The sequence below is a fragment of the Hetaerina americana genome, unplaced genomic scaffold (genome assembly GCF_022747635.1).
Source record: "Hetaerina americana unplaced genomic scaffold, ioHetAmer1.1.p SCAF_2, whole genome shotgun sequence".
Lineage (NCBI taxonomy): Eukaryota > Metazoa > Arthropoda > Insecta > Odonata > Calopterygidae > Hetaerina > Hetaerina americana.
Genome location: NW_027286763.1, coordinates 6,165,055 through 6,309,233, shown reverse-complemented (window position 1 = coordinate 6,309,233; position 144,179 = coordinate 6,165,055). Strand labels below are relative to the sequence as shown.

Below are 144,179 nucleotides of genomic sequence, written 5' to 3'. Positions count from 1 at the left end.
TGCAAACACATATACCGCAAAACAACTAAAAACTGCACCCCATGATGCGGCACGAAAGCCATCCTACAACACGAAAGCCAGGACACAACAAGCAAGAAATTGAAACACCACATGAAAATGCACCACGAAACACTCTGCCCCCAAAGAGTCTTTAAAAGGCAGGGCATGCGACCCAACGTAGCAGGTAGCAGGAATTTCCCCCCGCGGAGAGGGACGAGGGATTGAAAGAGAAACTTAAAAACAGATGAACAGAACATGAATGAGGTCATTCGGGAAGAATGTGTTAATATAACAAAACACATAAGGTTAGTGGAAGAGCATGCATTTAAATACAACTAATTATTTTTTAGACGCTGAGGGTGGCAAGTGGAATTTTTGCTATCTATAACCCTGCAGTTGCTATCCCGTATTGTCCGTGGGAAGAAGGAGTCCTTGAGTCGGCTAGTTCTGGCATCTATTTCCCGAATTTTATATGCATGATCCAAGCGACCAATGTATGTAGGAGTACGAATAATTTGCGAGACCTCGGTGCTGAAACATGCGGATCTAAATTTATTTAATAATTTCAATCTTGCATTGAATCGTCTCTCAGCCAATGATTCCCACCCCAAATCCATGAGCATTTCGGTGACGCTTTGCGTTTTATCGTAGGAATTTTTTACAAAACGGGCTGCCCGGCGTTGAACCTTCTCAACTTCCCGAATGAGGCCTTTTTCACTCGGATCCCACACGCTGCATGCGTATTCTAAATGAGGCCTTACAAGAGCGTGGTAACAACGTTCCTTGACCTTCGAGTCACTTTTGCCGACAATGCGTCTAATGAATCCCAATCTTTTATATGCTTGACCGCAGACTTTACGTATGTGAGTCCCCCAAGTTAAGTCTTTTGAGAATGTGACACCTAGGTATTTTACCGTATCAACTACTGCCAGGTCACCTCCAGCTAATTTGTAAGCAAATCCCGTTGATCTTTTAAAGAAATTTACCACTGAACATTTATTATAATTTAGAGTCAATCCCCAGTTAGAACACCATTTAGTAATGCAATCTAAATCCTGCGCTAGAATAAAACGATCCTCATCCCCAGATATCTCCCGATAGATCACCGTGTCATCCGCGAACATCCTAATTTTACTTTTCACTTCGCGGTTCAAATCGTTAACAAAAATCAAGAAAAGCAATGGCCCGATCACACTTCCCTGAGGTACCCCCGACGTGACTCGAACGCTGTCGGAACTAGCGCCATCAAGGACTACCCTCTGTTCCCGCTCTGAAAGAAAATCTTTAACCCAACTTATGGCGCCCTTGTTTATACCCGCGACCTTTAATTTATGAATGAGTTTACCATGTGGGACTTTATCAAATGCCTTTTGAAAATCTAAGAAGATGGCATCCACTTGCCTACCTCTCTCACCAGATACAAGTAAATCATGTGTAAATAATCCTAATTGGGTTTCGCAGGAGCGGGTTTTCCTGAATCCGTGTTGATTGTCACTTAAAAAGTTAATATTGTCTAGGTGTCTCATTATTGAACTGACAATTATGTGCTCTAAGATTTTACAACAGATAGAAGTGAGAGATATAGGTCTGTAATTACTGGGATCCTCCCTGTCACCACTTTTAAAAATAGGCGTTATTTGCGCGGTTTTCCAAATCTTAGGTACTTTGCACTCTGTGAGGGATTTGTTAAATATAAATTCAAGGTACGGGGCAATGTTTGGAGCTAAATGTTTTATCACCCTAGCTGGTATATTTTCGGGACCCGGGGATTTGTTGGGTTTAATCTCATTAAGTAATTTTAGAATTCCTTGTTGGTCCACTGTTATTTTTTCCATGGGTGGAGTATGTATTGTTTCTTGGAGATATGCGGTGGCAACATCATTCGAGAAAACTGATGACTTGAAAACTGAAAACTGACGCTTGATGTCGGTCGAGCTTCATCCATCACATGTTGCCCAGGTAGATGAAGGATTCCACTTGCTCTAGTTTCACTCCTCGAATTGTGATATCTGCATTCATCTACATCTACATTCAGCCTCTCTCTTCCACACACAAGGATTTTCGTTTTCCTCTTGTCGATGCTCGTATTATATTCCAAAGGAAATATAATGATGCCTATTTAGCAAGGCATGAACATCTCACGACCCTATCGGCGCGTCGGCAAATGATCTGCTCGTGAGTTTACGAGCCTTGGTTCACGAAGGGGGAGTGTTCATCGGGGTATGCATGCACGGATAGCGGAGAGGCACGCCATACGCGCCGGCCGCGAGGCCAGTCACACGCCCTGGAGGAGGTGGGGAGCCTTAACGGCAGCCCTTCCAGGTGGCACCGGCCTCCCATCTGGTCCGGGGGCACCTGCCGTGGAGTGCATTCCCCCCTCGTTTGCCCCCACCTCCGCCTGCCGAGATCCACTTTCTCCGAACGCCTCCCCCCCCCGCCCGCCCGCCCTCACACTGCATCTGCCCCCCCTTCGGAGGCACGTGATGAGTGGAGGGGCGCCCATCACCAACACCTCCTACCCGCCGCTCCGGGCCGAATCCCTTTCCCTTGCCCTCCACGAGGGCGTGTGGCAGGGGACCTTAGGTCACCCGTTCGTTTGCTTAGTGTTTACCCACCTTTTTCTGATCACCCCATACCCCTCAAAGGTTTCGATGCCTCCCCTGGCATGATAAACAACCTGTTTCCGAGAATTGTAATGTAAATAGGGAATCCAAATGAAAAAATAAACAGAGGCGACACTGCTTTTATTTGACCTTTGATGAATATGAATTTGACCGACGATGGATGTTTTCACTATTTCCAGGGGGAGTTGACTAGGACAACATCATTTAATCAATTCCCCACTCAAAAGGGCATACGGGCAACGTTGGGAACACTAAATTACAGCAATCAGAGTACCTGGTTAATTGCTATTCGTACCATTTAGCTCCAAGAGTTTCGAATTGTCGCGCGTTGTTTTCCACTGATGTGGTCAGGACATTGATTATGCACGAGGCAATATGGGTTTCTTATTTATCGCTCGATTCGGCCCTCGGTGCACCTCATTGGCAGGCGAGACCACGGCCTCTCTTTGTCGACACGCCTGCCAATGTAACGCGGGACTGAACGTTGTGCCCCTTGTGCCAGAGTTAAACTTGAATTATTTGTACTTTCCTAATGGTTGGTCGTGGATATATTCTTGCTGTTTTCAGGGATTCTTGGCGGTGGTAGATATTTTTCAGGGGTATTAGTGGATCCCTACTTGAGGTGCTTTGTGGAGGGCACTTTGAGTGAGTACGCCGTCCGCCGGCTGGGACGTTAAGCTGCGGACCCCTTGGCACCTTTCGTTAAGTGAGTGGGCTACTGCCGATGCCAGGCTTCTCTCCTCCCTTCATCCTTTCCTGTCAATCCCGAATGGAGCAAATTGTAATACTTTCTTATAAAAGGAAATATGTGAAACTTACATCTACATGTACACTCATTCTCTGCCTGGCTTCTGCCGAGAACAGACGTGCTCGAGCTCGCTCCCTAGAACCGGTTCGACCCTACCTGAGACTACCTGCGTGCCTGCTGTTACTTCTGTGTTTGTTCTTCCCTAGTGAAGTGTAGTTTAGTGTTAGCTTTAATTTTGTGAAATAGTTAGTTTATTTAGTTTTTGTGCTGTTTGTTATTAGTTTTTAATAGTTTGGTGGTATTCCTTGTGGGTACTCTTAGTGGCTTGCGGTGGTTTTTGTCCGTCGAATCTAATTGGTTATCGGTGAGTGTTTTATTTTCTTTACCATCTTTTTTCTTTCCTTTCTTTACTTACTTACAAAGCGTAACTTATTGATTGAGCTAAATTTAACTAACCCCTCTTAGAAATTTTAGCATAGTGTATACAGGTTAGCTTTTGTTGGGAACTCAGTAGTTTAATTAGGATGGCTTCATCTAGGTCCCCTGTTGCCATGCTCGAAGGCACTGGCGAATGCGCGGCTTTAAGGGCCCGTATTGTCATGCTGGAGAGAATGGTGCGGGAGCCTCGATCGGAGATCGCTGGCCGGAGGACTCCCCTCAGGAGAGATGGTGCTCGGGGTGGGAATACGAAAACCCGCCACGCCCATATGGGTGCACGGATTCGTCCGAATGCTACACGTGGCTGGGCGATTAGAGACCTACCCCGTGTCCCATCTCCCAACGAGGGAGTGTCTCACGTCCGTAGGTCAGACGATTGGAGGGTTGTCTCTCGGGGCAAGGGGAAGGTAACGCTGCGGCGTGGATTGGACTCTGCGGAGGCAGATACCATCCCCGTCTCCAACAGGTACCAGGTGTTGTCGGATGACAGCACCACCGTACCTGCAGCCCCTACCCCTACTCCGAGGGCACTGCCTAGGGTAAGACGTCAGGGAACGGGAAGGGAGGGAATTGTAGTAATAGGTAGCTCGAATGTCCGTCGTGTAATGGTCCCATTGAGGGAAAGGGCGCGCCGCGTAGGCGCCGATCAACGGGTGACCGCCTGGTGTATACCAGGCGGAGGAGTCCCTCAGGTGACGAAGGCGATCGAGGCGGCGGTCAAAGGCACGAAGTGCTCTAGGCTGCAGGTCGTGGCCCATGTGGGCACCAACGACGTCACGGACCGTGGATCCGAGGAGGTCCTCCGTTCCCTTAGGGAACTGAGCTCCGAGGTGAAGCGCGTCCAGGGCGTCGAGGGGGTTCGGCTGGGACTAACGGTCTGCAGCATCGTTCCGAGGGAGGATCGCGGGTCTCTGGTTTGGAGCCGAGTGGAAGGCATAAACCAGAGACTCGAGATTCTGCTCGGACATAGGAGCCTCCTTCGTCGACCTCAGACCAACCCTCCAATCTTGCAGGACTCCCCTTAACCGATCTGGGGTCCATTACACGGCGGAAGCGGCGAGTAAGGTAGCGGATAGGATACTCGACCACTGTAGGCCTTTTTTAGGATAGAGGGCAGGTCACTTAGTGGGTCAATAACATCTGGGGATAGCGCGTATAATATTATTAATAAAAATATAAAAGTCATTGACAACACTGGCAATGATTTAGAAAGACATGTGACACGCACTTCCCCACAAAGGCGTCCTAAATTACAGTCAGGCACTAATAAGGACGTTATTCAACATCAAAATAATTTAACTATACTTGTTATAAATTGCAGAAGCCTCAAGAACAAATCAGCGGATCTAGAACACATAATCCAAACTCATTCCGCTGATATAGTATTAGGCACAGAGAGTTGGCTGTGCAATGATATTAATGACCAAGAAATTTTCCCAATAGATTTCAAAGTTTACCGACACGATAGAGATACAAGACCCGGAGGAGGGGTTTTCGTTGCGGTTAAAAGTCATTTTGAAAGCAGGCAAGTTTCATTTGAAAATAATAACATAGAAAGTGTTTGGTGCACCTTACTACGGACCAATCAACCCAACATAAATTTATGCTCTTTCTACAGACCTCCAGACTCAGATTTGAAAACACTTCACACCCTCAACGATCAAATTCACAAGTTTACACGTAAATATAATAACAGCATAAACATAATTGGTGGCGACTTTAACCTCCCTGGTATAGATTGGGACAGCAATATCGTTAAATCTGGGACCCGCGATCGCGAATCTTGCAATTCCATGATAAAATTGGTTCAAAGAAACTCCCTCCATCAAGCAGTACGCATGCCCACCCGTGGAAAGAACATATTGGATCTATTTCTTACAAACACGCCGGAACGTATTATTAGTGTATCAACTGATGAGGGCTTGAGTGACCATAAAGCAATTAATGTCCATTTGGACATAGCAATAAAAAAGATTGTTAAACCAAAAAGAAAAATTTATAATTACCATAAAGCAGACTTTGAATCTTTTGCCAATCAATTAAACTCTTCACTACCCGAGTTCAAAACCCGCTTAAGTCATGTCAACGTGGAAGAAACTTGGACAGAATTTGTCAATATCATGCAAAAAGGAATCGTAGATTTCATACCTATAAAATACGTTAAAGCAAATCGCGCCCCCAGGTGGTACAATAAAGACGTTAGAAAAGCCCTTCGAAAGCAGAGAATGCTACACTCTAGGGTAAAGAGGGCAGGCGTGAACACATCATCTCCTGAGAATACACAATTATGGGACACATATAGATCCTCTAAAATTGAAACCAAAAAACAATTACGTAGCGCCTTACTGGAATTTAAACGCAAAGTACTTTGCGAGCACTTGGACACTGACCCCAAAGCTTTCTGGTCATATGTTAGGGAAGTAAATGGGAGTAAACAAACCGTGGCTTGCTTAAGGGATTGTAGCAATATAATTCATACAGACAGCGAGGTTAAAGCTAACATCTTAAATTCATTCTTCCAAAGCGTTTTCTCGAATGATGTTGCCACCGCATATCTCCAAGAAACAATACATACTCCACCCATGGAAAAAATAACAGTGGACCAACAAGGAATTCTAAAATTACTTAATGAGATTAAACCCAACAAATCCCCGGGTCCCGAAAATATACCAGCTAGGGTGATAAAACATTTAGCTCCAAACATTGCCCCGTACCTTGAATTTATATTTAACAAATCCCTCACAGAGTGCAAAGTACCTAAGATTTGGAAAACCGCGCAAATAACGCCTATTTTTAAAAGTGGTGACAGGGAGGATCCCAGTAATTACAGACCTATATCTCTCACTTCTATCTGTTGTAAAATCTTAGAGCACATAATTGTCAGTTCAATAATGAGACACCTTGACAATATTAACTTTTTAAGTGACAATCAACACGGATTCAGGAAAAACCGCTCCTGCGAAACCCAATTAGGATTATTTACACATGATTTACTTGTATCTGGTGAGAGAGGTAGGCAAGTGGATGCCATCTTCTTAGATTTTCAAAAGGCATTTGATAAGGTCCCACATGGTAAACTCATTCATAAATTAAAGGTCGCGGGTATAAACAAGGGCGCTATAAGTTGGGTTAAAGATTTTCTTTCAGAGCGGGAACAGAGGGTAGTCCTTGATGGCGCTAGTTCCGACAGCGTTCGAGTCACGTCGGGGGTACCTCAGGGAAGTGTGATCGGGCCGTTACTTTTCTTGATTTTTGTTAACGATTTGAACCGCGAAGTGAAAAGTAACATTAGGATGTTTGCGGATGACACGGTGATCTATCGGGAGATATCTGGGGATGAGGATCGTTTTATTCTAGCGCAGGATTTAGATTGCATTACTAAATGGTGTTCTAACTGGGGATTGACTCTAAATTATAATAAATGTTCAGTGGTAAATTTCTTTAAAAGATCAACGGGATTTGCTTACAAATTAGCTGGAGGTGACCTAGCAGTAGTTGATACGGTAAAATACCTAGGTGTCACATTCACTAAAGACTTAACTTGGGGGACTCACATACGTAAAGTCTGCGGTCAAGCAAATAAAAAATTGGGATTCATTAGACGCATTGTCGGCAAAAGTGACTCAAAGGTCAAGGAACGTTGTTACCACGCTCTTGTAAGGCCTCATGTAGAATACGCATGCAGCGTGTGGGACCCGAGTGAAAAAGGTCTCATTCGGGAAATTGAGAAGGTTCAACGCCGGGCAGCCCGTTTTGTAAAAAATTCCTACGATAAAACGCAAAGCGTTACCGAAATGCTCATGGATTTGGGGTGGGAATCATTAGAAGAGAGACGATTCAATGCAAGACTGAAATTATTAAATAAATTCAGATCCGCATGTTTCAGCACCGAGGTGTCGCAGATTATTCGTACTCCTACATACATTGGTCGCTCGGATCATGCATATAAAATTCGGGAAATAGATGCCAGGACTAGCCGACTCAAGGACTTCTTCTTCCCACGGACAATACGGGATAGCAACTGTAGGGTTATAGATAGTAAAAATTCCACTTGCCACCCTCAGTGTCTAAAAAATAATTAGTTCTACTTAAATGCATGCTCCTCCACTAACCTTATGTGTTTTGTTATAATAACCAATTCTTTCCGCATGATATCATTCGTGTTCTGTTCATCTGCTTTTAAGTTTCCCTTTCAGTCCCTCTTCCCTCCCGGCGGGGGGAAATTCCTGCTACCTGCAACGTTGGGTCGAATTCCCTTCCTTTTACTGTCTCTTTGGGGGGTTGAGTGTTTTGTGGTGCATTTTCATGTGGTAGTGATGTTTCACATTCTTGCTTGTTGTGTCCTGGCTTGCGTGTTTTAGGATGGCTTTCGTGCTGTATCCTGGGGTGCAGTTTTTTGTTGTTTTGCGGTGTATGTGTTTGCATGAGTATTGGATGGAGGGAGTTTTGCATGAGTGTGTGCGCTGCTGGGGTGTAATTTTCCGTGTTGTTTTTTGCATGTGGTATTTTTCGTTTTTACGGTTGGTGACCTAACACCCCCCGCCACACGCCCTTGCGGCGGCTTGCGGGGTATTATGTAGATGTAGATGTACACAACACCCCGTAAGCCGTTGAAAGGACGTGTGGCAGGGGGTGGTAGGTCAACAGCCATTCTACATACATTCACTCTATTTCCTCATGCATCTGGCATCCTGCGATCCACCCAATATCGCGTGAAAAGGAGGCGACCGTACACCAATCATGCAACATGCCTACATATATTACGAGTAATACACGATTAACTGCTATGCCTACACAAAGAGGACAAGAAAATACGTTAAAAGAGGACAGGCACACATACAATTCAGACACTTATTACCCGGTTGGTATTCTACGCATTACGGACGGAAATGGTTCCTTCTGCGCAAGACCGCTAGAGTTTTGCGACTCTTTCGAATAAGAGGCTTCGTGGAATGGGTCAGGGATTCCTTCGCCGGAGAAAGGCGTCCTCCGAAGACGGTAGTAGACCAGTGGATGCCATACGGTCGGCCGATCGTCTTATCACGACCGCAGTAGTCTACTTCCGCGGGAGCGCCCGATTTTTAAATTACCCCTCCCTTCTCTCTCGCGGACTCCCTTTCCAATATAGAAAGGGAACTTTATCGCGATGGTCTCTGCCAATTTAAAGGGGAACTGCCAAGAGAATATCTTGAAATATCGCCAATTTATCGAAATCGTTGACAAATATCTCTGATGACGACTTGGTCGTGTAAACACTAACAGCTCTTTCATTGCACCAGGGGAGATAATAATGCCGGAAAGATTGATTTCTATAATATTCAACTCTATGCACCAATCTATAGAGAATATTAAGATCTCCATACTCTTCCACTTTGATGTACCCCGTTTGATTAAGCTTTTTCAGTCACCAGGTATCTTTTTACGAAAAGTAAATTGACCGAGAGGATAGCGCCTGTTTAGGACATAGGTGTAGTTCATTTACTCCCGCGGAATGGTTCTGGAAAGTCAGGATTATACCAGATTTTTCTGGATTCGGTTTTCCTTATTAAGTAGTTTCCGGAGACATTGCAGCTACCGTGCTTACTAAATAAATTCAGATCCGCTTGTTTCGGCACCGAGGTCTCGCAGATATTCGAATTCCAACATACGTTGGTCACTTGGACCATGTTTATAAAATTCGGGAAATAGATACCAGAACTAGCAGACTCAAGGACTCCTTCTCCCCACGGATATTGCGGGATAATAACTCTAGGGTCATGCATAGATATAAAAAATTCCACTTGCCACCCTCAGCGTCTAGAGAATAATTAGTCCTACTCAATTGCATGCACTTCCACTGAACTCGTGTGATTTGATGTCGAAACCATTTCTTCCCGCATGACCGCATTAGAATACCATTAAATAATGTAGTGCACTTTACAGTAATGCTTACTATGTTTTGTTTGCTTTTAAGCTCATCTTCTCTCTGTGTGCAGGGGGGACCCTTCCGTTGCTTGCAGCGTTGTGCCACATTCCACGTGACCTATGTCCTTGGGGGCGGGGGCCATGAGTTGCATGTCCATGTGGTAGTGGAATTTCTCCTTCTTACTTTTCAATTCTAATTTGCCTCGTCACTGGCTAGATTTCTACTACATTCTAAGGTGCAATCGTTTGTTAGTTAATATCCTGGTATATGCATTTGTAAGCGTGCAAACTGAAAAGCTTTTTGCATGAGTGTATACGCCACTATGGGTGTAGATTTGAATGAAAATGTTGATTTTGCACGTGTTTTTATTCTCTTTTAACGTGTGGTGACCTAACACCCCCGGCCACACGCCCTTTCGGCAGCTCGCGGGGTTTAATGAAGATGTAGATGTATCGTCTTGAGGACAGGAGTGCACTTGAGGTGTAGACGGAGGCTTGAATGTTTCCGGAAATTCAAGAATGAAGACCGAAAGCAGAGAAAAACCGCGGAAAATCCTGAAATACCAAGTGTGTGACGCTAATTAATGAATTGTAGCGGTGAGTGCGCGAGGTGTCGTCTGCGAGATGCCGGTTTCGAAGCGGACATGACTGGTGCAAGTGGTGGCTAGTTGAACGATGTTGCTGGTGGCGAGGAAAATTCCCGGGCGGAATCTTCCATACGAGGGAAATGGATTTGGACATATCCCTTGGGCCATAATCCGAGGGGAGGGTGATGAAAACCTGGTGATTGAATTTGCGGCGTCATATTAACCTTTGACTCTATTTCACACGAAACGAAACTCGAACATACGTGCAGGAAAGTATTAGATGAAAAGCACGAGGGGAAGGTTTTGACCGCGGGATTATATGGGTCATGCCCGCGTTGGTGCTCGCACGTCTCCCTCTCGCCTCGATGCGGGCGGGCTCAATGGCCGGCCGTCTGCGATACCCCCGACTGATTCTTCAACGCGACTCTCGTTCTTCGGCGACTCTCTTCGTCCATGGAATGAATGAGCGGAGATAGATGATGGACATGGGTGTATAGGGTCGCACGCAAAAGTGGTAAGACTGATTTTCTCTGGCGCGAACGGAGCGGTGGAGGGGGGTCTGCCTGGCAGGGTAAGGTGGAGGCGGCTCTTAGCAACAGACCGACACCAACCTCAGTTGCCTGCGGGCCGTCGTTGAGTGAGGACACCGTTTTTAGTGAAGCAAGTTTTTTGTCCGCGTCGAAAAACAAAATGAATCCGAATTTAGAGCAACGTTATAGTATTCCGTGAAGTTTTGTGCGAAACTCGGGAAGACGGCAACTGAGACCCTCGATATGATCAAGCAGGCTTATGGGGACACTGCCTTAAGCCGTTCCGCAGTATTTGAGTGGCACAAGTTGTTTAAAGAGGGTAGGGAGCTCGTTGAAGACGACCATCGCTCCGGACGGCCGTCGACGGCAAGAACCGACACGAATGTGGACAGAGTGAGGACACTGCTGAACACAGACCGACGCTTAACCAGTGAAGAAATTGCAGACCAGTTGGGTCTGTCTGCATCCAACGTCCAACGCATTATTTCACAGGATTTGGCCATGTGCTTCATCATTAAAACGCGCCGTGCCATGGTGCGCTCGTCGTCAGACAGCTCCTGGCCAAATACGGCGTTGCCACGTTGACGCACCCGCCCTATTCTCCCGATCTGGCACCACCGGACTTCTTCTTCTTCCCCCTGATGAAAAGACAGCTAAAGGGACGACGTTTTGACTCGATAAAGGCCGTTCAAGAGGCTTCGACGAGGGTCATCAACGGCATCCCCAAAGAAAATTTCCAGCGGGCGTACGGGGAATGGGAGAAACGTTATACTAAGTGTGTAGCAGCTCAAGGAGCATACTTTGAAGATTATTAAGTCGATGTAAGTATATCGTCAATAAAATTCTTGTAAAAAAATCAGTCCTACCACTGTTGGGTGCGACCCTGTATTCGAACATTACGAGCCGTTTTCTTACATTTGTATGTTGGTGGGTCAGAAGGAAATTTTGCTCATCAGTGAAGCATCTCCGAATCGATTTAAGTCCCCGATTTGATTCAGTAATCATATGCCCGCCGGTGAACTCAGGGAAAATCGTTGCTTCAGCCAGTTGCGAAGTGAGTGCTGTGATTCGATTTTTGCGTTCAAGAGGATCTTCAGCTGCCCAAATTCATCGGAAGTTGTGCCTCGTTTATGGAACTACAGTAATGAGCGAAGGAAAGGTTAGACGATGGTGTCGTGACTTCAAAAATGACCGAACCAATCAATGTGAACGGTAAAGAGCGGAATTGCAGGTCGAGTATCCTGGCAGGCGAAATCATTCAACAACTGGGCCAAGAACTGCGATTTGATCAACAGCCGACGATTATATGCTCTGGCTGATAAACTTTCTCTTGTTGGAAGCACCACTTTCACACGATTGCTCCGGAAAAGCTCGGATATATCAAATTGTGTGCAAGGCGGGTTCCGAAAATGCTTACCGACCAACAAAAAGGGAAAGGAATGCTGAGAGAACGAGTGTTTTTGAATCGCTAGCGAACTTTTTCGTCTGAAATCCCCTCGCCTGACCTTGCACTGAGCGACTGTTTCCTTTTAGTGGCTTCGTAGGACACTGGCTTGAAGGTGACGAGGAACTCAAGATCAGTGTTGCCAACTGGTTCAACTCTCGGCCGGCGACCTTCATTGGTGAGTGATTAAAGAGGCTGCTGCAGACTTACGAGAAGTTCTTAAAAGTGAACGCGATTACGTCGAAAAGTGAAGTAGATTTGTAGGAATCTGAAACCGTAAATTAAAAACCTTATCCAGCGAATATATTTATTAACGACCAAACGGTCCTTACTCTACGAATGCGTCTTGTATTTTTCGTTTATTATCGTAGACCTCTTGAGTCTCATGATATAATTTATTGGCAATTTTTTGTTTTGCACAAATATCTAAAGACAAGTGAGATAAGAAAAAAGTTTTACAAAGATGGTGGCCAGATAGCTCTTCAGCGCATAACTAAGGAATTGTAGCGATTCATTTAAAATTCAAATTCAATTAAAGTTTGATTTATGCACTATATCCAACCATGTAGTTGTATTAATGTTGACGTTGAACGTAACTTGATTCATTGACATTAATGCTTCCAAAAGTCATTAGGAGTCTAAGTTCCAACATTAATGACATCGGGTCTCGGGTTTACGGTGAACTTCGTCCATTTGCTGACGATTCTGCGACAAACCGGTATAGGGAAATATCCAGTCATGAAGATAGCGTATCATTAGCTAACGACCTAAATGCAATTCAAAAGTGGTGCGAGACATGGGTGCTTGAATTAAATTTGAATAAATGTGTTTCGAAAAATATTTTAGAAGAAGCACTTCACCACAAAACACTTAAACTATTCAGGGAACCAACATTACACGCGTAGAATCGATAAAATACTTGGGTGTAACGATTACTACGGATATGACCTGGGGAAAACACATTCATAAAATATGCAGAATAGCAGAAACACTTAGGATTCATAAAAATGATATGAGGGAATTGTAATTAAACGGCCAAGGGGCTCAGTTATTTCACATTAGTCAGGTCCCGCCTTGAGTATGCTGCGAGTTAATCGGATATTCATGAAGTGGACTTAATTTTGGAACTAGATCGAGTTCAACGAAGAGCAGCTAGGTTGGTGAATAGTTGTTTTGAACAAGGTAGCAGCGTCACGACACTAGTGGAAGAATTAGGATAGGAGCCACCAGTTGACCGTGGCTTGAATGCAAAGTTAAATATACTACGTATATTGGAGGCAGATTATCTTATCTTATCACTTATCTGAGGATGTTAAGGACATGTCAGAGGCCCCCACTTGCTGCGGCATTTCAGATCACCAATGTAAAATCAGGGATATTTATTAAAGAACGGATAGATTTAAAATGTCGTTTTTTCCTCGCACAATTAGAGATCATAATTGACATGGCAGCCATCGCGTGGGAGATAATTAGAATTAGCAGTGTACATATTTGTCGATATCTTGCATGTTTCTTCCTACATGTTACTCTTTTTATTTAATAGACACTCATCTTTTTAAGAGTTCTACGGCATGAGTTGAATGCACATTTCCAGTGATTATATACCATTGCATGTAAGTACTTTCTTTTGTGTGATTGAGGTTTTGTCGAGGGGATAAAGAAAATAATATTTGTGTGGAGGTAACATGATTTGGCCTTGCATGTGGTTTAATTCTAGTTAACGGGTGGTGACCTAACACCCCCCGCCACACGCCCTAGCGGCGGCTATTACGTGGATGTAGATATTAGTTCCGCATATTTGCTTTTATTAGAAAATCGTACAATATCTTTTCAAATGAAATCAAAGAGGTTGGCACAATTTTCAATTCCAAATTGTGGCAACCGCGTGGAATACAGTCTTTCAGAAATACTCCGTTCATTCACCACGCGTGTTCTTTATCTCACCCCCCCCCCCTCCCCTCCTCCGCCCTCCCCTCCGCGCCCTCCCTCCCTCGTCTATTTATCTAGCTTATCGCTCTCGGAGGGCCCCGTGCGTGGAGGAGGCCTCTCTTTCCGTCACCTCCCTCAACCCCACACTCCGGTGGTCACGGGCAATTGCGGCATTGTTTTCGGGTGGTTCAAGAGAGTGCCGGGTTTCCTCGCACCTCGAAGGCCTTGTGTCCAATACGCTTCGCCTCAACCGTGGTGGGATTTCCTCTCGTCATCTGCCACGGATGCATCCATGACATATGCACCGTGACGTAATGGTTATTATACTTGCACCCCATGCGTTTCGTTTCATAGAAAAAAATTTACCAACGACGTTTATTGGCTCGATTTACATGCTTACCGCCTGCAAGTGTAAACTCTGAACCTATTTACATATTCTTCAGATTGATACCTTTTCGGATAAATTCTTCCCTATTCTTTATAAGTGGCCGTAACGCATCGATTTTGCTTCGAAGTCTAACATTGGCGTTGGACGAAGTTCAACATTTTTACAATCAAAAGAACCCAATGCAGGAAGCATTGGACATATCCGATAGTAAAGACACTAATAGGTTATCGTTTACACCTTCTCCAGCTCGAAGGTGGATAATAGTGTTCAACCCAAAAAAATACAGATAAGGCAGTTAGAAGTTGTGAATTGTATGCTTTCTGTCCTACTTTACGATCGGATTGAGTACGGTACACGATGGCTGCAATAACCAATAAAAGTATTATGGCGAGGAATTTGTATCCATTTAGTCCCCTGTTCCACTTAGAAACCCAACTCCCTCACCCTCCTCCTCCTCCTAACGCAACAAACCTGAGTTTCTCTCGAGGAACAAAGAGATTCGCCCGCGCATTTCTCTAGTCTGTTTACCCTTGATTCTTCCCAGGCAATTGATTCCGCGCACCTTACTTGCCCGTGGACACCGTAGAAATGTCACCAGCGGGAAGGCGAATGAGTAAGGCAGCGCCATTTGGCCACCGAGGAGTGCTGACGTTTTCGAGCGTAATGCCATTATGCTTGCGGAAGCGTAAGCGGTAATGTTGGTAATGAGGACGAGGCACGGGGGGGGTGTTAAAAGGGAGTTGCCTGGGAACGCCCCTCTCCCAATGCAATCAATGCCTCCTCCAAGCTTCAATCACGAAGATATTTTCTCTGTGTTACCTTGTCGAAGTCTTGGCTTAAGCACTTGCCTATTAGATATTTGTTACATGTTAAGTTGATCTTTTATCAAATTGAAATTCGTAAAAATATCCCAACCTTTCCACAACCTGTAAGCAACTAATTTGTTTGTATAAAACCCTGGTAATTGCTGCCTGTTGCGTTCCGGTCTAATGGACGAATTAATTGTTTTATAAATTCTTATGAAAGAGACATTTTTAACTTAGAGCAAGATGGAGCACATTACTCCTACTGGAGCACATACCTTCAGACATATTCGTACGTAAGGTGTATTCGTGGGTACATGTGCGTGTTACTTGATTGTATAAGTATGCATCTACATGCATGTGAATTTTAACGGTTTTTGCAAGAATATATACGATTTTGTGTGTAAAGATTTGCATGACTTAGTGGGTCTTGCGTGCGGTTTCATTCTTAATTATAGTTGGTGACCTAACACCCCCGCCACACGCCCTTGCGGCGACTCGCGGGGTACTATGTAGATGTAGATACCTTATGGTACTGGCCTGATTGGATGTTCATGCGTAGATAAAATGTTTACTCTCGTCTTTTTCATATGGGTTGTTTAATTACATCTTTATTTATTCCTCGATATCACAAAAGCATACGTGAATTGACACTGACAATCTGTGTTGCCCCCAACATCGAACTACTTGCTATCGAGGGTAATTCATGGTTGCTGAAGTGCAATTACTGAATTAAGTCCCTCAAGAGTTAAAGTGTACCACTACCACTTTTACAAGGATCTATTGAAAATGTTGTTGTGAGGCAATAATTCTTCCTGGATGAATGTGTTTTTTTTTACTTAGGCCTTCAAGTGTATATGGTTCATATCTTATTGTATTCTTTGTGGTTTTTGCCGTTGTTGTATTTTTTCTGTGTATTTTGCTTTGCGATATTAGTTTTTTCTGTTTGCATCCACAATATAGTGTGTGCTTTTTGCTTTTGTTGCGATCTGAAGCGGACAATTCTCGTGGTCCCATTGGACGAGACCTCCGAGGGCTACTTCCCTCCCCGCCCCTCCCGACCGTCGCAGGGCGAGTGATCCGCCGTCAAGCGTCGATCCCCGCATTCTGCCAAAATACCCATCGTCTCGCACGCACATAAGGAATTAATGGGTCTCTAAACTATTTTTTAATTGCCATTTCCGATAGGGTTCCATAAATGAAAAAGGCCCTTTCCGTCCTTCAACCCGTCCCCTAGTTTCCGATTTTAAGGCGACGAAAACATCGAAGCGCTTTTAATAGTTTTCGTGGGAAGGGCGGGCGATGCTTACTGCGTGATGATGATAATCCTCGCCTCATCGTGTCGCCACGGCGGGCGCGCCGGCCTTGCCGTGCCGAGCCTCCGCTGCCGAGGACGCATCTCCCTCCCTCCAACCCTCCCGGCACTCCGGCGAGCCAAGAAACCGCTCGGGGAAATCTCGGATGACCTAATACATGCACACGCAATGTACGTCTGCGCCCCAGATCAAGTCGTGACCCCTCGGGTGTTTCATCTTCGGGAAAGACGGCTAATTAAAAACATTTCACAGGTACATTTGCCAGAATTCATGCTTTGTGTCCATCTACCGCCGTGATCCCAAACCTTTGACCACCAACGCGCTTCGCTTTTTTCACACAAAACCGAGCTTACGGAAAATTGAATTAGGAAAATTTCAGTTAGATAGAAACCAATTCATGCATATGAATTATTCCATTTAATTTCCAGGCGCATGGAACTAAGGAATTAATATTTTCATTATACCTAGTAATAAATTTATGCTACTTCCATCCGACATAAATAAAAATGCGGAATTAAACGTATTGTTAAATTTGAATAAAGTCAGCAGCATCAGTGGTCGCGGGCCGCATGCAGGCGGGTCGCGCCCCCCTGCTTTCGGGAATGAAATCGAGATGTCGTGCCAGAGGGGCGCCAGTCGGGATTGGGCGTGGGAGAGGGACTAGAATGGATGATCGGGGGACCGGAGGCGAATTCGGTGACCCCAAAGTATTTCACTTCATCCACGACACTCATCCGAGCACCTCCGAGTGTGTAAGTTGGTAACGTTTGGCTGTGTTTTCTATTGTTCACGAATACGAAATGCAAGACGGCACATTTTTTCTTTCATTTTTTCAATCCCAGCCCCCATTCTCCATACCATTTTTGAATATTGTTAAAGTCAATTTTTTTTAGTAATTCACGATATCCGTTATTTGCAATTTCCCTGTAGATTGCAGTGTCGTCAATGAGTACTATGCTGCTTTTTGTTTCACTGGTGATATCATTAATGTATGTATGAAATAGTAGTGGTCCTATGACGCTACCCTGCGGGACGCCGGATGTTACTATTACATAATCAGAGCTTCAGCCATCTATCAATGCCCTTTGTTTGCGGTCTGTAAGGAAGTCCCAAGTTCAAGTTAACGGAGGGAGACCTAACACCCCCGGCCACACGCCCTTACTGCGGCTTGCGGGGTATTGTGTAGATGTAGATGTAGAATTCTAATCCCGAATAGATGGCGTTCAACGCGGAACGAAGAATATCCTCTATAACGTCACGCTTGCGTGGAAAATCGAAGAAATCGACTCATATTTAGCCTCACGAGCTGTAAAGTTGAAATTTCTTGAATAGTGAGACATTTGTAAAAGTCATTGTAAAAACATGTCAGTCTCTTTGCGATGTTGGACACCACCACACACGCGGACACCGACTGCAATCTCATTGGGTATCAGCATATTTACAACATCCTCCTGCCATTGTAGTTCAGAATTTTCCCATCTCATTTTCTGCCCCATGATCGTAAGGACAGCATTTGCTTACGCCATTCACATTTCCCGCCAACAATTAGCTAGAAATTGGCATTTAAGCAGCGGCTCTGCAATTGGTCGAATGAAATAAGGCGGTAACATGTGGGGAAAAAAGAGGTACTCGAAATGACGACGGAGAAGCCTTTAATTTTAAGTGATTCCATTGTTTTATGTTATTTATTTTTATATTTTAATTTTGAAGCATTTGATTTTACGCTGATTGGTATCTCTTTTCAACTCTTTATGCATTACGATAGATCTAAGATAGGAATTTCCTTACACCATGAATTTTCCTATTGCTTTTATATTTCTCCACGACTCCCATTGTAAGTTAAACAACTTAACCGGTTTGAGGGGAACGATGCTTCTCATTTGACTCGGGTGTGAAAAAGAAGTTCAGAACATAATTTTGTGGTTTCGCCGAATTTGTTGGCATTCAAACGACTGGTTCATTGAATTGCATACGCAGAGGGTTATTCGGTCAGAGGACAATTAAGAAAAATATGTACGCAGAAAATTTAAACGTGCACATAATGCATTTTATGAAATTATGCAATCTGGAATGTGCCGCTGTATTGCTTTGTGGTGATTATCTTCGAGATATACTCCCAGTAAATGAGTATAGTTGTTCTCTCGGCAGCAAACGAAGGCAGTCCAATGAATCCGATATTAGTGAATTGGACGGTTGGAGGCGTCAATTAGGGGAATCCCACTAAGAGAGAAAATACTTTGTTCTGAAGGACGTCTGTGGAATAACAAAGAATTTTATTTCTCAGTGCCAATATTAGTAATGGGAAGACTTCTGTTTTGGGCACAAGGGTTTGTCAACATTAATATTCGCTTTACTATGCTTATGAAAACATGCTTAAATTTCATGTAAAACTTTCAAATGCACTTACTGTGCAAGGGGAGAAGGCAGTAAATGATGCACCACTTCTGTCCTTTAGCAGACTCCGTAGGTACGGTAACAAGGGTCTTGGAACTAACATTTACCCTTAAGAAACGGGTCCCAGGTTATGACCTTCAGGGGGGCAAGATACATTAGGCTGAGTCTTTAACTCCGAAAATGTGCCTAAACAAAGCAAGATTTTCTAGAAGCCAACTGAAGCAAGAAGGATCCAGTGGGATTCATAAGTCTTATTGATAAGTTGGCTGCAGGGTACGAATACGGCTGACGGTGATGTATCGATGGAAATGCAACGTTTCAATGAGGATTGTGGCCACATTTTACGTATCTGAACTGGACTGGCAGTTCTATTAACCCGCCGCATCCGACAGGTACAATCAATGTCTCAATCTCCCAAAAAAAATTTTAGGCTTTTTCTTGAAATTATTGCTCGGATTGTTCGCGAAATTACTGATTCGCCGAGTTCAGGGGACCTATTGATAGGGAATTTCGCATGCACATTCAATGACCTCGAGTGTTTTGTTGTCAAAGGCCTTACTTTCCGCATGACCACATTAGAATGCAATTAAATAATGCAGTGCTCTTTACAGTATTGCTTCATCTGCTTAGCCTCTTTTTAAGTTTCCCTTCCGTTCCTCGCCTCTTTCTGTTGGGAGATCCTCCCGCCATCTGCAGCGTTGGGTCTCCTTCCCTACCTGTGTCCATGGCGATAAGACCGTTGTATGTTACATGTCGATCTGGAAGTGGAATGTTGTCTCCTTGCTTTTCAAATTCTTGCTTGCACCTTATTGGATACATTTTTATTGCATCCTGAGGTGCAATCGTTTGTTAGTTGACAGTATATGTATTCCGACATCGACTCCTCGAAATCCATCCAAAAAGGTACATTAAGTTCCATATTCACCACTCTTGGCTTGGCTTGACACACACCCCACCCTCGAGTATTAAGGGCCACTTCGTAGCATTTATGAGAATGGAATACGTCCCAAAGAATACATTAGAATGATGTTAGTTCCCATCTGGAAAAAAAAAGAAAATTCAGGTTTACGTGAGGACTATAGAGCAATACATCTGCAGACTTCACTTGCAACGGAAGCGTACCAAGTGTCTTCCATAAACGGATAACGAGGATGGCACACGATTCTTTTGGGGATGAATAGTTTGGGTTCAGGAAGAGGTGAAGCACGCGTAATGGGGTCACAAAATTAGACCAACACAAGATTACACGCGGGATCTACATCTACATAATACCCCTCAAGCCGCCGAAAGGGCGAGTGGCGGGGGGTGTTATGTCACCACCCGCAAAAGAGGACAAAACCACAAGCAAATCAAAATATCTCTGCAGAAATTGCACCAAGAGTGGCGTATCCATTTATGCAAAAACCTTTCTTACTTACACGCATACAAATGCACATATTATCAACTAACATACACACGCACCATAGAATGCAGTAAAGCTTTATCTGACAATGTGCAAGCTAGAATTTGAAAAGTAAGAAGGAGAAATTCCACTGCCACGATTGGCTTGTCTCGTAGGTTTCGAGAAGGCATCCGATAGAGTGATTGAGGTGGAATGGATTAATGTATTCAATAGCATAAGGAGTAGAGTGGAGGGATAGTTGACCTATCCGCAACCTAACGGACTACCCAGGTGCGGATGGCGGACGGAGGGTCGGGATGGTGGATTTTAAGGAAGAGGGGTGCGGCAGGCGTGTACAATATCACCTGCGCCTTTCAGCGAATGGCGTATGTGAGAGAAATTGGAAAAAAACCTTGTGAAGAACTGGTTCCCCAATAACACCAGGTTTGTGTCTATTAATAATTTGCTCTTTTGATACTTTAGGATATCCAGAGTACGTGTGATATACCAACATAGTTTTCTCTGAAGGTCATTCCTGGCATTGGTACGGAGATGAAATTTAGTTTATTTTACATTGGTTTGTGTCATCTCATTGTCATTTCCTTCATTAGTGATCGACCAACTCATAGAAATTTTATACCTGAATTCGCAGTTGAAAACGTTACGTATTCACACGGTCATACATTATTTAGTTACATCATTTCTGAAATTCCTTAATGCACTTTCCGGCAGCCTCTCTTACGTTCTACATGCCTTATAATACTGTGGGCACCAGTTTTAATCTTCAACATCAGAAACCTTGTGTGCTAGCTTAAAACGGTTGACCGATATTTTTGCTATTGCTGATAGATGTAATGAAGTGGTCTTTGAAAACGACTTGGGCCCATGGACAGATCATATTATGAGAACCACTTCTCAATTGCATACCATTGCTTAAGACAGGTTTCCATTTCTTTCATCATTGTATATTTGCAAGATGAAATGTTGGATACCCAGTGGGACACATAATCCAAATTCTTGTATAAATGTGATTTTTCGATGGAACGGTAAATTTGGAAAAATTAATATTGCCTGCGCTGTTGAATGTGTCCAAAGGTGAACTATTTTTTAAATAATTTATTTGCATGAAGAGACGAAAAATAAATAATTTATCGTCGATTTTTTATTATTTAGGTTTTACATTTTTTTATTTGGCCATTTTTTTCATCACCGGCAATAAAAATTCTATTAAAAATAACGTTCCTATTAGGGAAAAATCATAGGTCCATTTTAATCTTTGCTAAATATACGAGGGTAGTTTTAAAGATTGTCGGACTCTCCACCAAATGTCGGCACTAGCGCAACTATTTTCCCGCGTGGTACACGTAATAGGTAAATAAAGTTCTCCATGAGTAAACACACGTGATGCGTCAGTGCTCTGGGAAGGGATCTGTGTTTCTGCGGACGCCTGTCTCTCTCTTTCTGTTCCCGTGTACTCACTTGCGAGGAGGGAAAAAATTGTCACTCGACCAGTGATCAAATACTTTGTAAAGAAAGGTACGAAAGCAAAGGAAATTCAAGCCGTCTTTCATAGCACTCTGCGGGACTCTGCTCTTTCGTATTCAGCTGTTTCCTAGTGCACAAATGAGTTTAAGTTTGGTCGGGAGTGCATATCCGCGCATTGTTCGGTCAAAACGTGCCACTACCCATTAAATTATTGCAAATATGCATAAAATGGTCATAGGGCGACTGAAAGTGGGAGATATAGGTGAAGCTGCAGGGATGTCATCTAAATGACATTTATATCACATTTAGTGGAATTGGATATGAGAAAATTATCTGCTATCCGCGACTCTTGATGCAGGATCACAAATACACCAGAATGGAAATTTCCGAACAACATTTGACCACTTTTAAAAGACCCCAACCAAATTTTCTGCGTCGAATGGTGACCTCAGATGAAACTTAGGTCCATGACAATACCCCAGAGACAAAACAGCGGTCAAAGCAGTGGAAACTTGTTGATTCAGCACTAACAAAGAAAGCAAAGACAATTCGGTCGTCCGGAAAGGTGATGGCTTCAGTTTACTGGGATGCGAATGGGATTCTGCTTGTAGATATGGTTAATCATGTCGGAAATGCCATGTAGGAAGTACGCGGGTGACTTGCTTACCTAAAGGAATATTCCCACTGGTCAAACAATTAATAGACAATGCTGCGCTATTCTTTCGAATCAACTGCATCAAAAGATACACGAAAAGAGGCGAGGATTGGCAAAGGAAGGAAGTTACCTGTCATAAAGACAATGCCCACCCACGCACGAGTGTCGTTGTCATGGTAAAATACGTGAAGTAAGATGCGGATCGTTGCCACAGCCGCCTTATTCGCCTGATCCGCCGCCTCCTTCGGGTTTCCATCTCTTCCCCAAGCTCAGAATTGTCCTCGATGGTGGGAGGTTCCCTTTAAAAAAAAGAACTAACAGCCGAAGCATGTTATCTGTTGCTGGTTAGGCCTCATTTAGAGTATGGTGCTTGAGTGTGGGATTCTCATGAAGTTGGATCGATAACCGAATCGGATCGCGCGCAGCGTAGAGGAGCTAGATCCGTAAAACATTTCTATAAGAGGAGCGAATCAAAATTATTAGAGGAGTTAGGCTGGGAATCACTCACGGAGCAAAGGTTATGTTGCAGATACAATCTCTTACATAAGTTGGAAGGATGTTGAAAATGTTTTATTAGTCCCATCATACCACGGTAGATGATATCATGGGAATCAAGTTTGAAAGATTAATTACAAGCACTTAGATTTTAGATATCGTTTTCATCGAACGATAAGGGACCAGATTAATACGAGTATTATCCGACTGCGCGAGGAGAAAATTATTTTGCGTCAAAAATAGCCTGGTGTGTTATCACCCGCTACCACTCACCCTAGCTATGGTTTCCAGGGTATGATGTAGAAAATGGCATGTAGGAAGTAGACGGGTGATTTACGGGTCTGAAGGAATCTAACTTTCGAGATGGAATAAAGGCATTGGAACATCGCTTAACCAAGTGCATTCTTGTACAGGGAGACAGCGTTGAAAAATAAAAGTTTCATTAAGATAATTCATTTACTCCTATTCCATTCCGACAACTGCTTAAATCACCCTCGTCTTTATTTGTTTTGCGCTCGCTGTGAAATGGCCATTATTGGCTATGTTTTTTGCTATTTCCTAAATAAATAGCTTGAAAACCCGTGCACGGATGCCACTATAGCCTCCACATGTTCCAAACTATTTCCCCGGGGGAAAATTGGGAGAAGAGTAGTTCTGCAGGCCCAAGGAGAATCACGGTACGTCACGGCCCCCAATGATGCATCGGCGCTTCGCACGGGTTGATTTAGCCCCGTCGAGGCATTCACGTCAACGCGACACGCACAAAAACCTCTCACCCCTCACCCCCCCCACTCACCCTTCGCCGACGACGCCCTCCCCTTTCTCTGCTCCCCTACCTCCCCTTCTCGCTCGCACCCTTTCGAAAGCCCTCTCTCTTCTGTCTCTGTCCTGCTCGCCCGAAAACCCTGAGGGGCGACCCTTAGCTCTAAGCCCCCGCCCCCTGCGCCCTCCATGGCACCCCGTTCCCTCGGAGACACGCAACACCACTTCTCTTGCGCTGTGGGACAATCCAATTTGAAGGTGTCACTGCGATGTTACCTCTAAATCGAAGGATATCGATGTATCGTCTTCGCGATATAAATGGACTGCTTTGCGTAAAAGTCGCATTGTCCCGCGGCATAATATCGCAATGCGATTTTTCATGAATATCATATATCGCACAGTACGGCATGTCGTCTCCGGCGACTTTTCCATGTGCTCGTATGGAATTGATGAGCATTAAATATGACGCGGCTCTGGTTTTCGCGAAGACACCTTGATACGCCGAAACACAGATGAGCATGTCGCCTGCCAATCGCTGCTAACTTTGAAGGTCCCATTTGGATGTGTCCAAGTGGAACATTTGTTGACATACGATATGTTGATACTCGTATTATTTAATGTATAGTCACATGACGTCCTGCAATCCACTGACCGAGAATGCGTAGGAGGGGATGATTCAAAACCAGGCGTTCAAGTTCAAAACTATGTGATAGTAAAATGATGGGGAATAAAGGAGATGCTAAATATATTATATGCACATTGTAAATAACTTTACACACCGCTTGGTTTTTACTGAAGCTACTTACATTTTTAAAAAGACACTTACTTCCCAATCTAAGCATGCAAAACAAGCTGAAGGTGTAAATTGTGATGGCATGTAACTTATGCAAAATATTGTTTTTTATTTGACCGTTACATCTGAGTACTTTTATACTCGGCGCATATCTATCAATACTTGTTGCATAGGAATTGCGGTCAGGATTGATGAACATGACTAGATATGAAAATGAAATGTTTGTAAAGGTGCTGATTTGGAGCGCGGCATATTATTGCTCCGAAATCTGTCAGCATTAAGGTTTTCCATGATACTCAGGTCCGTCTTGTTCGGAAAGCTCCGCCACATTCAAAGTTCCCTGTTTCTCCTAAGTTTTGAGTTTTTGCCTGGTGTCTGCCGACACGAGCCGCCTTCGCCCGGCATTTGTGGAAGGCCAAGGCTAAATTTTTCCCTGCTTGCCCACCTGCGACACCGGGAGTTGATTTGATTGTCGTGCGTCGCGCCATTCTCGCGACATCTGACGACGCACGGGATCAAAAGTAACCAACCACCCACTGAATAGAATGCGTCCTTTGGATGACTCCGCTACCCCCCCCCCCCACTTCCTTCTCTCGAGGGATAACCTATTTGCGCTTATTTTTAGCATGCCGCTCGTGAACAAATGCGAGGGGGGTCTGGCGAAACGGCGACAGTGATCCCGCTCGCCAACAGCGTGGAAACTCACCCACTGACGATGGGCGGAATAGAGCGCGCTTTCGCTGACGCCAGTGGCTTGCCTTGGTCGATGCGTCCGTTGTGTTTTTAATTTTCTAAAAGCGTGTTGTTTAATTGAATTTTTCTTCGATACCAGCGGAATTTCTACAGTCAAAGAGTTTTCTCCGAGTGCTTCAGATTCTGCTGCACGACAACTTACAGGGTTCGTCCGGAAAATAAGTGTACTGAGCTCAGGAAAAAAAATTTATTACACTTTTACATATCTTAAGCTAATATTCCTCAAAATAGGACCCTTGTGAGTCGATACACTTGTTCCAGCGGCGTTCCCATTCCTGGAACGCTCCCGCGAAGGCATCATCGGGAACCTCTCGAAGACTCGTCGTCGACCTCTTCTCTGCCCTCCACGAACATCTTGTGCCACCGAAAGATCATGTTTCTGGACATGGCTGACTCTCCGTAAGCCTGGTTAATCATACCGACAGTTTCAGTGGACGATTTCCCAAGCTTTACCGCAAATTTGGTGGAATAACGCTGCTCCAAAAACTTCGGCATCGCGTTCCGTGACGTGGGTCGAGCGTGGATGTTCGCGTTAACAGAGCTCCTCACTACACCACAGCTCAGAGCCGACTGCCTTTTTCAGCGTCGCTTGCCAACATACCCCCCTCCAATCGCAGCCCGTCAGAGCGGTGCTGGGCGCGCCTGGAGCGGCGCGCCCAGCCCAGGAGTCAGTACACTTATTTTCCGGACGAACTCTGTGGAACTCTGTATCCTTTCTTCAGTTAATTAGGTAATCGGCATAGTTTTCATAAAATATTCAAAACTTTTTCAATTAAAGATATTAATATGGATCACAGGACCTAAGCAAAAAACTCATTACACTCCAAAGACTGTGGTTCGGGTTGCATGTTTAACATCGGCTAAGATTGGCTCTCTTAGAGACTTTCCAAATCCTTAACAGAGTGCCTCCGTGATTGTTCGAAAATTTCATATTCAATAATGGAACAGAGAAATGATTAATCCGTAAAATTGAGGAGCTCTAAGTTTCTCCTTTCGTAGCGTAACTACTTTATTTGTGACCTCGTGTAAGTATTGCAATCTAAATGTGTCAAATGATGGAGAATTCGACCCTCTGCAGACATCATGCCAGAGCCCTGTCCTAGTCGGATTAACGCAATTCCATTTATTAATTTCATATTCATGTTACGATTTAGAAGCTGTATCATCATAAACCTGCAGTTGGTAATGTCATCGTCTTTACCATTTATATACACATACTTTAATGAAAAACATTTTTTCCCGAAAAAAGTTCATAATGAAAGTGAAAAATATTATAATTGTCTATTTATGATAGATATGTGACAAACTTTTTAATGTTTCTGTTTACACTAGGTTTCGTGGGAGTTTCATCGTATCCCCCAGCATGAAATATTCTTTTTTCGCAATGTAATTCATTCCAATCGCGGGGAACTCGCCGGAAGTCATAGTTTTGAGGGCCAACGCACTAGATCTCTGGACTCAAAGCAATGAATGCAGGCAGTAACTCGCCGATTCGGCGGACGTGTCTTTTACGGCGAAGAGGGAATCTCCATTTAAGCACTTAACCGTCTCTAAATCCAACGGCGGGCGAAAAGGCTCTGTCGCGGGTCGCCCAGCCCACCACCCCTTCCACTCCACTCACCCACCCCTCCCGCCCCCGCAAGGAACTTCCCTCGGGGGTGCGCACTTGTGGCTCCGGGCGCGCGCCGCTTCGAATCCGATCCTCCGCTTGCGAAGCGGCCCGCCCTCGCGAACGACCGCCGACGTCCGGCATCACCCCTCACCCCCCTCCCGCCAGCGTTGACGACCGCGATCAAATACAGCCCGCCACTTCCTTCACCTGTCCGCCTCTTCCCCAAACACACACACACGCGGAAGGCGATGATGCGGTGGCTTACCGCTGCCGGCGCGGGGCTCGAGTGCGGCCCATCGCCTTTGCCTCCCTCTCTCGCCAAATGGACGCGATTTGGCTAAGCCAAGTTGGGACGCTAGCAGTGTCATCTTCGGTGGGGTCAATGGCTACCTACTTATTCTACCATTCCAAGGGTGATTGTCCAGTTTAGGTGACGGAAGACGGAGCGTTGATTGGGAGCGACCCCGACTGATAAATGATGGAAGGTAAACACGAAAAGGGAATAAAAAGGCATATATATATATATATATATATATATATATATATATATATATATATATATATATATGAGTATTTATTCGCCGTTTGGCGGGATTTCGTGTTTGAATATATATATATATATATATATATATATATATATATATATATATATATATATATATATATATATATATATATATATATATATCCATCATGTTAATCTTGGGAATGATAATTGAGGTGGTTTCCCGTTGCCTTCCTCAATAGTGTTTTTAACGTGAGTAGGGCAAATGATTACTTATGGGAGGATCAGTTTGGGTTTAGGAAGGGGAGAGGTACGCGTGATGCCATTGCAGTAATGAGATTATTAATCGAGATGAATATAGAATGCAACCAGGAGGTATTTGCCTGTTTCGTAGATTTATACTGGAGGCTTTTGAAATGTGGGTGTGGAGAAGAATGGAGAAGGTGAAATGCACAGAGAAGAAAACAAATGAGGAAGTACTTGGAATGGTGGACGAAGAGAGGGGTTTGTTGGGAGAAATCCTATGGAGGCAGGAAAAATGGATGAAGTGGGTTTTGACCGGCAGTGGGATGTTGAAGACTGTGATTGAGGGGAGAATATTAGGCAAACGAGGAAGGGGAAGGAACAGGATAGGGATGTTGGACGGGATGAAGGGAGGAAGAAAGTACTCGGAGCTGAAGAGGGACCTGATGTAGAGTGGGACGTTGTGTTTTGCTAGGGGTCACAAATTATTTAATTAGTAATTATGTCCATCCAAAAACCTATCTTAGCCGGTAGATTACCTAATAATAATAATAAATATTTCTATCAAGTAATCTGTCGGGATCTTAAACAAATGTAAAGATCGTGGAGTTCGCGGACGAGGAAAGTCGGTAGCTGTCGAAAGTATTCAGAATTGGACTTTAATATTTTCCCCGTTGAAGAGTCCTTCGGTGCGACCCCTTAATTACCACTTGGCAACAACGGATAATATGAGTATTCATTCGCATATTAAAATTAGTTAGTATGGAAGGATAAGAAGACCTGGCCCATTGCGTAGAGCGCTGGGCTGACGATCGGGGAAGAGATGAGGGTGGTCGGAGTAAAATCCGGAGAGTGCCGGAGGTCTCTTTGGCGACGATGGTGAAAATGCTTGATTAACTCCAACGTACTACGGTAGGAGAGATCATGTCAATGAAATGAGAGAAATTAAGTGTAGAGCAGTTAGCTTTAATAAGTCACTTTTCCCATAACCGATAGTGGATTAGAATGACGGATTCCGACCGCGCTGGGGTGGAAAAGTGTTTTGTTTCGAAAGTAGTACGGTGTGAGTGATCACCCCCTGCCACACACTCTGTCGGTGGTTCGCAGGGTACCATGCATGAATGTATGTATGAAAGTAGGTACGAAGGCGGAAGAAATGGGAGGAGGAGATCGGAGCTAGTCCACGCGTTCTGAAATGCATAATTATCCTATTCAAACGATCTATTCTTTTTAATGGTTGGGAAATCATAGTCGTCGATACAGTTGCCGGAAGGAATTCCGGAAACAAACTCGACTTGCACCGCATTCGCGCCGAAGGATTTAACAAAGAGATAGTTGAGCCCATTGTTGGGTGATTTAAACTTAAGATGGAGACACGAGTCAGTCGCTTCGGGGAGCTAAAGAGGATAAGAACGCTCCTCTCATGCTTGACCATCTGCCCATGCGTTTACCGCTCATTTTTGGTCTATCCCGTGAGATATTCGGAAGTAGTTGATAATATTCTTTCCTTCTCCCGCCTCTCCGCGTTCCTCCCTCCACTTTCCAATATTCCGCCACGGTGTCCCCCTCCTCCCTCCTTCCCCCCCTCGTCTCATTCCCCCCCGTGCGCGCACTCACCAGGAACCTCCCCTCTCCTCCCTCTCCCTCCCAACCTACCCTCCGACCGCCTGCCTGCCTGCGCCGACGGGGTCTTGGTTTCAGTAGAATGTGAGTGGCTGGCGGAGGAAGTCGCTCGGTGGAGAGAGAGAGAGAGAGACAGAGGAGGCGGGGGACGAGAGAGAGAGAGAGCTGTATCTCTGCTTTTTTTTAAGTGTGCCTGTGCTTCGAAGCGAGCGAGGGAGAGCACACCCCTCTCTGCACACTACGCACGCCACGGGGCGGGCGACGGCGGCTCTCTATAGCTTGTGATTGTGTGGGGGAGACGGAGAGAGAGCGCGCCCATCGTTTTGAGTGTGTGTTTGTGTGTTCCACCGCGGTGTTGGTGATTCTCCGGCCATCCGCCTGGTGGCTGCTCCATCTCTTGCGCGCGACCTCCCCTCCCCGCGGAACCTCCCTCTCCTTCCTCCCCTCCCCCAACTCGTACCCCTATCACCCCTCCTCAAGATAATAATCCCTACGTCCACGACACACACGAAAGTAGTCAGTGTCTCTCGCACGCGGAAAGGTGAGGGACGTATGTGCGTCAGCGGATAAACGCGTACGTGCGCGCCCCAAGGCGACAACAGTCCCCGGACGGACACGACAGCCAGTCCCCTGCATCCGTCAGTCGAGCACGTAACCGAGGGGAGGTGTCCCTCGTGTCTCTGTCATATATTTTTTATCCGCCTACGAATGCGGATTGGGAGACTGATGATCGTGGTGCCGTTTTGAGTTCGAAGGGGACCGTTAAGTGTGTGTGTGTGAAACGATTTAAAAGGGAAACAAAAACTTATTCCTGACGAGGTGCCCGTCGGGAAAGGTTAATTTGGTCTTTTTTTTGATTGTTTTGGCCCCGGACTACTCTTCCGTGTCTGTGTGTGTGTTGGCCTGTGTTCGACTCTCGTGGAGTGTGGGAACCTATCTTTTAATCGGAGCTGTGTGCGAAGAAGAAGAGGGGACAACGGTGCGTCGATGGATTGACGATAACTTTTTCCTCGAGAGGATATTTTTCGTCCGCGGAGGGGTGTAAACTTTCCCTCGCGTGTTCCTCAACGTGTCTCACGGAAAAGATATTTTCACTTCACTGGTACTTCTTTAGTTCTAGAATTCCAAGGGTGTGTCACTCTCTTTCTAGGATATTTGGAACATAACTTTTAATTGATAGAGGAGCCATCGGGGGGTGGGGTGGGGGGACTGCGATATCGTAGCCAAGCGCGCCTTTGGTGTGTGTCGTGTGATTGTTGGTTTGTGTGTGTGGTTCTGAGGAATTAAAGAGAAAGGCTTCGCCTTTCCGAGCATCAAGGGGCAGATACCGTTCCAGGTGTCGTTATTCCCCGATCCGTGGGAGCCATAGCAGGAGTGTCGATCATTCGTGATTGGATTACGAGTGTTTGACATCTTGTTGAAAAGACCGCAAGACACTGCGAAGCGGGGAAATCCCGGACTAACAGCGCGGCAGGCAGCGTCGGGATTTCGACACAGTCGACGAGGAAGGGAAGGAATACTCGAGCAGTGCGAGGAGAGGCGTGGAGGCTCTTTGAGTGGCATTCGCGGGGCCTGGCCCAGTAAACAGTCGAAGGTAAGCAGGCGGTGGGGGAGACTGTTTTTATTTCTTTCTGTTTTCTTGGCCGTCTTTGATTCGGACCATTGCGGTATTTCCGATTCGTCGAGTGGCCCCTCTTTTCGGATTGTTATTGTCTGTTATTTATATCGTGTGCGGGCTCCTTTCGCAGAGAACACTTCCCTGCACTCCGCAGTCCCGTTCGCCAAAGTTTCCCATTGTTTCGGTCGGAATTGGCGCATTGGAAGAACCTTCTTTCCCACATCGCCCCTTCCCATTCAACCTCGTGTCGTCTCGCCAAGGTTTTCTTCGCTGAATTATTTCTCTTGGTCCTCCATTTTACGCCCTCCGGTATTCCCTAACACTTACCAAAAAAATAACCCCGGAAAATCATCCCCCACCCTCTCACGCCTTACTCCACCCCCACCCGGGTGTCCAATTTAGGTGGCACACATCTTACACCACACCCGCGCCATATACCTCCCCTTCCCCCGTGTGCCTTCGTCGACGCTTTCTTCGGCCTCGTTCCGTGCCGCCCCCCCTCCCCGCCTCCATTCCCCCACCCCTCTCGAGACCAGCCGAGCAACGCAAGCACCCATTTCGCTCCCCACCCCACCCCACGCTTCACTCCTCTCTCGTATTATGACATACACAGAAACAGAACTGCTGCTCACCAGCCGACCCAAGTGCTTCGGCACTAATTGTACTCGCTCATCAGTAATGATCTCCTTTGGGTCATTCGGAGGTAATTGGCAGGATCTCGCGATTCAAAGCGCTGTCCGGTACATTGGCGGCTCGCATTTTCACTCGCGATGAGCCTGATTCGCTTCATGCGATCTGGCCTGTGGCGACCGGTTTTTCGTGTCTTTTCGGTGTCGAGAAGTAGATATGGCTTAATGGTCCATCCTCGTGGAACACTGGAAGTCTTGTAGGAAGGTCTGTGGCAAATTATAATGTTCCCTGGCCCACTGGGTTTCCTCTGATTTCTTCCGTGTTTACGCGTCTGCTGAAAGGGGAGACGTATCCCTTCATGTACCACGAGAGAAATCTCCGAAAGTCTTCACGTCGCCGCGAGGGGTGGCAAGGTGGTGGACGCGGCGCTAAGAAACCGCCACCCCTCACGGTGTGCCCGAAACGTTACGCTAGACCATGCGGAAGACTCGTGTTTCGCCCGGACGAATTTTAATTCACTAGGCGTCCGACTTTGGATCCCGCTAATCCGGTCGCGCCCGTGCGTTGTGAAAGAATGAGCAGTGGATCGCGCTTCGAGTGGAGAGCGGTCGAGGGCTCCTCCGCCGCCGCGGAAAGAGGAAGTTTCGGAAGTTTGGTTCCTGCGAAGGGATTCCCGTTGTCGCGGAAATATAGCGCGAATCGATGGTGCGTTCAAATAATCCTGGGCTCGAGGACTCCTGGGCTGGCTGGGTGGCCATGCGTGAGCATAGGAACTGGGATAATTAATCGCCCCATTTGCTGAAACAATACATGATTATTTAAGCATCGAAAAAATATTATTTCGAAACTGTGTTTTTGTAAAAGCAAATACATCTTCCTTAATAAATGAAAGATTGAGAAGAATTATTGTATGTGGAAAAAAGGCGAAATTGGTTGTTTTCCCGATAAGTCAGATTAAGAGAATTAGGATGTGACATAATTTTTCCTTTGTCCTGGGCAGACGAGGCCTCGGATAGGTTTTCGCCCTACTCTGTTGTAATGGTGGACTGGACCCGAAAACTCAGCCCTAGAGAAAGTATGAATTAATTTATGTAAGTCATATTCTCTCAAATTCAATTTGAAATTTCGATTGATATTATACCGAGAGACAAGGGGATGCTGGATACTATGAATAAAGGGGAGAATATAGTCTTTTTCTGGGGAAGCGGTGTATTGGGAAGAGGAGAATGAACATTTTTCAAATGGGACTTGTTAGGAGGCAGTTGAGTTTGGAAATGATAGGCCGAGAAGGTTGGGAGTCGCTGGTGCATGCATGTCAACCGTGCACCATGACCAGGAGAAGGCGTGGCACAATCCACGGCCAGCTATTGATTTGGTTTGTTTTAAAATTCACATTCTTTTTTCCTCTTTGTGGTGAAATAAAAATAAGCAATATTACGTTGTTGAATTTTAATCAAGGGATATTTTTTTAGTTACTTCATATTCTTGATAACCTAATAAAATAATTAAAATTTCCTGAGTGAATTCATTATTTATTACGAAGCAAACTCCGCCCATACCTTTAGTGAGGCCCATCGATAGACTAAGATTGCGCGTCACTGGTTTGAGTCATCCCGCGTACCATGGAGTAATAATACTGCCTCGTTGACATATGGAGGCGTTCGGCCTTCCAAATGGGCCTTCTCCGTTGGAGAGAGGGTGACCCGCAGAGGGAGTCGCCTCTACATTTTTCGTACCCTTCAGGCCGCCACGAGGACATGTGGCGGGGGGTGTTAGATCACCAGTCTAAGAGTATTGGGTGTATGCCATAAGGTATTTACCTGCTGCTGTGGCCTCGATTGATGTAAGGTGGAGGAGGATTCCTATGAGTAGGGCGATTGATTTCCCTGAACTTCTCAATCTCTTCTCTGTCGATTACCAAATGCGGCTCTAGAATCATTCCTCTGCCATCGTTAGAATTGATTGGTTTATATTTATTTATTATTTTCAAGTCGGACGTGTTATGTTTCAGTGCTTCCGTTGCCTAGTGAATCGAGGGATGCAATAATTAGCAAGGGACACTTTGAAGTGGTCCTTCACCGCGCGGGCCTTTCTCTGTATCCCGAATAATTTCGAATTTGTGTAATTTCGGAGGCCGCAAACTCTCGGCGCTTGTTCAAGTTTAGGCATTACCCGCGAGGAGTAATCTCTCGCCATTTCTGGTGCATTTTAATATTCCCCCACTATTCATTCGTTTGGAGGGCTCTTTTAAGTTTTCTCAAGTTAGAGCGCCCTGGTGATGGTGCGTCGGATGGTGTCGTGTGCTCTCGTGGGCGCGGCGCGTAGTACGGGTGCCGCGCCGATTTCTCTCTGCTTTCGCCTCTTCGCGCCGCGATTCCCAGCGGGTGCCGCTCGCGGGCGGCGCGGCCAGGGCCGGCCGGCCGGCCGGATTTATTTGTCGCCACCGAGGATGAGCCGGAGTAGTCAGTCGACGTGGGCGCGGAGACGAGCGGTCCGTCTGGGAAGCGTCCGAGGCGCACTCAATTGACACTTTCCGACGTCCATCTAATTATCCGATTCATGGCTCACCTTATATGGTTGTGCATTGCATCAGAGCGAACATAAAAGTTAATAAATGCTGACTAATTTATGTGACGGAAATAATTTTTACAGCTCCGACGTGCATTTGGGTATCCAGAGTTAATATTTCGCATGTGAGGCGAGCAGCTGGTAAGTGAGGATAGCTATGAATTGAGATTTAGATTAATTAATAAGAGACCTCACACTTGAGGCTGCTTGCCTTTTGAAAAGTTGGTAAAAATTATGTCGCCCTTAAAAATTATCCAGGTGCGGTATCATTCGCGTGAACATTGATTTCCACAGTGATCTCCCCATTCCATGCTCTCACGAGGCCAGTGGCACATTGTAAGATCATCGCAAAAGAAACCTGTTTCCCATTTTTTTGGAGAGATTTTATCTTTAAAATTAACATTCGCTCCGTTACCTGCAAAAACACGGATTTCCTCAACCGATGGAAGTATTTAAGTGGGTGCATTTGTAGTGGAAGTCTCGGCATGCAGAGCATCCGGATTCTTGTCGATAAATGCGTCGTGTATGGAGTAATGAGCATCAGAGGGTCACCTTAAAATGACCACGGTCATAATGCAATCAATGTTCTGAAACTACACAAGGAATTTATATTTACCAATCATACATTGTTTCCATATCACTCTCGAAATCAATTCTGGCATCTGGACCCACTCTTGATAAGTTCATTATGATGACCAATCCCATGGCGTTATACAAGTTTTAACGAGTAGCGTACCTGATGTCTACGCCAAGTACATGCACGAAAGACGGAGGCGGCATTCGGCAAGTCTATCCGAGTCCGGTCGACGGACTTGGAATGCATGGCCTGGTGGGACATCCGCTTTATCCCAAACATTTCTGGGCTGCGTTGGGAATATTGTTTTGGAAATTTTAAATTTGGGTTTTGAAGAATTTATTTTCGATACGTGGCGCGAAAATTAACCGAGAAATGTATGTTTTTAATCGAAGTTGACCGTAAAAATTATATTGTTCCCGGATTCAATAGTAAGTAATTATGTTTAAGTTAAATTATTAGTCAGTTTTTGTAAAATGAACATCAGAGGCAGCCGATGGAAGCAACGGCGGGTCGTGGGGCAGTGAGATTTATATTTTTTCCCGTGTGATTGGTTGTGGTTCAAAGCGTTGGCGTCTTTAAGTTGCGAGATCTTTTCTATCCCATTCGTCTCTCCCTCCGCCCCCTCTCCTACTCAAATTGGAGTCGGTTTTTGCGGACGGCCAGGGCGTGCGAACAAGCGTCTTGGCGTGGGAAGCTGGATTGTCGCCACCCTCCGTCGGAAGGATGCGCGCAGTCCTATGCGCCGAGTGGGGGAGTCAATCAGTTCAGTTCAGTTTTATAGGTTTTTATTTCCGTATTAGAACAGTGTACAAGAGATATATAAAATATATGATGGAAACATAACAAAAACAATACGGAAACCCCGTTTTAGGATAGACTCCTCTTCGGGGTGGAAAAAATAAATTTGTAAAGGCTACAAAGATGGTAGCGTTTGCGGAAAAGGGAGTCAATCATTGAGGGCCAGCTTTTATGCTGGGCCCCTTGTGTTCTCCGCTTGGGGAAATCTCTGTGGGTTGAATTCTCAGTGATTGGTTTTTGAATGACGGATTCGCGTTTTGGCGGGAACGGTGTTAGCCTTGCAACTCGTGATCGGCGGAACCCTTTTCTCACATTTCCTTCGTTGGGGAACGCCAGCGTTCGATTAGTCCCCGGCGGCGTGCCCTCCGGCAGGAACCATTGTAGTGGGCCCTCGGGTATCTTTGTCCGGCTACACTGATATCGGACGTAAATGCTATGGTTCTCCTCGACGCGAATTTGTTACTATTGGACGAGATATTTGATGCGCCATTTTAAAAAGGCTACGATTTAATTATTTTGATTTTGTTTAAGTACGCCGTAAGTTCCGCTTTCTGTCTTCGTAATCCGTTTAACACAAGAACCTGGCCCCCGTATCCTCACTTGCGAATTTTAGTCGTCGGCGGGCTTAGTACTACTAGTGGGTGAACTCTACCATCGTCTATGAAATCGACTTTCGGGTTGACACCTATCGACCGTCAATATCCCTTGCTCTTCCTTGCCTTGGTTAGCAATGCAGTGCGAAAATTTTCATTTCTTTTCAAGCGTTTAACTCTTTATTTCATTTTTATTTGTCGAAGATCCACGGTCGGACTTGTCGCATTCGGGTTTTGTGTGTCATTTTTCTGTGTTTGTAATTCGCAAGTCATTCTTGATTGTTTTCTCTCGCTTTTGTTTCCTGTTGACCGTTGCATAGCAATCCCACTATTGCCCTCCGAGTATAACTCTCGGAGGGCGAACATCTGCTATAAACAGACTTCTGATAGGCTCTCATCTAAACTTCCGTCTTGCCCACAAATAGTTCTCGGATTCGTATGATAAAATATATTGTGTTTATATGTTATATATATATATATATATATATATATATATATATATATATAGATGTATATATATAATATATATATAATATATATAATATATATATATATATATATATATATATATATAACATATATTATCTGTGAAAACATCTAACGAAAAGGGATAGGAGCACATCTAAAGGACGAACACAGGAGGGTGGGGAAGGCGGAACTAAGCAGGTGACAAGGGCAAAAATATTTCCTAAACCTAAATATATATATATATATATATATATATATATATATATATATATATATATATATATATATATATATTTCATATATATATATATGAAATGGACAGAAAAGAAAACAAATGAGGAAGTACTTGGTATGGTGGGCGAAGAGAGGGGTTTGTTGGGAGAAATCCTATGGAGCCAGGAAAAGTGGATGAAGGGGGTGTTGACCGGCAGTGGGATGTTGAAGACTGTGATAGAGGGTAGAATGTCAGGCAAACGAGGAAAGGGAAGGAAATGGATAGGCATCTTGGACGGGATGAAGGGAGGAAGAAAGTACTCAGAGATGAAGAGGGACCTGATATAGAGTAGGACGTTGTGTTTTGCTGAGGGTCACAAATTTTTGAATTAGTAATTTTATCCATCCAAAAACCTAACTCAACCGGTAGATTACCTAATAATAATAATAATAATAATATATATATAATATATATATAATATATATTATATATATATATATGTACACACATTTATATGTAGGTCGCGGTAGTCCAGTGGGTAGAGCGTTGGACTGCCGACCGGAGGGTCCCGGGTTCGGTTCCCGGGTTCGCTCTCTGGGCACCTGCAGCTCCACCCAAGCTATATGATTTTTCGGGTACCAGATCTTCCAGGGAAACCATAACCGGCACAGGGAAAGGAACTGGCCCCCCTACCCTGATGTGTGAATTTTCACATATGTTTATATATATATATATATATAAAATTTTATCCATCCAATATATATATATAAATATAAATATATATATATATGTTTATATATATATATATAAACATAAACACAGTAATCTAGTGCTATATATTTAATATATGTATATATATATAATAAAAATGTTTATATGGATGTGTATAAAATTGTTCTTATCTGCTACAAGTGGCGTAGGCGTTTGAGAAGTGCCCATTAGCCGCCGCATTGTGTTCCTGGCCTTCCTTTCCCTCCGCCACGGGTGCCCGCCCCCGAGGGCCCTCGGGGCGTAGTATTTTTGTATTCGCTGTTCCCTCGCATTCCATCCTTACGCTCGCATCCACTCTCTCGCTCTCTCCTTCTTTTTGGATGAACGCTTTTGGATCCGCGACTCATCAGCCTGGCTCCTGTTCCCTCCCCTCTTCCCCCTCCCTCTCTTCCACCCCCGCCCCCTCCTCCCGCGGCGCGTGCCGCCATCTCTGTCTGTGCCGCTCATTCGAAATCGCTTCATTTCCAGTCGAGAGCGAAATTAAACAAGTGTCTCATTTTGCTTTTGTATATCGCCCACCGTAACTCTCCCCTCCCTTACAACCCCTCTCTATCGCGTCTGTTTTTTCGCATTCCTCCGCACCCCGCCTTTATTTCCCTCTTCCGCGGAGTTGGGCCCACCATTACCTCCGCGGCTTTCATCGCCTTCTCCCCCTCACCCTGCCTCGTCGCCTGAGTTTTTAGGGTCACGGGTCGCCGCCCCTTCGGCGCGACCGTTCGGAGTACCCTCGCCTCTTCCTCCTTCGTATGGCGCCGGCGTTTTGCAAATTCCGCTTCATTTCGCCCCGAATATTTTCCGCAGGGTGGTGCAATGCGTTTTCGTTGTTTCTCGCGGTGGTGTCATTGCCTTCGCATCTGTGGTGTGGTTCCCTCTCGCCTTTAATCATGCCGGGGCTTTTCCGCGGACTCAGATCGCCCCCCCTCCTTTTCCCTCCATCCGTATTGCGAAATGCAAATGATGGCTTCCTGCGGGTGCGTGACGTTTTTTCTCTTTGGCCGCCACTACATATGTAATACACTCCCCTCCTTAAATTTTCCATTATACTCCAGGTCATGCCCGTCGTAATCGAAATGGCGTGCAAGTCCGATGCTTGTGACTGCCTCTTTATTTTCTCTCGTTTATCTCTCGGATTTAGGTTTTTGAGCGAGGTGACGAGAGTGATCCATACCTGAGGATTGAGACCGCCTGCCGTTTGGAATTAAAAACTCATATTCCGAGAGATTCAATCTCTATCTGGTCGCCAATTGGGAAAGCCATCGGTGGCATGGACGTCGTCCTGTCCAATTGCGAGGTTAAAATGATATAATTATATTAAAATGCGATCGACGGTAATAGTCTATTATTATTCTATTTTCTCCGGAAGGAAGCGGAAGTGCTAGAATAGATTGCATTTTTTTTAATTTCCCCGCGGGTTTTCGCAAACCGTGGAATCCGCCTTCCTGTTCTAGATCTCGTGCGGTCCGAGTGTTTAGTTCATAGCCCTCCCGGGTGTCGCCTTTTGAATAATATCATCCACAACTGTCTTTGAATGTCGCTGCGTCGCTTGGGTGCTCGTCCAGCCGTGAGCGGGCGCTGCTGTCCGCTCGCTGATGTTTTATGACCTCGTGCGGCGAATGTTAGGCGTGTTTGCATCTCTCCGGGAGATGGTGCGCCCGCGAGACGGGGGGATGTGGTGGGGGATGGGGAGGAGGGGAAATGTTGGTGGAATCCTCCTTCCGCGAGAGGGCGCAGTTCGCCCGTTGGCCGCTCCGACCGGCGTGGCGTGCTCCCACAGGACGGTTATGAGGACGCCGAGGGGAGCGGGCGAAGGGCGGATGGCCGCTCTGTTTGTCTAAGCGTAATATTTTAACCATTCTTCCCTTTATTAAAGGATAGGTTCTTGCTGTGAGTGCAGTAGTCATTGCCATTTTAGCAAAATATGAAATTGTTGCAAGTTGGGATGGGTAGTCCAACTAACTCATATTGTGAAATGTAAAATGTCTGTAAAATTTTATCATTACGTTTTGATTTGCATTAAAAATTTGGTTAATATGGCGGCCTTGGTAACCCATTGTCAATTACTCTATGAACACCAGTAGTTATGGCAAACTCCGTGTTTTCTTGTCCGTAATGGAACTAATCTTGTTCTTTGGCCTCCGATGTACAGCAGGATCCTGTAGATCATATTTATTTTTGGGCAATATTACTCTACTGTCGATAGGAACATGTGGAAAAAACCATTTTTCTCTAATGTTTTGGAATTAGAAGCGTATTTTTCCTGATAAATATTTGTTAACCTGGAGATGGACCGATAGTGCGTGGTCGGATTGGAGAGGGGCCTCGAGCCCCCCCTTAGACAGGGTTCCTCACTCGTGCCGTTTTGCCAGCGATTCCTCCCCCTCTCGTTCATTTTACATTTTCAATCTCCGTGGCCGTTGGCTTAGTGTTTCCATCACTTGTTTGTGGCTTTGGTGCGCTGGCCGCGGAGGTTCTCGAGTGACGGATCTGCTTCCTGCATCTACTTCTTTTTAGGCTTGGGTGCATCAGAAATCATCATTCCAAGTTCAATGGGACTATCCGTATCGCCGCTCAACGTTTTCTCTGAGAATCGCTAATGCATGGAAATGTTTCCTGATTATTTTTTATATTTGCAGCTTTCACTTTCTTCCATCTATGGTGCATTCTACATACTATTACTGATGGGTGAGCAAGATGCCTCCATTTCCCTCCGCAAGTTGGAAATCACCAAAATTGCAATTTAGAATGGTAACCGAAAGACTTCCAATAAATCAACTTCTTTTACTTAATACTTTTTATGAGTTCGCGAAATGTACGATACTTTTTCGAGCGTTTTTCGCGCAAAACACTTTCTCCCCGATGTAATGAGGGCGGATCAGTACACTCCCGCCGTCCGGACGGCGGACGAGACGGCCTCCCCATTCGATGGCAACTGGGAGCCTTTTCCGCCATTTGCCCCTCTAAACAAATCCTTCGGGGAGGTCGGGGTGTGCGCTGGAGATGGACTGCCGAGTTGTGGGACCCGGATTGCGGTGAACGGATTTGCCGACCTTATTTGGCCTTCCGCGCGACTGGAAATGACTTAAAGGTCGCACCCATCCACCGCGGGAAACTGCCCGTGGCGATCGCTTACCTCCGATTTATGGGTGTGGCTGGTGGGGGGGGGGGGGTAGTTATGAGTCCAAGGCTTGTTTGAGGTGGGAGCGTCGTCTGTGTGGACAGTATACTCGCCTTTACTCACGGCCCTCAATCTTCAATTACGCCAAAGGATTTATGTTTATATATATATATGTATACGTACATATATATGCATATATATACACATATATACATATATATATTTATATATATATATATATATATATATATATATATATATAATATACATATATACACATGTATATACGGTCGTGGTAGTCCAGGGGGCGCTGGACTGCCGACCGGACGGTCCCCGGTTCGATTCCCGGGAGAGGCACTCTGGGCACCTGCAGCTCCACCCAAGCTGAAGTGATTTTTCGGGTACCAGGTCTTCTTGGGAAACCATAACCGGCACAGGGAAAGGAACTGGCCCCCCTACCCTGATGTGTGAATTTCACACGCCGTATAGGGCTTAGTACTGGGTGATCTCCACCATCACCTACTAAACCGACCTTCGGGTTGATTACTGTGTTTATGGTGTTATATTGACACTCACAATCACGCAAAAGATTTCACTTTCACAAAAACTCATTGCCTCTTCGCCCTGTTTTGGGCTTTATTTGTTCACGCAGTCATGTCTTATGTTCGAAATGGCTCGGAGGGCATGTCGATTTTCTTTGCGCCTTCGTTGATACAAGTTTGGATGATTCAGCCGAGGCCAACTGAATTACAGCGGAAGGATAAGTGATTAGTGGGACAAGGCCGAATGCGTGCCTCCCTCCCCCCTCCCATCCCCTCTCACCCCCCTTCACCGACCTCCGTTGCCCTCCCGTGCCCCTCCACCTCCCGTCTGCAACTTTCCCCGTGCGCTGAATCGGGTCCCCCGATCGAGTACTCGTGTGACCTACGTCTTCATTCTTGACAAATTGGCTACTTTTAGTAGTGTTTCGCCCCTTAGTATACAAGATGGATGTTGAAGGAATGGATGGATGATAAATGGAATGGATGTTGAAGGAATTATCGTGCGTTGTCATAGAAACGTGCCGTATGCAAAGTAACGTGACGGCCCGTCTCCGGGAGATGGATCTCGCGAAAGAATATCCATTCACTCGCGTTGATAGCCCCCCAGTTTCACATTTCCATTTGGATAATGCCCTGACAAAGGTGGATCCTTTTAAGTTGTATACTTTGGTCAAACGAAACATATTTTTCATCCAATTGCAATGGGAAGCGCTGGTGGTGTCCGAGTGCGGCTGCTTTCGTTTACCGTACTCTCCCTCTGGGGACTTTCGCCCGCCGCCCGAACTGATCAGATGTGTGCATCCGGATTTTAGCTTATCCTCTCTCTCTTTGGGCGCGTCTTTCCATCGGGGAGATAGTTTCCCGTCCGCGCCCAACCGCCCCCCCTCTCCCCCGCAACCTTAGGTGCAGGTATTTTTGGAAAGTTTTCCGAAGGGAGGGGGGGAGCCCTCGGAATCACCGCGTGAGCGCCTCTCTCGCCGTGTCGGCGTTAACCGTTGCATGCGTGTCCTCTCGTGTACCAGGGGGTCTTCTCCTCTCTCCCCCCCCCCCTACGATTTACGTCCGGCCCCGCTGGTTCCGATGTTCTGTCGAATGCGCTCTCGAGGCGCACATTGCGTTGAGTCCACTTCCGATTTTAATCGCGACTTCAGTCGGATTGACCCCAAGCTATGCCGATGGGCTTTTCTATTGTTGAGAAACCAAAGCTGTTGTCTCTCTGGCCTTGATAACTATTTGAAATATAACCGGTATGATTGGGTCAGTGATATGTTTTTGACGCCCTTTTGGCGAGGCGAGCACGAGATGTTCAGGTTTAAGCTTGGGGGCGCCGCGGTGGTCTCTCACAGTGGGTGCACACGGGTGAGTGTTTTTCAACCGTTCTTGCGTGTGCATCGTCGCGGTAACGGCGTGATTTTCTTGCACGCGATGGGTATGTTAGGGATGATTTTTAAATATTGAGTATTATAATAGAATTAAAATGTAACATTTCATAATGGGGTGGGGGGTTGAAATAAGGGGCGGCGGGGATCCCTTAGGGATTGATTTTAGAATTAAACACGTCCTTCTTGTGGGGCTCAGTAGGTGAGATCTGCTTTCACATATAAAACATGTCCTCTGCTTCGGTGTACTGTGGTTGAGGTAACTGTGAAGTTCACGTGTGCTAGATAAGGAGAGCAATCAGATTTTGAAGAGAAACTTTTCCACTCTTTTTGTGTTGTTCTGCATTTCGAAATTCATAGTTGTGCATGACTTTGGGAAGTGGGAGAGGAGAAATAATCGATGCTGTAGTCTCTTCATTCGGACGGTCTAATCTGCGGAAATGGTGTCTGGGGGGTCTTCATGATTCCCTAATGGATTGGGAGCTGATCTCGGCACCTTATGCCTTCGTGGACGTTAGTGTCTCCTAGCCCAATCAATTCCAGCAGATAGGCGGCGGCTGTCACCTGCCCCATTTCCTCCCTTTTATCAACTCCACTTTCTTTACTTTCGCTCGTCACGATGTCTGATATCCCCGACGAACCATCCTTCATTAGAACATTCTTCGCGTTATCTTCGCCTTATCCTCGTGTTTCCTTTTCTCAAATCTCAAGCGGCACGTGCGAGAGTTATTGGAATGTAGTCGAGTTGTGGGGTTGGGACTTTGGGGCGAAATCTAGTTCGTACTGGCTCCCAAACAACGAAGAAGAGTCGGCTGAAATCTTTGTTGCATCGGTTTGTCACTCGGAATATACTTGTTTCTCATCATCCCATCATTGTAATAATGTTTTATTTATTCTTGCACTATTAACGTGTGATCTCTTCGTATTAAAATCACGCCGAGGGAATCAAGTTCTTTCCGCCGAGCAAGCCAGAGATATATAGTCGCTCGCTCGCCTGTTGTGTGCCTCCTCGCGTATCTCAACATTCGGAAGTGAAGAAGAGAGCCCTCAGCCATCCCGTTCCGAGCGTCGCTCCTTTGAAGAGCGTCATCGCCCGCACGGCACCCATTGCATTCATTCGAAACACTCGGATCACGATTCGCAGGGACTGCGTGTTTTCTTCCCTTAGCGAGGAGGACATATTACTAAACGCCCAGGATGGCGTGTGTTTGCTTGGAGTGTCTCTCCGGGAAGGGCCGAGGACGGATGCGCGCGAGGGGGATTCGCCTCTCGTATGTAATCGGTCGAAAAACCTTTGCTCGTCGCTTCCTCTTTCCACGTCCCCCCCCTCCGGCACTCGCCACGTCATGCTCTCTCTCCCAACAACCGAACAACAGACGCCGTAAACTCTCGAAAGGGGAAGGAGATGTGCTCCCTCCCCTCCACCCTTCTCGCCGTCGCCACTCGACGGCGCGGTAGCGTGGCACTTGGGCGGCGCTCCGCTACGCCGTGGGCTCTTCGTCCTTGCATCGCCGGGAAAGCAGATTCCCACCAGAGAAGAAGCATGAAGCTCTGATGGCTTTCGTTTCGTGATGTGCACTCCCGATCTCGTGCCTACTTCTTCCTCTCGCGAAAGGCATTTCAGGAAAGAAAGCAAGGCGGCCGCCTTGGGTTTGTCTTTCGTCAGCGTTCCATGTAAGGTCCCCCCCCCACCGATTTTTCGGTGCCTTGGGGTCGCCTGCGTCTCCCTCGTGTGTTTTCCTCATTTCTGAGCCACTTAAGAGCCCGCTTTACGGACTTACGGATTCCGATGTCATGCGAAAATTCAATGAAGTTTAGGTTATGCTTTAAATATTTCATGAAACCTTGATGTGGTACGTGGGGTGTCGCAAAGCTTCAAAGCGTGTTAAATCCTCCCTAATCTCCTTTTAATTCGGGGAGTCGAATGCGCGGAAGGCATTCTTGGGCGTATGCAGCCCCGGCGCCATCGTCACTCTTTTGAGGGTTCGTTTGTATCTGCCTGGAAGCACACCAATCAGTTCCCAACGGTACGCGATTTAATTGTGTGTTTGAGAAAAAACATTACCTTGTGACCTTGGGAAATAGTCCGTGATCGGAATTTCAGCTGGCAGTCTTTGGTCATAATTTTAAATTCTCATTCGCAACTCGCGTTTCGAGTACATCTTCTCGCCAAATGTCTGAATGGCTTCGCAAATCATATTGCAGCATTTTCTCCCTCCTTCCCTCGTCCGACGCCCCACTAAGGCCACCGTAACCCCCACCATCCTCTCTCTCGTTTTTCATGACGGATTGTCATTTTATTTTATTTATTTCGTAGCACCCTGCAAGCCACCGCTAAGGTGTGTGGCAGGGAATGAATGCACACCAGACAATATTTATCCGAACATGACCCTACCGCGGTCAGACAGTGTTATTGTGATCCTCTATGGATATATAATGTCATTTATTTCGTGGAAAAAATGACATCTGAAATCGATCCGATCTAAACTTGATCTCTCTAGTTGCATGAGCGTGATCTCTCGTCCTATTGTCGAGCTGCCTCAAATCGTTGATCGTACCTAACCGTGACTTCATTTTGGCTGAACCTTGGGATCCGCCAGTGATCACGGACGCCCCAACTCCACTCTCGCCCTCGCCCGTGATCTCTGAACTCCGAACGCACTCCGAGGGTGACACACTAGCTCCGAAGTTCATTAAACTCGGGCTTGGCCCTTTATCAAACCGCCATTCCAAACCGGTTTCTTTTCCCTTTCCCCTTCGCGGGAGATAAGGGGCCTCGCTGCATCCCTCCCGTGTTACATCGCCCGCGACCCAGCTGGCCGGCAATTGGCCAAGCGAGCTGCCTCGACGGATTTCGCCTCCCCCCCCCCTCCCAACCCCCGTTCCCTCCCCCCTCCGTTCCCGCGGTGGGAGATTACTTCGAATAAGGCGCGTTTGGTTGTCGCCCCGCCGTCCTGCTCCCTCTTCTTTTAAGCTTCAACTTCCCCTTTTGTTGGTTTTTCGAAGCTCTCTTGCGGGTCGCGCGAACAAACGCGGTGGCGCTCTTTCGGTCCAAATACTCCTCGTTGCCCCTCGACATAAGTGATGAACATTTCGCACACTCTGAGGAAAACAAAAAAAAAATTGAGAGGCATTAGGCATTCCATTGGTTGCAGATCTTAAATTGGAACTTGTATCGGTACCTGCAGTTCCTCTAGGTCTCTCCCATTACCAAGGGTTACCAACCTTTCATCGGGGGTGCCCTCGAAGTCTTTGCCTGGGGGGTCATCTCCTGCTTGCTCCATCTCTCGTTGCCGTGGAGTTAAGCAGCACCCCGCACCCTGCCACCTGATCTGGATTCCTGCCCGATCAGCTGGACATGTGGAATCCTTACGAAGTTGGATTAATTGCCGAATTGGATCGCTAGATTTTTAAAACGTTGTTATGATAAACTTTGTAGCGTATCCGAAACATTAGAGCAGCTAGGCTGGGAATCACTTAAGGGAGCGAAGGCTAAATTTCAAATTTAAGCTCTTGCATACATTGGAAGGAGGTCACTTCAGCAGTTAGTTCAAAATATATTATTACCCCCATCGTACTCCAATAAGATAGATCGTGCCAGTAAAATTAGAGAGATGAAGTGTAGAACAGCTAGATTTAAGATGCCTATTTTTCCACGAACGATACGGGATCATAATAACGTTGTCCGACCGCGGTAGGGTCATGTTCGGGTTAAAATTATTCTGTTGTGCATTCAACCCCTGCCACACACCATAGCGGTGGCTTTCAGGGTACTACAAGTTTCAAAAATAGCATGCTCCTGTCGTGTCTCCCACAAATCTGACACTTCGACTTAAATCATTTTACCGCGGGGCAAAGCTTACCGCAGTGCAGGTCGCCCCTCCCATCGGATGGGCGCCGGGGACTGCTCACTTGTTTCGCGGGATGTCGTGGGAAGAGGGTCGAAGGGACTGCGATCGACTATTCCGGGCCGATCGACCCAGTGGAAAGGCTGATGAATTTGATTGGTGGGGGGCTTATACTGGAGTGTGGGGTCTGAATCTCGGTGAACTACGAGATCTTGCATTGAGTTGTGCGAGGCGACAGTATTCGTTAATGAACGTGTCTTCGCTCCTGCTGAGCCACGCTATTCGTTTGATGAGCCCTAGTTTTGTTTATGGATCCAGTCGAGTTGGGGGAAGGTGCCGGACCATCTAGATTAATGCCTCTCTGTGGTTATCGCCTCGAGTTCCTCACCTTGCATGGACGCCCAATGAGCAATTGATGGCAACTAACGGGACTCGTTTCATTTTTGGAGAGGTTTACGGCTACTAGGGAAATCTAAATTCAGGCGTTGCTATTTCGTGTTGGTTGCCACGACTTGGACACGCGCCGAGTATTAGGTATACCCTTCGAAGAATGTCTTAATTTTAGGAATTTTTACGGAACATGCAAACCTCAAACCTGCCCGTTTTGTGAAAAATGAGAGCGAACACATCCTTTCATTAGGATGGGATAGTCTGGGCGGCGAGGCACTGTATCGACGAACACTCCACGAGTGCTACAAGCAAGTAATCATTCATGATTTACGTGAACACAGGATGGTTTGTGTTTTTGCAGTTAGCTGTGTGCGTAAAAAACTCCGGGCGTCACGACTGTTTCAAAAAATGTCAAGAACGGGATCCCACATTAATCATATATACCTCCCTACTAGTTATATCATTTGAAAGAACATTTTTGTTTGTAGAATGGAGTGAAATTAAGGTTCAATTCAAGAAACGGGTATTTTATCTATTTTAGTACCATCTAAGCCACCGTTATATATTTCTTTATGTGCCCTGCAAGCTACCGCTAAGGTGTGTGGCAGTTGGTGTATTAATCCTAGCCTCGCCTCATGTATTGGTAACCTTGTCCACGGTGAGTTTTTGAGGGAAATCGAATATCGAACTGATCGATGTGTAAATGAGGCATTATATTTCCTTCCTTCACCCCGAGAACACATACGATAATTTGAACTTGGCGAGTCCCATGCAACCGCTAATAACTCCATTGCGTGGTGGTGACCTAGCACCCCATGACATGCGCCCTCGCGATGTCTTCCAGCAAAATACGTAGATGTGAACTCATTTGATCCGTCCACTGGGAATGTACTTCCAATGGTAGTCAGCGTACCCGCACAACGGCGCTGTTCTTCGCCCACCCCGTCTGCTCGCCTGCCCATCTGCCTGCCTTACTCGAAAGACATGCGTCCACGGGGAGGGGGGCGCACGTGCGAGTTGGGTGGGGGGGGCTGCCCTCGCTGTGGCGACCGCGTCTGTCCCCCCCCCCCCTCACGGGCGAGCTTCCCGGCGTCACTCGTGACGTAGGGGCAACGTCACGCGCCCATTCCCCTCCCATTCCCGTCGCCCGCCCGCCTTTTGTGGTGCTCGGCGCGGTGCACGGGCGAAAGAAAGAGCGCTCTGCCGCAAGCGATCTCCGTGTCTTGCGAGTCGAAATCCTCTCCGTGAATCCGGTGGAGGGTCGGGACTTAAATTTCGTGCGTCGTTTAAAGCACGCAGTCAATCCAGAAACCTGACTTGGAGTGTGTGGGCTGGACTTGAAACGTTACATATTAGTCTAGCTCCACGAATTGCCCTACAAAGCCGCAAATCGGGCGGGCGTGTGGCAAGGGTTGTCATATCGCCGACCAGGAGAGTAATTACAGGTGTTCTTAATGCCAAGGAATCCCCAGCCTATTGACCCCTTCCACTGTGATATGACGTAAATCCTTGCCGCCTCCCTAATCGGGGGTGCCTTCCAGTGGTGCTGGCGTCTCGACACCCATCAGGTGCGGCAAAGGGGGAGAGGGCCGGCAAGTTTTCGCCACGGTACAATGCAATCAGATTGGCGAGGGTGACCCTCCTTTCCCACCACGGACGGAATCACACCCCCTGCCACACGTCTTGCTCGCGGATTGTGCAGGGTATCTTATTTATTGATTTGAATGAATTAATACTTTTTAAATAATTACATGCAGAACGTACCCCGGATCACTTTCTCCGAACTTTCTGATTAATTTCGCTCGAGTGATTCTGTCGAGGTGTCAACTCTTTTAACATTTTTTCAGCTCTCCTTCGCATCTTCTCCTTGACAACTTTCCTTCCACCCTCCTTGCTCCCTCACTCGCTTCAAATCCTCGAGTCGAATTCGATTTCGCAAACCGGTGTGGCCGCCTCGTAATCCCGCTCTTACTTTCCGTCGAGTGCTGTTGCACCGTCGGGAGGGTTAAAGTGAGTCCCTTGCGAACTTGTTATACGAGGCTCGTTAGCATTCGCCCCCCACCCCACCGCATCTCCTCATCCCTCCCTCGTCCGAATGTATGTCCACCTGGGCGTTCGCCTCTTCGTGCGGATCGCTCGCGGAACGTCCCCATACCGAGAGGGAATAGGCCGACCGGAGCGGGGAGCTGTGGTCTCTAATTTCTTCCGCGCGCTTTGCTGAAGCGTATATGATATTAGAAAAATAACTTGTCGCCCCAAAGTGCTGTAAATCAGAAAAAAATCGGATCCTCTTATGAATTATTATGAGTTGATATCGATGGGAGGCCAACGGAAAGGAAGAGAAAAAGATTGCCGGGAAGACTTAACTGTTTCCTTTTTTTTTACGGAAACAGGATTTCGTGAAGTATGAAATATCAATTTGCTGCAATTCTGGCGTCAAGAAAATTAAATACAATGCTTGAATTTCACTGAATTTCAGCATTCGCCCGTTGAACTAATTGCCGATGGCCGATGACAAAAAACCCTCCTACGCACGCCCTTGGGGCGCTTAGCGGGGACGGGGTCGTGAGACATTTGACGGGCAGTGTTGCCGTGCGGTGCACTTGGGCCGCCGACGTCGACATCGAGTTCCTTCCCCGACACGAGTCGAGAGTTTTCTCTTGCCTTCGGGCCATCTGCATATCTCGTAAATAGTCAAGAATTTTCCAAGCGGCGGCAATTTATATGCAGTACCGTCTTCGGGATCTTGAATTGGGAATTGGTTTCTGGTGTCGCCTTACTGTATGTCACTTTTGCTTTGGACAACTGCTTTTGAAGAGCCTTTGTCGGAGTCCCGTGTTCCTTTTTGCTTGAGAATTGTTTAATTTTTTCCAGTTCAAAAGCATGCGCTTGTTTTGTGTTCCGTTGCGTCATTGTTTTTAAAAAGGTGGACTCGGTTGGATCTGGAGTGATTGACTGCGTTCGGGCGCACTGAATGGCGGCTGATTTGCGAGGTGTCCGGCGATGAAGCAGGCATTTATGTGGTGTTCCGATCTTTAATTGGTGGAGAGGGGCACTCCGACCGTCGGATGGGGCGTCCGTCGTCCCTCCGCGCGCCTTTCGATCGCCACTAGAGTAGGCCAATGCCGACGCCTCCCCCCCCCATCACCTCCTCCCCCCCCATCACCTCCTCCCCCCCATCACCTCCTCCCCCCCCATCACCTCCTCCCCCCCCATCACCTCCTCCCCCCCCATCACCTCCTCCCCCCCCATCACCTCCTCCCCCCCCATCACCTCCTCCCCCCCCATCACCTCCTCCCCCCCCCATCACCTCCCCCCCCCCCTTACCACTGTCTCTGAAAACCTTACCTCCTAAGATTCGTCCACTTCCACCCACTGCAATGGCGCAAGTGACGACCTCAGCTGCCGGTTGCATCCCCCTTAATTGCAGAATGGTGGGGAGGGAAATCAACTGCAAACGCGAGTCTGATTTCCGAGGGAGCGGATGGCTCTGCGAAAATTCCCCTCTTCTCCCTTTCCTCAGCCCCTCCCCTCCCGACCAACCCCACCGCACCCTCCCCCCTCTCCTCGACCCACTTCTCCGATTGCTCTCGCCCGCTTTCCCCGCCGACCTCCCCTCCCTCCCTCCAACCCTTCTCCTACCTCCCCCCTCCACGTCTTCGCGATTACTGGGAGAGAGAAGCAGGCAGACACGGGGAGGGAAGAATCGATGTAGACCATTGTTTACGATCGATGGAATGGTAATAGCGAATCACTATTTGTGTCATTTTGATCACATCTTCGACGTATAAAGCCCCCGGTATTAATAAATTCACCTACTGTCCATAATGTTTTATATTTTCACTTGTTATTTCCAGGTAGACAAAAACGAACATACCTAATTGTAGGTTATTGACGCGTGACGGGGATGCGTGCAGAATCGGCATCGAAATAAATATTTAAAGTTGATTCTTGATTTATCGGTTTTTGTTCGTTTTGTAAAGTTAGTAGCTTAATAATTGTATTATAATGGTAGTATTATCTCAATTATAATATCAGCAAAATTTTAAAAATAAATCCACCAGTGGGTGCGAACAAAAGCATTCCGTGTTTATTATTACTTATTTTTTTCTAACTTAAGCGTTATTGCGCAGCGCAATGGCGTAACTGTGGTCTTTATCCAATTATTAATTTAAAAAAGCGAATCTTATTGATTCTTTCAATCTATTGTAACAATGTTTCCATTCATTGTGTTTCCTCGAAAATTAAGTCATCCTAAAATTCTTCGATGTTTACCATAAAAGATCGACTTACGTTGAGCTATAGGATTGATAAATAGTCCAGAGGTCGAGAGTCGGTTGAAAACATAATGACTTGTACAGTGCGCCAGAGTTAAATGGGAAAATATATTGAATGAATACGCATTTTGTTGTCTTTTAGAATTGTTTATTAGCGTTAAGGTTCGAGCATAATTTAAACTACAGCTACAGCTGACTGCACCAGATGTAATTTTTACGTTTTTACATTCACGTCCCTTTGTTTCTTTCCTCGCCTAGTATGTTTTTGTAAAATAATTTGTGTGAAATCATTCAAATCAAAACATAAGATATTACCTTGTTAACTCCGAAGAAATTACAATAAAAGTTTGCGTAGTGGCAAATTACATATTTCCTTCGGAGTGGTTAGTTTGACGGTCGGCACTAACTCAATTCAATGCCACGATATGATTGGCTGAAAAGAAGACTCTTGTACCCTTCGAGGGACGGGGAAATGGACAGCTATTGAGCCCAAGGAGCGATGGGCTTGTGCTTGGGGAATGCGGCCGCGTGACACGTAGTTGGCCCGTTGTAAAAGTCGCCTCTCGGCTGCGAATGGCTTCGCGCATGCGTGTTAGTGACAGACGGGACTCCCGGGAGGTGAAACGCGTAACTATGTGCAATGAATACAGCTGGAGAGACAATTCAGAATCCCTTCCGGGAGGACACCGCCCGCCGTCCGCCTCCTGTGGCCGGCGACAGCCTCGACGTGCGTGCGTCGGACTCGCCTCGAATCGGAGGGCATCTCTCTCCCTCTGCCGTTGTGGCATTCGGAAGAAGTATTTCGTATAGAAAGAAAGAAAAAACAGCAATTCCACATTTACACTTTAAGTGTTAAAGAAGTGTTTCGCTTCAGCAAACTTCCTGTCGGCGGGTAATCGTTTAACCGAGACTATTTGCCTAATAAAAATAAAATTATTTTCGCACATTTTTTTCGGTTTAATAATTGTTTTATCCCAATATAAAAGCTATAATAATGAAATATTGTGTGATTTATTGTTCTACCGCGGTCTAAAATTACTGAAATGAAAAAATAATTGTACAGAGTAAAGTCAGAATCAATTTTTGCCTTAAGAATTGGCAATGGCTACGATATATGTGTAGGTAACAATGTTTTGAAGCAAATGAAACAATGTTTGGGCAAGTGTTGAACTGTTGACCGCATAGTTGAATTTGTAATTGAGAGGGAACACCTGCCGTTCATATCAGCAATTGTGATCATTTTGCGTCTTTACTTAAGCCAGAAAGTTAAGACGGGGAAAGAGAATGTGCGTATAGATTAAAAGATTAAAGTTTTAACTTTAAATGGATGTACTTTGACGCAATAGTCATGCATAGTACTTGTCATCCTCTTTATTTTTTGACTCCAAATGGTCGTTTAATTAAATAATCCGATGTCGTCTACCCTTTATAACAGACAACGGTGGTTTCACTCGCTTCCCACTTAAAAATCGCGAGTTGAGCAAATGGGAGGAGAGTGCTCCTCAACTGGGAGGGGGGGGAGGATACTCTGGCGCTCGCGTAATTGGCAATTTTTTGCCCAAGGACGGGCGAAAGATCGTCTGGCTGCAATCTTCGTCGCACCGGAGTAGACATTCATTCATTCATTCACTGCATTCCCTTCCCCTAATGCTTCTTGTGGATATAACAAGGGACTCTTGTGGCCATGAAAAAACCGTCATGCCCTAAACGAGTGATGGTCCTCGTCACTGCCGATTGCCTTTTTATGACATATTTTGCCGACTGTTATGCATGCCCTGATTTTCGCGCGCACCGCCCCTTGTTTGCCCTAACCCTTCGCCCCATCTCTTCCTCTCTGTACTCGCCCAACACCGTCCGTCATCTTACGACCCTTGGCGAACACCCTCCCGCCTCTTGGTGCATACATTCCCCCTAACCCATTTCTCTACCTATTGCGAATTTCATGTGGTGCAATACGAGTACAAGTGATGCAAATTGAGTCTGATGAGTTAATTGCAATAGTTTCTATTACCGGGAGATCATCTCGAGGTCAAAATAGGTCGTTCGGATGCTCTGATCCAGTCGGCGTTACATTGCCAACGCGCGAGCCCCGGGTGTAACATTCCGTCTCGACAAGAAATCCGTGTGGAAGTCAAGCCAGGGATGGGCTCCGGATAAGCGCCGGGAGCCATCTGTTGGTCAATGTTTTAACGTGTGGAAACGCCAAGGACTTTCTCTTGTTTCAGAGAATGCAAAACCTTGGGAAGGGGATGGTGGCGAGATCCGGTAACATATAGTAATATCCAACTAACTTTTAGCTGACTAATTTCTCCGTCGGCCTCGCGAGAGTTTTTGCTGTCGCTTGCGCACATTAAGTGTCCGCCTTCTCTTGCTCTCCTATATACTTGGAGGGTGTGAAAGAGCGAATTTGAGCGAGCCAGAAAAATGTAATGGGATGACCTTTCCGTCTTGTGGCCTACTCATGGCCTTGGGCGTGAAATCTATTGCGACGATATCCTAAATATTTTTCACGTCTTGAAGAACGGCAGGGACACCTTTCATTGCGGATCACTTCTCTTCGTATCCGTTTAATTTCGAAACTTCAAAGATATATATATATATATATATATATATATATATATATATATATATATATATATATATATATATATATATATATATATATACCAGACCAGAAACCCTAATTGTCTGCCCTTCGTTTTAACGCTGCTTCGGTGTGACAACGTCCACCCCTTCAGCGACAGTGTGTGTGCATTTTGCACAGGGAAACAATGGCGAACGAAAGTGTAAATGGCGAACGTGTACCTTTCCAGTGTTAGTGAAGGAGAATTTGAAAAAAAGACCACTAGTGGGTTGGCAATTGGCCGTAACCTAATGAAGAGAACTATATCATTAACTAACCTTATAAGTATGGGTGGGAACATTTTTCCCTTATCATCGTCAACATGACGGAAACTACATTCATTTTCGTATTTCATGTGCACGAGTACAGTTTTCCCATTGTTTGCGACGTGGGAATTGGCCGGCGCCCTGAGGAACACCGCCGAGTGTGGTAAAGGCGGGGCTCGATAGGCAATATATAGGCGACGGCGAAGATGGGCGAGACACGACGACATCTCCTTGTTTTACAAGGGGCGAATTTGTTTCCCACCGATCGGAAGGTCCTTGGCCGGTGCTACCCTCGGCGGGCCAGGGGGGTCCACCGCCGCCCCCCCCCCTGCTCTCTGAGGGAGGGGGTGGGGGATGGGACTTGAGCAACCGCGTCGCTCGCCCTCAGCAGCGCTGAAGTCGACGGGCGGAATGCAGTCGGTCTCTCGCGGGTCGTGGCGCTCTCGCTGCGGCGGAGAGAGCATCATTTGCGCGCACCTCGATTCGAGTTTGTTTTCGAATCTGATGTGCCAGTTACATTATTTTCACGGATAGGTGTACTCTATTATGTCTGCCGTTTGTCGCAAAAATCACGCCTTCACACGACACATCATCATAACGACCGATTGCCGTGGAAGTCGCATCCATGATGAAGTTTTGTAAGTCTCAGCGAAATGCAACCTTCTCCCAACATTTATTTCGCTTTGTCGCAATACGCATTGTTATTATTCTTGAGGGTGGGTGGTCTGTCGGTCGAAATGTACTTTTCAATGGATGTGGGCACTGCTTCTGTGGTTGTGAGTCGTCCGGTATGATGACACCCAAAGTTGAAATGAGCCGCACTTAATACTGTCCGCCTCTATTCATTCCACAAGGCATGTCTAATCTTTTCCTCCCTTCACTTCGTTTCCCCGGATTCTCGCTCACATTCTACATTCGCAGTCTACAACATTCCACGTCCACTCCAAGTGCCTCGCACCCACCTTTCGTTTCGTCTGCAATCGTGATTTTAAGGCTCTTGATGTTGCGTGTGGAGGAAAATGAAAGAAAACAGCAGTCAGAAAGGAAAACAATCGGATTAGATGGTGCGGAGGGAGGGGGAAGGGTGTCGGGGGGGGGGGGGGAAGTCGCCGAATATCCGATTGCAGTTATCGCTTTTGCCCACTTTTTGCGGCTTCGATGTGAAGGTCGGCTATTCTCCATACCGAGGATTGCAGTTAGTTCGTGGGTGTCTTGGACGGCTATGCCGTGCGTGTGTTTGTCGGGAGCCTCGGTCGTTCCGAGACGTCATTCCCCCCTCTTCCTTCCCCCCGTGGTGGAGGCCGCGGAGGAGAGGCGGCGGGGAGAGAAGGAGGAGGAATTGGAGAAAGCTGGGAAGTGGGCTCGCCATGCAATCGGCCGTGAGCGACGCGAGGGGGGCGAGGCAATTCGCCCCCCCCCCCTTTCACGGAGTCGTGCCCGACGTTCGGGACGGAATGGCGAAATCTTTAACTCCCACCTCTCTCTATCTCCTCAGCGGCACACTTCTCGAACGCATTTTCAGTTCTTTCTCCCAAGCAAAGAGAGAGAGAGAGAGTATTTACGAGTTGACGTATCCAGAATCGGATGCCATTTTGAACTCCATCCTGTTTTTGAGTAAACACTACCACCTACCTGCAATGAGAATGCCTCACGCACGTTGCCACGTTTGATCATCTGTCATCCAGCATTGTTTTCGTCGGGATTATTTGTTATCACCTTTGGCATAGTTGGAAGCACGAAGATCGGAAGTAATGTGAATAATTATTTCAAAGTCCCCGGGTTCCTAAGAAGTAAGCATTTCTCAGTTCTTTATTGAAATTTATCAATAGATGTTAAGTGTTGAAAGTTTTCAAATGTTATAGTTTAAGCTTGCATTAATACAGAATCATAGCGTATGTACCTGCGAATAAGAAAATTGAGCTTTAGGTCAGGTTGAGGTTAAGTTAGTTGGTTTGGGTTGCACCGATTTTATTATCATTAAATCGGTGCCTACTTCTCAGGCTTTTGCTTTAAGTTACTAGTCTTCACATTGAAAATAAACTGATGAATTATTCAAACGGATGAGCACTTAAGGATGACTCGGACTAAGAAATCCGTATTGAGCTTAATCTACACGTAGACAGAAATGGGTTTACGTCTATATGTAAACTTATTTACATCGATGTAAATTTACTGACGTGCATTCATTATAATTGATGCACAATTTCTTCATTTTTTCAAAAGCTACCGTATTGAACCTTGAAGAAGTTCACATTTCATCTCACGAGGTCGTCGTTTCACACATGCTCTCGTCAGTGTACAAACACAGTTGAAGATGATGTGAAGTTATTTGAGTGTATTGGATCTAACGCAATGCTTATCATGTGTTGTTCCGCATGCAGCTGGAAAATGAATGCGTGGAATGGAGGTCGGCGGGTTGGACGATTTGAAACGTGTTCGCCGCACATCTACGCGTTACTATTCCCTGAAATCGGTTGCACTGGGAATTCCATCGACAGACGGACGGGGACGTCAGTGACTCGCTGTGGCTCGTCCTGTTGCAATGCCGCGTCGAGTGACCTCGGGGTGTCCCCGTGCGGGGAAGCGGGGGTTGGGGAGAGAGGAGACTACACTTAATTTCCCTCTCTTTAATCTAAGGCCTGCCTGCCGCCGATAGTGTATACATTGTATGTCTCGAACAATTCCTAGTTTGCCCCCCGCGGGGGCATGCGACCCATTCTCCCCTGGACGTGTGTGTTTCGCTCTATTTGATATTGCGATGCGTCGGGGGGGTATTCGTGTGATTTCGCGAAGATGTATATTAAGCCTCCGATCAATGTGGCTTGTTGATTAAGGATGCCATGCGATATAATTCGATTAAATGTAATGAGAAATCTATCAATGGTGTTGGTTGACAATCTGAAGTCGCAATTACACTCGACTCTACATGTACGTCTACCAAATACCCCGTAAGCCGCCGCAAGGGCGTGTGGCCGGGAGTAGTTAGGTCACCACGGGTAAACTAGAATAAAACCACTTTCAAAACAAATTCATGTTACCTCTACACAAATATTAGTGTGTTCATTCGCTCCACTAACCCTAATCACACACGAAAGGAAGTACTTACATTCAACAATATTCAATGACAAAGATACGTAAATTCAAATAATGCTGTAGAACTCTTATAATCTAGAGTGTCTATTAAATAAAAAGAATATCGTGCAGGAAGAAACATGCAAGATATCGACAAATACGTACACTACCGATTGTAATTGTCTCCTACGCGATACCTGTCATGTCTTTTATGATCTCTAATCGTTCGAGGTAAAAAGGGACTATTTACCATACTTACCATTGTAAGTGGAGGCCTATAATATGTCGTTAACATCCTCAGATGAGTAACCTCCCTCAAATAGTACGCAGTAAATCTAACCATCAATTAAGCCTACGCTCAGCAACTGGCTCCCATCCTAGATCGAATAACTCGCATAAATCGCTCAGCCCTAGTGCGTCTTCGATCGATGGAATGGGAAGGTATTGCGGTTCTCGTTCTCCCCGAAGGTAATGAATCGATTGTTCGACCCCTGAAGTGGGCCATTGCTCGGCGGGATTGCCGAAGAGTTCCCTCCTCGCGTCGTGCGCAGTGGGATCGAAATTTCAGTCGAACTCTTTTAACGTACGGAGTCTCCGCTGGCGCGAATGGTTGCCATCGATTGACGAACAACCGCTACATCGGGATCTTTTCGATTCACCCCACTGCCCGCGGCTGACTCTGTCCTGGTTGTCTCGAACCCTCTCCGGCAGCGCCTCGAGCGCTTAGGCGGGCGGGTTGGGGGTGACTGTTCACGAGGAGGCATATATCATTTTCCCGCAGGTGTTCCATGAATCGGGATTTGCGTGATTAGACGTGAGCTTCGCTTCCTCTGTCAAAAATTGGATATGATTCGGAAACTACGATTAATTAATGGTTTCACATATGCTTTAAATAGAATTTATGTAATCGTGCCGCCCCTGCTTCTCGGGTCCTCTCAGATCGCACCGCCGCCGAGGCCCGTCTTCGTCTCGACGAGGCGTGGAGGAATGCAATCGTTATCTAAGAGAAAGGAGTCGCGAAGGAGGAGGGCGCTGCCGGTCGTTCATGTCTCTCCCGGCGCACCGTTCGCTCGTTACGGCGCCCGTTATGTCGCCCAGAGCTTCGTAACATCAAGCGGTTATTGTACTCCGTTCACTCACTCACCGTGACGTACCCTCGGAAGAAATGGCCGTGTTTTGACGTCCACCGGTATCCATCTCTGTGGCGTGTGCCCCCTCGCCGAATTTTAATCCTCGGCCGTCCCCGGGTTCATATCCTCCGTGATGCTCTGGTCGTGTCTGCGCGCACCGTGACCCATGCGCCCATTGTTTTCGTATGCCGAAGATTTGCGCCGCTCAGCGGAGTTTGGAAGTAGGATAGCCATGTATGTATAGCGACGGAAGAGGAGGCTTAATAATGTTCAATTTGAGTTGGGAATTGGGAGTGGGAAGGGAAGCGCCACCGCCCCCGAGACCAGGGGGCTACAACCCTCCCCCGCACCACTGGCCGCCGGGATTCACCTCACACCCCTTATGCCAGCGTAAAAACCGGCCACCACTTGCGCGCGGGCTGCAACTGTTGCGGTGCGACGGGTGGGGGGGGGGTTCTTCCCGCCCGCCCCCTCACACCGACCGTGAATTTCGACGGCATTCATAAGTCACGCAGACTCCGGCGGCGAGGTTCCGCTGGGGTTGTTTCGTTCGGAGGCGGGTGTCCGTCCAATGCTTCCCTGCTCTTCCCTCCCTCCTTTTCCGGGTTGAGTTGCTTAGACCTTAATCTGAATTTGGGACCCTTCTCGGACGGACCTAATTTCGGTATTATTTTAAGCAGGTTGTAAGGAATGCGAGAATATCTGGCCGACTCGCGAAGAATTGGATCGAAACGGAATGACGCCTCGGCTCCTGATTGGACAGCCTGTGCGGGTAGAAAGTGAACGCAACGAGAAATACACGAACGGCTTAAACTTCGAGGTTTATACGATAAATTCGAGTTTATAACTGGTACTGGATAAATAATTTTGGATCACTACGGGAAGTGGAAAGATTTAAATCGAATCGATTCAAACAATCAATACCGGATGGAATCTCTTGAGCCCAGCGCAATTAGAGGCAACACGAGTCGAGAGCAGATTTAAACTCTCCGAATGTCATTAGCGACATGTGTCTCCTTGATCGCTGGCCAATGGCCGTTGGATTAACACCTCTCTATCCTGCAAGCCCATCGGCGGCTTGCAGGATAGGATGTAGATGGAGTGTAGTCGGCCGGCCAGGTGGCTCGGAGGAGGTCACTTCCTGCCAGCCGGGCGTGCAACCCCCTTCCCCCTTATGCTTCTGGCCGCCTGCTCTTCCTCTCTGCGGCGGGCAGGTGAACGCGCTCGGCAGTGGGCCCCCAGCGTGTGCTTGCCTTACCCCCCTCCCCTCCCGCAGCAAGTGAGTTCAGCTGGAGCGACGGCACACAATAGGAAACGGGGCGGGAGGTAGGCGTCGGAATTTCGAGGGCGAAATTGAGAACGCTCGATTCTTCCTCCCTTCGTGTTCCGTGCGAAGCGCCACTAGAACCTTTTTTTACATTAGAAGAAGAATTATTGCATTAATTAAAGGCGCACACTTAATTGAATTGCAAATTTGAGTAGAATTGCTTGCACACGTTGAGCTTATGCCGGGGCCAAACCAATCGCGAATCATGTAGATGTGGACGAATACAAACGAGGCGTGCAGATGGTGATTTTTTATAACGTTTACGTGCTCAGTTTATTGTTTCACTTATGTTGTAGCATTCGTCAAACGTTCTCAAAGGCTCGCAGTCAGTTGAAATGGGTCCTCAAATTCAAACGGCATGGCTTCCTCTGCATCAGCGCTTTAACGTTGTGTTGAATAGCTTCTGTAGCGTATCCAAAATATTAGAGGATACTGGGCTGGGAATCACTCACGGAGCAAAGGTTAAATTTCAGATTGAAGGTCTTTAATATGAATTGGAAGGTCTTGAATATGAATTGGAAGGTCTTGAATATGAATTGGAAGGTCTCTTTAGCGGTGACAGACGCGTGAAGATGGCGTCCGCGGAGTGGGGTTTGGGGGGAGCACTCGACGGGGCCTCGCTCCACCTCGAGCTCTCTGTAGTCCGTCAGGTGGCAGGGATCGAATCCTGGCTAGCGGAATGAGTGGCAACAGCCCTCCCTTCTCGGTGCAGCGCTGCACGAGTGACTTCTCGTTCCCCCGCCACCCGCCAACTAGAATGAGACCACATGCCGAACCAAATCATCTTATCCCTTCACAAGTATTAGTTTGTTCATGGACTTGACAAACATTAGTCACACGAAAGGAACAATTTATATGCGACACTATTCAATAACAGGATACGTTCATTGAAATAATGCTGTAAAACAATTAAAAAGATTGGTCTATTTAATAAAAACAATAACATGCAGGAAGAAACGAGCAAGATCTCGACAAATGTGTTCACTTCACCAATTCTTATTATCTCCTACGCGATGGCTGCCATGCCTATCATTATCTCTAATGGTTCGAGGAAAAAACGACATTTGAAATCGACCCGTCCTTTAATAAATCTCCCTCATTTTACTGTGGTGATCTGAAATGCCATAGCAAGTGGGGGCCCGTAATATGTCCTTAACATCCTCCGGCGTTTTAGTTCACTGGGTAGAGCGATGAGTTTGCTGCTCTTTGTGGGTCCCGGGTTTGATTCTGGGTGACGCCTCTGAGAACCTTCAGGTTTCAGCCAACGCCTATTTTACCGCTTATCGTTGCATCTCTTCTGAATAATTGGAGTTGGTCCATGGAATGGTGAAGTGGCACCATCCTACTCGGTTGCAATCTATTTCGCACGCCATATATCTCCACCCTCACCCGTCAAACAAACATCCGGGTGGTCTTCTCTGGTGTTACAGACGCAACAGTTCTTCCAGTAGATCAAGTACTCGCACTGGAAGCATTTAAACTTGATTTGCAATGACACGCGACTGATGCTGAACGGTTGGCATCACTGCTCGCCGCTATTGTGACTGCTTTCGCGCCGTACGAAGGTCGCGTGTTTGCGATCGGGGGGAGGGGGGGGGGTGTTGCGTGCGACCGTTGGTGAATGCCTGGACTTCCCGAACCCTGTTCCCACCCCTCCACCGCGCCCACCCCTCCCCCTCCGCATACGTCACACTCCCTCTCCGGCCTTGCCATTCGGACTTGGTTCTTCCGTGGGACGAGTTCGCCCGGGCGCGAGACTATCAACCCTTCCCCCCGTCCACCTTGCGAGGCCCATAGTTACACCTGGGAGGGTCCCCCCCCCCCAGACCTCCCTAGAAGAGGTATATTGGGCCAAAAGAGTTGATTCCATCCGGTTGCACGAGTTTCAAATGCTTAACGTTAGAAGTGAAGTCATGAGACTTCGACTCTCGAGTGTCTATGGTGTTAGCTAGCGCTTCCTTTCGTTGCCCCCGTCGGCATGCCTTCGTTGTCGAAGGAGATTTATCTTTGTTCGTTCGAAATTAGTCACGTTTTCTGTTAGGTTCTTTTTATTTTCATCCACATTTCGGAATGCGGAATATTAGGTCTTCAGCCGTAATATTAAATGGTGATTATTTCCTCTCGGTATCATTATGTTGCTAGGATACTCGAGTGACGTTTCCTTAAGTTGTGGTCAAGTGCTGTGCGAGGCTGAAAGGATTCCTTATGCATCGCTCTCTTCGGATATTCTCCACACGAACTCCCTGGCATTGCAACTTGTGCTATTCCCTCAGGTTTATCTGCTGCTGAATGAGATCCTCCTTCCCAGGATCACCAATTATAAAGTGTTAAATTTCATCAATTCGATTTCTTATTTTGCTTGCATTGATCGAATATTTTCAATGCTAGAGCGTGAACAACTGTGACGCCCCCCCTCTCCTAAAAGTGGTTAGTTATCTGTCATGCACGGGTGTTGGGCCGCGATGGAGGGTAGACTTTTCAAATGTTATTTTCCAAGTTGCGTAACTGCTGGCTTAAGAGCGGCGCGAGAATTTCCTCAATTTACGTGTTGTGATTTGTACCGTGTTGACGCTTCGCGGTGACCCGAATCAGGCCTTTTTTCAGCGTTCATTCGTAACCCTTCTCTGGGAACGGCAAACCCGTCTCTCTCCTGTCCCTCTGGGCGGTCTACGGTCTCTCCTCTCCCCATCGCCCCCCCCCTTCCCTCCCTCTCCTCTCCACTCCTACGCACGAGCGCCCCCCTCCCCTGTCGCAAGGTGAAAGTCCCACAGCGGGCAGGGGGGTGGTGTTGCGGTGGTTGTGGATGGTTGTTATCCGTGGAGGGTGTAACGGTTCGAGAGAAGATTTCTGAAAGGGGGAAGCATTTATTTGGTGGTCGGTGCCGGCGCGGAGGCGTCGTTGGCCTGCGGGCAGGGCCCTCCATTCGCCTCAGCTCTCTCTCTCCCACCCGGCATTTGCGGAGCATTTTATTTTTGGTGTTGAATACCCGTTGTGGATATCGCACGTCCATGCACTGGCTTTAGAATACCATGTAGATAGATTTGATGTAAAATGATTGCATGCACTTGTAGGGAGCGAAGGGCCTCGAAAGGACCCTAATCGGTGAGCATTAGGCGAGACTACGGCTAGGAGGGATATCGAACGACGAAAGGACCCATATCCTTCGTGTGGCCAAAAAACATTCTTCTCAACGAGGATTCTCCATGGTGTGTTTTAGATTGGAGAAGTTAATTTTTTCAGTTGGAGTATGAACCTGCCCCTAGTCACTCCCTATTCCCTCCGATAAGTTATTAGAAGTTTCTATTTCACCATTTTTTGATATATTTTTAAACCAATGAACTAGTCGATATATGCGTGTGTAATATGCATATGCACGCGTCCATATTTGCTTCTGTTTCGGTTTTACGTGCCTCACTATGAATTGCCAATATCGTTGCCGTGTGTGGATAAGGTTTAAACGGTAGGGCCGAGGGTTCTCGGTTTGGCGTTTAAATCCCCGTACAGGAGCCGCCGGCCCTCGCCAAATCATCGTCCGCCCATTTTAGCACGGTGGCTGGGCCGGGAGTGGTGATTTCGCCACTCACCGACGAGGCGCCACTAGTCGGCCGACTGGAGCGCCGCCGCTCGGAAAGGCCCGTGGGGCCGTGACCCATTTAACGAGCGGCGGGTGTCGGAATTAGGACGGTCGAGGCCTAGATCGGGTGGCGGCCCGTCGCGACCACTCTTGGAAAATGCCTGCTGCCCTAAAAACTTCGGCCAAGATGTAAACAATGGGACGGAGAGTAGCGCAGTGTTGTCGTGTTTTACACCGCGGCGGGCTCTAGGAATGTTTGCTTTTGTGACGATTAGACCGACGATGGACTTGAGTCGGCCATAATCTTTGACGCCGATTATTAGGTTAAGAATCGTTGCTTTAGTGTAGTTGGTGGGTTTGGAAATTTCCATGACCATCGACTTCTACATCCAATCTTCGAATGAATTTTTTATAGTAATATTAATTATTGATTGAAAAATAGCTTCGGAGGCTTTTTTTCATGCGTAATGGTGTATTCGGTTGGAAAGATTTCACATAGGAGCTCTCAGGGTAAAATCTTGTCTTAAAAAAAGTTCTCGGCTATTGAGAATTTTGTGTTTTTCAACAGTAGAATAAATAATATGTGCGTTATTGGGTGCGAATTTCTTCTTGTTGGGATATATATGCTCACAACATGTCCTCTAAAGGATGTGACAGAATTCCCTTAGGTATTTTTCCACGAGTAAAGGAACATTTGATCTCGAAGAGATGTATTATTTACAAGATATTCTTTACAACTCCCGTGTAAGAAAATCATGTAAGGTATTTCAATTTTCCTCTAGATGGCCTTGTAAGTACATATTATTGAGCGTCTCCTCGCGCCCACGCCTATCCTACTGAGCCATGGCATCAAGTTTGGTACGACTAACTAATATCATTAATATTTCGAGTAATTGGTATAACGTTTTTTCCGGTGGAATTTAAAATTTGCAACTATCCGATTTGATAAAAAAAGCGAACGTCTGCCTTCGTGTTGTTTGTTTGGTGGTGAGATGTGTTCAGGATGTTTCTAAGGATGGTGAGGGATTTTGAGACTCCGAGTCACGGTATACGTAATAGGGCGTGGCAAATCTCAACCGACCCCCAGGGCCAGACCTTTGGGGGTCGGTTGAGATTTGCATGTTGCTTACAGACATAGGGCTTAGCGAATATTTGGAGCAAAAAAAGTGTTTACTAATTCCTCAAGCTCAAGGCGTGGGGTTTCTTCACAAGGGCGGAAAGACAGCGATGAGCAATTTCACAAACTATAACTTAGACTCAATTCGACACAAACGCGAGAACTATGAATATGTTATGTTTATTTCAACATTTCTTCCCGCTCGCCTTTGGAAATTTGCTCTCCGGAGACAGCTTTGAAGAAATTATGTCGTGGACTAATTGATACAAGTAAATATTCCAAGGTATTTTAATAAGCATGACGAATGAATTATCAGCAAATATTGCTTTGACGAAAATGTTCTTATTTATAAGTTGAAATCAGCCTTATTTCCTTGAACTAGATTTCTGAGAAATGAAAAATTTCTCGTCCTTGTTGCTGGGCGGGTCTCCTGGTATCAGCTGTCGGCCAGTTTGAATAAGACCAGATTCGCCATCTTATTGGTGGCCGACTGCTTCAATGCCCTGGCGAATGCAAGGAAAATTCTTCGGTTTTGCCGATGCAAACACGTATTTGGATAACTTTTAAATCTCTCCTGCGTACAAAAATAAATCATCATGGAACATATTGACGAATGCGAGATAAGGAGGCTTTATAAAGTGGTGGGACATTAGAAGAATCACTAACACTCTCAGCCCAGCTGCGAACATTGTGCTCGTGGACCGGCGGTCTTAGGAAAGGGGCCTTCCCTAAGACTGTGGTACGTAATTATTGGCTTTCCCCGCTGTTTAATTATCGCGAGGTTCAAATTGTCTAACGTGATGCTTCCTAGAGTCGTCGTGGCCACGGAGTTAAGAGGAGGAATACGTATGTGGATTCCTTCAACATCGATCGGCGGCCACTGTCCATACGCCCACCATTGCGGATTCGCCTACCGATGTTATTCTGGGCTGATGTCTTCAGCGTCTAAGCGTTAGGTGTTGATTTGTGACTTAAAAATTCTTGAATATGTCATAATCCCCCCCCCCTCCCCGCGTCGCCACGGCAATCAGGCACACTCGGTAAACGATGCAGGGTGCGGGGGCGCGGAGGATGACGGTGCTCGCTTCTTTTCTTGGCTCGAGGGTGTCTCGGGGGAAGGGGGGGGTGTCCTCCTCCCAGCCGCCCACTTGGAAACTAGGGCAGCGGGGCAACGCGTGACGTAGCGGACGGGTGGGTGGAGGGAAGGAGGGGCGGCGGATTGGCGAAAGGGGAAAACGTGGCGCGAGGGGGGTCGGGCGATATTTATTATTTGGTCGGGCCTCTTCTTCTCGCGGGCCCTCGATCGAGAGACTGCACTCGCTAGTTCTGGCATCGGGGGTATCTCACCCCTGGGGTCTTGGCGGTGCACCCCTCTTTCGCGTTCTCCGGAGTGTGCAAATCAGGGCCCGTGTATTGTATGTGTGTGTGTGTATGACACTTCTGGCGGCACTTCGGAGGGGGAGTAGTGCATTTGGTTTAATCTGATAGGGTGCGGTAGGGCCCAGAAGGTGACGACGGCGCCCGGAGTCAGCCCGGAAGGAGACTTTGGAGGGAGGGATACGCCGCGGCGCTGGCTTTAGGTTGGATGCAGAGTGTGCCGCTCCTGGCCGCGCCACGGTTAACATATGGCGTTAAATAACGGAAATGCCCCCTCCATGGAAAATAAAATATTTCAAGTAGTGGTGAATAGTTTCGAGGAAGAGTGAAATGCTTTAGAAGCTACCATCAATAGTAAATAATGTCAAATCATTGATGGTTCTTTCTGACATTTACATAAGAATATCAAAATGAACTCACGTGACTTAATATAACAAATTGATACCAAAATTCATTTATTTAAATTATGTATTTAAATATTGCTATTTATTTTTCAATTTTGGAGAATCTTTGAAACCTTGAGACTTGAAGTAATTCAATGACGTGTAAGTGGATAGATTTTATGAAATAGCCATCATAGCTCGCGATAGTGAGTTGTTGGAGCTTATGACCACGAATGGTCATTAGATAAAGTATTCCGTAATGATATTTAGTCAGTTTGAAATACGAAGCATTGGGAAATGGTTATAGCAAACGCGACATGTTTCAGAAACCCCGAAGATTTATCGTTCGACGAGGCAGTGTAGCTTATAGACATTTCATTAATTTTTGAAGTCATTGTTTCTCCACGCTCTCACCATTTCGCCGTGCGTCAGTGGATGGATGATTCGGCGGTATCGAGCCATGACGGCGCGCTCTCCACTGCTCTGCCGTGCCAGTCACTTTTTCTTGAGGATTTGATTCTCAGTTCTTCACATGTGACGTCATCAAATCTAGTTTTCTTCCGTATTTTCGAGTCGGATGTCATTTCCGATTTTGTAATACATATTTGGTGACACAAGCTTAGCCGTAGCAACACATTCGGGCCTTTGGATACCGTTCGATGTCCGAGAGCTGTATTTGCAAGTGATGAAGTGAATTGAAGCAAGCAGTTGACGTAGTGATTTGGATAATTATTTGTTGGTCAACGTTTTTAGGTTCCTAGTTAACAGTTGCGAAAATATTGCCCTAGACCGGAGGGGTGGATCCCGGCCAGCTGCGCTCTTTCTTGGCCACATGCATTTAATTTAGAACTGTCATAAATGACCAGTGATTAATGCAGGTAAGAAAGGTACCATTTGTCACGAATGTGAAGACATTTGCTGGATATTTCGTGACGTTTTCCCTGAGAAACGGGCGCTACCTATAAATCGGGTGCATAGGGGTCGCTAGACTGGAAGAGGACCTGTCCGAACGGCGTCCTGGTCCCGGTTATGTTCTTCAGGGGAAGGATCTAAGGGCCCTATCGTCACTCTCCCCTCTATCCACCCCCAGTCGATCCCGGACCTCCTTGGATCCCCATCTCGTGCATTCCCGCATAGCCCGCCGTCATTCCGATTATTATCTGTCCATTGGTGGCGTTTGCGCGTTTACCATGGGCTCTTCCCTGGCACCCCCGAGGGCCTCCCTCGGTCAATTTATTGGCCTTCCTCCTGCGCCTTTCTCTGCGGACTGAAGAAACTGGAGGGAGAGGTCCTTCTGTCCCCAGAGGAAGGTGGCCGTGCCCCCGAAAATTTCGAAAAACGATTTTGTGCGTGCCTTTTCGTGTCTTTCTTTATGTTGGCCATCAACACCATCTCGCCCCTTCCCGTGTGTGTGTGTGTGTGTGTGTGTGTGTGTGTGTGTGTGTATACATGTGTGTGTGTGGAAATGTCACATGGAATAATCTATAAAGAAAAGGTATAGGAATACACATTAAGGACGAACGCAGTGGAGGTGGGTAAGGCGGAATTAAGCAGATCGCAAGTGCCGCACTATCGTGTGTGTGTATATGTATGTATATGTAGATATATATATATATATATATATATATATATATATATATATATATATATATATATATATATATATATATATACACGCACACACATTCAAACACGAAAACCCGACATAAGGCGAACATATGCACATTGAAATAGGTATTAGGAATAACGAGAAGAGCGTCCGTAAATATATAATTGTGCGTGTGTGAACTGTTTCAGTGTCATTTTGCAACAACTCAGCGATGTCATGTTAGTAGCATGTTAGTAATAGTTCGAATAATTTTAAGAATTTATTCGCACATACACCGCTGACATATCAGGAACAACTTTTATTCATGCTGCCCATTTCGTTCTTAATTTCGCAGCTTTGCCCCGCCACCCCTGCGTCCTCCCCTCCTCTCTTTCTGCTGCCACCCCTCCCACCCCTTTCTTATGCTCAACCGATTGATCGAGATTTCGCAATGGAGTTGGAGAAAGTGGCATTTATGTGCAGCGAGTGAGTAGGACCGGCGGCGGAGGGGGAAAAGGGGCGGGTGAGTGGGAGGGGAGGAGAGGGAGTGGGGCGACACCGATACTGCTGCACCCACCGCGCCTTTCGTAGCTTTCGGGCGGAGCGCGCACCGTTCACTAATCGGAGAAGGCGTTGGCGACGGTGGAAGGGGAGACGCAGGACATGTTGGCCTTCTTTGTTTTTCACCCCATAAATGTTTTATCCTAGCATGTAAAAGCGATCTAGATCACTAAATCATCTGTCTGATTTAATGGGTGTTTCCGCTTCGTTGATGCCGTTGCATTTTAGAGGAAAGACCAAGAGTTAAGTGTGAAGTGCAGTTATGTACAGCTCCGAAATTCGGTCGCCGAAGACCGAAGGAACATTGAGCAAATTTGAAGATTTTGAGAGGCGGTGTGTGGAGGAAAAGAAGGCAACACAAGCGGAGATGTGTTGTAGGGGGATAGAGAAGGTTCGTTGGAAGAAGTTCGAAGAGAGGACATAAGTGAATGCATGATTTGGGCACTGAAATACATTGGAATTCTGTAGACGGTCGTACAGGGGAGACTAGTGGAAAATCGAGATGCGAAGAGAAGTTAAAACTTTGGATGAAATTCCCTGAGGTAGAAAGTGTAGAGGTTTTGCATGTTTATATATAATATGTGGTTTGAGTTATTTAGTGTCTTGTTGGGTTGGGCTGAGAATAGTAATATTGCTTGGTGGTGCATGGAAAAGTGTTTCTGGTCCAATAGACAGGCTATTCATAATGATAATTAAATCGATGTTGCTATCAGTCTTTTGGACGCTGCGTAGTATTGTGGACGAGGGCTCTTCCGCCTTTGACCTCGGGAAGGTCCTCCGCCGTCGTTGCTTGTTTCAAATGGTAGACCAAGAGCAACAATTTTCTTAAATGTAAACCAAATTTATTATCATACAGGGCTATCATTGCACTCCATCTTCATGCACTTACAGATTGAAGACGAACAGTTTCTCGGTTCGACGAAGCTCGAACTGCCGGACACAGACAGCCCTCGTGACTCCTCAATCGCGTCCGTGCACTCTTGCGAGGGGGGGGGGGTGTTGTTTGGGGGTTTCGGTCCGCGTCCTTTATTCTCTATGGTGTGTTTACAATAGGCGTCTTATAGAATTCCGAGGCTTTAATCCCTCGAGGCATGTCCCATTTGATCGTTGAAGTCACTCACAAGTGATGCGAGATCCTCAAGCTCGATGAAGGAAGACCCTGAGGTGAGTTATTGGTCACTATATGCTTTAAACGGTGTGCCTTTACTTGGTGACATGGTGCACATATATCTAGTTTCCAATGCACTCCGGTGGTTCAGATGCTACTGACGAAATTGGGGAGATCTCGAAAGCTGAATAATTCGCTTTTCATCCTCACCCCTGCCTTCCCTGGATGGGCTGATTTGTACGTATACGACCTTCTCTACCCGTCACGGTGTCGGTCCGAGGCTTTGTTGACCTTTAAAAGTGATGAAAGGGCGCCCGGCAAACCTGCCTTTGGAGGACCTCGTGTGCAGCATTCCCCAGCTGACTGGCATTCACTTCCCTCCGGCACTCTCGACTGGTCAACTTTGGCGCAAGTTGCCAGCAGTTCGCGAGCGATGCCCAGTTATGTCCCATGTCCGCTTTCGTCATACCAATCAAGCCACTCGTATTACTTGATGGCACCTGGCCTCCACCCACCACTAGGGTTGAAGGGTAATGATGCACCAAATTCCCTGAAATCGCGTATCCGGAAGGTAATATTTGTTTTTCTATTTGCCCGCCCAGAAAGGGAAACTGGGTGGAAGTACCAGTTGCGCCCGGAATATGGATGGGAAACCACGGACGTTTCGCCGAGATATATGTTTCGCGTTCAACGACAACTTGCTCTTCAAAATTTTCATGGTTGGCGTTCCCGGCTGCCTCGGGGTGGCTCTGGGGGTGTTCTGCAGGCGTGAATGACGTGTCAGTTGGAATTGCACCGGCGACCGAAATGGTGAAATCTCTCTCTCTCTTCCGAAACTCCGGGAGAGATTTCATCTATAGAGTTCATCCCCATTCCTCCCCCCCCACCCCCCTCCACTCCCCCACCCCCTCCCCCGAGTTTCTACCGAACCCTGCTCCTATACGCTCTCGCGGGTTACGAGACCGCGCCTGCGTCACCTGAGCGGCCCACGACCGCGATGAAGCAAACCTCCGCGCGTTGTCGCGCCCTTGAAGAGGAACTCGATTCGCACCCCCAACCACCCCCACCCCGTTCGACGCATTGGCGGTGCCCACCTGGCATTTTGGCATCGCACCAGTCTTAGGAGCCAGTAGTTCATCGTAGAGGAGGTCTCGCCTTCAACCCGAGCGGTCCGGCGGTAAAGCCGACGAGTCGAATTCTCATTTCCCCGGCTAATCTCCCTCCGCCTCAGTTTTTATATCCTCTTTCGCCATCATCTTGCTTCCCTTTGTGGTCGTTTTCTTGCTTTTCTCACGCAATCTGGGAGTCTCGAGATGACATTTTATGAATTATTTTAAGAAAGTTGGTGTTGCCAAAATTTTCTTTAGTTTTGTCAATTGTTTGCTGAAGTGGGTCACGAGATGATTTAGATCGCGAGAGTATGAAAATCATTGATGATGGCCGCCGTTCATGGTAGTTTTCGAGATTGTTGGACCCTTTTTTACCCTTAAGGCATATTCCTTAACTTCCAACCGTTGTATCTCGGTGATCGAAATGGGCGCGAGGGAGCCCTACGCATGGGAGTAGGGCTCCCTCGCGCCCATTTCGTTGTACTCCAAAATAATATATTTTACTTAAGATCTGAAGGGGAACGTAGAGGGTTTTCCCTTAAAGTCGCAGCGTGTTCATTCAGCGATAATTCTTCAATGGATGAGCTTTGCTGACGTGGCAGGCCACCTGAGAGCAAATATTTCGATTGTGAGTTTTTAATCGATATAAAGATGTCTTTAAAAAATGTCGCGTCAGTAATTTCGTTAAAATAGCCTTTTGGATTATTAATTGGAGCCAAAATGATTTCCGTAGATAACATGGATAAAAGGATAAATAAGCTAAATAAATGGGGGTTCGGGAAAAAGTTTTGGTACTATTTTTTTGTGGTCTAGCCTTAAACTTAATGTCACTTTATTACGAAAAGATCATTAATCTCTATTTCTTTATAATTTTTCCTTGTTTTGAGGAAATATTCCACGAAAACCCAATCATCGAGAGGGGGGTTCTTTCCTCTTGTTTCGCTTCGAAATAGTTTTCTCGCCCTAAGACCGACGGCCGTGAGATCGTGAAGGAAGGAGAAGTTTCCAACGGTGGCCGTTGCAGTTTGCTCTCATCATTTCATTATTCCGCTGGGCACGTAATGTTTTGTGCGTTTCGGGTTTTTGAAAATCTCTCTTTTGACTCAATGTGTTGACGCAGATACTTTTGCTTACGTTGATACTTGATGTTAATGTCGTCATTTAATGGCAATATTCCTCGGAATCACAATCGAAATCGCCATTAATCCTCGAGACCAATGAGTACACCTCGTGGATCAGGGAACACTACGGAAAGTTTCATTCCGTGAGGTTAATCTATTATAACTGTGGAAACGTCTTACGCGTTGCCCACCTCGCGGTCAGTTGATATTTGGGTTAATTTTGGCCGCACGGGGAATAATGGAGCCATTGTCGAGAGATGGGATGGAAGGAGCATTGGTGCGATGGCCGTAAGAGGTATGGCTGAAGAGAATACCATGTTATCATGGCGTAACTTGACCGTTGCTACCTGGAAAATCGCCTAATCGCAACGTAATTTTGTAAATATATAAATAAATAAAATAAATGACGTGACAACGCAAAGCGATTTGTAAATATTGGTGTGCATTGTGACCAACCTTAGAACAAGTCGTGCGGGTTTGGTCTTTCTGTGATTTGGGTTGCCTCCGAGCTGATACTTGTAATCGGGAAACTTTTCGAGAATCCCTCTCCTCACGAACACGCTGCCTCGGTGCGAACCCGAATGTGGAATTCTACCCCTCCGCCCCCCATGGAGTTTTCCTCCCATTCCCGAATGCATTTCATTTCATATCTTCCCCTCTACGAGCGCCAATGCCTTTTGAATGGCATTCCGTGGCTGCTTCGAGGGCGGTGCACAGGACGCCTCTTACCGGGGAGGGGCGTTGGGGGGGTGAGCAGAAGGAGGGTGGGGGGGGGTTTGGGAAAGGAGGTCGGTGACGGGGGAGAGGGCTCACTCAGTCCGGTAGTTGGGACTGCGGCGATGGCGGTGGAACCGTTGGGAACTAAAGACTGTTCCGCTCGCTCGGGAATAACCCTCCCTCCATTTTTGTGTGATGGTGGATGGCCGCAGTCGAGCGAGGATTACCTGCTGCCACAGGGGTGCCTGCGTAGGTAGTAGATTTACTTTTCAGAGAAATTGGCGAGCCGACCTATCCACTTGGTCATGAGGAAACCTTAAAGCAGTAGGTTACTATGACAACTGTATGCATGCACTTCAGGCGAGAGAGACGTTGGAAATATTTGAGGTTGTTGATATTTTCTCGCGCCGGTGTCAGTTTTCCAGCTAGTTCATTGTGGGCTAAGCGCTTTTGTGGAGCAGGCGATGCAATTTCCGGGTGGCCGATTCCATTCGCTCGCCCTTTGGACGTTCTTTCATTAAAAATTATAATCTTACGCTTTAATTTCCGCGCTAGACAAACTCGATTATAATTATTAATATGCTATATTTATTGTTGAAGTCTAGAGACGGGCTTTTTTACCGTTCATCGTAAAACGAGGAAAAAGGTTTACAAGTCACAAGGAATGTCTTCGCGAGAGTAGAAAATTTAATGCGAGTTCTTCCTCATGAAAGGCGTTAAAAATGAAAATGAAAAAATCGAATGGGAGAGAAAGGGGGCGTCAAAAGCGCTGTCGCCGAGGGTAAAACGGAAGAGAGAATTTGGCTCGCCCAATCCGAATAACTTATCATCATCCCTTTTTTTCAAATTTCCCGTCATTTCCGCGTCGCTTCCCTCGCGGCCGCCGTGGGAAAGGCGTCGAATCTCGCCAATTCCATGCAAATGGGCCCTCCTCCGTTCCACGGTGATTTATCGGCGTCGGTAAACAGTCGCTGAATTGTTTTGAAGCACGCTCGTGTGACCGACCGTCGCCTGATCGTTTGGGGCGCTCCGATGGAGGGTTGGGGAAGGGCGGAACTGGGAGGAGGGTCGATCCGGGTGCCCGCCACTCAGCGTTCCCTTCTTCACTCTCGAACCTGAGGGAACAATGGCGAAACGGAATCCGTCGACTTGAGCGGTGGGGGAACTCATTATGTTTCGAATCGGAGACTTCTCTTGCTGCTCTTCTCGACTTTTACGGCGGAAGGATGGGTACAAACGCATCAGATGTGAGAACAGACTAATAATATATATATATATATATATATATATATATATATATATATATATATATATATATATATTGTGTGTGTATAAATATATATGCATGTGTATATATATGTATATGTGTGTATGTATATATATATATTGTATATATATATATATATATATATATATATATATATATATCCCTCCCCGGACTACAACCTTGACGTGGTGGAAGGGCTTGTGCGTTCCGATGACCCCTAGAGCTGTACTGGCGGGAGTAATAAAAATTGCTCCTGGTAGGGTCACCCATGCCAGATAGGTCGAAGGTTAGGAGCCAGACGAAAGGTAGTCCACGCAGCGTCTGTTCCTCAGTGAGGCGGCTGCAATGGCGTCTGACCCCAGTGGGGCGGCCAGTAAGTGATGGTGTCACGTTAAAAACACTATTGAGGAAGGCAACGGGAAACCACCTCAATTATCATTCCCTAGAAAAATATGATGGACAATAGAGATATTTTGAGTCCTGGCAACCACGGGGCTCGGCCCAATCGGCCGTGTGTCGTGCCCGGCAGCGGGGGAGGCAAGGCTTCCGCGGTCGTCATCCCACGAAACCCTTGCAAGGGAAAACCAGCAGCAGCAGGACAGAAGACGCAGGAGAAGAAGACCAAATTAGTTAGAATAGGAACGTGGAATGTTAGGACAATGATGAGGACGGGGAAATTGGAGAATGTTAAGCGAGAGATGGAAAGGGGAAATATAGATATTTTAGGTCTATGCGAGGTGAGATGGAAAGATAGCGGGGATTACTGGAGTGAAAAGTATAGAATAATATACAGCGGTGGGGACGAGAGCCAACGAGGGGTTGCCATAGTATTAAATGAAGAGGTAGGAAGAAGCGTAGTCAACATAGAGCAGGTAACGGATAGAATACTACTAGTGGAGATAAAAGCAGAACCCACGAACTTAGTTATTATCCAGGTATACATGCCACCGAGCAACCATAAGGAAGAAGAGGTCGATAGGATATACGATCAGTTAGAGGACATGATTGCATGTGTTCCTGCAGGGAAACATTTGATAGTGATGGGGGATTGGAATGCGACAGTAGGCGAAGGAAGAGATGGTGATGAGGTGGGGGACTACGGTTTAGGCACGAGGAATGACCGCGGGGAGAAAGCAGTTGAGTTCTGCAGGAGACAGGGCTTAGTTATCACCAACACTTGGTTCAGACACCACAAAAGACGCAGGTATACATGGAAAATGCCAGGTGACTCGGGAAGATATCAGCTAGATTATATCCTGGTTAGACACAGGTTTAGGAACAGTGTGATAAATTCCCTCAGCTTCCCGGGAGCGGATGCGGACTCAGACCACAATTTAGTTGTTATGAAATGTAGCGTACGTTTTAAAAAGATAAGGCAGGGGCGGCGAATTAGAAAATGGAATGTAGAAGCATTAAATGGGTTGAAAAGAAAGGAATACAAACAGGCGGTAGAGAAAATCATGGAGGACGGTAAAGAGCTAAGTACTATTGAAGAAAAATGGGAATGTATCAAAAAAGGGTTGTCTAAAGCGGCAAAAGACACTATTGGAACAGTTAACGCTAAAAGGACTCGTAAACCATGGATCACGGATGAGATGATTACAAAAATGGATGAGCGGCGAAAATGGAAGAATATAAATACAGAATTAGGCAAAATGAAGTACAAAGAATTGAACAATAAATTGAGGCGGGCAACAAATAAAGCAAAGGAAGCATGGTGGAAGACGCAGTGCGAGGATATGGAAAGTCTGCAGAGGAAGGGGGAAATCGGTGCGCTTTACAGCATAGTTAAATCTTTATCGGGAAGTAAGAAAGGGAGATCAACGATAGCAGTTAGAGATAAGGCCGGTAAGGTAATAGTTGACGCAGGAAAGATCCAAGAGAGATGGAAGGAATATGTAGAAGAACTGTATAGTAAAGAGCTTAGACCAACAAAGTTAGACATTGAAAAGGAACATGACGTAGAGGAAGATAGCTTAGGTCGAGGCATACTAGACAATGAGATAGAAAGGGCATTAAGGGAGATGAAACTAAATAAGGCCGTGGGGGTAGATAACATTCCCGTGGAACTTTTGAAATGCTTGGGAAAATGTGGGAGGAAGAGGCTATATGGGCTGATCCGTAGTATTTATGAGGAGGGAATCTGGCCGGAAGACTTTGTTAGATCAGTTTTAGTTCCTATTCCGAAAAAGGTAAAGGCCACGTCATGTGAGGACTATAGGACAATTAGTTTGATATCCCACGCAGCTAAGGTTGTTCTCATGATCATAAACAAAAGGATAGAGAGTAGGGCAAATGATTACTTAGGGGATGATCAGTTTGGGTTTAGGAAGGGGAGAGGTACGCGTGAGGCCATTGCAGTAATGAGATTATTAATCGAGAGGAATATAGAACACAACCAGGAGGTATTTGCCTGTTTCGTAGATTTCGAAAAAGCGTTTGATAGAGTAAATTGGGAAAAACTAATGAGTATATTGCAGAAAATAGGAATAGATTGGAGGGAAAGGAGGCTAATCCGCAACCTGTACATGTCTCAGACTGCTCAGGTGAGGGTGGGAAACGGGGAGTCAGGATGGGCAGTGTTAGGAAGGGGTGTAAGGCAGGGTTGCCCATTATCACCGTTGCTGTTCAACCTGTACGCAGAAGAAATGATCAAAGAGGCATGGGAAGAACTCGAGGTAGGAATGAAAGTGGGCGGGGAATTCGTAAAATCAGTTAGGTTTGCTGATGACCAAGCTATAGTTTGTCAGTCAGCCAATGGGCTGCAAGCATTGCTGAGTGAATTGGAAATTCAGTGCGACAGGTATGGGATGAGAATCAATATTAAGAAAACAAAGGTTATGCGATTTTCTAGAAAGAAAAAGGCCAAGCTTAACATTAAAATAGGAGGGCAAAAGCTAGAGCAGGTAGAACAGTTTACGTATCTCGGTAGTGTTTTGGACCAACACGGTCAAAGTAGTAGGGACGTAAGGAGAAGAATTGCGCTAGGCAAAGAGGCTTTCACAAGGAGGAGGGAGTTGATGACAGGGACTTTGAGTAAGGATGTTAAGAAAAGACTCGTAAAAACTTTGATATGGAGCGTAGCTATGTACGGAGCGGAAACGTGGTCATTGAAGCAGGAGGATAGACGTAGGTTGGAGGCTTTTGAAATGTGGGTGTGGAGAAGAATGGAGAAGGTGAAATGGACAGAGAAGAAAATAAATGAGGAAGTACTTGGTATGGTGGGCGAAGAGAGGGGTTTGTTGGGAGCAATCCTATGGAGGCAGGAAAAGTGGATGAAGGGGGTGTTGACCGGCAGTGGGATGTTGAAGACTGTGATAGAGGGTAGAATGTTGGGCAAAAGAGGAAAGGGAAGGAACAGGATAGGGATGCTGGACGGGATGAAGGGAGGAAGGAAGTACTCAGTGATGAAGAGGGACTTGATATAGAGTAGGATGATTGATTTTGTGTTTTGTTAGGAGTAATAAAATATTTGTTTGGTAGTTGTGTCCGTCCAAAAACCTACCTTAACCGGTAGATTACTTAAAAAAAATATATATATATATATATGTATGTAACTTCTTACTGGTTTACTTCTATTTCTTCCGATGATCACGGAGCTGAATTCCGTCGAAATGATCAAGAAATAACGTGTGAGTGATCTTTTTATGTGTTCTTATATTGTTTGTTGCTGTCCAAGTTTTTTTATTCGACACTTCCGTGTTACTTCCACGAAATCATACATATATATTGTGGAGACACAATGACGTGTTTTATGCAACGGAATCTCTGAAATCCTAAACGCTGAAAATGAATGTGGTGAGTAGCTGGCCTCAATTGATTTGCTTGCTCGCTGGGAAACTCAGCTTGATAAAATTCCGCGAGTAGGTTGAGGAAACCTCTCCTTGGAGTCACTTCGGCTGAGAAGCCACGGAGCACTTAACCGTATCCAATGAATTGGTGTTGTCGGCGGTGCTGGAATGTGGTGCACGCCGAAGTCACCCTCGTTGACAAGGTTTACCTAAGGCTATGCAAATTATCTTCATTTCTACGTGGCAACTGAAGGACTGCATAAATGGCCGGCTGCCTGAATGCGTCTCGCCCTCGGGGAACGAGGTAGTTGAGGAGGGGGAAGAAGGTCCCGGAGCGACGGAAGACGAATGAGGGGGGCCCGCATCACTCATTACTCTTCAGGCAGGATATGGAAAAGTAACTTTCATCATTTATTTATCGGCCAGCAGCAATAATGTGATCGATTTCATTATATTAACAGCAGTAGATATTCTCCATTGCCAGTGAGCGTTCATTGTTATGCTTCGTGTGCGCAACAATGACCGTACTTAATCATTCAGAGATGAAGCAAAGCCGCATCTGGTTCCTTTCCGCAGGGTCGAACACACATCTCCGCCGAAAAATAAATGGGCCCTGCCGCTGGCCGAAAAAAAAATCGCCGGAAAAATCCCTCTTCCTCCTGGCGTCGGAAATCCATGAACTGGTGTCCCCTTGATAAAAAAGTCCAAATGACCACACACGCAACCTATATTGGTATCAATTCCTACAATTTGATATGATGTTTCGGCATGCACCCTTCATGAAAAGGGAATATGTTAACTAATCCAGCTAACAGCTTATCACGCTTAAGTTATACGCGTGAAATCAAATAGGCACCAAAGGTTTATTGTAAAGTAACAGTTATTTTCTGTTTTTACGTCTAGCCGTTTAATTGCTAGTAAATCACCGGCAATTTCAACGTGCAGATGATGACATTGTACGAGTATTTGTTAAATTTGTCCGATTTCAAATCTCTTCCCTCCTTGAATACATCTACCACCATTTTCGTTAGAGTAGCCATCTTTTTCTTCATGCACGATTTTCGTCACGAGTTACCGATCCAAGGATTGGCGTGTGGCAGCTCTCTAAGAATCCTGTTACCTGCCGGAGTCTTCATCCATAGGTCCTTGCAGTGGCATCAACTACCCCTTTCAGTTCGTCCTATTGCCGTCCTCTGACATCGAGGGCATCCATTTAATTCCCAGAGATCAACCTTGACGTTTTGACCTATCGTCCGTAAACTATTTGAACACGGGCGATGATGCATCTATGAGTTTTTAAAGTCATATGTTGTCATAATTGAACAAAAGCCAACTTTTTAGTCATCAACTGCGAATAGGAGCTGAGAGGTACATTCGGATTAATGAACCCCTAAGATTGGTTTGGTGAGCTAATTATTAAGCAGCAATTACTGCTATTGGACTTCTTCGATCGCGACGGTACGAGGAAGCCACGGCGGCGGGGGTTATGTATCTAGGCGCCCCTCTAATGTATTTTGTCTGGATGATCACCTTCCGCGAGGTTTCCTCCGAAGGTTTCGCGAGGCGCAATGGCTCTGCCGCCGCAGTATTCGCTGAGACCTCGGGGTAATTGTGGAGAGTTGGCGTAATATTTGGAGAAGGGGCTGGTTGTTTGTACGTATGAGCGGGCGAAGGACAGTCCAGCTACCCCCATCCCTTTTGCCCTTCCCCGCCCCGGCTTGAAGGTGGGAGAGGGGCCCGTGAGGGAAGTTTCGGGGGGGGGGGTTTCGTTGCGTGGGAAACAAACCAGTGCGAAGAAGTAGCGCATGACACTGTTAGTCGCGTGGGGGAGGGGGTGTGGAGAGAGAGTTTCGAGAGTGGAGGGGAAGGGGATAGGGGCTTGGGCGAGGTCTTTAAGGTGCTTCGGTCGTTCTTTGAAAGCCTTTTTCTACCGATTTAGCTAATATTTTTGCAAATATGTTCCGGGATGCCTTTCAAGGGTAGTGTAACCTACCTATGCTGGAGAAACAGTCGGTACCTTGCTATTCTTTTTTTTTAGTAAATGAAGAAATTATTTCGAAACTTAACCACTTGTTACGATTTGTGTACTCTTCTACGATTTGTGTACTCTTCCCAATCTTTTTTTATTTTCCCGTTCGAAAGTAAGTGACTAAAGGCAGCAGCACTGGACGCCGCCAGCGCAGTGCTGCCACCTTTGGAATGAGTGCCGTGCGGGGGCCGCAGAGGCCTCCTCTCGGGAATGCCCGCCAAGTTGAAGGAATCCATAGCCCCCTTCCGTGCGCCATTCCAGGCGCCTTGGGCTTTGTATTTAGGTCGGTTGACTCGCACCGTCGTCGAATCAGTGGAGGGACGTTTATATTTTCACGGGAAACAACTTTGCTTTGGATTTTAATGCTTTGAAGTTTTAATATTATCCTTGAGCCGGAAGTTAGGTGAACCGATAAATCGTAATTATTTTTCAAAAGCGTGACATAGTAAACGTTTTAGTGGGTAACATTCTGTTACGGCGAACGCGTCGCTGTTAAGGGATCCAAAAGCTGAGTGGAATGAATTATCTTACTGGGTAGGTATCTTAATAAATGAAAAAGAAAAACTTTGTTCCAATCCATCACTTTATTTCAGGTACGACTAGTTTCGACGCTACGGCGTCATCCTCAGGTACCTGAGGATGACGCCGTCGAAACTAGTCGTACCTGAAATTAAGTGGTGGATTGGAACAAAGTTTTTCTTTTTCATTTATTAGTAGGGCAAATGATTACTTAGGGGATGATCAGTTTGGGTTTAGGAAGGGGATAGGTACGTGCGATAGCATTGCAGTAATGAGATTATTAATCGAGAGGTACATAGAACACAACCAGGAGGTATTTGCCTGTTTCGTAGATTTCGAAAAAGCGTTTGATAGAGTGAATTGGGAAAAACTAATGAGTATTTTGCAGAAAATATGAATAGATGGGAAGGAGGATGAATAGATGGGATGGAGGGAAAGGAGGCTAATCCGCAACCTGTACATGTCTCAGACTGCTCAGGTGCGAGTGGGGAACGGGGAGTCGGGATGGGCAGTGTTAGGAAGGGGTGTAAGGCAGGGTTGCCCATTATCACCGTTGTTGTTCAACCTGTATGCAGAGGAAATGATCAAAGAGGCATGGGAAGAACTCGAGGTAGGAATGAAAGTGGGCGGGGAATTCGTAAAATCAGTTAGGTTTGCTGATGACCAAGCTTTAGGTTGTCAGTCAGCCAAAGGGTTGCGAGCATTGCTGAGTGAATTGGAAATTCAGTGCGACAGGTATGGGATGAGAATCAATATTAATAAAACAAAGGTTATGCGATTCTCTGGAAAGAAAAAGGCTAAGCTTAACATTGAAGTAGGAGGGCAAAAACTAGAGCAGGTAGAACAGTTTACGTATCTCGGTAGTGTTTTGGACCAACACGGTCAAAGTAGTAGGGACGTAAGGAGAATAATTCCGCTAGGGAAGGAGGCTTTCACAAGGAGGAGGGAGTTGATGACAGGGACTTTGAGTAAGGAAGTTAAGAAAAGACTCATAAAAGCTTAGATATGGAGCCTTTGAAGGATTTGATGCAACTTGCTGCTGCGCGCAGCATTTAAGCCTCGCATTTTGTTAATCATGTCAGAAATAAAATTTTCTTACCCGCACTTCTGTCTTCCCCTTTGAGGTGGAAAGCGTCGTACCCAAGTCCTGAAAGAGAATTTTCTTTCTCGAAGGTCTTTCCTTGACTGGGAGAGGGCGAAAATGAGTCCAATCTCGGTGATTACGTTTCTCTTGAACCTTGAAATCGGGGAACGGGGTTTTAACCACGCCAATCAAAGCATGTATATTTTTCGCGAGGCCTTTCCCACAAATTGAAAGCCTATGATCGCGGATCATGGGTGACTGGAACATATCTTTTGAGGACGATTGTGCAATGCTGGTTGGTTATATTTAAATATTTTTGGCCATATTTAGGCAATGTTATTCCGCCAAATTACTCGCTCCAGTGTAAAACATTTCCGCGTAAACTTGTAGGCGAAGCCATAACAATTGGGGAAGTCCGCAGCAAGTTAAATGAAACACGCTGGCGGAGCTTTTATTCGTACCAATCTCACATTCATTTCTGCCGTTTGGCCTTTTACGTTACATTCAGTCGTGTAATAATTAATATTATTATTAAAAATACACATGTGCTGATAGACATTGTCAGGTGGCACACAAGTCCCAAATAATTGCAAAAGATAATACATAAAACCAGACTTCAAAACACAAATCTCTTTAGCAAAACAAGCGAATCCCGATCCCATTTACATCCATTAATCAGCAAGAAAAAAAAAGATAAATTAAAGAAAAATTAAGCTATTACATATAATACAATACACCACACATCAATCGAATTATTACATATATGCCTTACATCTATTCTTAAAAGTATACACTCTGTTAGGAAAGGGCTCGAATATTTTTGCAGGTAAGGTGTTCCAATCAACAACTGTTTTATTTAGATAAGAAAATTTTTTTAAATTTGTTCTCTGTGCCCGGCATTTTACCTTAAATTTGTGATCATTTCTGCCTATAAAATTTGGGTTCCCCGCCTCTTTCCTTAGATCTGCCCAAGCTTTCTCCCCCTTCAGAATTCGGAACATTCCACAAAGTCTGCTTACTTTCCTTCTAGTTTGTAGAGGTTCCAAGCCCAGCGTTTTTAACATGTCAGACACACTCTCCATCCTCTTATGCTTCCCCGTACATATCGGGCAGCCTTTCTTTGCACCTTTTCCAGTTTTTAAAATGACCTTCTTCATAAATAAATTAATTGATCTCGGCTCGAAGGTGCCCTCCCTTGTTGCCCCCCCCCCTTTTCTGAGAGTGATCGCTTCTCGCCCCGCGGTAGATGCTCCCCAGATGCTTTGGTGGGGCGTGCGAGTGATCACTCCCGTGCTTTTACTTTCTCTTTTTGAGCCTTTTTGTGGATTCGGAAACACACCGTCATCTACATCTACACAATGCCCCGCATCCGCCGAAAGGGCGAGTGGCGGGAGGTGTTAGGTCACCAACAGTGGAAATGCACCTTGCACCACGCGGTGCACCGTTGGGGCATGGAGAGCTCCACAAACGCCCTCCCATGATGTCAAGGCGATTGTTATGCGTTCGTGGTTAGGAATTCGTACAGGGTTTGAATATTTCGGGCATTTCGTTGAGGCAGTTGGCCACCCTGTCATCTGCTGCGTTCGTTCCACCCGTGAAAGAGAAACTGCATCCATTGTAAGTCTATATGCAATCTTCTTCTCTAATTTCAGCCGGGGTGTTAGATCCGCAGGTGATAGCGATAATGCCGGCCTCTCTTTCTTCGCTGTTTCAAGTATGCGGTGGTCCGGTGGATTCCCTGAAGCCCTACTCTCGCCTAATGTTAACCATTATTCTCTCGCCGCATTTTCTTTTCGTTAACAATTTTTAAACTTTCCAGCTTGTACGGTATTCTTTGCCTTCATCTAATTCCTTGGTGGAGACTACTCGGGGGATCAGAGGTGTTTGGCCGATGCAAAATACCATTAGGTTCCATCTTTCTTTTTCTCTCTCTCCTAACGTTTTCTCCCGAATCGAAATCGTATTAATTTGCATGCTCAAGGGGGAATTTAGTTCACGTTTTGTGACCTTGTCCTCCGATAAATTAAACTGCGTAAGTCGCCGAGGTAGGACAAGGGCATTCATTGGATACATTCTCAATGACTTTTGAAGTGGGAGTGAAGTTCACGTCTTCTGGCGAGCGTGAGCGAGGTAGGGGCCGTTTATGTGCTCTGACATTGTTGTACGTACGTATGTAAGAATCAGGCACGCACGTCATCCCCTTTGACCGGGGTCTTATTAATTTATCTGTAGTTTACTCAGTTGTTGATGTGTTCACCTGAGGAACAAACTCTAAGTTAGTTACCGACCATTTAGCTTATTTATAAAGGGTTAAAAACATGAGAATTACCAAAAAATTACGGAATCCAAAAATTAAGCGATTTAAAAATGTGCTCTATTTACTAACCATCCATTGAATACAACATTTGTTTGTACTTTCACGCGAGTGATTTTTTTGCGCTACCGATTTCGGAATAGATTTTTGTTTTGGCTAGGCGTGGCTGGAGTGTTAAAAAAAGTTAAGGAGTAAAGATGTTAAAAAATTTGTATTCCATAAATTTTTGATCCTTTTGCTTGGCGTAAAAAAACGGTTTTGGTGTCAAATTTTGCACCCTCTCTACCTTAAATCTCGAATACGTATTTCTGCACAAATATGGCGTTTCGCCGGACTCCTCTCTGGTAACAAGAGTTTCTGGATAGACCGATCGGGTCGTGCCTCTCCGAATCTGATTGGTGCCTATGTTTTGGGAATGAACAGCGATTCGTGGACAGTGATGTGAAAATATTTGGTGAACGATACGATTTTCGGCTCGCGTCCTTCTCGTTTGGCGCATTCCGACGCGGCTGTCGGCGGCAGTGGCCGGCTGTCCCGCCGCGTGACATTGGCCCGTCGAATGGGGACACGCCTCGGGAATTCGCCGCCTCCTCACGCTCCCCGGCCTTGTGAAATTTAGGACTCGCGCACGCGCGTTGCGATCACGATGGAAGAAGCATTATGCCGTTTCGCTTCATCCATATTTTTATATCCACTCTACGCGTATCGTTGCTGATTGGTTTCGTGTGTTCCCTGCGAATAGTTAGGAGTAATTTCGCTCGGGTTTCCATCTGGGCAAGGTTATCAGCGGCCAAATTTCCGACGGCCAACTGTGCCATCGTCTCCTCAGGGGCTCGAACTTGGGAGTCCTGTCCCCTTCAGGCCCTGAGGAGACGATAGTAGAGTCAGCCGTGGGGAACGTTGGTCGTCGGACCCAAACTCAGCCGCCACGAGGGAACTGGATCCATTCTTCGTATGGATCAAGTACAGGAAGGCAACGGTAGCAGTATCGCTACGCTCATGGTACGACTCCTGGAGACTTAATCTGATTGAAAATGATATTTTAACATGTTGGTGTGCTATTTTGACGAGTCGGTCAAGTAATAATTGTAAGCGAGACCAGGGCGATGTCACGTGGGGATCGTGATTCAAGTCTGTATCAATTGGTTCCAAGGTCCTCGTGTCCTTAGCAACTTCTTCCGAAAATAGCCTCGACTCCCACCGCCCCTCTCCAGCACAGGCGAAACCGACAATCGTCCCCCGCCCCCCTGGTCGGTTTCCCTCCCGCTTAGGAGTCCCCGCTTCGACTCTCCATGGGAGATGGCGGCCATAAAAAATTCAATATCATTTGGAGGGCGAGGGTCCGGAGTGAAAGTCTCCTGTGTTTCACGCGGTTCAATTATTCCTAAAATGTAAAAACCACGTTTCAAACTTGGTTTTACATTCTCCTACGCCTACGATAATAATTGAAGGGAAAGTGAAAAAGCAATCGAAGTGAAACTTTAATTCTGATTCATCAACTAACCGATGTTTTTTGTAAAACTGAAACGTTTTTAAAAAATGCCATATTCACTTTAAAGGCTAAGTAAAAGGAAAAAAATGCCCCACTTATCCGAAGCGCTAATCCTTCCGAATTGTGAAACTGATGGGCTTTGTAAAACCGTACAAAAGTTTCCCTTGCTTGATTTAATCTTCAACCAAATAGGCGAGGTAAAATCATCATTTGGGGAACAGTTGGTGGTCTGGGGCGACGTTTACATCGACGGTGTGTAGCAATGTAAATGTTCACCTCCCGAAGTGTTGGTTCGCTTCCCTTGTGGCCATCCATACTTCTTGGGCCCACCGCTCGCTCAGCTCCCCCTGCCCCCCACCGCGAAATGGTTGGCGTTGGAGAGGAAGGGGGGGGGAACACCTTGGGAGTGGTGTTGCAATCAAGGCAAGAGAAGGGAAAGGCTGCTCGCTCTCGGAGAGTTGGACGCGATTTTGAAAGAGCGAGCGGAGAGAGGAAAGGATTCGGGGGCGGGAGGTGTCGCCCTCTCTCGCCGGGCCCTTCCCCCTCCCGCAGCGACGACGGAGGGAAGGGGAACTTAACGGTTCGTCGAGGGCCGTGGCGGAAGGGTGGGGGGGGAACACTCCGCTCAGTCGACTGCCGTTTCTTTTTAAACACGATGGTGGGCCGCGCGTGTGTGCATTCCGATTCGATTTCGTTGGACGCCTTGCCGCCCGGGGCGCAGTGCTCTGAGCCCGGGGCGAGGTGAGCCACTCGGCGGGACGACCGTTAAAGCGCTGAGCTCTCTCTCTCTCTCCTGTTGCCTTCTCGGAAATTCAAAGGCCGTGTGTGTAACGGGGGCCAAGGTTCTCCTGCGAGACGTGTCGCCCGGACAAAAAAGATATGTCCATTTCGACTCGGGTGCGCGGATTCGATCGTGCGCCTCGGAGAATATCGAAAGCGACGACTTTAGAAGGGCATCTCGCTTCTCCGTAGCAATTCTCTCGCAGACTTGACGACAACTAGTAATGTTGCATCTTGGACGTCATGGGTTCGACGCAAATTTGATTCGGATATCTTTCTATTCTGGTTTGCGTCATAATTATGGATTATTGTAAATACTTATCAGCTTTGTGACTAATTTTTTTGCTGCACTTCACTGTATTCGAAAAAAATCTTGTCTTAAAATATTAAAAAAGAGTATTTTTTTCTTTAGTAATAGCTAAAAAAGGAGTCAATCCGTTGAGATTTAAAAAACGTTCGGTAAACACTCAACAAAATCAGTAATTAATCTTGAATACTCTCGTCAAGTAATTACGTGAGAGGTTCCTATATTAATAAGTAATATTAATTTTTTTAGGAAAATGTCTGTTTTTTTCCTCTGTTGGGGCGCATCCACTTAAATCCCATTTCGTCTGTTAGGCCGATGATGCCATTGAAATATTCAAGGGGTAAGTAAAATGGTGTTTCCATTCTGTGTTCCACCGTCACACATATAACCGAAATTTTGTTCGTTTCCGAGCACATTTCTGCGATTATTAATATGAAAACCCTGGAAAGAAAATCGAGGTCAATATTTTTTAAATTTTTGGTGGACCCAATCATCTTCATAAGTTACAGAATTGGGACGACGTACCAATTCTTAAACTAATAGGAGGTGAAAGAGACCGCTAAAAATTAGTCTTGCCTTTCTTTGGTGTTTGTACTTTTTTGGGTCCCATCCGCGTGATGAAAGATTGGTCAACAAGTAGTTGCATCGTCGTTCGACAATGTATTATTTTATTTATTCATGTACACTTCAACCCACCGCTAGGGTTTGTGGCAGGGGGTGAATGCATACCAGAATAACTTTTACCCGAACGCGACTCACTCCATGGGTGGACATTCTGATCCCTTATCGTGCGTGGAAGTAATGATATCTCAAATCTATCTGTTGTACTCTTAATATCTCTCATTTTATTGATATGATCTCTCTTACCGTGGTACGATGGGGGTAATAATACATTTTCAACATCACTGCTAAAGAGACCTCCTTCCAATTCATATGCAGGAGCTTCAATCAATAATTTAACTTGAGTGATTCCCAGCCTAGCTGTCTAATATTTTGAATACGCTTCTATGTTTATTATAATAACGTTCTACAAATCTAGCTCCTCTAAGCTGCGCGTGATCCAATCACGGCAGTTAATCCAACTTCGTGAGGATCCCAAATATGTGCAGCATATTCTAAATGAGGCCTAACCACTGGAAGATAACATTTCTCTTTGACCTTTTCATCTCATTTACCCAGTACTGCACTAATAAATCCTAATTGTTGGTCAGCCTGTCCACGGGCTGCCCCGCACCCTAGACAGATCGTGAGTGGCTGCAAAGAGGTATTGCTTATGTACATGATGAATATATTTCTTAGTAGTATGATGTAGTAATATCACGGAGTATATTTTGTCGCGAAGGTTGAGATTGATTTGGATGCTGTTTGTCCATGTCTGAATCTAATGTCTGCTCGATAGTAATCGCCGCCTCGCTATTTCTTTCGCATCGAATGCCGATGTCGAAAACAGAGAATGGCATGCCCGCGAGACGCCTCGCGATGCCAGTGCCCCCCCCCCCCCCCGCGTGCCATTTCCGCTCGCGTGGCGTGGCAGCAGCTGGGCCCAAGGGCGCGAGCATGCACGCGTGTCAGGGGCCTCGCCCCTTCTTCTTTCATCCCTCTCCCCGCCTCCGTGCCGTTGAGGATGGGGGAGGGAATGAGGGGGTGGTGGGGGGATAGTGCCGCGGTGATAAGCGTTTCGAAGCAACGCCTCTTGGCCACTTCCCTCGTCCCCGCGTGAAAATGCGTGAGTGCAAGAAACGCCATTTTTCTTCGGTCTCTTAGAATTCGGCTCCTGTTTTCAATGTTTACGTTGTATTTGAGTGCTAGATAACATTAGGAAAAAATATTTTTTTTAATTTTTCTACCAAGTATAAAAATAGTCACACCATATAAAAATTAAAAAATGTTTTTATACATTTATATATGATTCAGTCCATAGTAGGAGATCCCGGATTGGTATTTTTTAGTAACGCTAAGTAAATTGGATCCGTGGATATAGATATTTGAAAAATGGAGACAAAAACATTATTGCAAAAGTCTATTTTGGAATTGGAACAGTTTTCATGCTTTTTGAAAACCTTTATTCTTATTGGGTAGGTATATTTTCTCTGCCGTTCGAAATATGTATCGTTGACTGCTCTAAATAAGGCAAGGGCTTAGGGCTGTAAACAGGAGTAAGCAACACGGAAGTCAGTCACTGCGGTCTCCAAGGCGACTCCCATTTATACATACAAATTGTCCAACTTCTGAAATACCCGGGCGATATCCGTCGCCTTGGACATATTTAAAAAGAGAGCATCTGCATGCTCTATTTGCTACGTAATTGAGGGAAGTGCTCAATTAGGGAATGTCAGCGTGTGTCAATGGAATTCATTCGAATAACCTCGTTCTCAAAGATTCCGGCGGTCCCATTCGATGCTTTTCGGTCGGTCCCATTCGATGCTTCGTCTTCGGTGTGGAGGAGTGCGCCCCGCTTCTTCCGACGTCATCCGGGTGCGTTGCGTCACGCCGGAGTTCGTTGATTGCGGGGCGGGGGAAGTAGGTGACGTAGTGAGAGCGGAAGTCGCGTCGGCTTCGAAGGGGGTTTCGCGTCTGCCGGACGAGCGGAGGGGAGGGAGTGAGAGGGTGGGGGGAATGGGTAGGAGGAGGGGAAGTGGTTTCGAAGAGTATGGCGCATAGTGGGAAATGATTATTACCACCATCTGTTTCTGGCGCTGACACATTTGGCGCTAGCAGTTACGCGAAGTCAGGAAATGGTGAGAGAGGCTATGTACTTCATCTAGTAATAGTCAATGTTAATCGACTAGAAATCAAAATGATTCATCTCGTATGTACTTCGTTTGAAATTGAACTCTGGACCACTTAGAAGGAGCCTTACCTGATTTGAAAGACGGGAAAGATCTAACCTTATGCTCCGTAGAAGTAAACCATTAAGTTTTATTGAGGAGAACAATGTGTGCAAGGCGTTGGCTGGTAACCGGGAGGTCCGGGTTCGATCCCAATGAACGGGGCCTTCAGCTTATACCAGTGGATGTATCTAGATTCGCCAAATGGGACACGGAATGAGGGAATCTCTTCTTCGATTGCCTGCGGAGGGCCCTGTTTAAGTATTAGGGGAACCCCTTACCTCACCCAGAGAACCAACCGTCTGGTCGATTATTGGTCGGTGCTGTGGCGCACTTAAGGTTACAAATTTCGTGTACTAAATCCATGTTATGTGCATCAGTGCGTCAAATGTGTCTGGCTTTAACTTTTGGAAAGCAAGTCACATCAATTCAAAGAAATAGCCGAATACGGTGTATCGTATAAGTATAGGCGAGTGTACGGGACGCGGTCAACTTGTTCCGACGTGGAATACATCGACGAGAGAGTTTTTGTACCGACTAGTGTTTTTCTGGCATTCATTTAATGGATATTTTTAGAATACGAAAAAAGTATGATGGAAAATAATTGACATCAGAGTACACAAATTGTATTGTAAACATTTATTGTTTAGCTCATTCATTGTTGAGCTAATGTATTGTTGGGCTCACCGTTTGGCACAAATAAATTCCTTCTACGGAAATCCATTTGTGGCTGAAGCCGCATGGGAAAATCGCGTTATTTGTGTCAATCGTCGGTCCCGGTGAAGTGTGAGCGGGTGATGTTTTCCGTCGCTCGCTCTTGCTGGCGTCTCATTCCTCATCGCACCACGCAGGAGGCGCGCGGGAGGCGATTTCGGGGCGGGAGCGGTGTTCCCATTCCTGCCCCGAAAAAGAAGAGCGACTTCGGTGAACTTGAATATCGAGTGTCGACGAAATAGGGGCTCTTCGGCGAAAATGTATTTATTTTTGCAAGCAGCTCGACCGACTAATCCTGCAACGGATATTGTATATGTCTGGTGAGAAAATTCTCTTAATTTTCTGTTTTGTGGGCTGTAAGAGTGAATAACGATGCTGTCGCTGAAGGAAATTACCTTCATTGTGTGTCAAGGTACAAGTGTCTTGCTCCGAATAGGTGAGGATATTTTTAGCAAAAGTGCTGAAAGGTTTCGAGTATGGATGCGTCAACCCGCAGGTATCAAACATACCATCTATTTCCCAGCGCCACGCACTACGAAAAGCGGTTACTGCAATTCCTGTGTGGAATCGCAACCTTGTTGAGGAACGGAGATGGTCCTGTCATCTCTCTTGTGGAAGAGACACTAACTGGGGCCGGTCAGTCGGGTAGTTCATCAAAGTCCCGTAAGCATCGCTCCGTGGCAGCACTTAACGCTCCAAAAGCGGGAATGTTTTGAGAGTAAAGGTATTCGCCGAGTTTTACGTGTCTGAATCTCTCTGTGGATCGCTTTCACGCGCCCATCTTTCATGCTCAATAGAGGAATTTTTTATGGAGGAGGAATCCACTTTTTTTAAAGAAACATTCTACCGTAATAAAATATCATAATTCGACCATGGTCTGCGGTATTTAAATATTTCGCTTTTAATTCTTTTGAAACTTCATGCTTGAACAATTCCTTTACGACTAACGTATTCCTTGAACGTTAACTTAACATTTTTAGAACTTAAAGAATTTTAAGTGTTTCAAAGCGACGTCACTGACGCTATCGCTTTGGCAAAGAATACTTTTCAAACCAGTGAATCCTACACTTTCATCATCTTAGTCTCATGATCTGTTACACCGGGGTTTGAAGGGGAAATCAACGCATTTCTCACGTGATCGAAAACTAGACATCCTTCCTATCTGTACAAGCTATTCCTAATTTAGCCCTCGGCCAATGAATGATTCCAAACCTACTTCAATCAATAAATGTAGATCTGCTACTAAGTTTATCTTAAGTTTTTGCTTTCTCGTCGCGACGCGCGATCTAATTCGCTAATCGAATGGGCTCCTTCAGGATTAAAATCACTTTGTTGGTTTCCCTTGGTCAAGGGTCCTGAAAACGTATTTAAGGATTATCACGCGACTGAGCTCCCCGGCACGTTTCGAGCCGCCGTGACTCGTCGCTCTCGTGTCGTGAAGGCAAGGAGGCGGCCGTTCGCTCTTCGCGAAAGTGAAGGGCGGGGGGTGGGGCGAAAGTGAAGGGGCAGTCGGCCGGGGTTGCTCGAGAGGCCTCGGCGAGTCCTTGGATGGAATGCGTGGATTCCCCTACGCCGGCCCGCCGCCAGGGACCCTCCCGACCCCCCACCGAGCCGTCCACGTCCCACACCCGCAGGCGGCGCGGCCAAGTTTCCTTTCATCAAGCAAAGAGCGACTCGCTCGCGACATAGCGATAAAATCATTCGTAAAACGTACGAAAAGTCTGAGGAATCCTCGGGGCAACTCCGTCGATATACAGGCATGCACCTCCTAACGGATGTGAGCATCGCGGGCCGTCCCTTGTCCCGCTAAATTTCAGCTATGCGTGGCGACAGAAAATCTAAACATCTTTACGCACTAGGCTTCGTACATGCTGCAAGATTCTAGTCATAATTTCTTGAGGACTTAATTTTGGAAGTCTTTTGCTTCGGTAATTTTTTTCAGATTTTACACTGGTTTTATTTCGAGTTATTCTGCTGGTATACTTTTTCACTATCTTTCCGAGTGGCCATGTTTGGGCGTTTTTATGTTTATTGTTGGGAATCATAGAGTTGACCGAGACTTTTCTTCGCGTAATTATCGTTGTTGGAAATAATTTTTGCCTTCACTTATAATATTTCTTGGCAGCAATTGAATGGTTTCCAATCCCATCCACACCAAGCCAATTACCCCTGACCCTGTTCCCATCAGTGGGCGTCGAAATTTGCGATAACCATTTGCCTCTTTTAATTCAAGGCACCTCTTTAAACTTAGTGCATCTTTTAAGTTCATACTTCTAACATTTCTTAAAAAAGGTGCTCCATCAAGGATATCATTGCCGTCTTTGGCTGAAAGCGTTAGTGGATTCTGTCTGTTTTGATGCCCTTCTGGGGTATAACATATCTCCGACTCATTACACTGACAAAATGCTTAGTGCGACCTTCCTGCCCGTGTACCGGTTCTGTTTGATTTATGCTTGCGGGGAGTTACCCTCGTCTCTCTCTTCAAGGGGGAGACTGTGCGGGCGGCGCTTGGAATGGCGCGCCCTTGGTCAGCCGTGCGGTGATTTCGGAGAAAGTGCCTTTAAAAGGGGGCGGGGAGTGGAGGCCCTGGCGACGGCCTATTGCGGTCGGGAGCCGGAAGTGACACTCAGCGATGGCCTACTGGGACTGTGCCCCGCGGCAACTCGGCGATGTGGCCAGGGGAAGGGCGCTGCTGGCACGCGCGCGCCGCCCAGTCTCCTCCGAGAGCGGTCACCACGAACCCAGAACGCGGCACGCTATTGTTTTTAAGCCCAGAGTGCGTTTCACATCCAAAATGTCCTCCAAATCAGCGCTTCCCTACTCTTTCTAAAATACTCATGATCCAACGCTGTCGTTCTTTCAACCATCTTCGTTTCTTAACATTCACCGAGAGCCCACGAGTGGAAAAATCTGGAAAGTGCGAAGACGCCGTAAGTGTATGTAAGCGGTGAAAGGTCTGGGGAAACAAAGTCGTTGGTGCGACATTAGTCCCCGTGGCGCTGCGGAGTGCGCTATTTCAACACTATGACCTCATAGTCTTCCAAACCCTTCGATATGGAGGGGGGTGGAGAGCTGCTGAACAGCTGAACAGCAATCAGCGCGCGTCTTTCGAGAAGGTTTAGGGATCAACTGCAATTTGGGCGACTGATGGCTCCGGACTTGTCCGGGTCGCCTTCACGGAAATGTCTTAATCATTGATCGATCACTTGAGATGGAACAGCGGTCACATTTAATTACTACTAAATCTGCGATTTACATGGTAAATCTCAGGTTTACACAATGGATCATTTCGGATGCCGGAAAAGAATTCGCAATAATTTTCGCAATTCTATTTGGCTGTCGAGGCACGTGCATCACTTATCATGCCATTCGCCAAGTCACTAGTGATTTTAGTTTTTCATTTTTCCAGAAACCATTGGACGTTTAAAATTGATTTGAGAATCCAAAACCCGTTCGTGGTGTTCAGAAATTATTAACCGCGCTCGACAGAATGACGATTGGTGAAATGCAGTCAATAGTTGCGTTTCATGGTAAATAAGCTTTACCGTTGCTAATTTTAACCGCCATAATCACTCACCATTTACAATTCGGCGCTCACATTTTCAGTCACCGTGATTCAGCGTGTCGTTTTGCGTTTCATTTTGTGCCATGAATCGTGGAGCTCGTAATTCTTGCCTCCACTCTAGTATTTCAGATCCGGCGAACACGGAACCTCTCTCCCTTTCACTCAATTCTGAAGTTTCGATGGCTCGCTTTCACGCCAGTCAGAAAAAAATCATGGATTTACGGCGCATCAATAACATGAAATCATTGACAATTGGCGTATTTCATTATAATTATGTGTCGTAATTGGCACTTAAGGCTGTCTCAGAACATTCACGCTGTTTCTCTTTAAAAGAAAATGCTATGATGTAGCTAAATTTCTGTCGAGTGTCCGAGGATTGAGTCAGACGAACGTCGGCGACCAGTATGATGTCGTTAGCAGCCATTCAACGGAGATACTTTAAAGCGACCGAGAATGTCTGCACTGCGCCTATTGCGCCGTGCAGTGTCTCTACTCTGGTTGAGTTTCAGAATGCGTGCCTTCAAGTCCAGTCCCCGCCCTCATGCCCGCTTCAGTGGGTGCACTTTCTCCGAGTTCTTTTGTTCCCGCGACGACCCCATCCCCTCCCTGCCCCGGCCTCGCCCCCTACCCTCGGAGGCATTTCCCAGATCCGATGCGAGATCTTTTCGATTGTAACAATTTCCCCGGCCTCGGATCCCTCGTTCCCCCGTGACTTCCCTGGACGCCTCGCGGTAGCGTATTAACTCGGCCGGAAGTCGAGCGATCCGGGTTCGAATGCCGATCGGTGCACAACGGGTGTATCCACTAAACGCCACCGTCGGAACATTTCATCACTTTCTTCAGATATATTTGCCAGATTCTTCAGGTGTGATGGACCTGGTTGCGAAAGGAAAAGACAACTGCCAACTCCTACTTCTTGTCCAAACCTCGTCTTCTCTTCTTGTGTGTGCCTTTGAGTTTAATGAGCGGATCCTTGCTTTCCCGCACTTAATCCAGCGGAGTCACCCGAGGCTTCGGGGGTGTCTGAAAATGCTTGATGAGAATCTTTGGGACTAACTTACCGTTTCTTCGTCTTCTCCGCTATCTTCCTGCGTCTATGCCATGCCGGTCGATTATTATTTAGGATTGGGAGAGTGAACGTGGCCCCTGCGGCTTCGTGTTGCTTCCTCATTTACGCCAACGATTGCCCTGAAATGCGCCCCCTCGTTGCGAATATGCCGGAGGAGCGCGTGCTCGTTTTCCCCTCTCCTCTCTCCCACTTGGATGCCTCGGTCGGGGGGACATAGTATTCGTCGCGAGCGATAACATTTACCTGCTGTACCGAAGGTGCAGGTCCTGAGGGAGTGTGCCGTCAGTTCAGGCATTTAAAATTTTTCAAATGATGTCGTCTGCAACACCACATATGTACTGGTGGTGGTCACATCGCGCACTACTGGTAGTTTTATGGTGTGAATATGTATTAAATTAACGTTAATTGCTTGAGGCACAGCGTATTCGTAATTTAGAAAACATATATATGCCTTCGGTTTTAATTAAACGCTTTAATTTACACAACAATTTTTAATTTTTTAATTTTTGGACCCATTTTACCAATGGTTTCCTGGGTCCACTTTTATTTTACTTCACAGTTAGTTGGGGATTCCTTTGAATCTTAGTTCCCCTTTTTACAAACAATAATGAGACATAAGGAAACAATATACATAACAAAACAGACAAAAATAATCAGACATAAGGAAAGTTTTTCTAAAATTTTAACATCTACAGGTGCTTATATATGTTGGGAGTTAAACTAATGATAAACAATTCAAGAAAAAAAAAAAAATCACTCAATAGACATATAGAATACATTGCTACATTTTACACAAAATTTCACACAAAATATTTCCCAGTTGGTTCGCTTGTTGTGGTTCACTATTTGCTGGTTTTCTTATTGCAAATTTTCCGAGCAGGTTATTGTTGTTCTTTAGGCAGAATGTAATCATTTCCCTAAAGCTCGTTAGCTTCTCTTCCATACTGTTCCATAAGAGTTGCCGCTCTGTCTCATAGAAAACACAATCCTCCACTCTGTGTTCTGCTGTGTCTTCTTTTCCACAGTTACACAGAGGGGTAAAACATTTCCCTATGAAGTGTAAGTAGGAGTTAAAGTTTCCATGTCCGGTTAACACTTGTGTGCTTGCTGATGTGTGTTAAATATTTAATTTTATCCGGTCATCTATGTTCGGAAATATACGGTGTGTTTTCCTTCCCTTTTCTGTTCTGTTCCATTCGTCGTTCCATTCTCTATGTGTTTCCTGTCTCAGTAGTCTTTTTAATTTTGATATTTGTACTGCATTTTCTGCATCTAACGAGAGGTTGAAATACTCTATATTTAATTTTTTCCTTGATTTGTTTATAGCAATTCTTTCCCAAATTCGGTATTTTAGAGGTGGAGTTGCAGCCACTATACAGATTGCGTCGCAGCTCACGGTGGAATAGCTGTTGCACATCGCTATCAAGCAGGCACGCTGTGTCTCCTTTAGCTTTCTCTCGAATCTTGCGAGATTGACTCTATGGGACCAAATTTCGCACCCATAAGTGACAATGGGTATTACTACTCCCTCATAAATGTTTTCCATCGGTTTGAGGCCATATGTACAACGGCAAAGCCTTCTTATGGCACCAAAGATTGTCTTAACTTTCGAGCAAGTGTAGTTCACGTGAGGTTGGAAGGTAAGTTTATCGTCTATGTGTATGCCGAGGTATTTAAAGGTCTTCGTTCTCTTTAGCTGTTTCCCATTGATTTTACATGCCGGGTTTCTTAATATTTTTGCTCCTAGGGTCATGTATTGGCTTTTTTCTATGGATAACTTCAGTTTGTTACTTTTTGCCCAGGTTTCTAGGATAAGTAGAGTTTTCTCCGCCAACATTTCCAGCTCTTTTCTGCTGTTTCCAGGGATAGTTACTGCGATGTCATCCGCGTATGCGATAATATCGCACCTATCCGGGAGTTCTTCTCTTAAAAGCGAATTGGTTAAGAGGTTCCACAAGGTTGGGCCAAGAACCGAACCCTGTGGGCACCCCTTCGTGGCTACTTTAGAGAACTTGAGGTGTTTGCTGGAGTATTCTATCACGCGGTTGGTAAAATAGTTTTTGACTAATTTTATTAGGTTGTTGGAGACCCTTAAATATTTTAGTTCTTTAATTACGGATGGCCACCAGACGGAATCAAAAGCGCCTTTTATGTCTATAAAAACCACCATGGTGTATTTGCAATCGTTGTCAGTTAGTCTCAGCAGTTTAGTTATGGCATCAATCGTGCTTCTCCCTGGAGTAAACCCGTATTGCTTGGGGTGGTAGATCTGGCATTCCCCAGCCTCTTCTATAATTCTCTTTTTAATAAGTCTCTCCATTACCTTTCCCAGCTCTGGGAGGAGAGTGATTGGTCGGAATGCTTCAGCGTTCGCTGGGCCTTTACGCTTATCCTTTAGAATAGCGTGTAGCTTCCCAAGTTTCCAGGTGTTCGGAAAGTATGAGAGGACTATACAATCATTAATGATATTGGTTAGCTCTCCTGAGATAGGCTGACACAGTTTTCTTATTACAGTACCCGGAATCTGGTCGTGGCCGGGGGCTTTGCCATCTCTTATCAGGTAGATGGCTTCACTGACTTCCTCGTCTGAGAAGAGCCTTGCGGCGCTTTTCTCAAGCGGTTCATTGTACATTCTCCTGGTAGACTCGTGGTAACAATTATCTGATTGATCTTCGTCAGGTAGAAGGGTGTCCAACATTTCGTCCATCCATTCTTCTATCAGCATTACCTCACCCTTGTCATTTCGTCTAGTCCCTGGTATTGTTGGGAGTTTCAGTTTATCTGAGAACAGCTTGTAGATAAAGCCCCAGGAGTTGTCTCCAAAGTTTTGTCTAGCAAACTTTCTCCAAGCATTTTCTTTGGATTTTTTAATACGTTCCTTATATATCCTTAGCTTTGCTAGGTATCTCAGACGATGGATTCCTCTGTCCTCGTTTCGACTCTTTTGGAAGACGGTTCTCAGTTTGTGGACTTGCTTTTTGAGGTTGTTTAGGTCGTCATTCCACCAAGGATGAGTTTTTCCTCTGTAATATCTTACTGGAATACTTGTTTTCATGGAGCTTTTAATAGCTTTGGTTAGTCTTGCTATATTAAGATCTATTTGCTCCGTTGTGGGTGTCCATGGAGTATTCCGTTCCGAGGCTACTAGTTCGTTCAGGAAGGTTTCCTCGCATTTTTCCCAATCAGCGTTTTTCAGTATATATCTCATTTCGGGTGTTTCCCTGTAACTAGCTTCCTTAATGTCGAAGGTGATCAATTGGTGGTCACTGGTAATCTTCCCTGGCCGGACTTTCCAGTTGGTGATATTTCGGATGATTTTGGCATTACCGATAGTCAGGTCTATGTTGGATTTGCCATTCGGACTGGAGAAGGTAAACGGTTCTCCGATACAGTTAGCAATGTAGAGGTCTTCAGCTAGGACTAGTTCTTCAATTAACTTTCCTCTAGAGTCCGTAAACACAACAATGGGAAATGATGATATCCCATTGTTAAACTTGCATGTGATGAAATCGGTGACGCTTATAATTATGTTGTCCTCGTGAAGACAGCCGACCATTGTTGCGTTCTCGCCCTGATGCGAGGAAGGACGATGGAAGTTCCCCAGAAGAGTGAGAGATGGTTTCCTGCGTTTACGTGTTTTCTTTGTGTAACAGATTACAATTACATTCTCAAAAGATTATGTTTGTATATTTCGTACTTTTAAAATTCATTTGTTTATTTTACCGTTTCCTAACGGCTTCAAACCTCTTCCATGAAATGAGAGTCCTGGCAAAATAGAGAGAAGCATTTTGAAACTGTCTAAGGCGCCACAGTCTGTGCGATGACTCATTTACCCAACTAGTAGACAGGAGAGTGTGACGTGTGAGTACTCCGGGGTTGTCTGTCATTGATCTCTCCTCGTAGGAGTGGACTGTTCCTGCCTTCGGACTGGTTGGACCGCGGGCGGTGCTTCGGTGGGCTTACGGCGGCGTATGCTCTGGACGCGATCGGGGGGGTGGGGGTATGTGAGTGCAGACCCCCCCCCCCGGGGCCTCTCTTGTTCGCTCGCCTCGCCGACTGAAGAGCCGCTTCGCTTCTCCTTTCTTTCGCGTGACGGCGGCGGCGTGGTGGTGCTTCTCCCCCCCCGCCACCCACCCCCCCTTCCCTCCTCGGCGAGAAAGCTGGCTCGCTTTCACCCGCGCGGAGGCAGGACTCCGTCGGGCGGCCGGGGGAGGGAAGGGGCAGTGGGTAACGTGTGGGAAATAGGCGGAGGGGGCATGGCTGTGAGAGCGTTGCTCTTGGCAAGTCAAATCGTAGAAGGTGCAGTAGTGTGTGTTTTCTCTCTCTCGCGAAGTTCGCAGTTTAAAAAACGAAGTCGAGCAGTGTTGCCCGCCCATTTCGGACATCATCAGGCCTTTGATGTGTTGGTGGTCCAACTCCAGTCCTCCATTATTTCCCTTCCCAGGACTTTATTTATTTATTTATTTATTTATTCAGTATAAGTCCGAAAACAGCACATTTAGGCCTTTACATCGAACTATTAACAACGATAACAATGTCACATTTACAAACACCCAAGCCCTAGATGGAGGGAAACTCACCCAGGCGGGAATCGAACCCGCGACCCTTGGAATGGTAGACGAGGACGTTACCCCGCCGCCACCGGGGCCGGCGAGGCCGGCCGGACTTATATTTTCACAGCCATGCAACACGAAATGAAGAGCAATATCATAATACCAAAATATTATTGGGCTTATAATTAAAATTACCCTAGTGAGTTATTAAACTAAAAAATCAGCCTATAAGTAGTTATTTAAATAAAATACATAATACTCATTAGATCAAAAATATATCAAGGGACAAGGAAGAGAGTTCCTTTCTCTTTGGATGGTTCAATCAACGTTACATATATGTTCAGTAGACATCCAATGTTGTTCATGAAACTGTCGAGCAGTTGGTTTCTTACGAGTGTTGAGAGAGAGAGAGAGAGAGCGATTCTTTCCCTAATATCGTAATAGCCTCTGGCGTACTTTCGATGGTTAACCCAAACAGTGGCGTGAAGTTATCGGATTTGTCGGCGAAATCTCAATGAAAATAATAAGATTAATTACAGTGTGTTCATTCTGACACATTTCCAGCAGCCTCGCGCCCCATTTCTGATTTGGTCGCGTCCGTGATCTTTGTAGATCCGTGATCGACAGCATCATTGTGGGAGGTCGCTTCGCCATCAAGCGAAGTTGTCGTGGTGTCCCTCTCGCCTCACCCTTGACCTGTGTTTTTCTCTTCCCGCAGGCCCTTGGCCGCTTGACCCCCGCAAGGAGCCGAGCGTCGAGAGGCCGTCGAGGGCGCCGCGTGGCGCTGCCGCTGCCATGAAGTCGGCGGCCCCCATGGACGTGGTGGATGAGGTGGTGGCCGCCGTGGAGGAGGACGAAGACGGGGGCGTGGACGAAGACGATATATTCGGCGGCGGGGGCCACTGTCCCCGCGGGGGCCTCCACCTGGCGCGGGCCCGCCTCACGATGATCAGTGCCAAGTACCGACTCAAGGAGGAGCGTCGGAAAGTGCTCAAGATCTCCGTGGCCAAACTGAAGAGGATAGACGACCCGGAGAGCTCCCTGCGCCGGTCCGTGCTCATCAACAACACCGTTCGGCGGCTGCAGCGGGAGGCGCGGGACGAGAAGATGCAGCGGCAGCAAGCGACGACCGCACCCGCGCCGGCCTGCCACCACCTCCTCCCCTGCCACCACCTCCTGGCGCGGCCGGCCATCGCGTCCGCCGCCTCCTCGCCCCTGGACGCGCCCCCCGCCAAGTCGCCCCTCGACCCCACCCCCGACCTCGCCCTCTCGCTCCCCGACCTCTCCGACGCCCTCGTCGACGACGACGCCCTCGCCCCGAGACTGGCCCTCCCCGACCCCGCTTGCCCGTCCCCAGCGGACCCCGCTCCGGCCCCCGCGGACCCCGCCTCCGCCCTCCTCCTGCCCCCGGAGGCGGCGTCCCCGCCCTCCCCCACCTCCTGCCCACCGTCCCCCACCTACCTCGGCTTCGACTCCATGGAAGACGACGACGCCCCCCCGTTCCCCCCGGCCGCCACCTCCCCGGACCCCTTCTCTCCCAAGGGCATCCTCGACGACGAAGACGAGCCGGTGCCCGTCCCCTCCCGCCCCCCGCCCCCCGCCTGCCTCTCGGACGAAGACAAGATGGCCGAGGAGGAGCGGGAAGCGTGCGGGGCGCTGGTCACGTGCCTGGACGAGCTGGTGCAGGTGACGACGGGGCTGTGCCGCGCGGAGGAGGGCGTCGGAGGCGTGGAGGCAGCGGTGGAGGAGGAGGAGGAGGAGGTGGAGGAGGACGTGCACTCGGTGCTCAGCCAGTTCTACATGCCGCCCACGCCGAGGATGCTCACGTCGATCGACGAGGAGGAAGAGGAGGGAGAGGCGATGGTGCTGGCGAGCGCGAGGCAGTGCGGCCTGCCGGAGCCGCGGGCCGCAAGGACCCCGCGGAAGAGGGCCGCGTCGCCGGGGGATGGACTGCTGCTCTTCCAGTTGGAGGAGGAGGAGGCGGAGGAGGGCGCCAAGAGGCGCCGTCTGTTGGGTGCGGAGGAGGAGCGCGAGGGGGAGGAGAGGGTGTCGGCGAGGGTGTCGCCCGGGCGCCGGCCCGGGGCCCGCCCGGGGCGCCCGACCTCCGACGGCGAGGCGGACGGCGCTCAGGCCCAGACACAGTTCTCTTGTGGACACGCGTCCATATTCGGCGAATTGCAGTCCGTCGTGTTCCACAGTCTCATTGCCTCCCTCGAGTCTTAGCATTTGGGCTGCTGCTGCCATTACATGGCGTGACAGTTGCCCTGACTGGCATTGGTGGTCGTTGTTGACATTGTGAGTGGTGTGTCCTGCCTATTTTTGTTTTCATTGTGGCATGGCGGTCGTTCGCATTTATTAACGTTTCTTTGGAAGTGGATCTTGTCGAGATATGAAGAAAGTGAGAAGTTTTCTCCTTTGCATATGGCTCTCTCCGTGCATTTCTCTACCATCCCATCAAACTCTATGTACCGTAGCAAATCTCATGACCGTATGCTGGTTTGTTGAATCACGGTATGATCTCGGAAATGCCATCAGACGTGAAAGTCCATAACATTTTACCAAGAAAATTACATCTTTGTGGCTTGGTAATTTGAAAGAGAGCCTTGCGCATAAAACAAGATTATTTATATTTTTGAAAATTGGAGACTGAACGTGTGTTGTGTACACATAAGATCACATATTAAGCACAAAGATCAAGACATCCAGGAGAAGAAGAGAAAGAGGTGTAAAAATATAATATGGACTCATAAATAAACAAATACCTGTTGCTCTATTGCTGAGTTTGTTAGCCAAATGTTTCAGATCTTGTAATGTTTACTTTTGAGTGTTTCACAACAACCAATTTGTACAAAAAATTAAGACTGTGTTGTGTACCTTGTGTTATAAATTAAGTATATGTGTTGTATATGTTTTCATATTTGTGCTCTAATAGAACTGGTAATATGTTTTACAGACTTGCCTTCTGCGTCTCTAACTGAATTGTTTCAAATCGCAACAATTATATTTTTTTTTACATTTTGCCTCATTATGGGAGTCTGACTTGCATTAATGTGCCATGATCGCAAAAAGCTCCTGCAAAGAGCTTCAAAGAGTTCTTCAAACACATTTTTGGGTTGAAAGATTATCATTTCATCTAAATATCCCCCTTAAAATATCAAATGAGGTGTTTTTTTTTGTCAATTAGGTGCAGCAATATGATAGTTTCATGAATTTTTTTTTCATATTAAAGACATCAAAGTACCAAATTCAATTGGGCATATGTATATAATTGTATATACACTTAATGCCATTTCATTGATCGATGATCGTGAGAATGTGATATTTTACATAAACCTTTGGGAGGTGTGATGACCAGTAGGCATTTCTGGTTGTCAGAAATAATTTGTTTGAATTCTGTGGTTCCTGTATAGGAGGTCAGGCAAAATCACTAAATGTACACACAAAGAGTCTGTGATAAACCTTTTCAATTATGCTCTTGTTTGGAAGTATCCTTGTATATCTTGGTACAAATCCTATAAATCTGAACTCAATGTAGGGCTTTGGGTAGTATTAATAATATGAAATGACTGTTTGTAGGCTGTCGTCTTGAAACACTGGCTAATTGTGGTAGTCTAGCCATGTATTCAAGATTGTGTACAGAGTACCATTTCATAGAGCAAGTCATTAATCAATGCCGTGGCATCTCTTTTGAGATCCATCGGTATGTATTTGTGAAGATATGTTAACTCATTCCAAAGATATTTCTGCTTGAAATCATTTAGTGACATTTTTGGCAAGCTTTTGTAACATTGGATTAACAGGAATGCTGTCCTTAAGGCAATTAGAATTCTTACTTTGTGATAAAATTTTTTATAAATTATGAATTTAACTGAACACATTTTGCGTCATGCCTTTCAATGACTTGATCTATGTCCACGGAGGAATTTTATCCCTGAATGGGGCTGTATTTATGAAGTGGTTTTTTCTTACAAAGATAACATGTAAAACTAATGTGCTTGTCATATCCAAAAGATTAATTTTAATGAATCATATGCAAGTAAGCAAATAATATAGCACTGAATTCATTATCACGATGTGAGTTTGTTGGATGATTTTTTGTCTTTTTTTAAGGCAAGTATTGTCTAACTGAAGGATAGGATGTAATTCATTACTGTTAATATCATTGCACAGAAAAGGTCCGGTGATGTAGTGATAATCATTACCAGAAAATATTTAAAAACAAATGTTTTGTATGTAGAATAGCTGCTTTATCTGTATAAAAGAGAAATTGTATATTAATCCTTTTGGGTAAAAGTGGGTGAATTGGGTTGTGAAGATTATAATATTTATTTTGAATATTTATGGAATGATGATAGCCAGAGAGAAAAAAAAGCAAATGAGCCTCTAAAACTATACCTTCAACCTAAGGCAGTGAATGAAAATGCTAGGAAGGTAATCTTGACAGGAAAATATGATCGATTCATACAGTGATACGTACATTTATTTTTTTATGGAATTTGCCCTACATTGTAGCTGTTTATGATTATGTGCAAAGGTTTCCGAGGGATGTTTTGGAATCGCTCGTGAAAGGAAATCTTTTTCAAATTTGGATTATAAATTAAAATTTTGTATTGGTTAACACTTCATTCATTAAAAAAATTGGTACTTAATAAGTAGGTATCCTCTGCAATATAGTGCAATAAGTGACATTTTGGTTTTATACTTATGGCAACATGCCATTCAAAGTACCTGATATTCACTCTCCTTGGCCAATACTCTAAATAAAAGTATTTTACTTATGACCAAATCCTTATTGTGTATTGGTGAATGAGGTTTTTTAGCAATTACCATAGAATTGCGCATTTCAAAATGTGCAAAATTCAGTTGACTCTTGTCTTTTTGTATAAGTATTGGCAAATGAATTGCTTAAATGTTTTGCATTTAGTTAAGTAGTCTGGGTGACGAAGCATCCACAATCAAATTAAAAGTCTCTGAAGGTCTAAAGGAATATTCTAAAGAGTGAGTCATTCATTTTAAATGTTTCAATGCAGCTGAATGTGACATTCTACACATCCCAGACAAATGTAAGACATGAAGTGATAATTTGTTACAAAAATTACAAATAGAAAGATGCATAAAAAGAAAGGATGTTATAATTAATTTCTTTCGTCTGAGCTTTCTTTCAAATTGTTAGGAATGAACAGATTTATTATCAAATTCCCATGAAATCCTTCTTTTCGGTGTAGACATTGAGCAGGTAATGCTATTATACCAATTAGAAAGAATGAAATAAGGGAACTGTACATAAATAGATTTTTAAAAAACTCGCCTTAGAGAGAAAGTTGTTTATGACTTGATACTTCTTTGCGTGAGTAATGGAGGACAAATGAGAAATGGAGGTAATATCTTTATATATATATATATATTTTTATGATTTGCCCCAATCATTGAAGATCTTGCCAGTCATGTAGTATCTTTATTAAAATGCTTTATATGTATTTTCTGCTGTGTGGCTGTAAGCATCATTAAGGTGATATGAACATATTAAAATAATAATAAAACATATGATTATAAAATGACTGTTATTTGAAAATTAATGTTTGATACTGTGGTGGACCATCTTTGCAATAATTATTTTGGGAAGGAATTCAACGGAAGGTGAGAGGGCAGGTAGTCGGGTTCAATGTAGGCATGCATGCCTGTAGAAATGATATGACACTCATTTTACCCATCACATGTAATACACATACATGCAAACGCACACATACCACACACACACGCAAAGACCATCCATAAACGCATACTAGAAACAAACCACACACAACACATACCACACAAACAAGTACAAAACACACTGCAATTGGCACGCATCCCTACGTACAAGACACCACAAATGCCATTCACGCATGCCACGCAAGCACAACACAATTACACAACACGGACTCCATGTACACAAGCCACATGCATGCCAAACACATGTGCAAAGACAAAAAAATGCACTCACCACACTTGCATAGACCACAAAAAATACAAACTAAGACCACGCAAACAGATGACAGAATGCCACAGGCATGGCACACGTACAAACGAAACACACCAAAGCCAATCAACGGCCAAAGAAACATGCCACATTCACCACTCACACAATTCAATTCACTCTTACGCAACACAAACACCAAACACACCCACACCCGAAAATAACGCGAAACGCAAACAAAATGTCACCTGTGTGTACTTAATGAGGTATATCTAGGCTGCATAGAAGTCAAAGATGAAGGTTTTGGACGAAATATTGAAAATTTGACATGTTTTTAAGTCCAAACAAAAATGGCACCAATGCCGAGAGAGGAATAGTCGGATCACATACAGGTGTCATTTGTGTAGTGACTTTTAAATGTCATGTTTCCATTATTTTTACAAATGTAACTAACTCTCTGCAGACAATGTTGTCATTTTTGTGGTGATTAAAAGGTGTCAAATTTTATTTATTTTTCATAACACGTTGTCCTTAGAAGTGACCATAGCAAGTGAAATGTTCATAATTTCCTCCCCTACTTTCTTCTGGGTCTTCTTACTTTATACTTTCTGTTATTCACAGGTTAGGTCACAGTGGTGTCTTTTTCGAAGTCACCTCAAAATATGAAATTATTATCATTTCGCCCAATGCCTTGGACATCTTCACCGTTCACACATGCCACGCGGAATCAAATGGTGTCATTTTCGACATGAAATATACATCTGTATTTTACGCTATTTAGTTCAAATCTTTGGCAACCATGTCGTGCAAAATGCTGTAATTTTCGAGGTGACATAAATATGTCAAATTCTCACTATTCCACTATTTCTTATTTTTCCCCTTTGTCATCTATGTCGACCAAATATTACATTAGGAAAACAATTGTTTCATTTTTCGAAGTGACTTAAACATTTTAAATATTTATTATTCTTTCTAATTTTCTAAATTTTGGTTTCGTTTTGCCTAATTCAATGTTGTCGTCGAGATGACGATTCTTGGCATCATTTTATCCATCATGTCATTATAAATAGAAATTTTGGGTACTCGGTTTTTTCTAAACCGTTAAAAATATATTTACTTTGAACCTAAAACCAGAATTTTGTATTTACAATTTTTCCTTAAACTAATTTTTTATAAGCCGAAGAACATTTCGTTGAGTTTTCCCGAAACCAAAATATCTTAATTTTTTAAAAAGTTTTAGGCAGAAATTAATTTTTGTCGATTGCGGTCGACTTACCACGAGGGGCAACGGATTGACGATCAATACCACATCTGTCATCCTGATGTTCGCGCGCGAAAGACTCTCAGACAAGGTGTTCGTTGGTTATGAATCGGTCCCAGTCCCAGGCCGTTCATTCCCTACTCTTTGCGTTGCCTCCAGTGCTTAAGCTTCGGCCACGTCACGTCGCGATGCGAGGGCAAGGTCACCTGTCCGAGCTGTGGCGAAGGAAAGGGTAAAGATTACACCTCCGGGACTCTTTTTTTATCAATTGCGAGGGTACGCACCCAGTGTACTCCCGCGATTGCCCGAAGATGGAAAAGGTGAGTATGGTCATGGAAATAAAGACGATGGACAAATACCTTATTTGGAAGAGAGGAGAACATATAGGGCACTGATTGCCCCAACAACGTTCTCCCGGTCATTTGCTTCCATTGCGTCGACCCCAGTGACCAAGTGCACCATAGCCACGCAAACAGACGGTCTGCAAAATAACAACGCACCGGAAATACAGGCACCAAAAAAGAAACGGGCTAAAGCGACTAACAGGAACATTCAAAATGTGGAACCCAGTCTGGCGGCTCCTTCAAAAAAGAATCCGCCTTAAGCCACCATAGGAGGAAGGCCGAGAAGGCCCCATCACCAACGCCTCCGGCAAAAACGTGGGAAGCCGGAGGTAACAGAACGAGGACCGCAACATCTCCGATTCTGAGGTCCCTGCAAATGAGTGGAAGAGGTGACATCGTTTTAAACGATGATCATTCCATAAGTCGGACATCTCACCACTTTTTATTAATAATATTAATTTATTTATATATTTATTCCTTTTGAATTATACCTATGGCTTTAATTTTGCAGCAGAACTGCAATGGCTTCTATCGGCACAAACAGGAGATGGCCGTTTTAATACAAGATTTCAAACCCTCTTGCATCTGTCTCCAAGAGGCTCATTTTAAGGCTGCCGACAAGGGTATTTTAAAGGGGTTCACTGTTTTTAGGTTAGACGACACCGGTGGTCAATGAGCCCAAGGTGGAGTAGCAGTTGCAGTTCGGGAGGCCTTTTACACCTCCCGAGGGCAACTCCATACCCCATTCCAGGCGGTGGCCGTCACAGTGTGCAGAGGATAACGTTATTCAACTTTTATTCGCCTGGGAGTGCACCGGTAACTCGTTTTAACAGTTTCAATGGAGAATTCTCATCTATAGCTGCTCTCTGTCTATGTTCGAGTAGCCTCGCTACAAAGCTGAAGATGTGCGCGCACGACGATCTATGCGGGAGTGATCACTTTCCTCTTTTACTCGCCCACTTCCTTCGAACCACTTCAAGTCTCACGAGAATTGGCTTATTAACCGACCCCGACTGCCCAGTTTATAAGCGCGAATTTATTTTCAAACACAACGCTTCTTTCGACCCGGTGCGCAACTTCGAGTGCCTGACGTCATCGCTCATAACAGCAGCGACCGTGAGTGTACCTCCGGAAACCTTAAGTCGTGCGCCTGTCCCTCGGTGGAACGAGGAGAGCGATCGGGATGAGGGTACAAGAGCCTTTTTAACAAGTTCCCAACGACAACGAATCTGGTCTCTTTCCGAGGGCTGAGAGCGCAGGCTCTCTCACTAGTCGTTAGGCAGGCAAATAGAGGGTTTCCTTGATGGACTACGTCTCCAAAATCAGTCATGGAACCCCATTTGCAGAGGTAATGGAAATCTCCGGGTATAAGGGCTCGTTTGGCATCTCACCACTGCTCATTGCTGGCCGGGTGGTGTTCTCACTGCCCGAAATAAGCGAGATATTCGCCCATTAGTTAGCGACCAACAGCGATAACGCGAGCTGTGAGGTAGAGTTCCTCATCAAAAAGAGGCGAATAGAGAGAATCCATCTTAAATTTGGTGAGGGCCGAATCAGGGCAGCTAGATTCCGCGGCAACTAGACTCGCGTCGTTTCTTTGAAAGGTTAGCGTCTAGCATTAGTGTAACAATGGAAAAGTCCTAATATGGTAGAGATTATTAATAGTGAAATTGGTGGAGGGTCAAATAATATTCCAAGGTCCAATATTCGAATTCTTTTTCTTCTGCTTTGAATGCATGGTTTACTAACATCACCTCAAACTCTCTCGTGACAAAAATAATGGGTTACGGCCACGATAGTATTTAATACAATCTAGCTACGCAAGCTCAAGTGTATATTTTGATCAGATGTGACCTAGAGTAACTAGAGAAAAGTGCGGGTTGGGGTGAGGAAAAAACAACATTATTCCGATTTCGTGAAGACCTAGCGCTAATTTGGTGGAATTTATGGCCATTATGGAAATGTTTTCGAAAAATGTGTGTTAAAAATATTGGAAAGGTTTAATTCCTTCTGATTCCGCCCGGCCCTCAGGACTGTCTCTCCTCATATTTTTTCCGTATTAGATAGGTTCATTATAAAAATTACAGAATCGCTGTCCATTTTCGGAATAATGATTTAAAAATATGAAAGCTGCCCAGGAAAGACAAGTTGTGTGCGTGCGAACGAGCTTCCTTAAGTGCATTAATCTCTTCGCGGTGACGTCTGGGTTGATTTGGTAAAAGGAACGCCAAGAGCGTCACACAGCAAGGTGCACAGTGGAATTTAATTTAAAATTCTCCGCTACAGTCATTTTCAGCCGGTTCACTGGTCTTACGGACTTCCTGTAGCATCAATTTCAGCGTCAGCTGTTGACCAGAGCACGGCAGCTTTGCACTCTTCGATGATCGCAAAGTGCACAGACTTAAAAATTCGACGTTCTCAGGTTACTGGGTAAAAATATTCGAATAATCTTCGAAACTCCAAAGACAAGAAATCAACGCCTTCTACGATGCTGAGGAATAAGTACAGGGTCGCACCCAAAAGTGGTAGGACTGATTTTTTTACAAGAATTTTATTGACGATATACTTACATCGACTTAATAATCTTCTAAGTATGCTCCTTGAGCTGCTTCACACTTAGTATAACGTTGCTCCCATTCCCCGTACGCCCGCTGGAAATTTTCTTTGGGTTGATGCCGTAGATGACCCTCGTCGAAGCCTCTTGAACGGCCTTTATCGAGTCAAAACGTCGTCCCTTGAGCTGTCTTTTCATCAGGGGGAAGAAGAAGAAGTCCGGTGGTGCCAGATCGGGAGAATAGGGCGGGTGCGGCAACGCCGTATTTTGCCAGGAGCTGTCTGACGACGAGCGCCATCTTGGCGCACACCTTGCGCATGGCCAAATCCTGTGAAATAATGCGTTGGACGTTGGATGCAGACAGACCCAACTGGTCTGCAAATTCTTCACTGGTTAAGCGCCGGTCTATGTTCAGCAGTGTTCTCACTCTGTCCACATTCGTGTCGGTTCTTGCCGTCGACGGCCGTCCGTAGCGATGGTCGTCTTCAACGAGCTCCCTACCCTCTTTAAACAACTTGTGCCACTCAAATACTGTGGAACGGCTTAAGGCAGTGTCCCCATAAGCCTGCTTGATCATATCGAGGGTCTCAGTTGCCGTCTTCCCCCGAGTTTCGCACAAAACTTCACGGAATAACGTTGCTCTAAATTCAGATTCATTTTGTTGTTCGACGCGGACAAAAAACTTGCTTCACTAAAAACGGTGTCCTCACTCAACGACAGCCCGCAGGCGACTGAGGTTGGTGTCGATCTGTTGCTAAGAGCCAACTCCACCTTACCCTGCCAGGCAGATCTCCCTCCACCGCTCCGTTCGCGCCAGAGAAAATCAGTCCTACCACTTTTGGGTGCGACCCTGTAACACTTTCATTGCGACAGAATAAGTGATTACTGGACCCACTAATAGAAACATACAATGTGCAATATTAAGGAAGACCACAAAGTGGTTAAAGAAGACAGCGCTGCATTTGTTGACCAGTCAATTCTTTTCGGGTGCATTTGTTGGTCTATGGAAAACAAATTGTGCATACAAATTCTCGCATGAAGTAGCAATACATTGAATGAGTCACAGAGGTACAGAAGAGCCCATCTCAAGCACTCAAGAGAAAGACATTCGCATTTTTCCTACAAGGAGTGCACCTAAGATGGACCTACCGGGAAGACTTTCAATCAACATGAAAAAGCATTTAGTGGTGAGAACGGTTTGTGCTGAGAGCAAGAAAATTCCTCAGAGGCCTTGTACATTATGTGCAGTTAAGGAAAGGAGAAGTGAAACCCATTTCATTTGTGGATATTGTTGTGTTTCACTCCATATAGGGACGTGTTTTGAATAATACCACACTTTTGTTGATTACTCTGGCATATCATCTCTATGTTTTTTTCAAAATTCATTAAAAAACATCGGGTAGTTCAGGAGCTGTGTGTGTTTTAATGAATGCTTGTACCTTTCATGCGGGGGAACAAAAAATGGCTGGCCCCAGGGGCTGGTACATTTAAATGCCGACGGCACATTAAGTGTTAAGTTACCTCTTAATTAATTATTATTAACTTGGGATTGATATTTCATTGTTTCCATATGAGGGGGGATGTGGAGATCTAGGAGGAATTCCATCAAAGCCTTATTATATTTGTCACTGTATTTGCAGTAAAATTTTCATCCTTCATAAATAAAATAGTCGAAATAGCAAATGATCACCGTTGAAACCAGTTTCAGAATAATTGCAAGCATCGAAAATGCCTTGACGGTAATTTTATAGATCTTACTAGACACAACCTGTCATGACAGTCACGAAAACTTTGTATCATTTCACTGGGTTATGAATTCTTATTCAATTATAATGAAAACATTACTCATCAAGAAAATGTCCTTTTTTCAATACAAATGTATAATTGAGAGCTGCAGGTAATTGCAGGGAAAAACACGCATGGCTATTCTATACCAGATTCTTTTTATAGAAAAAGGGCCCAGGTTCACAGCATAGTATTAATGATATCAAATAATTATAATGCTGAACATTAATTTAAATGTGGTGAGGAGGGAACTATGTCTTCAGGATGCTTAGCAAAGTGAAGGGGAAGTATGAAAGTAAGTTGAAATTGGTCATCTGTTCTTTATGGTCGATTCATATAAAAAACTGATTAAAAGAAAATCAAATAATAAAGAGCAAAGCCTTGAAATTTGCAAAAAATGTGAGGCAGGAAAAAATGTTTACCGTGAAAAACATACAAAAGCATGTTACAACGTTCTTGAGAAACAATCCCGTCTAGAGGAGTTTCAGGGTGCCTACCAGAGGCGTGGCAGACACATCTCAGTAAGTGCATCATTGGTACAGGGGGAGAGAGTATTTTGGAGAATTTTAAGCATTTGCACTAGTACGATCAATAAAGGTATTTTTCCGAGAGAAATAAATAAAACCATCCGCGTTACTTTCATAATGGATCATGTGTTTATGCATGCATATTATATATATATATATATAAATTATATATATATATGTATATATATTATATATATATGTATATATATATATATATATATATATATATATATATATATATATATATATATATATATATATATATATATATATATATATATATGTATGTGTGTGTAATCTTATATGTGTGAGCGTTTATAATATTCTGTGACTCCTAAGAAAATACAATCCAGCAACTACTCTACATCAGGTCCCTCTTCATCTCTGAGTACATCCTCTCTCCCTTCATCCCCTCCAACACCCCTATCCTGCTCCTGCCCTTTCCTCGTTTGCCTAACATTCTCCACTCCAAAACAGTCTTCAACATCCCACTGCCAGTCAATACCCCCTTCATCCACTTTTCCTGCCACCATAGGATTTCTCCCAACAACCCCTCTCTTCGCCCACCATACCAAGTACTTCCTCATTTGTTTTCTTCTCTGTCCATTTCACCTTCTCCATTCTTCTCCACACCTACATTTCAAAAGCCTCCAATCTACGTCCATCCTCCTGCTTCAATGACCACGTTTCCGCGCCGTACATTGCTACGCTCCATATCAAAGTTTTTACGAGTCTTTTCTTAACATCCTTACTCAAAGTCCCCGTCATCAACTCCCTCCTCCTTGTGAAAGCCTCTTTGACTAGCACAATTCTTCTCCTTACGTCCCTACTACTTTGACCGTGTTGGTCCAAAACACTACCGAGATACGTAAACTGTTGTACCTGCTCTAGTTTTTTCCCTCCTATTTTAATGTTAAGCTTGGCCTTTTTCTTTCTAGAAAATCACATAACCTTTGTTTTATTAATATTGATTCTCATCCCATACCTGTCGCACTGAATTTCCAATTCACTCAGCAATGCTTGCAGCCCCTTGGCTGACTGACAAACTATAGCTTGGTCATCAGCAAACCTAACTGATTTTACGAATTCCCCGCCCACTTTCATTCCTACCTCGAGTTCTTCCCATACCTCTTTGATCATTTCCTCTGCATACAGGTTGAACAGCAACGGTGATAATGGGCAACCCTGCCTTACACCCCTTCCTAACACTGCCCATCCTGACTCCCCGTTTCCCACCCGCACCTGAGCAGTTAGAGACATGTACATTTTACGGATTAGCCTCCTTTCCCTACAATCTATTCCTTTTTTCTGCAATATACTCATTAGTTTTTCCCAATTCTCTCTATCAAACGCTTTTGCGAAATCTACGAAACAGGCAAATACCTCCTGGTTGTGTTCTATATTCCTCTCGATTAATAATCTCATTACTGCAATGGCATCACGCGTACCTCTCCCCTTCCTAAATCCTAACTGATCATCCCCTAAGTAATCATTTGCCCTACTCTCTATCCTTTTGTTTATGATCCTGAGAACAACTTTAGCTGCGTGGGATATCAAACTTATAGCCCTGTAGTCCTCAAATTATGTAGCCTTTATCTTTTTCGGAATAGGAACTACAACTGATCTCACAAAGTCTTCCGGCCAGATTCCTTCCTCATAAATACTACGCATCAGCCCATATAGCCTCTTCCTCCCAAATTATCCTTAACATTTTAATAGTTCAGCGGGAATGTTATCCACCCCCACGGCCTTATTTAGTTTCATCTCCTTTAATGCCCTTTCTATCTCATTGTCTAGTATGCCTGGACCTAAGCTATCTCTACCTCTACGTCATATTCTTTTTCAATGTCTAACTTATTTGGTCTAAGTTGTTTACTATACAGTTCTTCTATATATTCCTTCCCTCTCTCTTGGATCCTTCCTGCGTCAGCTATTATCTTTCTCGCCTTATCTCTAACTGTTAGCATAACTCATTGGCTTTAACAAAAACATTTTTACTCAACAATATTCAGTAATGGTCCTTTTGAAATTATTATTGATTGAAATGCTTTCATATAGAATAAGCAAAGTTTTCTCAAGTCCAGTTAGATATGAATTTCATACTGGGAAAGTAAGACTAGTTAAAAACCGTATATATGAACGAATGCTGTCCAACATATGTTATCAAACTATTAATTGCAATACAAGAAACACCATTCCTTGCATCCTACCTCATGGCATATTTATAGGTCAATAGCCATGAGAAAACTGGCAATAATAACAGACATTCCTTGCTAATTGTTCGGTGCAATGAAAAATAGGCATTCATTGATAATTAGCGAATATTCATTGATTGAAATTTTTTGAAAAATATTTATAATTGTCACCAAAACATTATTTCAATATTCACTATTCAAAAAGGTTAGGCATCCAAAGAATTATCAAATCGCATAAAAAAGTATTCATGATTGCCTAAACAATACAATGTACTAGAAGCTCCTCATCTTCCAGGATTTCTTCAGGGTTAAGCTAATTTCGAGGACAAAAATCCAAAACTACCAATAAATCATTACATTTGTAAGTACTCAACATTTTTCAAATATAGCACTAACTAATTTGTACAATCAAATCCATAAAAAATCATACTGAATTGCTGAAAAGAGTTTATCAGCAATGTCATTCCTATATGCCTTGTCTACACTAGAGTCATTTTTAAATGCATTATTTATTTGATTTTATAATTAAAAAAGTTCTTTCTACACCTAAAATTTAAACTTAGAGCATTTAGAATTAGAAAGTAATTGAGATGTATCAATTGCATTACAACACATACTCAAAAGCCCTGAAGCTCTACTATTAATGAAAATATTTTTAATGAAAGCTTTTTAAATTAAATTTATTTAGTTATTTACAGTCAATGCACTTGACATATAACATAGGAGTTTTTACCATTGTTCAGTTTCTTCCTTCTGGGGCCATAATTATAAATATATTACTACGCAAATATTTTTACACAAAAGAAAATTTGAAAAGTAGCTCTTATTTTGGTGGCAATTTTAGATAATTATTATGCTCGGGCATACACACAAGGACTACGAGAAGCTTATCACAAAGAAGACAGTCTTAACGGTGCCCTTCAGAACAGCCATTTCAGAACAGTGCCCTGTTCTGAAATGGCTGATCATTCCTTAATTGAAATTGATCCATAATTTAAATGTCATGATAGATTACTCAAAAAAAAGGGGGATTCACATGAGTAATTACACTGGTGGGATCACTGAAAGCTGAATTTTTAAGGCTAGTGTAGACAAGGCAATTGAATCACAACTACTTTCAGGAAACCTGTACAATAGGTTCCACTTGGCATGATCTGTCTGTTGAAGAGGAAGTAAAATGGGGAGAATCAAGATTCAAGAAAGAAGAGAATTGAAAGGAAAGGGATGACTAACTGGCATCAAAGACTTCAATAATATTCAAGTAAGATTTCTGAATCAAATGATATGCAAAGCAAATACCATCAACATCAATTGCCAATCACCGTAAGAGTGTGCAGTTTTCAAAGAAACATTCTGTCAATATTTTGTGAACTCACCATCAGCATAGCAGTGCTGTAGAATTAATTAGAACTCAATCACATAACTTTCTCAATCAAAACTTCCTACCTGTAGACGAAATAGAATTTAGGGATGCTGAAATTGAATATTTAGATGGCATTTTTCTGTTAAAACAGATCAGAAATTATCTCATTTAATATTGTAATTTGAAATTATAATATGCAGCCTTAGACCTGAAGTAAGAAAAATTCACATAACACATCCACCACTGTATTCCAACTTTTTGTGAGAAAGGCCTCCTTATGTATCACATTTTCCTGTATCACATTTGTTCTACCAAATAATTTCATAACTTTGTTATGAAATTATTTGGTAATATAAATAATGGCTTCTGTATGACATACAGAAGCAATTCTCCCTTTATTTCTCAATCAGCTTCTAAACAAGTCACAACATCAAAATCTTTGAAAGGAGAAAAAAACAGATGGAGTGAAGAAGAAAGAGGAGGAAAGAAATGGGAGGAGGAGGAAATAGAAGGAAGAAGACCCACCATTAAAATGATCAAAGAAAATAGACTTACTCCATGGATTAATGGATTGGTGTAAAATTTAATTTAGTCAAAAGGACAAACATCGTACTCTGCAACTCCATTGAATAAGGCTAACTACTGGATTATCAACAAATTGGTTAAACTAACAATCAAAAATCTATTTCCAATCAAATGTGGAAGATTGTGTGTGTGTGTTTACTTTTAGCGCTATAGCAAAAATTCTTTAGGCTGGAGCTGTGATTTCCGTCATAATATCCACTTGATTTTGCTATCTCAATCATTCCAACTTCCATGGTTAAAATTCATTTTAAAAAGAGTGAGCACTTTCTATCCAGAGCGGGAAGTCACTTCAAATGGATATTTGAGTCTCTCTTTGACACAAAATATTTCTTGGATTTCCATTAATTAAAATTATTTTTTAATACTGCTGGGTTCATACATATAGAGTGCTTTTTTAGAAATGTTAATTTTTCTCTAAATGTATTTTCAATGCACAAGATTACTAATTAATGTGAGAATGTTGGTATTTGGTTGTCACTTTGGAGGGACTTTGAATTTTGTGCCTTTAACATGATCCACTCAGGGTTAACAGGATCATTTTTTTCCAAATTCTATGCTCAGGTCTTTAACTTAAGTGCTAGGTAGTAAATATTTAACTCAAATTATAAAGAAATAAGATACCAGTCATGAGCAAAAATTTATCGGGATATATCTATAGCATTTAGTATATTATCTCAAATGTTATACTGTGGCAATCTAATTGTATGGCCACGATTTTGATAAATTGCATTCTTAATTTCAAGCTGAACAATACCATTATTTTCAGAAGAATTTGTTTGAAAAGGCGCCCTCAGTGAAAGTGTCAAGAAACTGGGAATCACATATCTTTGCAACCATAATAATAAACCGCTACTATTCGCTAAAATATTTCCCATTGAAATAAATCTATGGTTGACTCTTATTAAAATAGTCATTAAAATAACTCAATTTTTTATTCAGAAATGTGGTTGTTTGAACTATCTGAATATAATGAGTACATGCTAAATTTCATTAATATTTACTGGCTCCCCGGAGTAAAATTCTACAAAATCAAAAAGAATTTTTCCATTAATTGTTTCAAAATTATTTTCATTTGGTTGGGAAGCATATTTTCAACTGTTATTAGTTAAAAGGAAAATGATCTTACATTGATTGAAGATTTTTTATGGCCATTTTATCAAATAACACAGAAATAATTATTTTCTCTTTATTACAACACCTTAGGGCAACAAAAAGGCTTTGAAATGCTGTCTACAAACTCGGTTTTGTTGTTTACTTTGGTTGAAGAATAAAATAAATAAACAAAGCCATGGTAAAGAAGGGATAGGATAATTTTATGCATCCAAGAAGATAATATGTATATGTAAATGTACTATTAATTTTAAAATAGCTATTATTACAGTATTTCAACTTAAATGGGCTTTAGGAGCATGGTTGTGGGCTTATGGAGCCAAGACCACAATTGCACAGGTATTACGTAGAGTAGGACTGATTGCGCAGAAAAGTTACATAAAGTCCTATCAATTTTTCACACTTCTGGCATCATTCCAAATCATGATGGTGAGTTCTTTTGTGTGTCCCAGCACCAACAACCTATGCAACAAAACCAGAATGATACAAAATGCCAAAAAGTTGGTAGGAGGAACTTTAGTTTAGCTTGGTACGTTGGTGCAAGAGACTAAAGTTTAGCTTTAACTATAGTTGGTTGGCGAACATTTGAATGTAACAGACACATTCTTAGGTTATGGATTTTGCAGATGAATTTTTGCCTGTAAGATAACCTGCCCTGAGATGCTCCACAGAAACAGTGTTTAAAGACAGCACTGTAAAATGTTTCTCATAAGAGACCATGAATTATGGGACATTATGGGATTCAACAGAGAAATATCTCTTAATGAGTGCTTTTACTGTGAATTTGGACATCACCTCTGAAGCATGGCATTGTGGAAACCGTACAATAACACAAATCAAAAAATACTTCCTTTAGAATAGCCTATTTCTCTGTGATAGTGACCGCCTTAGTGCTAATGGCATCACCTTAACCCCTCGCATTTTTGGAAACAAATTTCCCAAGTAATCATTTGCATAAATCAGTTTTAAACATCTTTTTTTGATGACCTGAATTGCTGCATTAAAAATCTCACTTGTTGCCTTTTAGTTCTAAGATATGAATTAGACCTCCCACAATGGAGGTTTGACTGCACCCAATTCTCCCAGAGTCTTACCTTAGGAATATGCTTGCCACTTCCATTTTAGGAGAAAATTTATAAGTTAATGTGCTACCCACACTGCCTACCCCATTTTCATCATTACCCCATTCTAACCTACTTCCGATTTTCAGGGTTGCTCATAATAGCTTATCACTTCACACCCTCTGCCTCCACAAGAGCTTTTCCTTTTTTGGGCTGGGAATCAATATTGATCGTAATAATTTTGGGCCAAATTTCTCCCTCTTAAATGTACAAATGAGCTCATAAAAAACTCTTCCTTTGAAGTTTTTTTAAACGCTTAACTGGATCTGTATTTGTAATAAACTTTCTTTGATCTTCTCTATCTGATCTCCAGCACTCACTTTACGTGGATGGATAATAATCCCTTTGCATGTGATCTTACCCGTCTAAACGGTGCAATTCCTCCACATCATCCTGTGGATCTTTACTGAATTCCCTATAAAGATCATCTACCTTGAAATGGGTACAAACCAATGATTTATTTGTATTCAATTCATCTTGTGTTACATTTTTTTAAACCCCCTACTCCGTATTGGCTAGTATTGTTCTTGTCAATCCTATTTCTTCTCTGCTAGTACATGAAGCAATGTCATATACAAATCCCAAGAATGCTTCTGTTCCAGGTGTTGTCCTCTGTCACTTCTTTGATATTTTTAGGTGCCTTCCCAACTGTTTGTTTAAGATCAAGGGTGATATCATTGAGTGCATTGTCCAACTTTTAATATTTTAGCTTCTAATTGATATCATCTGAATTTACTGTTGCTCATTATTTATTTAAGTTATATTCAGAGAACGGATAAAGATCTAGTTGTGAATTATTGGGATGATTTCATTTTTAAACGATTAATAAAACACTGCAAATAAGATCAAATTATGATAATGATGAGAACCATTTCTAGTTCACTTAATATTGGCTTGTAAACCATTTATTGATAGAACCAATCATTCACACCTGGGCATCTTTTACAAGATGGCCCAGGTGTAATGGAAAAAATCTCTCCTGCGCACACTCACACACACACACATAATATATTAACCCAGGGCGAACAAATATTCATTCACATGGAAATAGATATAAGGAAAAGGAATGGGAACACACATAAAGGACGAACACGGGAGAGGTGGGGAAGGCGGAATCGAACGGATCACAAGCGAAATAATATTTCCTTGACCGGGACTTGAACAATGGATATATACAGTTGATGGACGAATGCTCTAACCACTTGAGCTAACCGAGGAAACGTAATTAACACTGATATCCGTGGGTCTAATCTCTCGCCAAGTGCCCCGATTCTTTGGCCAAGAGATAGCGTCAGGGGGATGTTTCACCTACCAAAGGAGAAATAGACAGCACACAAGAGGAAAGGACATTGGGATAGCAAAAATACAACATCATACAGGAAAGGAACGGTGCGTTTGATGGCACGCACAGCCAGAAGAGAAAGAGAAATGAGCAGTACAGTATACAGGTATATATGCAGGTATAAATCCCTCCTCTCCACTCTTCCCCTCCCTCCTTCGTGGCAGCTCAAAACCTCCCCCTCCCCTCTTTATCCTCTTGTCATTATTAGAAATTAATTGAATAATCGCTACATCCATTTTGTTCATAATTTTTGGTTGACATTTTTCAATTGTTTTATATTGTTTTATGCGATTTAAAATTATTTTACGCAAAATAATTTTTTATTGGTGATGTTACTCAACCGTTGCGGTCACGTGATTCCCCCTCCACTGAGAGAGAAAGGGGGAGGGGGGTTGTGATGTCCCATTGCGAGTCAGTTGGCGCCGAGTCGCGTGAGCCGAGTGAGTGGTAAGTTTTACATTTGACATTGAGAGATCTTGCTAGCGTTCGATGGTCTTCCTTTTGACGTTCAATCATAAAGTTTAAGTATTGTATTCAAATTTCAACCAAGAATAGTGTTTATTGCCTCGGAAGCAATGATAATATTAAAATCTTGTGATATATATGCCGCCAACCTTAAATTTGTGTAAATATTTGACGGGGGAATATTATTTCCTATTCCGTTTGGATAACTGTTCTAATATGTAGATCACCATTCAGAAATTACTCGCATATTCAAATAGGCGAAAAAGTGGGTTGTTTTGAATAGAATATGGAATAGTTTCTTGAAATCTCTGTGACCTTGTGCTTGGCGCAGCGTCACTTGCCCAGTTCGAATACGCGCGCCCCTCTTGCGAGCCGTAGAACGGCGGGGCGCTATCTGTTGGCGCCGACAACGTATGTAAGAAAAAAGAAGAGCGGGGCGCGCCGCGCGCGGAGAGTGCCGGCCAACACGTGGTAAGGAGAGTTCGTTGTGAGACGTCCGAGAGAGAAGGTCGTGTGCTATCATCGTCGAGTCACCGACAGCCTGCGAACACCGGTGGTGCGCGTGCCAGCAACCGACCTCGCCGTGTGGGCCCTCCGCAGGCCCCGACCGGAACATCGTGGCCCAGCAGGCGTCGGCACCGCGCGTCATGTTTGCTTGGGAGCGCCCACACCTTTTCTTGTGATAATAAATAGTTCTTATGAAGTTCGTTCGAAGGTTTCCGCGGCGATGAGTAGGTGATTTCCACATTTTTCGGGCTGCGTCCGCGTATGTCGTTTAAATGTACAACAGTTTCGCCAGCTATCCTGCTGGCGTCCTCAGGTCAAGGATGAAAAGAAGCTTGTTGTCCCGTCTTATATAAGAAAAATCCGGCGCCAAAACCGGGAAATTTCTTGGCCAATCAGGGAACGTCCTCATATTTGCGCGGAATAATTCTTTTCCACGCACTGTGGAGTGGATATCCATCCTCTCTGTTAAAATTTTCTGGCCTTTTAACGATTTCAATGGCCTCTCTGATTATTCTCTGGAAGTATTTTCCTTCTTTCGCTATTATTTTAGCGTCGTCGAACAGAATAGAGTGTCCAGGTTCACTCCAGGCGTGCTCAGCGATGGCCGATGCTCTAAACTGTTTGGCCTTGGTTGCCCTCTGGTGTTCACTCATGCGTGTTTTCAGCGCTAAGCATGTTTCACCGATGTACCATTTGCCACAGGAGCATGGCACTTGGTACACGCCTTCTGATATTAACGGTGAAATTCCATCCTTGGGTCCGGGTAGGGTGTCAGCTATCTAGGTGACGCAGTTGAATCTGGTCACCACATCATGCTTCCTTAAAGCCCTCGCGATTCTTTCCGAAGTCCCTCCGATGAAGGGGATGGTGACGTAAGCCTTCGGTCGTGGTCTGGAGTCTTCCTCCCTGTCAGGAACAGCGGTGGTTTGTCTCTTCTTTTCTTCCTTCTCAGCCCTTTTTTGGATCATATGAGCGCTGTATCCATTCCTTTGCAGGGCATTTGTCAAGTGTTTCTTCTCGTTGGCAATAGAATCGGAGTCACATATTTTATATGCTCGGTTGACAAGTGTGTCTACCAGTGAGGTCTTCTGACTGGGATGGTGGTGCGATGCAGCATTAAGGTAGCGGTCGGTGTGAGTAGGCTTCCTGTATACTCTGTGTCCAAGCCTCCCATTCCCTTTATTTCTCTTCACCATGACGTCCAAGAAGGGCAGTTGATGATCCTTTTCCACCTCCATAGTGAAGTGGATGGCTTGATGCTGTGAGTTCAGATGTTTCAGGAACTTTTTTAATTCTCCCTCTCCGTGTGACCAAATGACAAAAGTGTCGTCGACATATCTTAGCCACAGTGAGGGCCGCTTGTAGCAGGATTCCAGTGCTTTCTTTTCGAAGCTCTCCATGTAGAGGTTGGCCACAACCGGGGAGAGGGGTGAGCCCATCGCAGCTCCTTCCGTCTGCTCGTAATGGTCACCATTCCATAGGAAGAAGGAATTGCGGAGGCAATGCTCCACCAATCCTGGAAAGTCCTTAGGGATTCCGCGGGAGGTGAGTTCCCTGATGATATTCAGTTATTCCTCAATAGGGACGCTGGTGAAAAGCGATTCAACGTCGAAGCTGACCATGAGATCGTTGTCGTGGATGGTGATGTTTCTTATTACGTCAATGAAATGCGTCGAGTTTTTTACGAAGCTGGGTGTCTGTCCGACGTGGTCCTGCAGAGACCGCGCCAAGTACTTGGCGAGTTGGTAAGTCGGAGCGTCAATCTGGCTCACAATCGGTCGGAGAGGTACATCCTTCTTGTGAATTTTGGGCAGGCCGTACAGTCTCGGTGGTTTCGGTGCAGTCGGAAGCAGGCGTCGTTGCTCTTCTTTTGTAATAAGCGATCGTTTAATGATAGCCCTTGTGCTTCTCTCCGTCTTGGCAGTCGGATCGCTTTTCAATTTCCTATAAGTCGGACTGCTGAGGATGAGCGATATTTTCCCTTCGTAATCCTCTCTGTTTATCAGGACTGTTGCGTTGCCTTTGTCAGCTGGTAAAATGATTATACTCTCGTTGTCCCTTAGCTCCTTCAGTGCTCTCCTTTCTTTGCCGATGGTGTTTGATCTTGGTGGTTTTGCGCCATGGAGGATACGTACGACATCTTCTCGGATTTCGTTGGCGGCCGCCTTCGGAAGTCTCCGGATCGATGACTACCTCCGCGATGATCTTCTCAAGTGGTATCGTCCTTGGGGTCAAAGCGAAGTTCAGACCCTTAGATAAGACTGCGAGGGTGGCTTCATCTAAATGAAGGTCCGTCAAGTTCACAACCGATTGGCCATTGTCAGCCCCATTAATCGAGGTCAGTGGATGCTGCTTACAATGAAGTTTGTTGAATTTGTTGACTTGCTTTTCCCGCGTCGCCATTAGGATTAGGAATTCATTTGGAGCTGGCTGCCACCCTACAAGCTGACGATTGGGACACAACCGAGCGGATTACGTACGACTCTTCCCGAGCCAGTCTAATGGCGACGCGGGAAAAGCAAGTCAACAAATTCAACAAACTTCATTGTAAGCAGCATCCACTGACCTCGATTAATGGGGCTGACAATGGCCAATCGGTTGTGAACTTGACGGACCTTCATTTAGATGAAGCCACCCTCGCAGTCTTATCTAAGGGTCTGAACTTCGCTTTGACCCCAAGGACGATACCACTTGAGAAGATCATCGCGGAGGTAGTCATCGATCCGGAGACTTCCGAAGGCGGCCGCCGACGAAATCCGAGAAGATGTCACACGTATCCTCCATGGCTCAAAACTACCAAGATCAAACACCACGGGCAAAGAAAGGAGAGCAGCATTTTGAGGATAGGTTATGCTTTTAATATAGAATTCTGATTTATTCTACTCTATTTGTTATAATAACTGTAGAATAGGGAAATAGCTTTAGATTAGGATTAAATATTTGCAGTAAGCGTATTTTAGGTTAGGTGGGGCAAATCCTTTAATTATTCAATAGGTTAAGAATTTTTTTTTCCTAATTTACAATGGAGGGTGACACTGGATTTTTGGCGAGATATCAGAGAGATATGAGGGCACTGCTACGACATTCAGCGGTAAAGGCAGAATTTGAAATAATTGAGCAAATGAGTGAAGAAGAGGTGGAAAATGAGTTGTCAAGTAAAGGACACTCCTTGGTAGGGCCACTCTTAGTGCGCAAAGAGCGATTATCGCGGGCTAAGCTTCTTTTGGCACAACCACGGTTAGGGACACCATGGTCAAAAGACTTGGACGAGGATGTGCAGCCTGACGATGTAACCCTCTCAGGAGCTCTACACGCCTTAAACTGGGACGAAGACCTAGAGGCAGGGCGGAAAACGAAAGGAGCATGCAGTAAGGGGCATAAAAAGAAGCACATCGAGACGGAGAAAGTTGCCGCAAGCGACGGAGAAATTAATGAGGAACTGAACCCCATTCGGACCATTACAGCAAACGCAGCGGGAGGCCCTCAGCCCAAACTGCCGCTGATGGACTCATATGATTTTCCGCCGCTGGGGGAAAGGAAAGAAGCGTCATATTTGACCAGAGAAAAGGAAAAACTGCGCATTTTGCCTTCGGAAGCGAAATCAAATCAGAAAGAGATACCAGTACAGAGCGACCGCAACAACTCTGAGGAAATAAAGGAGTTGCAGAGTCAATTGCAACAGCAGAACGAGATGATCAACAACCTGACGGATGGACTTAGCCGAATTTTACAAAAATTGGGCAGTGAGAAGAACGATAAGGAAGTGAACTTGAGAATGGGTTCCAGGAAAAAGTATCGGAGGGAAATAACATCCACTTCGTCATCTTCTTCAGAGTCGGAGGTAACGAGCGGGTCGTTATCCACTGACAGCAGTGATGACTCGGACGATACATCAGGGAACGATGGACATAGACAGAGCACCAGCTCTGAGTTAGGAAGGGCCGGTGCTACGAGAACATTGGCATCTAAATCCAAGAGACATCTTACGAGCTCGTCACGCTCAGCTGAGATCTCGCAAAGATGCATAAAGGCGTTCCAGAGTTGGAAGCTTGAATTTCGAGGAGACGGCAATTCAAAGGCAAGAGAGTACCTCCAGAAGTTGGGAAACATCAGAGCCAGTACTAATGCCTCAGATAGCGATATCTTGAAGGCTTTGCCGTTTACTCTTCGAGATATCGCTTACAACTGGTATGCGGGCACGGAGGAGTACATCAAAGACTTGAATGACTTTCAACGACGATTTAAACAGAGATTCGTCGAAGAGTGGGACAAAGAGCAAGTGATGAGGGAAATTACCAATAGAACCCAAGGGAGGACGGAGAAGATAGCAGAATTTATAGGCAACTTACAACATCTTTCTAAATATTTGAAGAAACCGTTGTCAGAGAGGAAACTGCTCAAGGTCGCATTGAGTAATCTACTTCCAGAATATCGAAATGAGATAAAGGATCGACGCCTTAAGACGTTGGATGAACTGATGGATTGTGGTCAGAAGTATGAAAGAAGAATGGCAATCAATGCTCGTTATCATGATCCTATGCCAGCTAGCGAGTCGCTAATCACGACTGGCGCTTATGTGAGGAAAGGAGAAGAGCGAAGATCAAGAAAACTAGCGAAAGTAGGGGCCCTGGGGAGCAATGTGGAGGAAATGAATAAGAAGACCAGCATTCTTAACGAACTTCAACCCAATGAGGTCAAGAAAAAGTCCATTACGGACGGAGGAGGGAGAATACCGCCCACCATGGGGAAAAATGGCGAGCCGTCCTCTCCGAGAGAGGTCACGCCCAGCTCCTCTGGGGCAGGTTACAATGGCCGATGGGACAACCGGGCCATAACGAGACCTACGTGGTCTAGGCCTTCACAGGCGAGAGACCAGGGACCGGGCTTTGACGGAGCTTGTTATTCCTGCGGAGAGTCAGGACATAGGGCAAATGCGTGCCCGAGAGTCCAGTGTTTCAGCTGTGGCGCAAGAGGGCATATCAGTGTCAATTGCCCCAGTCGACAGGGTAGGACACAAGAAAAGTGCCAACTTTGCGGCAAGGTCGGCTTATTGGCAATTAATTGCCCTAACTGCAAACACCTGTTTACTCGGCAGGAAAACGGACAAGCGGGGAGTCGCCTAGCCCAAGCGGCTTCCCCGCAAACCAATCCGTCGAACATAAATCGGCTGAATTAGATTTAGATAATCATAGGAATAAGTCGATTAGGTTAGGAAATGGTGATTCGATTTTGGAAAAGCCGAGTTGGACAGCCAAATTCTGCGAACCAAATTCGATCAAGGAAGATGTAAATAGTGGAATAAAGGATTGTATAGAGAAAGGAAGGGAGATAAACTCAGATGGGCCAGATGAAACATCTGATCCTGGGTCGAGATGGACAGCCAACATCCACCACCCATCTGAGGCGTTGGCAAAGATCAAGGATGAAGAAATCTACAGATCGAGGTGGACAGCCAACCTCTATCGATCTGGCCAATGCAATGGAGCTATCAGGAAAAGCTCTCGAGCTGAGCAGTCGAGACGAACGGCCGACCTCCACTGCAAAGCTGATATTTGCTGTCCAGCCGTTGATTTCGCCGAGCCGAGCGGGTCAGCCCGTCTCCGCCCATCAAATCAACCGCATATGGGGCAGAAGGCGCATTGGTCGACGGAGTCAGCTCCGCTCTGCCAATCCGTTAGGTCGGAAGAAAGCGAAAGGGTCAAGTCTTTGGTAGGATCGAACAGGCCAGCCTGTCTCCAGCCGCCACAGCAAGCAGAGAGTGAGAGAATGAGTGAGAGGCCTCAGAGCATCTCGTCGGTGCCACAAAGCCCGCCGAGACATGCGTGGAATGTAGATTCTGCCCAGTCGCTTCACGCGGGCCAGAAATCAGAACAGGAGAGCGATTATGAGAAATTGCCTCAAGTACTGTTCACTCTGGATCGGTTGTGTTCCGACAAAGGGACGGGCCGGAATGAGTCGAGTGAGAGTGTGATATACCCTGTAACCATTGAGGACAAACCTGATAGGCTGTGTCCGGTTCAGGGAGGGGGAGTCGGCGTGGAGTCCACGCCTAGAGTGAGTTTAGCGAGTGTGACGGCAGAGAACAGAGACCTAGTCTCAGTCCTGATCGGGGTAAAAGAGTACATTGCGCTCTATGACCCCGGGGCTCAAGTGACCATAGTAGGTCCCGAGGTGGTGAAAAGGTATAAGTCAAGACTGAAGGGGTCAATGACTCAAGTGACGATGCCAATGACGCCCATACCAGCTAAGACTTTGAGATACCTAGATGTGACGATTGCTATCGATGAAAAAACGGAGAAGATGCAATGGAAAGCCGCTGATTTCCTGTCTTCTCATCAAGTGATCGTAGGAGCGGATTTGAAAAACCTCTTTTCAATTGATACGATGTCCGCGGAGAAGTGTTGGAGAGCAAAAAAGGGCCCGTGGCACCCATTTTGGAAGAAAGGGGCAAGAAATGAACCACACATTTTCGCAGAATGCGCTGGTCTATCAATCCTAGAGAGTTATCAAAGCTTAAGGCTCAGCGCACTACTAAGCGAATTTAATAGAGAGGAAGTGAAACAGGGCGAGGGAAAAACATGGAATGTGGAGGCATCACTACGCTCACTGATGACCAGAGAAGAAGACTGAACAAGGTAATAGAGCAAGCGATCACAGAGGGCCCGAAGTTAATGCTGCTGACAGAACAGCATATTGACGTTCAAGGAGCAGAGCCAATAAAACATCGGCCGAGACGAATGTCTCCTAGAATGATGGAAGTAGCTCAACAGGAACTTCAGAGGATGTTAGACGAGGGAGTAGTGGAAAGGTCGGCCTCAGCTTGGAGCAGTGCGCCAGTCATTGTCAAGAAAGCAGATGGTAGTGCGAGATTCTGTATCGATTACAGAGACCTTAATAAGGTTACAAAGAAGGATGCGTACCCTCTGCCTAATATGGATTCAATCCTTGGCAAGCTGAGGAAGGCCAAGTATATATCGAAAATCGATCTCCGTTGGGCCTACAACCAGATTCCTATGGAGGAATCGTCTAAGAAGTACACAGCCTTTGCTATTCCTGGCTCAGGTCTGTTCCAGTTCCGACGAATGCCATTAGGTTTGACGAACGCACCAGCAACGTTCCAACGACTAATTGATTCGTTGTTCGGGCCAGAATTCGAACCAATAATGTTCGGATATCTGGACGACATAATCATAGTCACCGAATTATTCGATGAACATCTGAAATGGGTCGAAATTGTGTTGAGAAAACTGGACCAGGCAGGGCTATTAACAATAAGGAGAAGAGCGAGTTTTGTTGTACCAGGGCTGCATATCTTGGATATCTGTTAGACGCAGAGGGACTTAGACCAGATCCGGAAAAGATAGCTCCAGTCGTGAACTATCCAGCACCATCTAACCTCAAACAACTAAGACGATTTCTTGGTATGATTGGATGGTACGCTCGGTTCATAAAGGACGATTCGGAAATCAAGCTTCCACTGGTCAAGTTATTGCACAAAGGTCAAGAGTGGGAATGGACAGAGGAACAGCAGAGAGCGCTTGAGACATACAAAAGGGCCATTACAGAAGCCCCGGTCTTGGCAAGGCCGGACTTCTCTAAACCCTTCATTGTACAAACTGATGCGAGTAGTGAAGCAATTGGAAGTGTTCTTTCTCAAGTGAATGAAGACGGAGAACATCCAATCGTTTATGTCAGCCGAGTTCTCACATCAGCTGAGAAAAACTATACGACGACAGAGAGGGAGTTATTAGCTATTCTATGGGCCATAAAAAACTAAGGCCTTATTTAGAGGGCTGCAAGTTCCTCGTGATCACAGACCACTCCGCACTCCAATATCTGCAAAATCTCAAGGAACCTACGGGTAGGCTGGCGAGATGGGCGCTGGAGTTGCAGCAGTGAGACTTCGAGGTGGTGCATCGTCGAGGTAAAATCCATGATTTGCCTGATGCACTATCTCGTATGTACGAGCAACTATCTGGCGAAGAGAAGATCGCTGAAATTACGGAAGTAAAGGATGAGGACTACCAACGCAGAGTCGAGGAAGTCAGCAAATATCCGGAGAGGTATAAAAATTGGAAGGTCGAAGCGGGCCACTTGTATCGTTACAAGTACGATGAGCTGCTCGATCCAATCGCTGATTGTGAAGAGGGCTGGAAACTCGTGCTTCCAAAAGAATGTCGAGAGCGGGTCATAAGGGATGCCCATTGTGAACCTTCATCGGGCCACCTCGGAGTGGAAAAGACATTCGATCGAGTCGTACGAGATTACTATTGGAGAGGGGCCTATCACGACATTCACAACTTTGTGAGGCAATGTCAGGACTGTCAACAGTTCAAAACGTCACAGCAAGCGCCTCAGAGACTATTGGGTAAAAGAACGGTAGAGAGACCATGGAGCGTCGTAGCAGCATATCTCATGGAGTTTCCGCTTAGCAAAGCCAAGAACAAGTACTTAATAATCTTTCAGGACTTATTTTCAAGATGGGTGGAGCTAAAGGCGGTCAGAGCTGCTACAGGGGCCAACGTGGTTATAGCACTTGAGGAGCTTGTCCTATTTCGCTGGGGAATGCCGGAGTATCTCTTGACAGATAATGGAAAAGAGTTTGATAACAAATGCGTAAGAGAAGCATTGGCAGAGTATGGAAGGACGCATACAACAACGCCTCCATACCATGCTCAGGCAAACCCAGTGGAGAGATCCAATCGAACGCTGAAGACAGCCATCGCGATGTTTGTAGAAAAAGACCATAGAGACTGGGATCAGCATTTACCCGAACTAAGGCATGCAGTCAACACCGCGAAGCAGGCCTCGACTAAGATCTCGCCAGCCTATTTGAACTTCGGAAGGCATCCACTGCCAGTGAAGAGTTTGCGGCGCGAGCTTGAGAAGGGGGAAGGCATAGAGAGCAGATTGGATCCACAAGCGTGGAAAAAGAGGGCCGATAGGTTAGGCTTATTACGAGATCTAGTAACCAATAACATAGAGAAAGCTCAGGAAAAACAGGCGCGAGCGTATAATAAGGGTAGAAGAAACATCGAATTTAATGTAGGAGACCTAGTAATGCGTAGGACCCACCATCTGTCCAGTGGGATTGATAGGTTTTCAGCCAAGCTAGCCCCTAAATTTGAAGGACCAATCGCGATACTAAACAGTCTCCAACAGTTTATATCGTAGAAACGCGTTCCAATAAGCAAAACGCGAAAGTAGATATTGGCGACTTGAAAAGATATATAGCACCAAGATCCACTCGTCAAAGTGGTGAGTCCTCCGAGCGCCAAGCCCACGGAGCACACTCTCAAAAAAATTCCTTATGAATTTTGGTATTATGTAATAGGTCAGCATTGTGTGTTTGCCTCATGTTATCTTGTCTGTGTGTCAAAGTGAGCGATTTATTTTTCAATGATGTGAAAATCTCTGTCGGACATTATTGTTGTTATGGCACATAGCCCTTGAATTGTGGTGAATGAAAGTTTGCAAACGAGGTGTGATGTGTTTGAGCTGAGGACGTACTGCCTTTTATAGAGTGAATTATCTGAGCGAGTGATGCTTTTGTTGAAATTTTGTGAGAAATTCCCTTGGAATGTATGAAAGATTCATGCCAAAAGTTTGTTCATACCAAATGTATTACTTGATGTTCATAGAGAATGTGGTTAAAATTGGAAAAAGTTGTGCTATCCATTTTCTATCCAATAGCTGAAGACAGAATCTCAAAACTGAGTGAACTACTGGTAGAAATCTGTGAAATTGTTGTTATTATATTGTGTTCATAGGTTTCAGTTGCAGGCTCGTTTGTAAGCGGTCCACTCGGACGAGTGTCCGGCTTAGGGAGGGGGTATGTGACGTTGTGCTTGGCGCAGCGTCACTTGCCCAGTTCGAATACGCGCGCCCCTCTTGCGAGCCGTAGAACGGCGGGGCGCTATCTGTTGGCGCCGACAACGTATGTAAGAAAAAAGAAGAGCGGGGCGCGCCGCGCGCGGAGAGTGCCGGCCAACACGTGGTAAGGAGAGTTCGTTGTGAGACGTCCGAGAGAGAAGGTCGTGTGCTATCATCGTCGAGTCACCGACAGCCTGCGAACACCGGTGGTGCGCGTGCCAGCAACCGACCTCGCCGTGTGGGCCCTCCGCAGGCCCCGACCGGAACATCGTGGCCCAGCAGGCGTCGGCACCGCGCGTCATGTTTGCTTGGGAGCGCCCACACCTTTTCTTGTGATAATAAATAGTTCTTATGAAGTTTACTCGTCGGAGTCCATTTGTATGCGCCTCCTTGCGTCCCTCGTGATTTCAGCTGAAGAGCCGCTGCCCACCCCGGGGCTCATAAAAGGTGAGCGAGCCCTCCCCTGGGACGAGGAGTGTGATGGGCCAGGTGACAGCCAGCGGCGTGACTCTGCGGCTAGCCATGTGGCTAGCCTGGCGCCCTCAAAACAAGTAGAGTCGCGGCCTCCCTTGTCTCGCGGTATCGGGGAAAATTTATCTATAAATTAAATACCGTGTCACATCTCTTAAAAAATACATGGTACCATAGTGTTAGCCAAGACGTGCTCAAGCAATACGAATGGTGCATTTTTTCTTCCAGAGAAAATGCGCGTACATTTATTAAAGCATTTTGAATTTGATATCAATGAGTGAATGCAACAATTTCGTGTGTTTTCCGATAAGTTCAACTGACAGCTGGGTGTTCTGGTGCCCAGAAGAATTAATATTGCAGTGCATGGCGGGAAATCTGCAAGTGTGGTTGCAGGACATACGCCCGAAGGAACAGACAAACGGTAAGGTTTTTATTTATTTGAACATATCCATTCACCATTTTGAGATGATTTATTTCCGGATCCAACTTGGTATCGTGTAAACTTAACGAAAGTCTGCAATTAACTAAAGGCAGGATTCCACCACCGTAAACTTCAGCGCTACGTAGAGCTCGCATGTATTTTCAACCACGACATTAGCTTCAGTGATGTTCATTTGTTAGCAGCGTCGCTTGTGATTGACTCTCGCGCCATTCCTTCGAGCGTGACATGTTTCTCATCGAGTGACGTTTTCCTTTCCTCGGGTTGATCGACCCATCGCAATTTTGCGGAACATTCATTTCGATTTGACTTCGTGTTTGAAGTCGATGGAATGACTCCTCGGTGCACTTACCATCCAGAATATGTACATATATAACAAAAGTGCAGCATTGCTCAAAGAGAAGTTTTGATATCCGTCAGCATTTGCATAAATTACGAGAGTGAGAGATATATAGTATAACGACGATTGCACACCGTTGAAAAATGAAATGAATTTTGATGTATTCCACTCGTAGTATTTATTTTTTTTAATTATGCCGTGAGTTATATAAATCCTTCTCCTATTCCCAGAATGGGCATTGAGTGATTTGACATATCCGAAAACAACCGCCTTAAATGACGTATCGAAACCTACTTATACGCTATACTACACTATCAAGAGATATGAGAATGATGACCGATCGATGCTTCACCCTGGGTTAATATTTGCGCAACGTTCGTGGTCCAATGTGACGCTTATGCGTCATGTAAGAAACAAAGGCCGTGAGCGTTTGACTTTATCTCCATTCTAAATGCAACTGTTGTTTGTCGTTGTACGATTCGTCACCCTAAATCTCTTGATGAAACTTGAGTTTTTCCTGCATTGGCGTTCAGTAATCCTTGAATTTCCTGCAATCTCATGCCTTTTTTAACACACGGATCACGAGAATAATAGTAACTAGACATAAAATAGGGTGGGGGTAGTTTAGAAATGACGATCTCCCCGCAGATATGAGAGGAGAGAGAGGGAAAGTGGTTTGAAATGCGGATTGGAGGGGGGCACTGAAGGTTTGGTGACTCCAGAAGCATGACGCACTTGGTGCCAGAAGGATAATGGACGGTAATGGTGAATTAAATTGCAAACGTTTCGAAACTATTTCACCAGCTTCATATTTTTAATTCAAGCCATTAGGTTTAAAAATAACTTTCATCTTAATGCTGCAAAAATGTAGTTCATTGCCCACGTTTGGTTTTCTTATTTTGATTTGCTCTGCGATGGATGTTGCGTATGCAAAATGGCCTACAGCACATTGCCGTGCTATTGAACGTTTCAAAATGAGTTAATTGGAATACGGCATTAAATAATTTTGTCATTTCATTACACTTTAATGCCTTGAAGAATTAACACGTGTATTCGAGTGTGGTGCACTTTATACGTAATGTGCATATGTAAGATTGGGAGTACCAGAGTTCGTTATATCTATCAATCTTTATACACAAGCTACCTGATAATTCTAAGGACAGCGGTTTAACGGCATGGACGTGCGCTCGTCGGCCATCATTTGCTCGATCAGTTTCATTGGAATATCGGGTCAAACATTTTCAGTTATACCGCAATGTATCGGATGGAGGTTTTCACTTGTTCCCATCAGTTCTGGAGCGTCGAGTTTTCACTTCATCGAACCTGAATTAATTGGGTCCTGCCTGAAAATAATGACCCGCTGTCTCATTCCACCTTTCATGGCTCTCGAACAGGATGGGAATGTTTCCAATCTTCATCATCTTAACAGAATAAATGACAGCTCAATCTTAGCGTTCCTTTAGTCATTGTTTAGAGGATTAACTTCTGGATGTTTCGCCAATTTCTTTAGCTATGACCTTTAGGGAATTCAATGCGTTACTTGAAAATGCAGCTGTGAGCCGCCTTTAGCAGCAATTTAGTCCCTTTCATTTTCAAATAACGCACTTCCACTTACAAGTACAAGTATGCCACAAAGAGCAAGCAGCGTTAAATGAAACACCCCCATCTCAGCATCATTTGCTGTCGATGTATAATGGCGAGGGATGCATTAGTGGTATTTCTGTCTCACTCCCCCGATCTCGCAGTACCCTTGGTTGGACCCCCCACCCCCATCTCCTCCTCAGTGTGCAACTTCCACATGAGCCTACTGCCTCTCCCACCACATACCTCTCCCTACCTCCCCCATTGGTTTCTATTGTCGTCCACCCGGCGACCCTGGATTCCACGTCATTGGATTTCGGCTGGATCACGGACACCATTGGCGTCATTAGAACTGCCATTTGCTGAACGAAAAGTAAGGGAATAACAGTAGCCCTTGTTTCACTTGACCGATAAGAGTACTAAGATACTTCTTTCATACCTTTTCTTCAAAAACCCTTACTTCTCGGTATTACTATATTTTTCTTGTTTGTCATCCCACCCACGGAAAATGCTTACTTCGAGGGTAATGACTCTTAGGCCACGTTGTATGCTGTGTCGTATTGATGTCCATAGACGAAACATTTGTCCAATACTTTCGTTGATGTGAAAAGGCAAAGAGCTAAAGTAATCCCAGGTGAAAGGCAATATTTGACCTCTTGCAAACGCGAAGGTGAGTCGGTCCATTTGACTGAACAACAGCCTTTTATTTCTCGCCTTACTTTCTCTTCCATATGATCTTGTGCCTTCATAACGTTAACCAACGTGGCCGCTATACTGAAGTCACGCGTTCCTCTCTCTCTCTTGTGTGTTTCCATCTCTTTGGGTTAACTTCGACCCTTCTTGTGCTTTTTTCTGTCCGTGTGGGTGTGAATTTATATAACGAATTTCCCCAGTTAAAAATGGACCCTGTTCCCATCAGCAGTTTCAGCTACAGATTTACTGGCTTCGCCTCGTGTGGTTTGTCGCCTGTCAGCCTGCAGTACCCCGTCACCTCGCCGACAAGGCCCCGGCGATCGGCCGGCCTCTCCGCGGCAACCCCGCCACCGAACCCCGGGAACGGTCTCATCCTGCTACTCCTGGTGATCCTCTCAGTTGATGTGAGTGTTAACCCCGGCCCCTCCGGCTCTTCCTTGAGCATGTATTACCAAAATGTCCGGAGCATAAATAGCAAAATATCTACGTACAACTCCCACGACCAAGAGCTATCCAAATTTGATATTATAGCTCTCTTCCTGACTTGGCTGGCACCATCTTTCAGTGACAGTGAGTTGTTCTTCTCGCGCTCTCACTCAATTTATAGACGAGATCGCCACTGTAGAGGAGGCGGAGTGTTACTCGCAATTAAATCGGTGTTTCTTTCGAAACGAAGAAAAGACCTAGAGACCAACTGTGAAATTGTGTGGAGCGAATTATCATTACCCCATGTAAAGGCGTCAAAGGCCAACAAACTATTCGTAGGCTGTTTTTACTGTCCTCCCGGAAGTGACTTGAGCGTACTTGAAAGTTGCCTCGACTCAGTTTTTCGGGCCATAAATCTGGGACCTGTAATTCTTGTGGGTGATTTTAATTTATCCATTCCCTGGGAATCTCCCACCAACGGCCACCCGCTCAATGTCAATGACAAATTTTTTATAGAACACTTCTTAAATGCGCTCCAACTCCCACAACACTGTCTCAAGAGCACCCGTGATACGGCAACCCTGGACTACCTGCTCTCGACCGCTGTGCCCGAGGCAATCACCCCCGGCAGAAATATTTTCGACTCAGACCACCAGTCCATTGATGCTCATTTATTCTTCCGTGGCTCCTGGAAATCCCGTGGGGGTCCTCCCAATCCATCTAAGCCCTTTCTTGCCTAGTCGAAGGTTCACTGGGAGGACGTCCACCGCTCCCTCGACCTTATTCCCTGGAGCGTCCTTTCCTCATTATCCCCTGAAGAAGGAGTGGACTTCTTTCACGCTGTCCTCGAGGCCGTCATAAAAGACTTTGTTCCTCGAGTTAAGCTCAAGACAAAAAAATTCCCTTCATGGTTTAAACAGGATACCATACATGTCCTGTGTAACAAAAATCGCGCTTGGTATCTCCATAAGGCCGTCCCGAATGTGGAAACGCGCCGATCATTCGTTGATCTCCGCCGATATTCCAGATTCCTCATTCGCCGTGACTATGAAAACTACGCTCAGACTGTTTCCTCCAATATATCCTCCAGCCCCAAAAAATTCTGGTCCTTCATCAATCTGCGCCGTAGTCGTCCTCAAATTCCCGAAGCACTCTCCTATGGCACCAAAAATGCCGCGGGATCAGGGAGACCCAACCTCTTTCTAAAGTTTTTTTTTCCGATTGCCTGCAGCCTGCTTTTAACCTCAGTATTACCTCCGTCCATTCCCTCCTTCCTAAAATAAACCATTCCCTATCCCACTTACAGACAGACTCCTGGGAAGTCTTTCAATACCTATGCAAAATACGCCCCCACCGCTCACCTGGCCCAGATGCTCTCAGCCCTAAATTGTTTCGCAATTGCGCTTCATCCCTCTCACAACCTTTAGCCATCTTGTTTAATCGCTGTTTTTCCCTAGGAACCTTCCCTCCTCAATGGAAATGCGCTAATATCATTCCGATACATAAAACAGGTCCCAATAATGATGTTTCAAACTATCGCCCTATATCATTGCTTCCAATCCTGTCTTCCGTTTGTGAACGCATTATTCTCAACAGGATTTATTTTTTCACCTCTCCCTTTTTATCTCCTCAGCAGCATGGTTTCCTCCCAGGCAGATCATGCCTGACAAATCTCACTGTCTTTCAGCACCACGCCATCATGGCAATAGTCAAATCAAGTCAACTTGATGCCATCTACCTTGACTTCTCCAAGGCTTTCGACGCCCAGCATCATCAACTCCTCCTTCATAAACTCAGCCAACAGTTCGGCATTCATGGTATGTTCCTTAGCCTTCTCTCTACCTTTCTCACCCACAGAACCCAGCGCGGGATACTCTCGGATGCTTCTTCCTCTTGGTCTCCTCTCACGTCTGGGGTGCCCCAGGGCAGTGTCCTTGGGCCATATCTTTTCAACTTATTCTTTAATGATCTTCCTTCCCGACTCCTTTCCTCCCAGGTCCATACACTTCTCTACGCTGATGATTGCAAGATTTACAAGCAAATTAATAACATTTCTGACTGTACTCACCTTCAACTTGCCTTACATAAAATTTCCCTATGGTGTGATACCTGGAGGCTTAACTTAAACCCTGGAAAATGCAACATCATGACTCTTGCTCTGAAAAAAACCGCCTGATGTTCAACTACTCAACTAATTCAACTCCCTTAAATAGAGTAACAACCATAAAAGACCTTGGCGTTTTAATTGACCAGAAACTAAATTACTCCGACCACATACAGACTTTAAAAAATAAAGCAATGTCCCTACTAGGCCTTCTTTACCGCTTCATAGAAATTAAAGATCCAATTGCACTCCATTCATACTTCTCAATAATTGTCCTTCCCATCATATCATATTGCTCCCCCATTTGGTCCACCTCATCCCCAACTAATCTTAAATCCCTTGATTGCATCTCTCACTTCTTTGCCAAAATAGTCAAAAACCGAATCCCACATTACCGCAATATGTCCTCAAATGCTGCTCTGTCTTCCTTATCCATTTCTAGTCCCCAAAGCTGCAGACTTGAAGCTGATTTAAAACTCCTCTACAACACCCTAAACTCGGCTATTGATTGCCCTGAACTGCTCTCTCTCTCTGTCTTCAACTTCAGGATACCAACCCGATCCACCCGCACCCACTCCCTCCTCCATCTGCCTATTCCTAGAATATCTCTCACCAAGCGCTCACTGTTATTTCGCCTCTCCTCCCTTCTAAATTCACTCCCTCACAATGTCGACCCCTTTAACTTATCATGCAACAACTTCACCACCCAAGCTCTCTCCCACCTTTCAGTAAATTAAAATTTTCCCCGGTCCATGCTTGGTTCTCGTTGTCATTGTTATGTTGTTATTGTCTTTTGTCCTCTTTCGTGTTTGTTATATTTTTCACTGTAAAATGGCGCTACTGCTGTATGTGAACAATGTTTTAACATAAATAAATAAATGTGGGTCTTAGGTCACTCTTTCCTTCTTGCGATGTAATAGTGAACCTCCGCTTCTGACAAACACATAATGTCTTTGCAACAGAAATTCATAGAGAAGGGCCACCTTGAAATATATTAATACGAAAAATAAATATTTTCAAATTTTAATTTTTCGAATGTATTTCACGACTCGTTATATCTATTAATGATTCGATAATATATTTGACATCACCAACTTGCGCAAGAATAAATTTATAAGGGAACTGTTTCCATTAAACATGAAATTTCATTGCATCACAGATATTATGTCATTGGGTTTATCAAATAAATAATGCAATTAATTAATACCTTGAGTTAATTTCAGTTAGGCTTGCAGGATATTCAAGCTTTTTCTCGCATACGGGATTTGTGTTTTATTTTAATATGAATTGATTTGAATTGAATGAAAAGTGAGCGCCTCCAGTCAGTTATTGTAGTACAGGGATCGTCCGGAAAATAAGTGTACTGAGCTCAGGAAAAAAAAATTATTACACTTTTACATATCTTAAGCTAATATCCCTCAAAATAGGACCCTTGTGAGTCGATACACTTGTTCCAGCGGCGTTCCCATTCCTGGAACGCTCCCGCGAAGGCATCATCGGGAACCTCTCGAAGACTCGTCGTCGACCTCTTCTCTGCCCTCCACGAACATCTTGTGCCACCGAAAGATCATGTTTCTGGACATGGCTGACTCCCCGTAAGCCTGGTTAATCATACCGACAGTTTCGGTAGACGATTTCCCAAGCTTTACCGCAAATTTGATGGAATAACGCTGCTCCGAAAACTTCGGCATCGCGTTCCGTGACATGGGTCGAGCGTGGAGGTCCGCGTTAACAGAGCTCCTCACTACACCACAGCTCAGATCCGACTGCCTTTTTCAGCGTCGCTTGCCAACATACCCCCCTCCAATCGCAGCCCGTCAGAGCGGTGCTGGGCGCGCCTGGAGCGGCGCGCCCAGCCCAGGAGTCAGTACACTTATTTTCCGGACGAACCCTGTATATATACAAAAATGTTTTTTTGCGAGAATCACTCACAGACGTGTATAAGCAAAGCAAGTGACGCAGGTAGGCATTGCCAATGACTTGTTTACAAGAATCAATGTACGTAGTTCCCCCACCCTGACACCGGCCCCCCTAGCTACACCAGTGATCACATTTAGATCGCCCCACACATTGCTATCAGCAAAGACTTTCGCAAACCTGCTGAATATTTCGCGATATTGAAGAGCTTCATTCATTCCAGGGCATGAGGACGTACACATTCGTCTAGGAGGGCTCGTTATTGTAGAAGATATTCGCGGATGAATGACAAACGTAAAATTTTTAAGGGACCTCTGGCTTTAACATGAATTGCGAGAATCGTCATTTCCTTCGTTGTGGGAATGATAGAAGGGAGGAGAAGATTTGTTTCCGTTCCTGTCTTAGATCTGACGCAAATTACAGCGGATATCTACCGCATGCCGACAGAGCAAAGGATTCGATTCTCTCTCAAGGACGAGGGCTCCTTCCGCTTGTCTCCTCATCTAACACATCATCTCCTCTCACTCTCTCTGCCATAGAAACAACGGCCAAAGCGATGGACTATCAGCCAATAGAAATAACCATTCGGGAAATAGAGTATATGGAGGTAATAATTTGCGGAGAAGATTGTAAATAATTAAGGAGAATAATCGGAGAAAGTGACGGGCGGGTTGAAGGGCGATGGTATTTTTCCCTAGTTAGGAGATACTGCTGTAGGACATGAGATCCTGAAGAAGTCTGGTTGGTTTCCAAATCTGATCGTATGCTGCGAATAGCAGATAGCCTTGCATAACTCTATGTTGTTAGCATAGTAGGATATCCTTTCGCACTTTTCCTACTGATATCTGATTTTTCAAGGAACTAGTGCTATATCAGCCACGTATTGCCATTGTAGGAGAGATCATGAGAAGAGGACAAGAGATCAAATGATACATTCAGTATGATGTTTTTTTCCTTGTGAGGGGTCAGTTTGAATAACTGAACGCGAACAATCTACGAAGCGAAATTATTTCCATTACTTTACTTTCAGATTCACACCTGGGCCATCAAGGCCATTGTGTGGTCATTATTTTACCTCCTTCTAATTTTCTTCTCTCTCTCTAGGGACTTTGGCATTACGTGTCATTTTCATTTTGCTTTGTAACCTTCTGCTTCGTGTTAATTGTGATGAACATCTAGCTCGTCTCTTATTCGCCTGTATTCCTCAGTATATCAGCTTTGGTACAGTGTTTGACGAATTGGACGAATTTAATGTCCTATGTTTACATTATTTTAGGCCCTCCTGTCTGATCCATATAGCACGCCACTCGCTGTATATTCTCTTCTTCTTAAGTTGTATCACATCCAAAATATTGAAACTGGAATAGCAGTTCTCTCATGTGATCTTCGATGATATTTCTTTTACCTTTATCGGAATGTATCCAAAGGATGCCAATGTTTTACTTTTGAAATCGAGATTGTCCGTTGTGTGTGTTCTCGTAAGTCGTTGAAGCTTTTCTGCAGCCATTTTCAATTCATCGTTTTTCGTTTACGTAATGACACGCTCATTGGTGAAAAGAATCGAAATTAAGAACTCCAAGGGTCACAATTTTATGTCTGGAGCTGTGTGCTTTTCCTTCCGTTCTCGCAAAAGGGCCTAAATGTTAAAAAATGATAGGGACATACTTCTTTCCAGTTTAACTCCTTGGTCTATGTAATTTCCGCTGCGTTCTTTTCTCCGGTATCAATTATGATATTGGTATTTTTTAAGTCTCTGGCGTGGAGTGGTAGGCCTGTGGTTAGAGATTTAGGCTCCTGACTGAAGGGCCCGAGGTTCAATTCCGAGCGAGGACACCCTTAGGTACACGCAAGCGGCATGATTTTTTGGATAGCAGATCTTCCTGGGAAACCACAGGTCTGCATATTACGAAGCCGAAACAAATTATAATGAACAAGAATGTAAATGAACAATAACGTTTTCATTAATATACAAATTGAATCATTTTACATTCGCGATTAATTTGACTCGCGTCAACTTAGATTTGTGAGGCAAAATATTTAGCGAGAAGCAAAGCAACGCCGAATAGGGCTTGCAGACATTGCTGGCGTGGATTTATAACTAAAAACGAGTATTGAATCTTGCAAGAGAATCATCGGGTAGACATGCGGACATATGAAATCCTCGATCGACGCAACAATTGATTATTCCTCATCAAATAAGTGAAATCTTTACGATAATTGAGAGACGAAGTTATTCCCGCATCCATCTGCTAGCGCGCGATACCCATTCCACTCCGAAAAGAGTCTGCACCCACGGCTACGTATTGCAATTAATTCATCGAAGAGAAATGATAATTAGCGACTGTCGTTTTCACTATATGTACTATTTTTAATAACACGAGCCTGGTTTCAACACTTATCGTCACTCTAGGAGATGATACGAAATCAGGGCCGTGTGAATGAGAATAGTACGAGTCTCGTACATGCAGTGGAAACGGAAATTGTTAATCGTCATATCTCTCCTATGTGGAAAGTTAATACCAGCAAAATACTGTTTGATAATTAATTTAGCTAAATTAATCTTCAAAGTTGACGAATTTCTCAAGATTCTAAAATAAAAGCGCAGAAATTGGGTTACCTTTCCGGAGTGGGCATAAAAAGTACCATCTTAACGATCAGCTGATCACAAGATAGCATTCTTCGCCTTCCCACTTCGAAGCGCGCATCTCGATTTCATGAAATGGCGGTGCGATACATCCTTCCTTAGTGGAAGTGATGAGGAGTCCCAAGGTGGAAGCGATCGGAAGGTTGAAGTGGTAGCGTCTGCAAAGCATGAAAGCACCAAGAATACGCTCTTTTTCTGGATTTTCATTTCATTTCAATTATTTCTATGATTAACGTTACCGCCCTAAAACTAGCAAGTTCGTGAAGTGATATGGAACGGACATATTGAAATCAGCTAGACTTATTCTTTCATCTAATTTACTGGGCGCTAAATACTCGGTCGTAGCTGAGCCCCCGCCCCTGAGCAGGGCTTGAAATCGCGCGAAACGGGAAATTTTCCATGAAACACACCTTCGAATGAACTGAAAAAAGAGAGACCGGAAATAATAAATTTAATCATGTATTCATAATATGAGATAATATTCATGCTTGGCACGCTTCTGTTTTGAATATTAATGCACGTGAAATTTGGCTTAAAAATGATTCCCGGATAAAAAGACACTAGATTCGCTTACTACAACGCATTTCCACGAATGTCGAGCGTACCACAAATGAATACACGGGAAACCTCGTTCCCCCGAGTAAAATACGAGGTCTGAACAGTGCAGGCACTCAACAAGAGATGAGGACAACGCCTTCGATAACCTCGAGTTAATTTTCGTCTTTCCCTGCGTAAAATGCGCATGTGTCCGTAGGTGTATACAGAGACATGCACTGAATGCATACTGCCAGTTACGGCAACATGCACTCAGTGCATGCCTCGTAATCTGAAAGTGCCCAGGGCCGAGCAGGATGATCGCGGGAAATGTATCATAACAATAAAATTCTTGTGTTTAAATTTGTCGGGAAAATGACTGAGAATTAAGAATCCATGGCCACAATTGATTCATTCGAGACACCTGTGATCTCTTTCGTCGCCCTCGAAACGTCGTTTGCGCCGCCCGGGAGAAGTTGCCTCTCTCTTCATCACACAGGACTGCCGTAACCTGAGATCGGAGGGAAAATTGAGCGTCTTCTTAGAATTGAGTTCCATTGGGCCATGGCATGACGAGGGAAGGGGCGAGAATGGTTCGGCTGACACAGTGGACTGGCGGGCGAATATAAAGAGAGGAGTGGGAGGTATTGAGCTGCCACGAAGGAGGGAGGGGAAGAGTGGAGAGGGGGGGATTTATACCTGCATATATATATATATATATATATATATATATATATATATATATACATATATATATATTATATATATATATATATATATATATATATATATATATATATATATATATATATATATACAAATATATAAAAACACAGATGTAGATTTTTAGAATATAGAGACAAAAAGAAATAACAAATTGTGAGTGTCCTTTCTTTGTGTCTCTATATTCTAAAAATCTACATGTGTTTTTATATATTTGTGTGTCGCCGAAGAGCGTTCCATTTCGAAGATATTATATATATATATATATATATATATATATATATATATATATATATATATATATATATATATATATATATACTGTACTGCTCATCTCTCTCTCTTCTGGCTATGCGTGTCATCAAACGCACCGTTCCTTTCCTGTATGATGTTGTATTTTTGCTATCCCAGTGTCCTTTCCTCTTATGTGCTGTCTATTTCTCTTTTGGTAGGTGAAACGTCCCCCTGACGCTATCTCTTGGCCAAAGAATCGGGGCACTTGGCGAGAGATTAGACCCACGGATATCAGTGTTAATTACGTTTCCTCGGTTAGCTCAAGTGGTTAGAGCATTCGTCCATCAAGTGTATATATCCGTAGTTAAAGTCCCGGTCAAGGAAATATTATATCGCTTGTCTCATTACCTAATCAATGCCATGATTGAATACGCTCTCGCGAATGAAAAATTTCTATCACGTAAATAATTATTTTTCCAGGAAGCAACTTTAATTTCACTAAGGGCTGCGTCTATCAAGAGGTAGGAACCAAGAAGTTCTCTCGCGAAGTTATCTGGTTGGTTAGTGGGGGAGTAGAAGAGGAAAGTGTCGTAACAAGTGTAATGTGATGTAAATTCCGTCGTTTGACGGAATGAATTGGATGATTCATCTCGAGGTAATGACATTTTATAAAATTAGATGCAGGACAGTTATTGCCCCAAAAAAGTATAGTGAGGTTGAAAAGGAAAGAACGCATATTATGTTTCACGCGCAGTTGCTTGCTATTTTATTGACTCTCGTGCTTGATACTTATACTGGCCATCTTAGACAACTTCGTAGGCCTAAGTCCTTCGACTAATTCTCTCTTATTTCGTGCACACATTGAGTTATTCATTTTAAAAATCTCACGTTCAATTCATTTGAGCTTTGGGCACGATTTCCGCGCAGTTGCACGTTCTGCTTCTCTCTTTTATTAACAATACATTAATCTTTCATGATACATAATATTTGACCACTAAAAAAAGTAAATACTAAATAATACATGAATTCATATGGAATTGGTATTTTTATGGAAAGTTTGAGTCGCATTCCAAAGTTCGTGATATTATAAATGGCCAGCAAAACATTAATGGTTTTTGACTCCCCCAGAGGAAGATTTAGGAAAATCAGAAGGGCATTCCTCCAGTGTCAATAGTTAATGATGATATGAGCGAGGCCATTTGAAAGGTCACCCCCTTGGGCTTCCACGCTCCACTTTCATCGTCAAAGTCAGTGCCTGACACTCTCCTCAGACACATCAAATATGAAACAAGTTGGTCCCAGGCGTGGACCAAAACACAGCTAATAAATTAATTTCTTTAATTCTGCAAATAATTTTTCATCTCACCCTAATTTTAAATTCAATTTTGGTCGAACGTAAGTTATTTACTATTGTTATTCATTTTCTTGATAATGTATAACCATTTGGAGCAATTCCTCCTCGAAAGATTTTGCGCTTAACGGAATTGGAACGATGATATTTTTTAAGGTTTTTCAAGCCTTTAAAGACTTACTTTTTGCATTTTAACGGCTCCGTGAAGTTTTTGATGATTTTATGAGGGCATAGCAGGCCGATTCTAGAATCAAAGGTTAAGGTGACTTCTGCTCTAATGGTTGAAACTGACAGGAATGTTTGAAGGTGTTCTTAAGGGTGCTCGAACTCCATGGCCAGCCAAAGATGGTATAGCGGTGTGCTTCCAAATGCAATACGGAGAAAAGAGTGTAAAAGAAAAGATATTCTGTTCGGCGGCTAAAAGAGGTGTAGTACCGAACATCGGTAATGTGGTAATTGTTCATTTTTTAATTCCGAATGGTCCGCTGTCATCTGTAAAGGGAAAATTGGAGTGAGGTAGAGAAGTGGTTACAGAATATAAACTATAGCACCTGTCATAGATAAAACAGGAATCAACTGAATATGAATATATATTCAGGTTAGGCACGTAATAAATAAACTGTACCTATTATGTCAAGAAAGAAGAAAATTATGCAAATAACTTTTTTGATTTTTTATCGCTGGATATTTGGCACTGAACAAATTAAAGATCTGTTGTGTGTGTTACTTATCGATTCCCAAGGAAGAAATTGCAGTTGCGTCAACATTATACATTTCTATCAGCGACCTTTAGCTCTACCAATTTCAATGACCCCATTTAGAATTCGATCGGATATTTCAGCTAGTCATAAAATAAACCAAAAATAATAAAAACCAAAGAATATTTCTTCGAGGCATATTCGAAAATTAAGGGCAGTTTTCTTATACTTAAATATTAGAAAAAAAGTTCGACGCTTAGACTTTAAAAAGGTTAGAAAAAAGTATACGTATGCAGATGCTAATTGTTTCCGAAGCCACTGAAGTTATTGCTTTGATTCAGCAGTGGGCGAACGTAGATAGCAATGCCGGCGTAAATCTTTGCTCCCGCCTATTGGTAAGAGTGTGCTGTGATTCTACCATTTCCTCTTCCAAATTCATCGGAAGTTGTGC

The 144,179-nt window shown here is 45.0% G+C and overlaps 1 protein-coding gene across 1 annotated transcript; it reads left to right on the top strand.

Moving 5' to 3' along the window:
- Positions 1-29,865: 29,865 nt before the first annotated feature.
- Positions 29,866-104,140, top strand: LOC139687724 (translation initiation factor IF-2). Its single transcript, XM_071584988.1, has 2 exons — positions 29,866-31,006; positions 99,304-104,140. The coding sequence occupies exon 2, from the start codon at positions 99,381-99,383 to the stop codon at positions 100,806-100,808; it is 1,428 nt and encodes a 475-aa protein (XP_071441089.1). The 5' UTR covers positions 29,866-31,006; positions 99,304-99,380; the 3' UTR covers positions 100,809-104,140.
- Positions 104,141-144,179: the final 40,039 nt, after the last annotated feature.

Bases quoted from the DNA above. Each gene is read 5' to 3' on its own strand.
- LOC139687724 (XM_071584988.1), top strand. From the start codon at position 99,381: ATGAAGTCGGCGGCCCCCATGGACGTGGTGGATGAGGTGGTGGCCGCC.